At 47.3% G+C, this 143,038-nt stretch overlaps 4 protein-coding genes and 1 long non-coding RNA gene across 10 annotated transcripts in view; 3 read left to right on the top strand and 2 right to left on the bottom strand.

The window, feature by feature from the left end:
* ERICH1 (glutamate rich 1) overlaps positions 1–47,507 on the top strand; it is a 57,838-nt gene extending 10,331 nt beyond the window's left edge. For both annotated transcript variants that reach the window (XM_040966714.1, XM_040966713.1), the window contains exons 2-6: positions 16,577–16,723; positions 32,165–32,290; positions 41,695–42,138; positions 45,616–45,810; positions 47,087–47,507. In XM_040966714.1, coding sequence (XP_040822648.1) covers positions 16,577–16,723; positions 32,165–32,290; positions 41,695–42,138; positions 45,616–45,810; positions 47,087–47,160 — 986 coding nt within the window. In that variant the 3' untranslated portion in view covers positions 47,161–47,507. The remainder of the gene's footprint in view (positions 1–16,576; positions 16,724–32,164; positions 32,291–41,694; positions 42,139–45,615; positions 45,811–47,086) is intronic.
* Positions 47,508–53,844: 6,337 nt separating this feature from the next.
* On the top strand, positions 53,845–63,251 carry LOC121147037 (testis development related protein). 2 transcript variants are annotated; one of them, XM_040966717.1, is made up of 3 exons: positions 53,845–53,949; positions 61,442–61,539; positions 62,437–63,251. In XM_040966717.1, the coding sequence occupies exons 1-3, from the start codon at positions 53,845–53,847 to the stop codon at positions 62,780–62,782; spliced, it is 549 nt and encodes a 182-aa protein (XP_040822651.1). In that variant the 3' UTR covers positions 62,783–63,251. The 2 variants fall into 2 exon arrangements, with proteins under 2 accessions (XP_040822651.1, XP_040822649.1); XM_040966715.1 differs by having other exon boundaries at positions 61,436–61,539.
* Positions 63,252–69,734: 6,483 nt separating this feature from the next.
* On the bottom strand, positions 69,735–110,469 carry FBXO25 (F-box protein 25). 4 transcript variants are annotated; one of them, XM_040966828.1, is made up of 11 exons: positions 110,139–110,273; positions 101,253–101,393; positions 96,907–97,010; positions 94,914–94,963; positions 91,532–91,624; positions 76,127–76,220; positions 75,104–75,288; positions 73,675–73,857; positions 72,485–72,628; positions 71,018–71,044; positions 69,735–70,536 (listed from the first exon to the last, which is right to left on the bottom strand). In XM_040966828.1, exons 2-11 carry the CDS (start codon positions 101,384–101,386, stop codon positions 70,447–70,449), a joined length of 1,104 nt encoding a protein of 367 aa, XP_040822762.1. In that variant the 5' UTR covers positions 101,387–101,393; positions 110,139–110,273; the 3' UTR covers positions 69,735–70,446. The 4 variants fall into 4 exon arrangements, with proteins under 4 accessions (XP_040822762.1, XP_040822761.1, XP_040822760.1 ...); XM_040966827.1 differs by lacking the exon at positions 71,018–71,044; XM_040966826.1 differs by lacking the exons at positions 69,735–70,536; positions 71,018–71,044; positions 110,139–110,273 and adding an exon at positions 110,280–110,469 and having other exon boundaries at positions 71,536–72,628.
* On the bottom strand, positions 72,922–73,660 carry LOC121147105. Its single transcript, XR_005882338.1, has 2 exons — positions 73,184–73,660; positions 72,922–73,074 (listed from the first exon to the last, which is right to left on the bottom strand). It is a non-coding gene; the product is annotated as an uncharacterized LOC121147105 (long non-coding RNA).
* Positions 110,470–136,240: 25,771 nt separating the features above from the next.
* On the top strand, positions 136,241–138,517 carry LOC121147257 (disintegrin and metalloproteinase domain-containing protein 21-like). The gene has a single exon (XM_040967075.1). It carries the CDS (start codon positions 136,241–136,243, stop codon positions 138,515–138,517), a length of 2,277 nt encoding a protein of 758 aa, XP_040823009.1.
* Positions 138,518–143,038: the final 4,521 nt, after the last annotated feature.

Genomic DNA, 143,038 nt, shown 5'->3' with positions numbered 1-143,038 from the left:
GGCTTAGCTCTGGCTGTTGCAGCCACTTGGGGAGTAAGTCATTGGGCAAAAGATCTTCCTCTCTGTCTCTCCTCCTCTCTGTATATTTAACTTTCCATTAAAAACAAATAAATCTTTTTTTTTTTTTTTTAAAGATTGCTCCAGAGTTTTGCTTCCCATTTCAGGATTTCTGTTATGACAGTGATGTGTCAAACATTTTCATCTGCAACATGAACTTGAATAGTATTACTGGAGTACTGCATGCAGTTCACTGGACTATAAATATACTTCATTTCAGATATTAAAGTTGGTTGGTGGAACTGATCCCTTTGTTCTCCAGCATGTTGTTAGGCTGCTTATGTCATAGCCTAGAAGTCCACCAGAAGGCCTTTGGCCCACAGGGGCCTAGCTGTATACCCTGACTTGTTGTCCTGGGTCATTTGCCTGGTGTTTGTCAATGTTGTCGTCTTCCCGGGGGTAGTTGATCCTTAAGCTACTTGGCCAATCCCATTTTTATTTTGCATCCTGTGGTCAGTGCATGGTCAGCTACCTTGGCAGAGCTTCCCTGTGCATATGGGTGAGTAAGCTGTGGTGCTGAGGTGGCCTCAGCCAGTGTCTGTTACATCTCGGTTTCTGAGCTTCCCTTTCTCATTTGTGAAACAAGTTGGCTGGCTTGTTTTCATCCTAGAATGTTGCCTTTTGTTTAAATAGATTTTGGTTTGTTGGTGGCTTGTATGTAGGATTGGTTTATTTGCCTTTTGTTTCCCCTGCAATCATGACTGAGGACCTATCTACCAGAGAATCTTCTTTGCACTGAATGGACACGTGAAGGATGTCTGAATCTTCAGGGGTCCCGCTGCCCCTGCTCTTTCAGAGTGGCTCATTGCGGCAGCAGGCTGAGGTAACTCTTGGCCACACGTCACATGCGGTATATAGAAAATAACTTTCTGAGAGGTGTCTGGGTCTGCTCACCTTACTAGGTGGTATGGAAACCTCATTGTGGAGGTATCCAGATATCACAGGGGAGATCTCATACAGCCAGGATCCAGGTATCACAGGAAGGATCTCATACAGCCACAAACCACATGTCACAGGAGAGATCTCGTGCAGCCAAGATCCACATGTCACAGGAGCGATCTTGTACAGCTAGGATCCAGGTGTCATTGGGGAAATCTTGTACAGCCCAGATCCAAATGTCACAGGAGAGATCTTGTACCACCAGGACCCACATGTCATAGGAGAGATCTTGTACAGCCAGGATAAATGTGTTACAGGAATGACCTCTTACAGCCTGAATCCACGTGTCAGAGGAGAGATCTACTGTCAGAATCCATATATCATAGGAGAGATCTTGTACTGCCAGGATAAATGTGTCACAGGAGTGATCTCGTACAAGTAGGATCCATATGTCACAGGAGAGATCTCATACGGCCAAGATCCATGTGTCACAGGGCAGATTTCATACAAGCAGGATTCATGTGTCACAAGAGAGATTTTGTATAGCAAGCATATTCCCAGTTTGGATCTCAAGTAATAATATCCTCATAAGTAACATTTTCCAGTTTTCTAGGAGGTTACTTACCTCCCTCAAAGGTAGGAAACTTATAGGATTGGGTGCTGCTGGTAGACGCGGGAATTGTACCCAATGTCTTTCCATTTCTAACTTAATGAGATTTTCAAAACTGTGCTTTGTTGTCCTTCTCACTTCTTCTATTATACTTTTATTTTTTTCAAACCAGAAGCAATTAATTATGTTTAAGTTGGAACCAAAATGCATGTTATGATGGTAACCTGGCTGAGGTGACACTAGATTGCAGGATGATACACGTGTGGTTTGGCAAATGTCCATGGTCAAATTCAGAAGATACAGAGTGCCCCAGGACAATGAATCAAAGCAATCCCAGAGCAAAGGCAGAGTGCTTTTTTCACCTTAGAGGACTTCACACATTCCTGTGAGGTTAGGGGTGAGTTGTGCAGCTGGTTAAACTGCTGCCTATGACAATAGCATTCCATACTGAAACTCTGTTTCTGATCCAGCTGCCTGTGAGTGCCCCTGGGAAAGCAGCAGAGGAAAAATTTTAAGTCTGTGTAGTTCCTTAATATGAATTTCTAAGAACTTTTTCTCTATCTTGAAATTTTATTTTGACCCTGGCTGGGTCCTGTGCCCAGGGTTGTCTTCAGGACAGCCTCAGGAATATTCCTAGACACTTAATAGCCATGGGTGAACCGTCTTCTTGGTTCCAGATCATGTTGTGTGCATGTGTTTGTTTTTCTTTGAGCACAGGAGATTTAGATAAAGCATCATAAAGCATTTATTTTATTATTATTATTTCTTTTTTATGACATGGTTTCATAGGCTCTGGGATTCCTCCAGCCCCTCCCCATGCGCTCCCCCCATGTTGGATTCCTCCACTTTGTTCCTGTAGTACAGTTCATATCCAGGCCTGATTCCTTCGTTGTGAGCATGTACCATGCATAGAGTCCAGCCTCTTATTGTCCAGATAGTTTCAACAGTTTTCTTGTCAGACCATCCCTGATCTGAGAGTAGAGCTGGCAGAATATCATTTCCTTCAATGAAAAGCCACAACATAACATTAACAGCAATTTACAACATCATGGAGTTAATTGACATGGTATTGAGTGAACAGTATGTTGGAAAATGCAAGTTCTTAACCACAACCTGTGACTACGTCATTGACATTTTCAATTTTAGCTTATACACAACCGACTGCTATACTCCTTAAAATGGAGTACAGCTGTCTTGTGTCTATTTTCAATTTTATATTTAGCAGTTTATGGTATTGAAACATGATTCAGCTGACCTTAGTGAATTTTAGGATAGTCCAAGCAGGCTTATAACTCTAAGAAGGTATGTGTTAGCAATTGAGGCACAGAACAGTTTTAGGAGGGGTGTGTAGAGAAATCTTCAATATATTAGTGAGGAATAACAAATCTTTGTGTCGTACCTAATAAAGTTTATGTGAGGCCAAGCTGACCATTTCTTCTCTGTTCTCAGCTTTCGTTATTTGTCTCTGTCTATCTGATCTAATTTATTTTGGGGGGGAGGCTTTGGAGCAACCCTGATGGTCATTCCAAGAGAGGGTAGGGATCCGAAGTAGGAATTAAGTAAGGACCAGAGAAAGCTCCTCTCCTGGGACCTGAAGGAGGTTTGCTGTTCTGTTTCTGAGGACCACTCAGGGCTCCTGGCTGTTATTCCAATGACATTAGATCCTGTGAGGAAGGATCTGGGCATCTTCCATCCTATGTGGGAGATCTGAATAGGAGTGGATGACCTCAGAGTTCTCGGCCTACGAAGGTGCTCCAATTCCCTGTGGTCTCCTTGGCTGTTGGGATATAGCCCTTGATGCCTGTACTGACAGTCCTAGGTGAGGATCCTGGAGTCTGAGGGTTGGGATACAAGCCTCCTCCTGTCCTCCTGTCCTGCTACTCAACTCTGGGGTCCCCCCTGCTCTGTGCATATGACTTCCTGTTAAGAGGCTGTCAAGATCGTTCTTGAATCTGACTGTATGTCTTTATAGTTTTTGCTAATGTCTAATGCTGATTCGAGTCTGCTATCTATAAGTTGCCTGTTATATTCTTGATAGGTTATACTTAACATCTTCCTCACACATTCCAAAAAGGTGGAGGATTTATCTGCTCTCCGACCCATTACAAAATAACAGGATATTAAAGTGTATCAGGCTTTTTAGTTCGTTGATGTAGATCATAAGTAGTCTGTCTCTCAGTGATTGTTGGTTCATTGGTTACATCACCATATCTTATTGCATGTGGTACAGGTTGGTTGAGGTTAAAATAATATTACAATTTACAGGTACTATTTTTCAGATTGACATCATTTCATCTTAAATTAAGGCAAACATGTGGTATCTGACCTTCTGGCATTGGCTCATTTCCCTTAGCATAATGGTTTCCAGTTGGGCCCATTTGGCCACAAAGAACTGCATTATTTTTTTAATAACTGAGTAGTATTCCATGGAGTAGATGAACCATAGCTTTCTTATGCAGTCTTCTGTTGATGGGCATTTTGATTGTTTCCAAGTTTTTGCAATTATTGATTGTGTTGCTATGAACATGGGTGTGCATGTTGGTTTCTCGTGTAACAGGTGTTTTGGATATATTCTTAGAAGAGCTGTTGCTAGATCATATGGTATTCAGTTGTTTGGGTGTTCTCCATGCTAATTTCCATAAAGGCTGTACCAATCTGTAGCCCCACCAACAGTGGAGTAGAGTTCCCTTTCCCCCGCATCCTTGCCAGCAAGTGTTGTTGGTGGTTTTTTGTATGTGAGCCATTCTTACTGGCATTAGGTGGTACCTCAGTGCTGTCTTAATTTGGATTTCCCTTATTGCCAGAGAGCTTGAGCATTTTTTCATATGTTTGTTTGCCATTTGTGCTGTTCCTTTGTGAAGTGTCTGCCCATTTCCGGTGCCCATTTCTTGAGTGGTGTTTGTTTTGGTGTTTTGGTTGTTCTGGAGATCTTTGTAAATTCTGGAGATTAGCTCCCTGTCAACCATGTAATGTGCAAAGATCTTCTCCCATTCTGTAGGTTTCTTTTTTACTTTTTTGATTGTTTCCTTTGCTATACAGAAGCTTCTTAGTTTGATGTAGTCCCATTTGTTTATTTTGGTCTTAATTGCTATAGCTTTTGTTTTTTTTTTTTTTTTTTTTTAGGGATTCAGGGCCTAGAACTAAATGCTGCAGGGTTTTTCCAATGTTTTCTTCTAAGAGTTTGAAGGTTTCTGGATGTAGGTTTAGGTTTTTTATGCATTTAGATTTGATCTTAGTGTATGGTGAAAGATATGGGTCTAACGTCTTGTTTCTGCAGGGTATCAACCAATTGTCCCAACAGCATTAATTGAAGAGACCTTCCCATATGCCTGGATTATCGTCTTTTTTTGTCAAAGATTATTTGGCTGTATATTTGTGGGTTCTCTTCTGTTGCTTTGGTTCTACTCCATTGATCCTCATTTCTATGTTTGTGCCAGTTCCAGGCTGTTTTGATAAAAACCGCTCTATAGTATGTCCAGAGGTTTGGAATTGTGATCCGCCCTGTTAACTTCTAAACTTCAGGATGGTTCTAGCTACTCGTGGTTTTTTGTGTTTCCAGATGAACCTTTTTATCATTTTTTCCAGTTCTATGAAGAATGTTATGGGTGATTTGATTGAGATTGCGTTGAATATATATATTGCTTTTGGTAGTATGGACACTTTATTTATGTATTTATTTATTTTAGTTAATTTTTTTACATTTTATTATTATTATTATCATTTTATGATACAGTTCCATAGGCTCCTGCTATTTCCCTTATCCCAGCCCCAACCTCCCCCCAACCTAGTTCTTCTGTATCATTATTAAAATATAGTTCTTCATACACAGTCACATGTTCATCATTGCGGGCATGGTCAATGGCAGAGAGTCCAGAATCCTATTGTCAAGATATAGTAAACAGTTTAATTGAAAGTCCATCCTTGTCTGGAGGTAGAAATGCATACCTCATTGTATCCTCACATCTGGATGTTAGTCTCCATTTCACAGCTACTGTACATCTCCACAAATGAAAAGTCATAATACAAAATCAACAGTAGAAAGAAAAATAGTAATTTACAATGCCATGAAGTTAAATAACGTGTTACTAGATATGACAGTCTCCATTACACAGCTACTATCCATCCCCTTAAATGAAGAGCCACAAAACAAATACAACATCTGAGAGAAAAAAGTAATTAACAACACCAAGAAGTTAAATAACATGGTACTAAATGACTAATGTGTAGCTGAAGAGATGAAAATCAAGAACCTTCTTGAAGAAAATGATGTTACTCTATGATCTATGAGTCACTGAATGATTTAATCAGGAAAAAGTGTTTTAAAGTGATGAAACTAACAGATAACATCAAATCCCATGCGATATAGTTTCCGCTGATTTTCCTTGGTGAAGTGTGTCTCCTGTAGGCAACAAATAGATGAGCTTTGTTTTTTAATCCAATCTACTAACTTATGACATTTGATTGAGCTTAAGCCATTTACACTCAGAGTTAATATGTATGGGTGGTACTTTGGTCCTGACATTTTAGGAATGGGTTGTTCATTGGCTTAGTATTCCGTTGTCATTTTACTGGGATGTTCTTCCCATTTGCCTTTGGTTTTGTTGGGTGTTATTCCTCTTCTCTATCAAGAGAACATCTTGAAGTATCATTTGTAGGGTAGGTTTGGAAGAGGCAAATTCTTTTAACTTTTCTTTTCTGTGGAAGAATTTTATTTTATTTTCAAAGACGAAAGAAAGCTTTGCTGGATATGTTATCCTAGGCTGACAATTTTTTTCTTTTAGAATCTGGAATATGTCACTCCATTCTCTTCTTGCCTGTAGAGTTTCCTGTGAGAGATCTCCTGTGAGCTTAATTGGCATTCCTTTATATGTCAACTGATTTTTTTTTCACACGCACATTTAAGGATCTTTTCCTTATGTTCAATTGAAGAGAGCATGATGATCATGTGTCTTGGTGAAGACTGCTTTTGATCAAGCCTGTTGGGAGTTCTGTGGCCCTCCTGGATCTTGTTTCCCAATTCTTTCTCCAGATTAGGGAAATTTTCCTTGATTATTTCATTAGATATATTTGTAAAGCCAGTTTCTCTTTTTGCACCTTTTGGGACTCCCATAACTCTTACATTAGGCATCTTGATTACTTTTTTTTTTTTTTTTTGGTTTGATCCAGCTCTGCTTCCAGCTTTTTGTTTGTTTCCCCACGATGACAGGGAATATCTTCCAGTTCTGAGATTCTTTCTTCTGCTTGCTTCATTCTACTTTGGAGATGCTCCACTGTACTTGTAATTTGCTCTACTGTGTTCTTAATTTCTGACATACCAGTCTTGATTTGCTTTATTGCTTCCTTAAATTCTTTGAACTCTTGCATGAGCTTCTCATTTTTGACCAGAATCTTCAAAATGAGTCTTATGGATTCTGTGTCCCCCATTTTCTCAATGTCTTCCTCAGTTAACTCTGAGGTTGGCATAGGGTTTTGCTCCTTTGCAGGGGAGTGCTCAGTATTATTCATTGTGCCTTTGTCTCTTCTTTTGCTCTTGGTCATTGTACTTCTGGTTAGTAGAGTCTTTTCCTTAGGGTAGATTTCTAAGCTGTGTCACCCATAGGTCTACAGTTCGATTTTACTTATTGCAGTTGTGCACAACTCTGCTTGCAGCCAGTTGTGCTGCTTCCTACAGGGAGTTCCAGGTCTGGGTCTTATGTTAGATTTCCACAAAGAACTCTGTAGCCCCAACTCCTGGCTCACCAATCTCCACCTTCTGTGACAGTCTGTTGAGGTTGCACCGTTGTCTCTGCAACCTTTCTCCCTCTTCTGGTTGGAGCAGGTCCCAGGATTAGAGTGACAGCATGTGTTGTACATAACTACGTTTTTGATGGCCCTGATCTTGCTAGTACCTGTTGGACGTTAGGTCTGGTGCCACTTGGACCTATATTGACCTCTACGATGCCATGGTTGGTATTATTTTCCTTCAGGACCAGTGCAATCCACTGAACTCAGTGAGTTCTCGTGATCTCAGCACATGCACAGTTCACTGTTGTCCCCTGTAGTTCTAAAGCGTTTGCCGCAGTGTGCAAAATGTCGCCTGACGTACCACTACTAGAGTTCTTGATCTGCTGGCCGTCAGATCTGAGGGCTACCCAAACCTATCTTGGAGGGACCCTGTGGAATGCCACATTAGTACAGTTCAGTGAGTCAGAAATGAGTTTACTCCCAACTCAGCATGTGCTCAGTCCTTTCCCTTGTCTTTGCCCCCTTATGCAAATGGCGCCCAATTCATCTCTAAGGGGCTGACTGTGCTGTGAAATCCATGCTGTTCTCGCACTGCCTGTCTGTGATCTGCTACTCTGCCTCTGCTCCTGATCAAATCAAACGGACCAGCAGGATGGGCAGTTCTTTGTCTGGGTTCACCTCCCAAGCGCCCAGTGAAAGTCCCTTCCTACCTGGTTGCTGGTAAAGTTCCAGTTGTTGCAAGATCAGATCGCCATTACCTGAATGCTGCTGGAGAATCAGTCACTGCAACACCACCCCGTTGTGTATACTGGTTTCCTGTGTCTGTCAGTCTCCAGGTACTCCTCTGCTGTTGTTCTGTCTTCTCCTATTTTCTGGAAGGTGTCCTCTCTGCTTCATCCTTTTTGAATGTTTCTCCATCCGTTTAAACGTGTCCTTACCCTCTTCCGCCATCTTGATTCTACTTAGTATGGACATTTTTATGATAGTGGTTTTATCTATCCAGGAACATGGAGTGGTTCTCTATTTTTTGAGGTCTTCTTCTTTTTGAAGTTTTGTGTAGTTTTCTTCAAAGAGGTCTTCTACATTTTTAGTGAAGTTAATTCCTACATATTTCATTTTCTTTTTTTTTAAATATATTTTGACAATCTTTACATAGTTAACTAGAGTAAAAAGGGTCAAGGGCTACAGGAAAGTGGTAAGACTATTATTTTTCCAAATTGTTTCCTTCATGTTTAAAGGAGGGTATTAAGGGAGAAGGCCCACCCAATTTCCCACCCTCCCCAGGTCCTGGATGTAGGGCATGCTCCGAGGTTCTTGTTCAAGTGGTTTTGATAGTTCACCAGTTATGAATCGCTGCCAATCTTGCCACTCCAAGCCCCATGAGGTCCTTGAGCATGCCACTGATTGACATAGTCCATCATAGAGTCTCCGTTTGCCCAGTATTGCTGCCAACATACAGCTGAGGTGGTTGATTGACCTGTTCTGTCTTCTCTCTTTTCTTGGTTAGGGTTCTAAGTCCAACATTTTGACTGGGGAGATCTCCAATGAAACTTTGTCTGAGGTGTTCTCGGACCTGATTCTTGTATGTGCTAGCAAGTACAGGGCCCGGCACAGTCCATCTGCCTGATCAGCTGGTGGTTGCAATTGCTGGGTTGGTTCTGTTTTCAGCCCCGACTTCCACTGGAACCAATGGGTGTTGCAGTCCAGCCTGGTTCTGCCCAGCACATACTTGGCCCTCGCATAAACCAGTGGGAGCTGCAGCCTAGTCAGAGTGACCCTCAATCACCCACACCAGGCCTGTCCCCTGCCCTGGTTTGCCAGTATGTGTACCAGACTAGTCCAGTCTGTCCCACACCCCATTCAACCCCAGCCATTGTCCTAGTTTCATGCTCTCCCGTGGGGGGTGGCAACCTAAGTGGGGGGAGCTCACTATTTCCTTCCCAGGCCACTCCGACTCCTAGATTATGCATTCTCCAGATAGTTCTGTGGTTTGACTTGACAGAACTGGCCCCCAGAACCAGCTTCTGCCAGCTGATGCTGTGCTAAGCCCAAACAACCCTCACCCACTCTAATTTTATTTGCACCAGTAGGAAAAATCAACCCAGCCCATCTTTTCCCTGATCTAGTCCACATGAGGCCCACAGGTGTTGTAGCCCTGCTTATAGTCTGGTCTGCCCCCCCATCCCAGCCTATGCTCTCCAGTGGGAGTAGCTGTCCAGCAAAGGAACCCTCTCTTATTCCCCTGCCGGCTCAGCCCCCTCCCTTCCTTGTTCTCACGCCTACTGGTTGGGCACTGTGGTCCTTTCCCTTACAGGCAACCTCACCTTGGCATTCCATATTGTGTACTAGTCTTTGTTGCGACCAAACCTGGCTCGACCCACACTCTGTTCCGGTGCTCGGATTTGCCAGTGGATGACGTGGACAGATTCAGCCTGGTCTTCCCCCGACTCCTGCCAATTGTATGTCAGTGGGAAACTTTCCATGGCCTGTTCTGGGCTGTTTCCTATCATGTTTCTTGCGCTTATCTGCCGGGTCTGTGTCCTGCCAGAGGAGTTTCCCAGGCTCCTCCATCAGAACCTCTCCCAATGCCAGGTTTCACGCTTAATAGTAGGTCCGTGAGCTAGCCCTATTCTGTCCACCTCCAGCCATAGCAGGAACAGTGGCTTTTCCTGACTGGCCTTCAACCCAATCTGGTTCTTGCTGTTGGATGTTTCAACTCAGCCATGGTTTGTCCATACCCACATATAGCTCACACATGGCTCAGTAGGGATTTGAGACCTTGCCTAGTCCATCCCACATCTACCCAGGTCGTCCAGGACACCAGAGCGTGTTGTGGTCTGGTGGCCCAGTTCGGTGTATCCAGTCCCAGTCCACACTTGTGCCAAGGGAGACTACAACTGATTCCAGATCAGGGCGCAGCCCCCATTCCAGTTCACACGCCCCTTGGCAGGAACCTCAACCCAGCTAGGGTTGTCCCCTTAGCTCTTTAACCGGGCCAGTTCCCAGCCATAGATCACATGCATGCCAGTGATTGCTCTGACTCAGCTTGGCACAGCCTCTCACCTGTCCCAACCTCTGCCTTAGACACTGTGGCTTAGTGTTCCTGGCTCATGCAGACCAGCAGGTGCAAGAGCCTAGCTTGGCATGACCTCTGCTCCATCCTGGTCTCTAGTTTCACTTGTGGGCTAAGGTTTGCTCAGTCCTGCCTGATCTACCCTGTTCCATTACCAATTGCAGACACATTAGCCAGCCATTGGAGCTACTTTGCCCAGCTTGTCCGATCCCCAGGTCTGGACCACATGTTCACCAGTGGTAGTTGTGACTCGCCAGGGGAATTTCCCAAGTTCCTCCACTTGATCCACTCCCAGACCCAGTTCTCATACATGCCTTTGGGTTTTAGGCCAGGTTCCAGCACAGTCTGGCCTTCCATTTGGCCTTGTATGAGCTGGTGAACGTTGCAGCCCGGCCCACCCCACACCCTATTCAGGATGCACATTTGGGTGCTGCTGCCCTGACCAGTTCAGACTGTTGTCGGTTCCTTTATCTGTGATTGATGGCAGGCTTCTTGGTCACACCTAGCTTAGTCCATCACCACCCCAACTCTTGAGATAACCAGTGGGGCTAGAATTATCATAGGATGTGGCCCACACATCCCTCACAGAATTTACCCCTGATTATGGTTCTTGAGTGCTAGTTAATGTAATGGTTTGCTTAATGTGACCCTTCTCCTGATCCATCATCATAACAGGTAGCATGATATAATTCTGCAGGACAATCCCCGAGCCATAACTTTTGCATGGACTGGTGTTGGAGGTCAGCATTATTCAGTGATTACAAGTTCTTCAAAGGAAGAGTTACTGCCAATGGGAATCTTTACGAATGCTTCACGTCCTAGAAGCACAGTGGATTTAACCTGGAGATACCTAAGCAGCGACTCAAGGAACCAAAATCCCAGAGCTCCATGGCCGGGCGGCCAGCAGGTGGAACCTGGCAACAAATGGAAGGCAGGCCCGAGGACAGCTCACCACATGCACATGGTGGCTGTTGTCTGGGATCCAGGCATGAGACGCCATGTTTTGACACCCCACAGCAGCTAGGAGGCTGCTGGAAGTTTAAACTCCTAGGCCCAAGGTCACGCCCCTCCCCAATCCCATTCACCACCCGATGAAGGCGGCTTGTGGTCCTGGACCTGCCTAGTCACGGAGACCTTCCCCCTTGGTGTACTCACCCCAAAGGGAGCAGCCCCTGGAGCCCAAGTAGGCCCGGGGACAGCTCACCAGGTGCACATGGTGGCTGTCGTCTGGGATCCAGGCATGAGACGCCCCATCCTGAGACCCCTCTTTTTCTTCTCTATTATTTATTTTTTTTTCTTCTCTATTATTTTTAACAGTACTCTGCTAGTTAGACCTTTTTCCTTCTTGGGGATATTTACATACACTATGGCTGTTGACTTTTGTTCATTTATTTTGTACCCTGCCACTCTACCAAACTCTTGTATAAGTTCTAGCAATCTTTGTATTGTGTCTCTTGGTTTTTCCATGTATAGGATTATGCTGTGTGTGAACAATGAAAGCTTGAATTCTTCATTTCGTATTTGAATTCCTTTGATTTCTTTTTCTTGTCTTATGACCTCTGTGAGTATCTGTAGTAGTATGTTTAATAGCAGTAGTGATAGTGGACATCCTTGTCTTGTTCCACATGTCATTCGAAAGGGTTCCAGTTTTTCTCCATTCAGTATGATGCTAGTGTTGTGTTTTTCATATATTGCTTTGATTATGTTGTGGATTGCTCCTTTTATGCTTGCCCTTGTTAGGCTTTTTAGCATGAGGTGGTGTTGGATTTAGTCAAAAGCTTTTTCTGCATCTATTGATACTATTATGTGATTTTTGTTCTTCAGTTTTTGGATGTGGTGTATTACATTTATGGATTTAGGAATGTTGAACCATCCCTGCATTCCAGGGATGAATTCTACTTGTTCCGGATGCATGATCTGTGATGTTTTTTTGAATTCCTTTGGCTAGGATTTTGTTGAGCATCTTAGCATCAATGTTCATCAGGGTGATCTGTCTGTAGTTTTCCTCCTTTGTTAATTCTGTATCTGGTTTTGGCATTAAGATGATGTTAGCTTCATAGAATGAGTTTGGAAGGGTTGTTTCCTTTTCTATTGTTTTGAAGAATTTGTTAAGTATTGGGGCTAGCTCTGCTTGGAATGTTTTGTAGAATTCTGCAGTGAAACCGTCTGGACCTGGGCTTTTCTTTGTTGGGAGATCTTTAATCAATGAATCAATCTCTGCCTCAGTTATGGGTTTATTCAGGTCTTTTATTGCCTCTGGGCTAAGTTTTGGTAAGTGGTGGGAGTCTAAGAACCTTTCCATTTCCTGATGGTCTTCTGGTTTGTTGGAGTACTGTTGTTTGTAGTAACTTGTAATTATTTTCTTAGTGGTTGCAGTGTCTGTCATTATGTTGCCTTTTTCATCCTTGATGCTATTAATTCTCAGTTTCGCTTGTTTTTTCTTTGTCAGTCGGGCCAGTGGGGTGTCTGGTTTGTTTATCTCCTCAAAAAACGAGCTTTTTGATTTCTTGATCTCGTGAATAGTTTTTTTTTTCTATCTTGTTTATCTCCTCCGTTGTTTTGATGATTTCTTGTTTCCTATTGTACGTGCTGCTGTTTTTCCAATTCCTGGAGGTGTGTTTTTAATTACTGTATTTGGTGTCTTTCTTGAGCCTTGACATAAGCACTAATTGCAATGAGCTTACCATGTAGTACTGCTTTGGCAGTGTCCCATAAGTTTTGGAATATTGTGTTGAGTTTTCTTTGGTTTCCATAATTTTTTTGTCTTATCTTTAATTTCTTCTCTGACCCATTGTTCATTTAGTAGCATATTGTTCAGCCTCTAAGAGTTTGCATATTTCCTGGGGCATTTTGATTTATTGATTTCCAGTTTCACTCCTGGTGGTCTGAGAAGGTGCATGATATGTATGATCCTAATTTTTTTGAAGTTAGTGAGACTTGCTTTATTTCCTGACATGTGATCGATTCTTGATAAGGTGCCATACACTGCTGAAAAAAAAATGAATATGCCTGGGCCCAGTTCAATAGCACAGTGGCTAAAGTCCTCGCTTTGCACGCACTGAGATCCCATATGGTCACCTGTTCTAATCCTGGCGGCCCTGCTTTCCATCCAGCTCACTGTTTGTGGCCTGGAAAAGTAGTCGAGGAAGGCCCAAAGCCTTGGGACCCTGCAACTTCGTGGGAGACCTGGAAGAGCTCCTTGCTCCGGACTTTGGATTGGCTAAGCACCAGCCGTTGTGGTCACTTAGTGAGTGAACCATCAGACAGAAGATCTTCCTCTCTGTCTCTCCTCCTGTCTGTATATCCGCCTTTCCAGTACAAATAAATCTTTTAAAAACATGTATAATCTGTGTCTGTAGATTGGAAGGTTCTGTAAATGTCTACTAAGTCTATTTGTTCTATTGTCCTTGTGAGTTCTGTTGTTTCTCTTTTGAGTTTCTGTCTTGTTCAACTGTCTATTGGTGTTAATGGTGTGTTGAGGTCTCCTTGGATGATTGTATTTGCTTCTATGTCTCCCCTTAAGTCCTTTGGTAATTGCTTCATGTTGCTGGGTGCATTTGTGTTTGGTGCATTTATGTTTATAGTGGTAATTACTTCCTGATGGATGGTTCCTTTCAACAATATAAAATGCCTCTCCCTGTCCCTTTTGATATTTGTCACGTTGAAGTCTATATCATCTGAAATTTGAACTGCTACACCAGCCTTTTTTTCTCGACCATTAGTGTGAAGTATCTTTTTCCAGCTCTTCACTTTCAGTTTCTTAGCATCTTTTTTGATTAGGTGTGTCTCTTGTAGCAACAGATAATTGGGTCCTATTTGCTAATCCATTATGTTAATGTATGTCTTCTGATTGATGAATTTAGACCATTTGTATTAAGAGTTAATTTTGAAAGGCTGCGGTTTTGACCAGCCATGCGTCTGTGTATGCGTGTGTGTGTGTATTTGCATGTGGTTGCATCTTTGCTTAATTGTCTTTCCTTTTGTGGACTTTAGTGGGGATGTCTTCCCTTTTGCCATCTTTGATTATGGTTTGCATCCTTTATTTCTGGGTTTAGCACATTTCTAAGGAGATTTTGTAGAGCTGGGTTTGTGCTGGTGTATTCTTCTAGTTTCTCTTTGCTATGGAGATGTTTACTTTCGTTCTTGAATTCAAATGAGATTTTCGCTGCGTATATTACCCTTGGTTGACAGTTATTTTGTTGCAGGATTCGAAAGATTTTACTCCATTTTCTCCTTGCTTGGAGGTTTCTTCTGAGAAGTCAGCAGTGATACTGATTGATTTTCATCTAAAGTAATATTGTCTTTTCTTTGTACTTGTCTCTGAATTCTTTCCTTGTATTCATTGTAGGGGAGCTTGAGCGCAGTATCTCTGTGAGCATCTCTTTGGGTTGAATCTGTTTTGGGAGTTCTCTGTCCTTCCTGGATTTGGGCTGGAGTTATGTTCCCAGTATTTTGGAAGTTCTCCTGTATAATTTCATTTAGCACTTGTTGCAGACCTGTCTCTTTCCACTGCTTCTGATATTCGACTTTTTGAGGTTGTCTTTCATTTCCTGTATGGTTTTGTTGGCTTTGTTCAAGTTTATCTCCAGCTGTTTTATGAGCTGCATGCTTTCATTCTGATTGTCTCCAGTTTCAGAGAGTCTGTCTTCTGCTGTATTTATTCTATTGGTTAAGCTCTCAACTTGGTGCTCTAAGTCAATGATTTCACTTTTGACTTGTTTTATTTTTTTGACTATGTGGTTTTTTAATTCCTTAAGCTTTTCCCAGTGTTTCTCACTGTCTCTGATGAATTTTATGGTTTTTTTTTTTTAATTCCTTATCTGGTAGCTCTTCAATGTCTTCATCTCACAATTCAGAGGTTGAAATTGGTTTTTGGTTATGATTTGGGGAAGTGCTGGTTCTTTCATCTGAGTCATTACATTTTTTAATACTTCTCCACATCGTGTTGTGGTTTCTTGAAATTTTGGGAATTTAGTCTCTGACTTGCTTGTCCGCAGTCTCTGATCTCGGTGCAGTAGCTTAGAGTGAGTGTGGTCCAGGTACTGGTGCTTGGTGTGCAGACAAAAGCATAATTCTCCATGCTCTATTGGGAACAACTTGCGAGGGTGGTGGTTTGGGTAGCTTTGTTTATCCCTGGATGTATAAATCCCTCTGCTCTCGTGTTCCCCTGCAGTCTGTTGGCTATGGCATTGTGTCATGTGTGCCCTCAGGGATGGGGAGCAGGAGTTGGTAAGGAGCAGGTTTGGGGTGCTCTCCATGCGTCCCCCTGTGCTCATGTTCGCCACTACCAATGGGCCCTTTGGGGCCCTCACCGCTACCAAGGGTTGTGATTATACAAATCAGCACCAGGCCACCAAGGGCTCTAGATTTATGCGTCAGCACCACAGCCCGCCAAGGCCTCCGGCACCCCCACTGTCTTTCTCCGCTACTTCTGCAGGGGATTTCTTCCGCTGGTGCCACCATGGTGGAGCAGTTTCAAGGCATTCTCCGCACGGCCCCTGTGCTCATGGGGATATTTGGTGCTCTCATGGGTTTTGGTCACTTGAGAGTCTGCCAGGGGCCACCTAGTAGGTCCGGGCTCACTCTGTGCAGCTTTCTTGGGTAGTGGGCTCTGGGGTTTCCTCTGCCGGGGCTGGCGCCAAGCAGTGTCAGGGTGCTCTCCGCATGGCCCCTATGCTTATGGGAAACTTGGCGGCCTCATGGTTTCGGTTGCTGGAGATTGCGCCAGGGGGCCACCGAGTAGGTTTGGGCTCTCTCCGTGTGGCTCTCAGGAAGTACATTCTGTGGGGACCCCCACTCAGCTGCTGCCTCTGCCTGGTTTGCCCACCACTGGGGCCTCCGGCCCTCCTGTGGTCCATTGCTGCCGCTTGTGGGGATACTTGTAAAAAACAATCCTTCTAACTCTCTCTGTCTCCTCTGGGTCGGCTGAGGCTCCCACAGCCATTCCCCTTCCTGGGATCGTGACTCACCAAGTTTTGAGTGGGTTGCTGTCTTCTCTGACTTTTTATCTGGCTGCCCTTCTGAGTTCTGTGGATCTTCTTGGTTCTGCAGTGTCCAGGGAACTTCGTGCACCTCTCCCTGCAATTCTATGCTTCTTGCTCACTCCTCTGCCCCATTCCCTCTCTTTTTGCACTCTCCTTTATACCAACCCTCCGTGGTCGGCCATCTTTGAATCCTTGCCCAAAAAGCATTTCTTTTGTTAACTTAATTTGTTTATCTTTTTTCTTTTGTAGTATTTGTGGAAAAAGTGCTGAAGAGGCTTTATCCCCGTATTCCAAGTAGTCAAGAACAGAAGACTTCTGAGCAGCCAGCCTCCGAGGGGCCACAAGGGGCCAGAGTCCTTGAGGCCGTGAGACCCATGCCTGTGCAGCCTGTGACAGGTGAGGTGGTCTCAGGTGACTCCACGCTCTGCCTGTTCTGGAGAATGGTCCCTGTGTACCTGGCTCAGTGGACTGCATCCTGTTGATGGTGAGGGAGGGAAGAAGCTGGCAGTAACACTTCCCAGCTGAAGGCCAGAGTAGGGAGTGGGTTTTCATTGGGTCTGTAGGTAGCATTTCAGTTCAATCAAGGCCAGGCTGTCCTCTGGTGAGGACTTGGTCCCGTCAGACTTGTCCACCTGGTACCAACTCCTCTGGTTCCGTGTCCTTTGTCTTCAGCAGACATCTGACCTAGTAGCTGCTCTGTCTGAGCTCACTGAGGTGGCTGGAGCATTTGAACAGCCATCTTGCAGCTCCTCCTTCTCACTGTAGTGTTGTGGGCCCTGTGAGGCACTCTATGTGTGTGTGGGGGGCTGTGTGAGAAACCCACGTGGGGTACAGGCATATGTGGGTGGGTTCCCCTGGCATCTTGTGGCATGAAAATATGTAGAGCCATATCAGTGCATGGGCTGCCACTTCTCATGGTCACTCCCATGGAAACCCCATAGCAGCTTCATTTGTAATCCCAAACTTGGGAGAAGTGGGAGGCCCTATACTGGGGGAGTGGTCAGCGGGCCTCTATACAGACAGTTCAGAGCTAAATGGAAATGAGCTGCCATATGGTAGACAGACATGGAGCGATCATACGGGAATATTTCTAAGAGAAAGAAGCCAATCTGAAAGGCTACATGTTGCATCTGGAAAAGGCAAAGCTGAGGACAGTAAGAGCAAAAAGATCAATGGCTTGGCCAGGGCCTGCAAGAAGTCAGGGCTGAGTGATGAGAGCAAAGCTACTGTGTGATGTCCTCATGTGGACATAGCTTATTGTGTATTTGTCCAGACCTGTAGAATGGACTCCAGCAGAAGTGGCACTCAGGTAACCTGTGCACTCCACGTGTCAGTGAGCATCCAGGCAGGTCCATCACTTGAAGCAGATAGACCTAGGGTAGGGTACTGACTGTGGGGAGTTGGCCCATGTGGGTGCTGGAGATGAACTTGCAGTCCCTGCACCTTCTGTTCAGTTTTGCTGTGAACTCAAGCGACTTCAGAAACCAAGTCTTCCCCCATCACAGCAGGGGATGGGATGAGTGTGTTTTGTACTGCCTCAGGCCATGTCAGAGATGTCCTGTTTCCACTCTGGAGTTTACAGAACCACCACTCTTTATTTTTTTTTTCACATTTTATTATTATTGCTATCATTTTATGATACAGTTCCATATTCCCTTATCCCCTCCCTAATTCCCTCCTCCCCGCTAGTTCCTTTATATCATTACTAACATATAATTCTTCATACTCAGTCACATGTTCATCATTGCGGGCATGGACAATGGCAGAAAATCCAGAATCCTATTGTCAAAATATAATATAAACAGTTTCACTATAAGTCCATCTTTGTCTGGAAACAGAAATGCCGACCACACTGCATCCTCACATCTGGTTGTTAGTCTCCATTACATAACTATTGTACATTCCCTTAAGTGAAAAGTCATGATACAAAATCAACAATAGAAAGAAAAATAGAAATTTACAATGCCATGAAGTTAAATGACATGTTACTAGATATGACAGTCTCCATTACACAACTACTATACCTTCCCTTAAATGAAGAGCCACAAAACAAATACAACATCTGAGAGAAAAAAGAAATTAACAACACCAAGAAGTTAAACATACTATTAAATGTCTAACGTGTAGCTAAAGAAGTGAAAATCAAGAACCTTCTTGAAGAAAATGGTGCCACTGCGTGATCTACAAGTCACTAAATGATTTAATCAGAAGAAAGTGTTTTGAAGAGATGAAACCAACAGAAAACAACAAAACCCATGTGATAGAGTTTCCGCTGATCTTTGTTGGAGTGTGTCTCCTCCAGACAATAAAAGATGGGTTTTGTTTTTTAATCCAGTCTACTAATCTATGATGTTTGATTGAGCTTAAGCAATTTACATTCAGAGTTAAATATACATAGGTGGTACTTTGGTCCTGACATTTTAGGAATGGGTTGTTTATTAATTTAGTCTTCTGTTGTCATTTTACTGGGATGTTCTTCCCGTTTGCCTTTGATTTTGGTAGGTGCTATTCCTCTTCTCTGTCAAGAGAACATCTTGAAGTATCATTTGTAGAGCAGGTTTGGAAGAGGCAAATTCTTTTAACTTTTCTTTTCTGTGGAAGAATTTTATTTTATTTTCAAAGACGAAAGAAAGCTTTGCTGGATATGTTATCCTAGGCTGACAATTTTTTTCTTTTAGAATCTGGAATATGTCACTCCATTCTCTTCTTGCCTGTAGAGTTTCCTGTGAGAGATCTCCTGTGAGCTTAATTGGCATTCCTTTATATGTCAACTGATTTTTTTTTTCACATGCACATTTAAGGATCTTTTCCTTATGTTCAATTGAAGAGAGTTTGATAATCATATGTCTTGGTGAAGATTGCTTTTGATCAAGCCTGTTGGGAGTTCTGTGGCCCTCCTGGATCTTGTTTCCCAATTCTTTCTCCAGATTAGGGAAATTTTCCTTGATTATTTCATTAGATATATTTGTAAAGCCAATTTCTCTTTCTGCACCTTTTGGGACTCCCATAACTTACATTTGGCCTCTTAATAGTGTCTTTCAATTCTTGAATACTTTTTTTGGCCTGATCCAGCTCTGCTTGCTTCATTCTACTTTGGAGATGCTCCACTGTACTTGTAATTTGCTCTACTGTGTTCTTAATTTCTGACATACCAGTCTTGATTTGCTTTATTGCTTCCTTAAATTCTTTGAACTCTTGCATGAGCTTCTCATTTTTGACCAGAATCTTCAAAATGAGTCTTATGGATTCTGTGTCCCCCATTTTCTCAATGTCTTCCTCAGTTAACTCTGAGGTTGGCATAGGGTTTTGCTCCTTTGCAGGGGAGTGCTCAGTATTATTCATTGTGCCTTTGTCTCTTCTTTTGCTCTTGATCATTGTACTTCTGGTTAGCAGAGTCTTCTTCTTGGGGCAGTTTTCTAAGCTGTGTGACCCACAGGTCTATAATGCGATTTTACTTATTGCTGTGGGCACACAACTTTTTGCTTGCAGCCACTTGTGCCACAACCTCCAGAGAGTTCCAGGTCTGGCTTCTTATGTCAGATATCCACCATGGTCTCCACAGCCCCAGCTCTTGCTCACCACTCTCCACCTCCTGTGATACCGTACTGAGGCTGCACTGTTGTCTCTGCAACCTTTCTCCCTCTTCCGGTTGGAGTGGGTTCCAGGGTTAGAAAGACACCAGGTGTCCTATCCAATTAGGCTGTTGGTGGCGCTGATCTTGTTGGAACCTGTCTGGGTGCCACACGGACCTATTTTGACTGGTGCAATGTCACAGTCAGTATTATTTTCCTGCGGGACCTCAGCGAGTTCTCGTGATCTCAGCACATGCGCAGTTCTCTGTTGTCTCCTACAGTCCCAAAGGTATTGCCACAGTGCATAATGGCGCAAGATGTGCTACCACAACAGTTCTTGATCTGCTGGCAGTCAGATCCGAGGGCTACCCAGACTTGCCCCGGGTGGAACCCGTAGAATGCCACGTCATTGCAGTTCACCAAGTCAGAAAAGAGCTCACTCCCCACTCAGAGCATGCTCAGTCCTTTCCCTTGCCCTTTCCTCCTTAGGCAAAATGGCGCCCAATTCAGCTCCTGGGGGCTAACTGGGCTATGAAATTCACTCTGTTCTTGCACTGCCTGAGATATGCTGCTCTGTCTCTGCTCCTGGTCAATTCAAAGAGACCAGCAGGACAGACAGTTTCCCATCTGGGTTCACCTCCCAAGCTCCCAGTGAAGGTCTCTTCCCACCTGGTTGCTGTTGGAGTTCAGATCGCCATGCTGGAGTATCATTCACTGCAACACCACACTGCTGTGCCCGCCTCTTTCCTGTGTCTGTCAGTCTCCAGGTACCCCTCTGCTGTTGTTCTGTCCTTTCCTATTTCCTCAAATGTGTCCTCTCTGCTTCATCCTGATTAAATGTTTCTCCGTCTGATTAAACGTGTCCTTACTCTATTCCACCATCTTGATTCTCCACAGAACCACCAGTCTTTATATTAACAACAGTAACAATAAGGTTTTAGAATCTATTTGCCTTTCCCTCTCCTTTGAAATTAGCAAAAAATTTAATGATGATTATTCCCAGTAATGTAACTGCTGGTATGAAGATGAAATGAAATTAAGCGAAACTGTGTGGATGGATTACTTTTAAGTAAAAATCAGCATCTATAAATACTGGGCTACTCTCCTCCCAGAAGCTATATTACAAATCACTGGCTTTTTATGCAGTATGCAGTTGCTGCATTACAAGTACATAAATTGCCTAAAATTTTTCACTTTTAAAATCACTGTTTAAACACTTTGAGGACTCACTTTCATCTCTGAGTATGACCAAGAGACAATTCAAGTGCTGTTTGTATTTTACTAAGACAGATTTTGTTCAGCAGTGTGCTGGCAAATGAGGGATTTGGAGCTACAGGATCATTCCCAGGTGGTGCTGGAAGGTTGATTTGGAGCAGCAGGGATGTTTCCCAGGTGGTGCTGGAAGGCTTTTGCTTTTAGAGATGCAGATGGCCTTGACTTTGACTTGAGTCTTCATGTGCTACTGAGGGAGAACGCTCTGCAGAGCCCCAATGTCCAGGCATGTTTCAAGGGCACCGTTGGAAGGCTGTTGATATGAAGACACTGTCAAGCTGATGTGAGAATCTTACAGAGTAGCTTGAAGGGTCCCAAGGCTTGGGAACCCTTTCCTCATCATTCTTGGAGCACACAGAATGATCAGCCTGAATATTAGCCTGCTGTCGGTATGCCATGGTTCCCTGGTCCTAATGTGGGCCAGGGGCTGGGGACTCTGCACCTGCTCAAAGTTTGTTTTGTCAAGCAAATGGATGGTCTGAGTGGATGAAGGGTTGTTGAGTGTGAATACAGTGTCTGTCACGTCCACTAGTGGTCTAGGAGCTACCTGTGTGCATCGCAGCCCAGCTGTGACCTTGGCAGATGAGGGGATGACTTTGTTGCTGACACCTGTTTTGTGCACCGAAGTGCCTGCAGCTCTGTTATCTAACGGGGCGTCCTCATCCAGGTGCAGGTGTGAAAGCAGGCCTGTGGCTGGTGGGATGTGTCTGGGGAGAGGTTAGAGGACAGTGGGAGAGTGCCACCCTGTCAGGATGAAGTGCAGAAGTAAATTCCAGGGCTCCACTCGTTACATCACTGTGATGCCTTTTCTTTCCAGCAGTAGGCATATGTCAGTCCAGTCATGTGGACATGGGAGATCATTCGATTGTAAGTGTCTGAGTCCCTTGGCCCTGGTGTGCCTGCAGGAGGATGTGCTACACGGGGAAGGATGGGACTGTCCTACCATTGGCCCTTGGGGGTCATGAAGATGTGGTTCCTGTGGCCTCTGCACTCAGGCCACGTCCAGTCCCCTGCTCTCAGAACCAGCTTCTTTCCCAACAGCAGAGGGATGAAAGACAAAGCCCATGCTGTGTCACATGGCTGTCAGCTATGAACACAGGGGCGGGTGTCTTTGAGAGTTCTGGTGCTTCTCAGATGCCACTAAGCATAACGTGTGTATCCCATATGAGAATACTTGTTAACACGTGCTGACATCTAACATTCCCATGCTCTAAAACATGCCATGTGAACCATCTGTCAGTGAAGTGTGAGTGATGTGTACGCATCACTGCTATTTAGCAGGACGTTTTTGGGTTAGGGTTAGACAACTGTCCCTTACCCTCCTTCAAAGCTGCTAGCTGCCACTGGGCTGATGCATAGATTATCTGCTCTAGACATTTTCTGTCAATGGAATCATACAATAATATGGCTTTTTGAGTCTGTTTTATTGCATGAACTCAGCATACTGTTGCTTTTTTGGTAAGATTTACTCTACTTATTTATTTGAAAGGCAAAGAATGAGACAAAGAGAGAGAGAGAGAAATCTCCCATCTGCTGATTGACTTCCCAAATGGCCACAGCAGCAATTTCCAGGCCAGGCCAAAGCCAAGAGCCAGGAGTTCCCTCCTGGTCTACCACATGAGAGGCCAGGACCCAAGTATCGGGGCCCTCTTCCACTGCCTTCTCGAATATATTAGCAGGAAACTCAATTGGAAACAGAGCAGCCAGGACTTAAACCAGTACTCCAGCATGGTATGCGGCATTGGAAGCAGCAGCCTTAACCTGCTGTGCCACACAATGGCCCTAGATAATGCTTTGGAGGTCACCCATGTTGGAGCACATGCAAGGACTTCACTCCTATGTCACAGCTGAATGATGTGGTCTTGTGTGAATGGCTTTACCTCATTTATTTGCCTATACAATGTTGATACCACGGCATCTGGGATTGAGAACTATGAATTCCTCAGCCATGTTCTTTTTTCAAGATTTGAGGTTTCTTAAATATGAATCTTAGGACCAGTTTGTCCATTTTTTGTTTAAAAAAAAAAAAGAGCATTTAGGGAGGTTAGGGATTACGGGGATCTGGGAACACGTTGTATTAGATATTTGAAGTGTTCAGGGTCCAGTCTGTGACCTCAGGACACCTTTCCCATTATAGGTTTTTGACTGAAAGTTACGTATTTTTTAAAAAGTTTATTGTAAAGTATTTTATTCTTTCTCATGTTATTGTCAGTGCATTGCTTTTATTTTAGTTTGTTGTGTTTTTTGGAATGCTCATTGCTAGTGTGTGCATGTATAAGGGACTTTTGCACACTCAGCTTGTGTTCTGTAACTTTGTTGAACTTGTTTATTAGCACTAATATTTTTCTCATGGATCTTCATTTTTTAAAAATTTATTTTTACTGGGAAGACAGTTTTATGGGGAGAAGGACAGATAGAAGGAAAGATCTTCCATCTACTGGTTCATTCACCAGTACTGATCCAATCTGAAGCCAGGAGCTTCTTTTGAGTCTTAACACATAGGTGCAGGGTCCCAAGGCTTTGGGCCATCCTCCATTGCTTTCCCAGACCAGAAGCAGGGAGCTGGATGGGAAATGGAACAACCAGAACCTGAACCCACACCAATATGGGATGCTGGTGCTAGGAGGGCAGGGTTAGGCAATTGAGCCAATGCACCAGCTGCTTTATGGTTTTCTGTATTTAAGATTATGCTACCTGTGAAGAGTTTTACTTCTTCCTTTCTGATTAGGATGCCTTTTATTTGTTCTTTTTCTTTGAGCAGTTTTCCTGGCCAGAATTTCTTGTATGCTGTTGAAGAAAGTGTTAGGAGCTTTCTGCTCTCATTTCTGATCTTTGGGAGAAGCTATGTGCTTTTGGTCAGTGTGCATAATGATAGCTGTGGATTTTTCTTACATGTCTTTTAAATCATGGAGGAGCAATGCATTTTTGAAAATAATGTGTCTTGGAAATTTTGAAGAAAAAGTAATTTTACAGTTGGAAAGGAGATGTCTTGGCTGGAAGCAGGATGAAAGTCTGTAGTGTTCTAGTGACTGTCGTGACAAGTCCCCAGAGGAGTGCTGGTGCAGAGGCAGAGAGGAGGGCTGTGTGCACATCCCGAGAGCCAGGACAGCAGTCCTTCCTGGGACACGGTAGAGAAAGGCAGAAAGGAGGGCTGGGCTATGAGTCCTGGGACATGGTAGAGGAACACATTCTTGACTGGATCAGAGTGTGGGGTTGTGGCTGTTCTTCAGCCTCTGTACATTTACCGCTCCTGGTTTTGAGGATGTTCTCATTTTCCATTCAGAGACAAGATCATCAATCTATAAACAAGCAAACAACTGATATGTATACATTTAGTAAATGTCTTTCACATATTCTGTTACATCTTGCATATGTTTTCGATGCAAGATGGTTCCAGGGTTGTCATTGTTCACACAGCAGCTTCTGTTGACCAGTGACATGCCACATATGTCTCCACCCTGTCTCCTCACCGTGGGTCACTCCCCTATGCTGACTATACCTTTGCTTCTGATGCCTTCTCCCTTTAAGGGCTTAGGCTTTCTCTATTGTTTTTTTTACCCATAGAAACTGAAAGTTTTGTTTTCTTTCACCATAGACACACTGGCTTTTCACCCTGGCATCCAAGGGTGACTGTGTTGGAGTTGTGTTAATTCAGTATTCATGCCTTGCATTTCTTTGAACATGGACATGTCATTTCAGTGAAATCACCTATTCTGCTCTGTACAGTTTGTAATGCAGGTACCAGAACTGTGATAGAGTTAAACATCTTTCTAGTGTTTCAGAACTTTCTTTTAAATACTTAATACTTGTTTTTCCTCACCTCTCCCACAATTCAGTGTCAGGATTTCCTTTGGGATCACATTGTTGGGGAATCTAAGCTGCTTTGTCTCTGGACTTCTCTTAGGCTGCTGAGTCTAGTCAGGCTGCTGTGTCTAGTCGGGCTGCTGCTCCACAGACTGCTGATTAGGCTCTTCCTAATCACCTTCTTCAGTCAGTGCTCTTGGTCCTCTGTGTCCACCTGTCTTCTTCGGCCAAGTGGGCCTTCATATCCTTTGTCATCCTGGACTCTTTTTTTTTTTTTTTTTTTTGGTTTGCTTTTGTTTTGTTGAAACACATTCCTGAGAAGAGGTTTCTGAAGTTAAATTTGTTAGAGATATTGAATGGCAAACTTACCACCACTCTTATTCTTTGGAGTTTTGAATTAGAAATATTTTGCTCATGCTTGTGTAGACCCTGAGTGCCCCATGTCATTGCTGCATGCTGGCCTTGTGTTCCTAGGGCCTTTGGATGGAGCATCTCCTGCCACGGTGTGTTCCACTTTTCTCTGTCATCCTGAATTCTGTTGTCTGCTGGGTTAGATTGCTGTGGCTCTGTAAGTCTGGAGATGGTGGTTATTTTTATCTTCCCCCTTGGCAACTTCCTTCCATTTATTTTCTCTTTTCCTTTTGGAATTCTTGTTTTTCAGACTTTGAATCTCCCAATAGAGCTATTCTTCTCCTCCTCTTCCTCCTTTTTTATTTCAGAGGAAGGGAGGGAAGAAGGGGAGAGAGAGACAGAAAATGAGAATGTTCCTAGTTGCTGGTTCACCCCTTGGGAACGTGCAGTGTGCTGGACTGGGCTAAAGCCAGGAGCTGGGAATGCAATCCAGTCTCCTACACTGGTTGCAGAAACCCAGTTATTCAAGTTGCTTCTTCCTGGGATCCCTATTAACCGGAAGCTGCAAACAAGGGCAGGAACTGGGAAAAGACCATAGTTACTTGAATACAGGACACTTGTATCCTAACTGGTGTGTTGACCACTGGACCAAATTTTATTTTTTAAAATTTCTGGGACCAATGCAATAGTATGTCAGGCTAATCCACCAATTACATATGAGATGCTGGTGTTAGCATCTCATATGGGTGCTAACTCATGTCCAGGCTGCTCCACTTCCCATCCAGCTCTGTTTATGGCCTGGGAAAGCAGTGGAGAATGGCCCAAGTCCTTGGGACCCTGCAGTTGCATGGGAGACCTGAAAGAGATTCCTGGCTTCACGTTGGCTCAGTTCTAACTGTTGTGGCCCTTTGGGGAGTGAACCAGTGGTTAAAAGGTCTTCTCTATCACTCCTTCTGTGTAAAAATTGTCTTTCAAATAAAAATAAATAAGTCTTTAAAACATTTTTTTATTCTTTGTGTTGAATAATTTTTGAAAGTAATAATTGCTATATTGACCAATTTTATATGGCTTAATAGTTTTAATGATTTTTTTTTTAAAAAAAGAGGTACAATGGAAATTTTTTCAGAATAAATTTTCTTGTAACAATTATGGTATGATAGTTATTTTACAGGGGGTAAATTGGAGGGTTAGAATTCCAGGAGAAAAATAATGTGAGATTTCTGACTAAGCTGAGAGCTTGTTGATTTATTTTTTTAATTTTTAACACATTTCAGAAGAGACAGGCAGATACCTGCTGGTTCAGTTCTCTAAATGCCCCTGTTGGAACCAGAAACTCATACTTGGTGTCCACTATTTGCCGGAGACCAGCTCCAGCTGAGTTCAGGGCTCCAGGAAGCACGTATGGCGTTGGCGATAAGAAGAGAAGAGCTAGACCATTTTAATTCTATGATTATAGTGGATCCTGCAAGAAAGCTGTCATTTATTTATACAGAAAAACTCACAAGCTTTCATACAGACTTTTTTACATTATGCTCAAGTGGGTGTTTCCAAAGATAATTCTGCAAATTACCTCACTTTAGAGCAGGCCATTATCCTTTCTGACCTTGCAGCCAGGAATTCCTCACCTGGCAGCACATATTAATCAGAAAATATACTCCTGCTACTTTTCTCTTTCTACAACTTGCTATTTAAAGCAGAAAATATATCACAAACGGAAAAACATAAAGATTAAAAGCAAAAAAACTTTATAAATGTAAATTCCCATTACAATCGCTTGCTTAACAATCCCTTAATCAGTTGGAAAGCATGTTTGACATTGTTAGTACAAACATCCTTGAGCTCCTCTGGCCAAGGGATCATGGGAGCATCCAAGACAGCATACATTGTTAAAGGCCCACTCACCAAGGTATTGTTCATGACATTAGCTCCTAAGCTCACATCAGTTACAGAGACCACCTCGTAAGGGCAAACAACTATGCATCAACATGTTTTAGTGGTAGTTGAATGTCTGTGAAACTGCACTGAAGTAATTGAAGAAACATTTACCAAGCCTTGCCATACAACTGGGAGCTCCTTGTGGCCTTGCCAGCAGGGGAGCGTTCTCTTCACAGCTTTCTTTGTTCTAGTGATCACGACCCCCTCCCACAGCCTCTAGGGTCTACATTGGCAGGAAGCTCCATGTAAATCACCGGCAGGACACCTATCCCTCTTCAAGATGTCAAGCTGGGAGAAGACACCTGTCAGTTTGCTGTAGTGTTCAGGTTCTATTAGAGGAGTATGAAAGAGAAAATTAAAAATTTATACTCAAATATCTATGGTACAGCAAAACTAGAATTTTTACATGGTGGCTTTTAAACAAGTGTTAGGTTCACAGTTAAAAGGCATGGTGCCACGTAGGTCCTTCTCTGTGGACTGACTGTCCTCTACCCGTCTTTCCCATGGTGTCATCTGGGTCCCTTTCTGGTGGACTGTTTTTGCTCTGCTCTGCTCTGCCTGTCTCTCCCACCCTGTCACGTGGGTTTCTGCCCATCTGCTGTTGCCTCCTGACTGAAAGTGGGTGTCTGCTTCCTGGACCTCCTAAATGGCCCTTCCTTTGACATGTCACAAACCCTTCTGGGTCCTGCTCTGTGGGAAGTCTCTCCATGTATGCCTAGGGTAAAGTCTGCTTCTCTTGGTGCCTGTGGTAAGAGTTGCCAGGCCTGTGTACATGTGGTTGTACTTCGGTGCTGGGTCACAGGTTTGTGCACTGCTGGACACTGGCATTAGTGCATGTCCTGTGAATCCAGGTGTGTGGCCTGCTTCATTGGCTTGTTAATTAACTCATATTTTAGGAATTATTGTGTGTGTTGCAAGCTCCAGTTCTTGGCCAGTTGGGCAGATGGTATCAGAACATCTCTATATGGATTGTCTGGTTTTAAAAGTAACATCTTAATTTGGAGGCTACTGTACTGCAGTTTATAGATATTTATGCTTCCTGTTTTTTTCTTGTATCATTGAAGAAGTATTTCTATATTCTGGTAACAAAGAGACTTAAAATTTTTTTTTTTTAAGTTCTGTGTTGAGATTACGTCTGCTTTGTGAGGCCATGACCTGCCTCTCTGGTTGTCCCACCTCCTCACCGCTCTGTGTCAACTCAGTGCAGGGACACCTGGTCTTGGTCTTATGACGGGTGTGTGTGTCTGCCTTCCGTCCTCATTTACAGCTTTGGCTTGCCTTGCATGGAGAGTCAGGGAGCATGTGCTATGTTGGACATTTTCTGCTGTTTGCAGGACAACTTCCTGTTATCTTGTCCTCTTCTCATCAGAAATGGAGGTCTCTGGTCTAGGGATGTTTATAGGACCAGGACTAGCTGGGGACCCAGTGGAAGAAGCCACCCATCTGCACCCAGGCTGCTAATGGCTGCTCAGTCTGTCATTCGTCTCAGGGGCAGCCAATACAAACTGCCCAGTTTTTAAAAGCAGACACCCCAGTGCAGGCAGTGCTGCTGTGAAGGTTCATGTGTGTGCAGGCAGAGTATGTGAAGCACGCTGTAGGATGGTAGGGTGGCTGAGGAGGTGGTGATGTGTTCACCGACAGAACATGACTGCTGTGAAGTCACAGCATGCAGGGGTTGGTTATGGGGTTCCGTATGTGTGCCCAGGTACCTTCTGGTGTGTCTGTGTGTACTCATGTGTGTCGCGCCCACGACTCCTATCGTCCCACAATAAGAGGCAGACACGAGTGAAGTCTTCTGCGGTAGTCTTTATTGTGCACACCAAGATGAGGAAGAGGAAAGGGCCCCGACCCCGGCAGGCTGCCTGCTCTTATGCGCTGACCGGCTCCGCCCTTGCCAATGATAGGTTAGCGTCATGATCACGCAGGGTCCTGGGCGACCGGATTCGCCAGTCCCCAGTGTTCACGCGCCGGCCATGAGTCGGTCATGCCGTAGTTCACTGCGCGTGTGCTGGGTGCCTGCGCAGTACTACGAAAGCTATGTGACTCTCCACCAGGCACCAAGGTGTGGCTTCTCCGGCCGGCGCCATTTTGGGTACGGCATGTGGCCAGTGCATACGGATGCAGCTGGCAACACATGTGTGTTCTGAGGAGTTGGATTCTGGCATTGTTTCACATCTAATGAAAACTGGGGTGAAGCGACTTCTGTCCACTGCAAGCTCATCTGGCCACATTCTGTGAGAAATGGGGATGGTAGCAGGGTTTCTTGCACTGGGCAGAGGTCATTTGGCCTCCTGGGAGAGGACCCTGTGCAGAAGCAGGGGCTGCATTGCTCAAGGTTTTGCTCTGGTACTCCTCTGTGGAGGAGATTACTGACTCCTGACGCTTATCCCCATGGATTTAATCATGTGGAGTTCCCTGATTCCAGGAGAGGCCAGCTTGCCTCAGGACAGAGGCTGGGCGTCACATGCATGCCCTTGTAGAAATGTTTTGCCATTTATCCTATATGTGTAGGAAATGCCATTTCCTGGTTTTCTCTGAGGATAATTCACCTTCCGCTCCTTGTACTGAGGTGCCTCTAGCTGCTGTGTGGATTACTGTAAGGCATAGCAAATGACCAAGCTGCAGCTGCCAATAACTCAGCACAGTGGTTGAATCTGTGGCCTGCAGACAGGAGGACCCAGAGAGAACCTTACTTGTAATTTGAAATCTGCAGATGAAGGCAGTTCTTCTGCCTTCTGTGCTGTCTTGTCAGTAGGAACTCAAGAAAAGAGCCACATGCCCAATGGAGACGCCATTTAGGATAGCATCTCTGCAGGTGACGTTCAGAGCAAATAGAAAAATGTGGAGCTTGTTTCCACACGGTGATCCTCCCTGACTGTTACATCAGGAACTGTTCACAGCCAACTTCCAGCCTTCCTCTCTGGTCCACATTCACTCCCTTGAGGGCTTTCTCTGTTGTGATGACATCACTGTAGGTATGTATGCAGGTTGTGGTGTCATGCTTGCCAGCCTGGCCTCGTTCGCAAACCACATGACGTACAGCTGCCTGCCAGTACCCACACCACCTGCTTACCTTCCTTCCTGTTCCAGAGAGCGGATGCTGCCTTCCGACCAAGGCCCAGGAGCTTGCTCTGCTTCTCATCGTCTCCATCAGCACACATACCGCTGGCCCCTGTCAGGGAAACTAGGTGTCTGAATATGCCCTGCACTTCACGCTTAGTGGCCCCTGTGAGGAGCTGAGCGCTCAACTCCTGGCAGTCCTCTGGAGGACACAGGAGGCCCACTGGCTAGGTGGAACTTAATCTGACCCCCTACAACTAAGTCTGCATCAGAATTACTCACCTTCCCAGGGTCTGGGATGATGACCATGTCTGCACTGAGGGGACAGGGCAGGTGGTGGGTGTGTCTCAGGTAGCCGGGCTGGAGTCTTTAGTGTGGCTCAGGACAGGGGCAGGTGGTAAGTGTGTTAGGTAGGGGGGGCGGGGTGTGGAGTCTTTAGTGTGGCTCAGGGGACAGAGCAGGTGGTGAGTGTGTCGGGTAACAGGGTTGGAGTCTGTCATGTGACTCAGGACAGTGCAGGCAGTGTGTCCTGGGTGGTCCTGGAGTCTTTCATTTGGCTGAGTGGAGAGGGCATGTGGTGTGTCTCAGTTGATGTTCTCAAATCATTATGTGGGTGAAATAGGAAGACAGGGTAGATAACAAGTGTTTCTGCTGCTGGTGTCCTCCAGTCCGTGTGTGGCTGAAGTGGGGACCTTTGCATAAGAGCTGCAATTAGAAATCTGCGTCCCTAACAGCTCAGGCACATTAGGTGAAGTGTCCGCCTTCATGATCTGCAACGTGTTTATGCACTGTCATCAGAACATAGATGTGTGTGGCTACTCTCAGTGCGTGGTAGGGTGAAAAATATTTTACAACCAACAGTTTACCTAAGCTCTTTGCATTCTGAATGGAACCACAACTGAAATCCTCAATGGAAACATAAAGGTACTGTAACATTGTGCTTTGAGCACAGATGAAAGATTCTCAATTGTACCTTATAAGATTTAGAATTCTTTTGTGTGTGTAAAAACAAATAATAAAGTGGAAAATTATTGAAACTGCTACTCACCTGGTCTTCATTTCCAGAGAGACACAGGAAAGATGGGGTATAAGGCAACCCCCAGGCCAGACTCACAGCTGGCTCAGCCCTTAGAAGAGGTGCTGAGCCTTAATGACAGGTGGAAACCAGGGTGAACTGACTCCCATCTTTCTGCGTCACGAGGTTGTACAGCAAACATTCCTCTTTCCATTCTGGTCAGGGTTGGCTACAGGAATGTGGAACCCAACCTCGGTGAAGAAAGTGGCTGGGGAGGGCATCCATTTAAATTGTGTGTCCATAGAGCCAAATGGCTCTCCTTCCAGTTGATGCCTGGGAATTGCTCATTTCTGTTCACAGGGAAGCTGTGAGGGCCAGCACACTGATGTGTGTGCACACGGTGTAGACATGCTGTGAGGGCCAGCACACTGATGTGTGTGCACACGGTGTAGACATGCTGTGAGGGCCAGCACACTGATGTGTGAACACACGGTGTAGACGTGCTGTGAGGACGTGTACACTAAAGTACAGATGTGGAGTGAGGTTCTAGAAAACTTCTGCCTTGGGTTTCTGTTTAAATATGTGGCTTAGTAATGCCTGATCTCAGTGGTAAAAACTCAGAAGTTTGTCTGATACGTAACCTCAGGTGAATCTTGGTGCTGTCGACTGTTCATTCTTCCTGGCTTTTTGAGTAGCTGAGGTACAGCCTTGGCTCACAGACCTGTGTATATGGCAGCGGGTCGCTGAACTGGGCTGGAGAAGCAATGCTAGGCAGTTGGAACGGTTTGTGAGACTCACTGATTTCTTGTGTCCCTTTTATCCTTACAGATGATGACATCAGCTGCCTGCCTGAGAGGCGTTTCTACACTGTGAGCCTTCCTCCTGATGGGTATCTGCCTAACACACCCAGCTGCCTGGACTCTGCCAGTGTGTCCACTGGGGAAGAAGCAGAAGGTAAAAAGATGGGGTGGGGAAGGTGGACAATTCACAGGTAAATCATCTTAACTTTGTGTATTTAAAGGGTGTAGTTAATCACATCATTACCCAAATAGCCACCCTGTGTCTGGTTACCTATTTTACAACCAAGAAGAAGATTATTAGAAGATTGTTTTATGTATCTGAAAGGCAAAGAAAGAGAGATTGAGCTTCCATCTGCAAGGTCACTCCCCAAGTGTCCCAAGAAATCGGTGACTTGGTCAAGCTGATGACAGAGCCTGGGAGCTCCATTATAGTCTCCCACGTGACAGCAGAGACCCAAGCACAAGGCGTCACTGCTGCCTTTGGTGTCACATCCGTAGGGAACAGGACCAGAAGCAGAGCAGCTTTACGGAATGCTGCTGTCCCAAGAGGTGACCAAGTCACCGCTGATCTCAGCCTAACCCTAACCCTTGAAAAGCGAAATGGTTGCTATTCCTCTTCAAATTAGCCATTTGAAAACTGAGAATAATGTAGGGTTTCAAATAGAAATTTTTCCTGGATGATTTTTGGCAAGTATAAACTAAAAAAACCGCAAAATAAGACTTAGTTAATTGAATGTCAAAACAAAACGGTTTTTTAGTACATTAGTATTTCTGGCTTTCTAGTTTAAAAATCCTATAAAATCAACTGGTATTTAGTCTAACTATTAAGATTCCTATGTCCCACGTAAGAGTACTGGGAAAGCAATGGAGAATGCCCCAGGTTCATGGGCTGCTGCACTCACAGGGGAGACCTAGGGGAGGCTTCTGACTCCTGGCTTCAGATCAGCAAAGCTTTGGCTGTTGTGGCCATGTAGGGAGTAAACCAGTGGATGGAAGATTTTTCTGTCTCCCTTCTCTATAAATCGTTCTTGCAAATAAAAATTTTAAAAATCTGAAAGGAAAGGAGGAAGGAAGAAACTGAGTGGGAACAGAATATCAGTGTTCATTCTAAAGAAATTGAGCAGAGGGATCTGTAAAGACTGTTAGCCAGCCTCTGGGAAATGGAGGGGAAAGAGAAGAGGAGGAATGGCCATAACAGAGACACTGAAAATCCAAACCTCTCTTGGCATGCAGTCACAGAAAGCACGGATGAATCTTTGCTAAGAACACTGTGGTAAACTGATACTGCTTTATGCTTCAGCGAATGTGTTAGAAATAATAGTGTGATTTATGTGTACTTCTATTAAATGTGGATTATTACTTAGCAGTACAGTTCTAGAGTGAGACAGCTAAGAGGAACAGGTAGATAATTAGAGATTAATGTGTAAGCTTTTAGTGCTGAAGGAGACGAGGGGCAGTACACATACAGGGTCTACTGAGGGGTGAAGAATGACCAGGATGAGGGACAGCAGGCCTGGGGAGAGGTGAGAATGACCAGGATGAGGGACAGCAGGCCTGGGGAGAAGTGAGAATGACCAGAGGTGAGGGACAGCAAGCCTGGGGAGAGGTGAGGATACCAGAGGTGAGGGATAGCCGACCTGGGTAGAGGACACAATAACCAGGATGAGGTACAACAGGCCTAGGTAAAGGTGAGGATGATTAGAGGTGAGGGACAGCTGGCCTGGGTAGAGGTGAGGATGACCAGAGTTGAGGGACAGCTGGCCTGGGTAGAGGTGAGGGTGACCAGAGTTGAGGGACAGCAGGCCTGGGCAGAGGGCACGATAATCAGGGGTGAGGGATAGTAGGCCTGGATAGAGGGCAAAATGACCAGGGTGAAGGACAGTAGGCCTGGGGAGAGGTGAGGATGACCAGGGTGAAGGACAGCAGGCCTGGGGAGAGGTGAGGGTGACCAGGAGTGAGGGACAGCAGGCCTGGATAGAGGGCAAAATGACCAGGGTAAAGGACAGCAGACGTGGGGAGAGGTGAGGATGACCAGGGTGAAGGGCAACAGGCCTGGGTAGAGGTGAGGATGACCAGGAGTGAGGGACAGCAGGCCTGGGGAGAGGTGAGGATGACCAGAGGTGAGGGATAGCAGACCTGGGCAGAGGGCACGATAACCAGGGGTGAGGAGCAGCAGGCCGGGGGAGAGGTAAGGATGACCAGAGGTGAGGGCCAGCAGGCCTGGAAAGGTAAGAATGTCCAGGCTTTAGGACAGCAGGCCTGGGCAGAGGACACGATAACCAGAGTGAGGGAGAGCAGGCCTGGGCAGAGGGCACAATAAGAAAATGAAGGAATGAAGGACAGCAAGCCTGGGAAGAGGAAAGGATGACCAGGGTGAGGGACATTAGGCCCTGAGGAAGGGATAGAGACACCTGAAAGGCCTGCATGCCAACAAGTTGCCTGAGTAGCCACTGTGAACTGAACCCTGGTGAACTGGGTTTTGCCTGCACCATCCCATTCCCTTGGCTGTGAGCTGAGCCTTGGCTGGGTAAGCAGCAGCCCGATGCTCTGCAATCACACTCCTCAGCCTTATCCTCTTAAATTCTTTCTCTGTTTTCCTGTTTTCCCCGTGTTGAGCGTGTCCACGAGCCTGAGTGTTGTTAATTTGTCACATTGGGCTCGACTTGTCTTGTGTTTATGCAGATGCTGTTTGGTACATTTGATCTCACATGAATTTAAACAACTTCTTAGTGCTGAGTGAATCTTGTATATTATGTGTGAAATCAGGATGAAGATTTGATTTGGTTGTTTTCATTAATTTGGATACTGTGGAAAGATAATTGTGGGATGTTTGGATTTTCTTAAGATCTTGCCATGCCCTTCAGCCATGATAAGAGTTGTGGAGTGTAAATTCTTCATCTTAGGATAGTCAGGGCTTCGCAACTATGGACATTTTCTTGAATGTTCCCTGCAGTAGCAGATGGTGGAGAGGAGACAGTGTCAGGAGACCCTTGGCTATCCCCTCAGTGGTGCTGGTGCGCTACACTCCACCAGGTGGCTTTGCCCTCCTTTCTTGTCCTCCCACCTATGGACTTCCTGGTCAGTGCTGTCTCAGGCCTCATTATGTGGAGCTGGTGTCTTAAATGACTCATTCATAGCTCAGGAATTCTTGCTTTTCCTGTGTGAACTCGCCTGCTGGTGATGGAAAACTGAGGCAAGATCTGTGGGCCAGGTGGATGGAGATGCTTGACTTTGGGCTCAGGAGGCCATTTGGGTCACCTGGGGGAGAAAGCACAGTTTTTGTTTCTGTTGCATTAGAAATAAGAGCCATTTGTGGGAGAGGCAGCACTGACTTCTGAACCATGGAGAGTATGCAGGCTGGGGGTTCAGGGACAGATGCTGTTGTCCAGGGTTCCTAGCAGCTTGGCCTGGTGCGAGACCACAAAGGCCACAGAGCGCAGTTTGAGGAACTAGGAGTTGGTTAGAAGTCTGGAAATCTGGGCTGGCACTTGAGAGGCCAGCAGAAGGGGGCAGGCAGACATGCCAGAGAGCAGCAAGTTTGAAAGCTCTGGTATGTTTATGAGGAAATACCATGAAAGGTCAAACTCCATCTATTACAAATGATAGAGGGTTTACATGTAAGTCACCTGACAGTAATAGGGCTAGCATTGTGGCATAGTGCATTAAGTTGCTGCCTGTGACACCAACATCCATGTGGACACTGGTTCATGAACCAGCTGTTCCACTCCACATCCAGCTTCCTGCTGCTGTGTCTGGAAAAGTATAGTGCATGCATGGACCAAGTGCTGGGGAGACCTTGGCGGAGTTCCAGGCTCCTGGCTTCATTTCTGGCCCAACCACTGGCCATGTTGTGGGCATTTGGGAAGTAAAACAGAAGATGGATGAAATCTCTGTTTTCTCACCTACCTTATCAACCTCCCTCTCTTCCTTCCTCTCTTTTCTTTTCAGACAAAAAGTTCACTTCAAAAAAGAAAGAAAAATACCAGCATATTCCAACGGAGGTGCTCCCTGGCTACTCTTCAGCCTCAGGTCCAATAGTTTCAAGGCTCAACTGTGTGTACACTGTAAGGTTCAGGGGCGATTGAGAGATTTCTAGATCAGGCAGTTTTATTAAGGGAGAGAATCTGATGGACTGCTCCTTTGGGGAGATGGCCCGGGGTGACCGCATGGAGCAAGTGGCTTCCCAGAGTTCACAGTGCTGGATCTTTATACATCTTAAGCTCCTTGGTTTGTACATTCAAATGACCTCTAGCACTACTGGTGGGCTCAGTGGTTGGTGTAGGGCATTCCAGACATTCCTGAGAAGGGTGGATGATCCATTAAGGACTCTGCCTCAGGCTGCATCCTGCTCTGCCCAAACTGTAAAAATATCCTCCAAATACATACCTGGTAAGTCTATGCAAAACCAACTGGAAAATTTGGGCATTTACTTCAGAATTACATTTTCTTTCAGAAATGAGTGCAGGATCTCATCTTGTCGAAGACAATTAAGTAACATAAAGTACTTAAGAAGTGGCTGCATAGTTGGACAGGAGCCTTGTCATTTGTGATGTGATCGGTGTGAGTGTCTTCTGAGAGTAAAGTCAGTCTTTCCTTCCTTCAGCTGCCCAGTATAACAGTGTATAAAGTTGGTGTTGAGACTGTTGCTTTAACACAAATCCCACTGAGAGTCCCCTGTAGAAATAAAGGCTAAATTTATGTCCTGACTGTAGCCAACCAAGTTTGCTGTTCCTGATTCTTCCCTTGGCGCCTTTGGAAGCTGCTGCTCTGGAGCCAGATCAGGTTGAAGAGGAGCCAAAGAATCTTAAGTTGTTGGGACCCTGAAGTCCTGCTGCTTCAGGAAGTCAAGCACCTGTTGATTGGGAGCCGCCGGCTTTGCCTGCTCTGGCTATAGTCCCTGTGGTTCCCCGGACACCCGGCAGTCCTGTTGGTGGGTATAGAAATCCCACCTGGCAGTCCACAAAACTTGCCCTGCTCGAAAAACATGCCCCGTCATCCAAAAGCCAGATGGGACACAGTGGGGCTGCCCATGCACTACATTCCTCTGAAGGCAGCATCTGCATCCCCTCACGGGGTGACCCAAGTCCGCCTGAGATTTCCAGAGACCCAGGGCCCTGACTAGGCCCTCATGCCAATTACCGGGCCCCTGACCAGGCATTCACACCCAGTGAACCAGGACCCCTGACCAGGTGCTCACACCCAGTGACCCAGGACCCTGATCAGGCCTCATGCCCAGTGACCCCAGACCCCTGACCAGGCTTCACACCTAGTGACCCAGGCTCCTGACGAGGTGTTCACACCCAGTCACCCAGCCCCCTGACCAGGCCTTCAGTCTAGTGACATATATGCCCCTAGCCTGGCCCAGTGACCCAGGGTCTTGACCAGGTGTTTATGCCCACTCACCATGTTCTCTGCTGTGTCTGTCTCGGTGAGATGCCAATCCCTGCCTGCCTAATGTGTGTGTATACTCAGTATGTTGTATTGCAAAACTGTCCTGAACTGTGGGGAATCATGGGTTGAAGTAATGAGAACTGTCCTGTGTTATCACAGTCACATGCATGGCTTCAATCAGCATCCAACGAAAACAGATGTTTCATGCCTATACCTGCACCGCATTAACAACTGAAGGTGTTTGTTACATAATTTATGTCCTCAGCTTTGACTCTAGAAACACCTACTGTGACTGAAACATTCAGCCTGTTTGCTTGCCTGTGAGCATTCCATTGGCCATGTTATTGTGTGTCCAGCACATCTCTTCCTGACCTGCTCTGTGTCTCAGAGCTGACTTACAGGCCCTGGGTCTTCCTACTGAACTAGTGACCCTACACACTATTTCCTATTCTATGCTGCATGTACTCCAGGATAGAGCTGGCCATATGCAGTGGCAGTGACTAACCAGAGGGCAGGGACTGCATGGTCAGGTGTGGTGTTGGCTATGAGTTCTCTGCATGATCTGTGTAAGTTTTGAGTTTTCCCTATTTCTGGTTTGATAATGAGATTTTAAATTTGGTGTCAAGGTTGATCAGATATCTGATACTGCTGGACTCTGTTGTCTTGTTCAGAGTATTTGTAGCTATGGCTGGAAGACTGGCCCACATTCCTACTTCCTGTCACATTCCTACTTCAGGTCACAGAGCAGCCTACAGCCAACGCTGTTTTTCCTGTGCTCTGGGAATGTCTGTGCAAGGTGAACGCTGGCTTGTCCCACGTTCAATGTCTGTGGGTCACAGATGACTACAGCTGAGGTTCTTCTCCAGGATTATTCCACCTGAACATACTGCTTATTACATTGATTTTCTGCTTTAGTTTTATGTTCTTTTGCTGAACTTCACTTTCCTGAGAATTCCTGTGGGTTCTCTAATCGGTGTGCATGCTGTTGCCACCATGTCCTACTAACTTGATGACCGCAGTGGGAGACACCCTAACCCTCCAGTTCTTCAGCCATTGCTCTGGTTTATCTTCAGAGTTTCAATTCTTGCTTATTTCTCTGTCTTGTGCTGTTTGTTGTTTATTTTGTGCTGTTACATGTATTGTTTATTTCTGCCTTTGCTGGATTTAATTCACTATTTTTCTAGCTTCTTGTACATCACTGATTTTCAGACTATCATCTTTCCTAATGTATGTAGGCCTGTATACAGGAATTAACACTAGCCCACAATTTTCAGATGTCATAATGTCATTAAATCTGAGAAATTTTCCTGTGTCAGTGCCCACAGCCTGAAAATCAGCACAGTGTACTAACACCAGTGTACTAGCCACAGTTAACACGCTGGGTTGTGGACTGTTGAGATTTTTTTAAAACCTCTGTTGCTGTTTTCTTTAAAGTACATGTGTATGTGCACACACACACACTTGAAAATATATGATGAAGTAATTTTTTTGTTTGTTTTTATTGGAAAGTCAGATATACAGAAAGGAGGAGAGACAGAGAGGAAGATCTTCCGTCCATTGATTCACTCCCCAAGTGGCGGTAATGGGCGGTGCTTGTGCCAATCCGAAGCCAGGAGCCTGGAAGCCACCATGCGGGTGCAGGGTTCTAATCCCACCAGGATTAGAACCAATGCCCATATGGGATCCTGGTGCATGCAAGGCGAGGATTTTAGCTGCTAGGCTGCTGAACCGGCCCTGAAGTAATTCTTTTATAGCCTTTTTCCATATTTACCTTTTTATATTCCTGTGTGATGGTCTTTTTTTTAAGAGGTATTTAATTTTATTGGAAAGGATTTACAGAGAGAAGATGCAGAGAGAAAGATCTTCCATCTGCTGGTTCATTCCCCAAGTGGCCACAATAACCAGAACCGAGCCAGTCTGAAGCCAGGAGCCAGGAGCTTCTGAGTCTCCCACGTGGGTACAGGGTCCCAAGGCTTTGGGTCATTCTCTGCTGTTTTCCCAGGCTACAAGCAGGGAGCTATATGGGAAGTAGAACAGCTGGGACACAAACTGGTGCCTGTATGAGATCCTGGCATGCAAGGCAGAGATTTAGCTGCTGAGCTATTGTGCCCGACCCTTTGTGATGGTCTTGTAGCTATTGTTTGTATGGCAGTCTCAGCAGAAAGGGAGAGAACAGGCCACAGGGCACAAGATTGGCAGTTATGGAGTCTGTGAAGGAGTTGGAGGGTGAGAGTAACCATCCATCCACATTTTTGCTGGGACAGACACCTCATGTGGCCTGGGTGGTCACTGCATGGTTGACTTGGGGATGGTGAAACAGTGCTGATTTGTCCACAAGCTCAGGTGCCAGTGAGCAGGAACCTAATGTCATCTTTTAGAAGTGGACGTGGGAAAGAACAACCAGAGTTAGTATTTCATAGGTCAGCTGAAGGATGGCTGTTCCACCTTGGTCCCTAGGAGAGACAAAATGTACTAATTTGAGATCCATCGTACATTTTAAATGTGATTTCACATTTGTAGGTAAGACTGCTGAGAACCCCGATTCTAAGAGGGAGCAGGGAGCAGTGGAGCTGCCATGTCTTCACACAGGGTATGCACAGGGGCAGTCCCCAGGAGTGAGGTTGGAAGGAAGTGTCTATGTCTGGGGTTGACACTCAGCAGAATACTGTGTTGTATGTTTTCACAGTGAGGAGATGAAGTTGACAGGCCTCAGGCTGCATAGAGACACACAGTGCCCAAAGTAAGTCCCCGGGCCTTGTAACCTCGTGCCCTATGCAATGGCTCCCCTAGGCACCAGCCACTGTTGCTGAGGTTGCTGAGTCACAGGGAAAAGGCAAAGCTGACTTGAGCAACTTTATGAAAGACAGATTAGACTTCAGGGTAAAGTCAGGTCCTTGAGCAGAAGTTAACAAGGAGGCAGCCTTTATTCAGTGTAGGAGCATCTAGCCATCTGTACCATTTTTGTTTTACCAATCTCATATTTAGAATGTAAATTACATCGCTTGGTACTGTTTTGTCACAGTAATCTGTGATGGCGTGTTATGCAGCTCAGAAAATGTGAACAGAAACCAAGAAGGAAATTGAGGCCCAAACTGTGTGGCTCTGTTCTGGGTCATTCTGGGAGCACCACAGGGGTAGTGATGAGGGGTGGCTGCCCTTTCACAACTCAAGCTGTGCCCTGACAGTCTCCCGGGGCAGAACCTGCTTGTGGCTGACAGTCACATCTATTTCCACCACCATGTGCTGTCCATGACTGCCCTGCTGGTGCCATCTTCCTATCCAGGGCCAGCCCAGAATTGTCCCACATCAGCCTTGGCGAAAGAGTTTGTTTTTTTGTTTTTTAAGATTTATTTATTTTTATTACAAAGTCAGATATACACAGAGGAGGAGAGACAGAGAGGAAGATCTTCCATCCGATGATTCACTCCCCAAGTGAGCGCAACGGCCGGTGCTGCGCCGATCTGAAGCCAGGAGCCAGAAACTTCTTCCAGGTCTCCCACACGGGTGCAGGGTCCCAAAGCTTTTGGCCGTCCTTGACTGCTTTCCCAGGCCACAAGCAGGGAGCTGGATGGGAAGTGGGGCTGCCGGGATTAGAACCGGCGCCCATGTGGGATCCTGATGCGTTCAAGGCAAGGACTTCAGCCGCTAGGCCACGCTGCCAGGCCCAGCGAGAGAATTTGTAACAGGAAGTTGGCACATGCATACTCGGGATGTCTCCACGAGAATGGCAGTCATTAACTATTGACCAGCATACCATTGACTGATTTCATGATTTGCCAGCTTCTACTAACCTATAGCCCAAACTCAACTTTCATTTCAAAATGTGACTTAACTCTTGGAAGGTACAGAAGTAAAGTGTGAAACACATAGGAATGAATTTTTTTCCCAAAGGTTATAGGAATAGAATTTCACTCCTTGTAGTCCTGTGACAACTTATTGTAGGTCATATGGTGGTTACCTCTTTTGGTGCCTCTTTTGGAAGCTAGGAGTGTTGTAATTTGTGACATGGTTGGGATCTTTAGCAATGTAATTACAATGAGATAAAGTTGAGAATCACTGGAACAAACAGCTTGAATCCTTTCTTCCACTGAAACTGCAACATCTTGATGGAATATTTGTTTAGTTCACATTTTTGACATAGTTCTATTGTTCTGACATCCAATACAGATCAAGATTGTCATGATCAACAAAAGAGAAAAAGAATTAGAAAGCGTAAATCAAGGAAAAATGTAAAAAAACCCAATATTGTTCATGTAGAACAAGCAGAATTAGAGAAGCAGCCAAGTCTCTTACAAGAAAAGTTACAACACCAGCACACAGATGGTCCCTCGATCAGCAAAAATAAAAAAAGGAAACTGAAGAAGAAACGACAAATTCAAAGGAAGAAAGCAGCCAGTTTGGTGACAAAGGCCTCTGGTGTCAACTTCATGTACCAGCCTGTGGAGAGCCACAGTGAACAAGAGAATGAAGGAGACAGTGAGCGGGGAGCAAGAGACACAAGCGAGGAGGAGGCTAGAGATGCCGATGAGGAGGAGGTCAGACTCAGCAACGAAAAAGCGGACGGTGTCCTGGCCTTGCTAAAATTGATGCAAGAAGCTTATTTTTATGATGGTATGTATCTTTCTGTTTTCTTCTGAATAATGGCAGCCACTTTAAATTTTGAAATAAGCAATAAATAAAATGTTTTGAGGCTTCCAATACAAAATACATTAAAATTAATTTCAAGGCAAAAATCAGGATATTTAAATTCTTTACACAAGAGAACTGGAGCCATTTGTTGCTCAGGACATATTGGAACTGCCATTGCTGCAGGTGGGCCAGGTCTACATTGGTGGTTCCTCTGAAGACTGATGTCATAGTGTGCCAGTGCCATAGCTGCATCTCTCTCTGGGAGCCCTGTGTGGTCTGAAAGTGTTCCTGGGCTCACCAGGTGGCTTTCCTAAGCTCTCAGGGCAGTAGAAGCAGCAAACCAACTCCCCTCCCACACCCAGCCATGGACACTCAAGGACACTTCAAAAAGAAATCCAGGGAAAACAGAGCTGAAAGATAAACTTGGAATCCATGCCTAAGATGAGTTGTACTTTCATACATAAGTTTGGTTTTTTTTTTTTGGCTAATGTTTTCCAGAAACTATCTGGAAACTCTGAGGGATGTGGAAAAGAAAGATGTGTTTGTTCTCATGACGGGCAATTGTTTTATTTGTGCAGCATTGTATTCCTTAGTGACTGACCTGAGGATGAAAAAGCAGCAGATGCAGCTCAGGGCCAAGAAGAGAAGCACACGCCCTGTTTTCCTATTTGATACACTGCCAGTAGGTTGGAAGTGCTTCAGTGAGACATCGGACAGTGGTTGCGTGAAGAGATGGAGAACTTTCAGCTGTCTAGTAATGTGGGAGGCAAGGAACTGATTTCTTTTTTAAGATTTATTTACTTTTATTGGAAAGGCAGATTTATAGAGAAGAGATACAGAAAGATCTTACATCTGCTGGTTTACTTCCCAAGTGGCCACAACAGCTAGAGCTGAGCTGATCTGAAGCCAGGAGCTTCTTCAGGTCTCCCACGTGGGTACAGGTTCCCAAGGCTTTGGGACATTGTCCACTGTTTTCCCAGGCCACAAGCAGGGAGCTGGATGGGAAATGGAGGACCTGGGTCATAAACTGGTGCCCACATGGGATCCTGGCATGTGCAAGGTGAGAATTTAGCCATTAAGCCACCATATTGGGCCTGGCAAGGAGCTGATTAAACAGTCATGTAAATTGCTGTCACTGGCAGATTGGTCTCACCCACAAACATGGTGACAAGTGTCTTTAGCCTTTTCTCTTCTCCTGTTTATGAGCATTTTCCATATGTAACAGATTGAAAGCACAAATATCCAAATGATACTGATAGGAAGATGTAGCTGATAATGATAGAAATAGAATTCAAAGAGTTGGGGCCCGGTGCGGTGGTGCAAGTGGTTAAGGTCCTCACCTTGCATGCCCGGGATCCCATATGGGTGCCAGTTCTATCCCGGCAGCCCCGCTTCCCTTCCAGCTCCCTGCCTGTGGCCCGGGAAAGCAGTCGAGGACGGCCCAAAGCTTTGGGACCCTGCACCCGTGTGGGAGACCCGGAAGAGGTTCCTGGCTTCGGATCGGCATAGCATTGGCCCTTGCGCTCACTTGAGGAGTGAATCATCGGATGGAAGATCTTCCTCTCTGTCTCTCCTCTCTGTATATTCGCCTTTCCAATAAAAAATAAATCTTTAAAACAAAAAAAGAATTCAAAGAGTTCTCAGCAGATTTTCCTTTCTGTGTATGAACTGAATGGCTTGTTGCAGATGAGCAGTAATGCAGAGAGTAACCAGACCAGCCTACAGATCTGATGGAAGAATCTAAGATCTGACACTCAAGGAGGGAGCCAGCCTTCTATAGCCACCTTCCTTCAGGGGTCTGTCTAAGTGTGAAAGTGCTGTGGGGGTAGGGTCTAGAGGAAGGAGCTCCATGTATTGGGCTGTGGTCTGGGGGAAGGAACATTGTAGGTGTTGGGGTGTGGTCTAGGAGAATGAACCCATGGATGTTGGAGCGTGGTCTAGATGAAGGAGCCCTTGGATGTTGGGCTGTGAAAAAGATGAAGGAGCCCACGAGTGTTGGGCTGTGGTCTAGTGGAAGGAGCCCTTGGGTGTTGGGCTGTGGTCTAGGAGAATGAGCCCACGAGTGTTGGGCTGTGGTCTAGTGGAAGGAGCCCTTGGGTGTTGGGCTGTGGTCTAGTGGAAGGAGCCCTTGGGTGTTGGGGTGTGATCTATGAAGGAGTCCAAAGAGGTAGACACACCAGCAGAACATGACTTCACAGGTCATCAGAGGAAGTTGAAAAACCCCAATACTGTGCTGGCCTCCCCAAAAGCATGATCTAAGTCCAGCACTGGGAGAGGAGGTGAGAACCCTCTAAGAGCCTCCAGCTCTCAGGGTGACTTCCAGCAATGCAGATGCATGAAGCCGACAGAACATCCAAAGCTAGGAGATGGGAAGTGCGTGACCTACCTTTGCCCTCTGTGCCAGCTCCTGGATGAACCAGGTAGACTTGCTTCCACCCTGTTGGCCTAGCATGCTGAAGGAGAACCCCCCAACCCCCTCAGAGGGAAATGTTATCATTCAAAACCTGTGAAGTGCATCCTGCCTGCGCCTGTGTTGGGGCTGAGGAGCTGGAAGCATTCATTTTTAAACAACTCTGAGTAACTGCTTCAAGAAATTAAGGAGAAAATGAAGAAAAAGGTAACCAAATGAAAATTCTGGGTCTGAGAATTATTACTACTAAAACTTGGAATTCAAACAATGAGTAAAAGCAAAAGGTTAGACTCAACATAAAACACAGTGATGGGAAGGCAGGTCAAGGGTCATGGGCAGGGGTTGGGGGATGGATGACAGAGAGGAGCCCACCACCTACCTACCTGGAATCTAAAGAGAGGAGGTAGGGTGCTGGACCCAACCCAGAGCACCCAGTCAGAGGCCCTCATGTGCAAGGCTCAGGCCATACAAAACGCGCACCCCAGGCACAACAACACCAGGCTGTGGAAACCAGGGGTGAAGGTCAGTCATGGAAGCAGCCAGTGGAGGTGGACCAGCACCAACACCTGGCTCCTGGTTTGCTGGACTCACCCTAAAGAACCAGCAGCCTCATTCTCCTTTAAAGATATGCAACAGGAGAGCTTGGTTTCATTGTCTCGCTAATCCTGCTGCTGCTCTCTGTGCCCACTCCATGTTCTGTAGGTGGGGCGTAGTCAAAGGTGTCAGGTTTCACTTGTTCAGCATCTGCTCCTTCCACAACCCTCTGTGCTCCCACAGTTCCGCTCTCCAGCGTCCTCTGTGTTCACACAGTACTGCCCTTCCATGCCCTCTGTCCTCACACAGTCCCACCTTCCACACCTTCGGTCCTCACACAGTCCTGCCCTCCACATCCTCTGTCCTCCCACAGTCCTGCCCTCCATGCCCTCTGTGCTCTCACAGTCCCAGTCTCTAGGGCATCTGTGTGTCCCTGTTGATCTCTTTGGAGGTGAAGCTTCCACTGGTCATTTGTGAAAATAGCTTGGTGTCAACATGTTGCTAACTCCATGTAGGTCTCTCCAGAGACTTGGACCCCACTGTGTGTGTGGAGACCACGGAGGAGCTGCTGAGGTGCCTTGAGTCCCGCTGCCTGCCTCCCACGGATGTCTTCATTCTTGATCACATGAGGACACTGTTGCTTCTGCGAGACACGGAACAGCTGACAAGTGCTCTACAGATCTTCCCTGAGCACTGCGCCATGCCTCCTGGTAAGTGTGTATGACCAACCTGTGTCACTGCTCACATGTTCTTGTCAGCATCAATCTTGCAAGAGCAGAATACCCCAGAGAAGCAGGGATCTCCTGTCTCTGCCTGTGATAAACAAACAAACAAACACTTCAGTGTGTGGAAATGCTTGCATGGCCTGATTTTGCAGCTATCACTTAGAGCCACATTGTCTTATGTTTAAATAGAAGTGAGAGAATTCATTTCTTCCCCTACCCTTGCCCTCACTGAGGTGGTTGAAAGCAAGTTCCTTCTGTCTCCTGAGTGTTCCAATGTGTTAGTGGACAGCTGTAGCATCAAGCTTCCTTTTGCGTGTTTGCTGCCTTTACTGGGCACAAATTGCCAGCTGCAGTGCATAGGGTTGCGTGTGTTATAGCACTGTGGCGATGGCAGGCATGGGCTCCTTGGAGAAAGAGCTGGCAGGACTGGTCAGTGGGCTGGGGGTGGAAGTGAAGCCAAGAAGCCACTAGAGGGCAGGCTGGAGTGAAGGGCCAGGGCTTGCTGGACACCACGTGAACAGTGGGACAATCACTGTACGGCGGGAGAAGTTGTTGTTCTGATTATGGAAGACTAGATGTAGAGGTCAGGTTGCCTATTGTCTGCCGTGAGTGTCTTGTGGGTGCAGAAGCCAGATCCCTTCAACTGAAAAGGCTCCTGGTGTGGAAATAAATTGTCTGAGCAGCCGCCGTGAGTCCAGGGTATACCCTGGGACTCCAGCAGGCATTGGAGTGCATCAGGCCCAGTGTGTGTCATGGCAGAGGCAGCGGAGGCCCCTGGTGAGCACATGCCAGGTCTTCCTGAGGCTGGTGGAAGATTGAACATGGGCAACAGTTACCAAACAGGGAGGACAGACTGCACAGTGCTGGCAGAGGTGCCTGTCTGCCTGACAGCCTGCCATGGGCTATTCCTCACAGTGCTGGCCCCAAGAGGGCTCTGCGCTCCAGGTTCTACCTCCAGCTTCCTGCCAGCTCACCTGTGACTTCACCCATTTCCTTTCATATCACCCCAAACCCATAACACAGTACATGATAGTATCAAGTACCCTTTGAACCCTAGTGAGGTGCACTGGTCAGAAGAGCTATGTCCTGTGTGTTTGTTGTGTGTCCCATGTCACGTACCTCACAGGGGACCATGACACTGACTGCATCTTCAGACTTACTCTGGGCCCAGAAACTGACATTCACAATGTAATGGTTTAAGATTAGTTTTCCTCTTTGTTCTGTTTTACTTTTTGTTTTGTTTTTGCCTTTTGCTTTCCAGACCATGCCAGGGTGATCTCTGCCTTCTTTAATTACTGGATCACGCATGTCCTTCCTGAGAAAAGCAATGACTGAAACCAGTGTCCTTCTTCAAGGAGAGCTAATATTAGGCACGAAAACATAAAGGACAAACGTCAGGTGGGCTGAGAACTGACATACAAAGAAGAGTAATTCTCAATAACTGAGAACTAGTAACCCAAATCCAGGAATTCTACAGGCCCTGCTGCCATGCTGCAGGTTCCTGCGTTTCTACATGCCGACTGAGACCCTAACCCTAACCCTGAACCTTCAACTCAGGCACTGGAGTGAAATTTACATTTTCCACGTGTAATTTTATACATCCTGAATTGAGTCTGTTTGTCCAATTCCTCTGAAAAATGAAAGTGAACATTCTCTTAAATTAAATTCTATAGTTTGAAGCAGTTACATGTTTGTATAAGATCACCTTGCACCTCAGCATGCATCTCTAAGAATACTCCCTTGGTGATAACATGCCCCAGTCAGGCATGTGTTGTGGCACAGTGGGGTAGCTATTATGTGCAACGCCAGCATCGTATATCCAAGTGCCCATCCACTTCCTGGCTGCTGCACTTCAATCCAGCTCCCTGATAATGGCCTGGGAAGGCAGTGGAGGGTGACCCAGTGCCTGGGTCCTGTACCCTCATGGGATGCCAGGGTGGAGCTCCAAGCTCCTGTCCTCAGCCTGGCCCAGCTCGCACCATGTCAGCCATGGTGAATGACCCAGCCGAAGCAAGATGTGTCTCTTTCTGAATGTTTTAGTTGAAGTAGTTTGGTTATAGTTTGTTCTTTCCAGTCTGCTCTGTTTTGAGCAATAATAGCGAGGAATGATTTTTCCTATTTTGTCTTTCCTTCTTAGGAAAAGTTTCCAGGTTTTAGCATTAGTGAGTTTTCAAAGCGTCAGTGTAACATTTTAGAGGGGCACTGACTGCTTCCCTCAGAGTAAGAGGGTGAAGTATATGCAACAGGGAAAATGCATTCACTAACTCAATATGTCGCACTCAGCACATTGCAGTCTGCACCACCACCATTTTCTCTTAGAGTTAAGCAGAGGCTCCCTTTTGTGGGTAAACACTGAGTTTATCCCTTTATCTAAAGGATTCCCTCCCTCCTTTTCCAGGTTTGTGTTTCCTTCCTCTCTGGAGTGGAAATGCTGGCTCAGTCTGTGTTCTGCATTAGAGGAACCACTGGAATGCCACAGCAGCTACGCCATTTTACAATCTGCCAGCCAGGGCTTTGGGCTCCCTGCAGGATCCCCAGGCCCCATTCACACCAACCACAGGCCCCACTTCTGTCAGCCATATGCAGGGCTACAGGCTCCCTACAGGTTTCCCCAACCAGTCTTGGGCTCCCTATGGCTCCCCATTTCTGCCAGCCCCCTCCCACTAGTTGGAAGCTGGGCGACAGGCTCCTCAAGGGCCATTATACTTGTGGTTTTCCATTGACTTGAGAGCAGCCATCCTAATCAGGATAAGGTGGTGTCTCGTGGTGGCTCTGGCTTGGTTTGCTTGGTGGCGGGTGATAACTAAGTGTGCTGTTGGGGTTATGGCCATCTGTCTGCCCCATAGAAAGGTGGCACAGTGTGGCCTGGGCTCTGCTGATTATTTCATAATAGAAGTACACCACTAGACATTTTACTTGGAATGGGCCTGCTCCCCTTGCCAGCCTTGTCTTTCTACTCTCTGGGTGGTATCCTTTGAGACACTGTGTTTTTTAATCTCAGCAAAGTCTTGTCTAACTTTGCTTTGCTGCCTGCTCTTCTGGTGTCTTACCCAAGAGAGAAATATTACTTTGTCTCATGGTTTAACTCTAGCCTTGGCATTCCGAGTTAAGGTTGTAACTGTTGGACCAGGAGGTTCCCTTCCTTCTTTTGCCTCTGGATGTTCTATTTACAACACCAGCAGCTGCGGAGTCTGCCCTTTCTGCCTTCAGTGGTGTTGGCACCTTTGTCAGAATCATGTGATCACAGATGTGAAGTTTATTTCTGGGCTATGAACTTTATTCCTTTGGTCCCTAGGTCTGACTATATCAGAGCCACAGCTTCTTGGATTTTTGTAACTTTGTAATAAGCTTTTCAATCAAAAGATATAAATTCTGTAACTTTGTATTTCAAGACTTCTTTTTCTCAATTTGGAGTTCCTCTTTCCTATTTAAGCTGAGTTTTTGTATTCATGCAAAATGAAAAGGGCAAAAAAAAAAAAAATGAAAAGGGCATTCATTGAGTGTTTTACAAGAATTATTCAGTCAGGTATTTGAAAGTCAAAATGACAGAGACCAGAGAGAGATTTTCCCTCTGCTGGTTCACTCCACAAATGGCCGCAACAGCCAGAGCTGGATCAGGCCAGAGTCAGGGGTCTGGAACTCCACGCAGATCTCCCACATGGTGGCAGATACTGGGGCTACCTACTGCTGCTCCCAGAGGGGAATAGAGCAGCCTCTGCCTGGGACTCCAGTATTGCAGGAGCCTGTCTAACCCTAACCCCAAGTACAAGCCCCGCTGGATTCTGTGATTAAACAACAGCATCTTTGGTAGCCAAGATGTTTTCACAGTAAGTCTGCACTCTGAACCCTGTCTTCTCGTAATTGACATCTAGTGTGAATTTCTTGCACTTCCTGTGCATCCATCCTGTTCTTTTTCACATTGCTATAAATGGAATTATGTGCTTACCTTCTTAGATTATCCATTGTTAGTGACAGAAATGTACCTGATCCAACTTTACTGTTTTTATATGTTAGATCTAAAAAGTTTGAGGGTTTTGCTTTAAGACTCTAGGGATTTTTATGTATAAGATCTTGTTGTTTGATAGAGGAATTATTTTACTTCCTTTATAATTTGGATGCCATTAATCTCTTCATATTTGCTTGCTGTCATGGCGGGGACTGCTACGCTCTTGAACGGGAGTGGTGAGAGTAGACCTCTGGCCTGTCTCTGACTGCTTGGGGGTAGCACCAGTAGTTCTCTGTCTCACCTTGATGAGACTTTGTATTTGTGCCAGATTCTCCTTCTCGTCTCTCCCCATCTGGTCAGGCTCAGCTGGGAACATACACACCATGGCGCCTTCCAGTTCGTTCCCATGTGGCTCTCCTTCTCATCTCTCCCCACCTGGTCAGGCTCACCTGGGAACATACACACCATGGCGCCTTCCAGTTCGTTCCCATGGGGCTCACGTCTGGGAAAGGAAGCCTCATGTGCACTCCCAGGCCTGGTCAGCCAGAAGTGATGAATCCTGCAGCACCTGGCAACTCCTCAGCAGACAAAGTCTGAAGTACTCACCACTGTCCCCTGCCTCCAGCCCAGACTGCACCGGCCTCACCTTCCTGAGGTCCAATGGCTCACATCCTCTTTAGGTAGGGAGCATTTGTCTTAAAGATTTGTTTATATTTTTTATTAGAAAGGCAGATTTACAGAGAGAAAGAGAGAGATATCTTCTAAATGCTGGTTCATTCTCTAAATGGCTACAATGGCTGGAGCTGAGCCAGTCCAAAGCCAAGAGCTTCTTCGAGGTCTTGCATCTGAGTGCAGGACCCCAAGGCTTTGAACCATCATCCACTGTTTTCCTAGGACACAAGCAGGGAGCTGGATGGAAAGTGGAGTAGCTAGGATATGAACCAGTGCCCACATGGGATGCCAGTGCTTGAGGGGGAAGCTTAGCTTATTGAGCCATTGTGCTGGCTATAAGTAGTTTAGGGTGCTGGTTCTGATGCCTGAGGCTCCAGTGCTGGATTCAAGTCACAGTTTCTTATGAAGGCACATTTGGGAGGCAGCGTGCGATGGAGCCAGGATCGTGTCACGGGTAAGTCAGGTGCAGCTCCTGGTTTTGCAGGCACGGGGAGAGTAGCCAGGAGTATAAGATCATTGTCTGTGTTGCTTTCTGTTTCTCTATTTTCCAAGTAAAAAGTAAGGTAAAGGAATGTAGACAGTTCAGCGTAAAAAGGGTTAGGATGCTGATCTAGCTTTCCTGAAATGAGGGAAGAAAGTAGCAGAGATCAAGTCATTTGGCGTGAAGACATTTCAGTCTTTAGAACCAGCCACTGGAAACTCACCTGGGAGCAGCAACCTCAGTTTCTACTTCCTGCTGGGTTTGGGTTTGGGGGCTGTCACCAGACACTGATCCACACGTCTGTGGTGACACAGCAAAGTGGAAGCCCTCTGTTACACAAACTGAGAAAGGAAATATCACAGAATTCACATGGTCAACCACAACCCACAGGGCCTACCCTGTCATGCCTCCTGCGGAGGGCATCACACACCTGGGCCAGGTGTCCCTGCACCATTGTTGGAAATTGGAGCTTGTGTCGTCCATGTGCCAGCTCACAGCAAGGACCGGGGCAAGCTGACAGAAGCTTCTGAGAGGAAGGGCCAGCCTGAGAACCGTCTAGCTTCCACATGCCAGCAGCCCTTGCGTAGGACCACTGCTTGAGTTAGTTACATTTAGAGAAAGGCCCAGGTTCAGCAGATGCTGGTGACACTGACTGAACTCTCAGCACATCCCAGCAGCAGCTGATCTTTTGTTGCTTCTAGCCTGTTCTGAGGAGAGAACTCAGTAATCAATGGACAGCTCCAGGGGTTACCGCTAGGCCTTCAGTAGTGGACAGCTCCAGGGGTTACCACTAGGCTTCAGTCAGTGGAATGTTCCAGGGGTTACCACTAGGTCTGGAGTGCTCCAGGAGTTATAGCTAGGCCCATAGTCAATGGACAGTTTCAGGGGCTACTGCTAGGTCTGTCAGTGGAGTGCTCCAGGGGTTTCTGGTAGGCCTCAGAGGGCTGTTTCTTAGAATGGACAGAGATTGTGTGTCAGGGGGCCATCTGTCTGTTGACCGGGTTTCCTGGAAATCTTAAGTGTTTGCCCATGACTGCAGCAGTCCTGCCCACATCTCACTCCTGCTGACCAGGCTTTTGACTGTCTTGGGCCTGCTGGCTGATGTCTTGACCTGCCCTCATCCTGCAGCCCTGGGAACTGCTTCTGGTCAGCGCAGCTCAAGCTCCCAAGCTCACACTGTGACCTTGCCCTGACTTCCAGCCTGCAGCTTAGGGAAATGACCTTCAGCTTTAACATGGTAATGGTTGTGCTGACCCTGACACTTGGGCTTACCTCCACCCTGTGGACCCATGGACACCATAGGACCCTCTAGGGAGAGAGGTAGTACTAGGGCAGCCCTGTGGTACCTGGAGCTCTATGACAAGCACCTGCCCTCAAACCTTACCCCATGGCTGACAGGCATCTGAGGACCTAGCAGAGGACAGGGCTGGGCCCACGAGGTCTGGATTTGCCTTTACAGCTGGGGCAACCTGGGCAGAACCCTCTTCCCTCTTGGATGCCAGGCCACTGGAAAGTCCCCTATGAAGTGCAGACCTCCCTTTCTGGAGCACAGACTGGTGCACCTGCTGAGGGCATGTACACTGGCTGTTGCCACCGTGAGGGCCAAGGACAGCCTACTGGGTGCTTGCTTCCTGGAGCTGGGGCATTGCTTTTAAGACTAGTTCCTTCTTTCTTTTTTTAAGATTTTTTATTTTTATTGAAAGGCAGATATATAGAGAGGAAGAGAGACGAAGAGGAAGATTTTCCCTCTGTCGATTTACTCCCCAAGCAGTCGCAATGGCCAGTGCTGTGCCAATCCAAAACCAGAAGCTTGGAGCGTCATCCAGGTCTCCAACGTGGGTGCAGGAACTCAAGGCTTTGGGCCGTCCTTGACTGCTTTTCCAGGCCACAGGCAGGGAGCAGGATGGGAAGTAGAGCAGGCGAGTAGAACCGGTGGCCATATGGGATCCCGGCACATGCAAGGCAAGGTAGCCACTAGGCTACTGCACTGGGCCTGACTAGTTCCTTCTTTTCTTTCCCTTTTTCCTCTCTCCCTTGCCTTCTTTTTCTTCTCCTGGCCTCTCAACTGCCCCCTTCTGCACTGGGGATGCCCCTTCTGCCTGTGGTGAGGGTCAGTGAGGGCCAGCCCGGTGTATGCTGTGGTCCCTGGAGGGCTACTTGGGCCCAGCGCACAGCATCCCCCATCTCTAACTCCCAGGACAGAGGCTGCAGCACCCTGACACATGCTGCAGGACATGTCCCTTCAGCCTGGGGCTCTCCTATGTGTGGACTGTCTGTCCCTTTATCATCCATCAGTATGTCCGTCTGTGGATCTGTCACCCCAACACCCACCCTCTTCAGGTGAGTCCAGACCTCAAGGAGGGAAGCCGTCACCTCTCCCTGCACCACCCCCGGTGTAGACCACAAGTCAGGGCTCTGTCCTCGGACATGCCTCCAACCCACTCGCCTCCCTATGTAGACCCAGGCCGGGGCTCCGCCCTCGGTCACGCCCCGCCCACCAGCCACGCCTGTGTGCCCTGGCCACGCCCCCACGCTCCCACTCCGCCAAGCCAGGCCACGCCCCTGCGCCCTGGTCACGTCTGTGCGCCCCGGGGCCGCTGCAGGGCCGGGCATGCGCACTGAAGGGCTGTGGGGCAGTGGCGTTGCCATGGTAGCCGAGCGGACGTGAACACGCCTGGGGAGGACTCTGCTGAGGCCTCCTTCTTGGGACGGCCTTGAGGGGCGGCTCCTCGCGGGTCACCGGGGCGGGACGCGGCTCCGGAAAAGCGGGGCCGGTCGGGGGGCTGCGTCCGAGGGGCGGGGAGGCCGGGTGAGGGCCGGGCCTGCGACGCGGCGAGGGGGCGGACTGGCCCAGGGAGCTGCCCGCGTCCTGCAGGAAGCGCGGCGCGGGAGGAGCGCGGACGCCGGAGCCCTCCCGACTATGTGGAAGCTGAGCCGGGGCCGGGTGCTTCTTGACGAAACCCCGGAGGAGGAGGACGGCCTGCCCGAGGGGCCGCCGCCTGCGATGGCCGCCGCTGCAGCGCAGGTGCGGGGTGGTGGCGGGGGTGCAGGTGCGGGGCGCGGGCGCAGGTGTAGGCAGGTAAGGGGCGCAGGTGGAGATTTGGGGTAGGTGGGAGCTCAGGTGTGGGACGCACAGCCCAGGGCCAGGCCCGAGGGGTAAGACGCGCGCCGGTGGTCTCCAGGGCAGCCTGAGGCGTTGGGCCCGAGCTGTGCTGGGCAGCGCGTCCTCCCCACACCCCGAGCCTCCGTGTGCGTGCTGGCCTGAGGCACTTGCCACCCTCACCTAGTGCCGGGCCTCCCACAGCACCGAGGCCAGCTATGTCTGGAATGTCCAGAATTTCTGCAAACAGGCCCTTCTGGCCTTGTTCTTCCCCTGCAGGTCAGAGGGCTTGCCCCGTCCACCTGGCCCCCAGGGTGAAAGGAGCTACCCCACCCACCTGTCCCCCAGGGTCTTTGGGCTCTGTCCCCTCTTGTTTGGTTTTACCCACTCCTGAGAGACATGGTTCTGCCGCCCTGAGACTGCGTGCGCTCAGCAGTAATGCGGTCTGGCCTGGGCCTCTCCAGTCACACGCGGCAGCTATCTTTCAACTGTGGGTGGCTGCACTTGATGGGCCAGCATTGTCCAGTCAGGTGACGCACAGCCTGGCTCAGCTCTGGGACTCCCCGAGTCCTCAGGTGGTACATGGCTCAGCTCTGGGATCCCCCGAGTTCGTGGCTCGGCTCTGGGATTCCCCAGTCCTGAGGTGTACTCATCTTCATTGACTCCAGAGTTGCATATTCCGCCCAAGTTTTTACTGCAAAAATTCTTAACTTGGAGAATGTGGAAACACCAGGACCTTAGAGGCCAGCGTCCTCCCCCAGCTCCTTGTGGCAAAATTGTCAACCATTTGCTGTTTAAAACTCACTTGAGAGGCGCAAGGATGGAGAGTCCTTCATCCACTGGCTCACCCCCAAAAGGCTGCATGGCTGGGGATGGGCCAGGCCAGAGCTAGGAGCCAGGAGCCTGCGGGTACAGGACTCCAGGGCTGTACTTGGCTGCTTCTCTTGGTTACCAGCAGGCAGCTGGTTGAGAAGTGGAGCTGCCAGGACATGAACAAGCAGCCATGTGGGGTGCCACTGCAGGCTACCATCGTCTCTTCCTCCTCTGTGTGTATCGTTCTTTATTTTGGCAGACATTAGCGTTTAAGTAGCAGCACAATGAAGGGGCAGGTGCAGCGTTTCCACATACCAGGGGTGCACCTGCACACCCTAACACCAGCCCAAGGCTGCCACAGGACATTTTTGACATCATCTGCTGACCATGGCAAGTCATGCACCAGCAGCCGGTGGTGACGCCAGTCCCGACTGCTCTGCCTGCAGCCTAGACCCCTGCTCACGGCCTGGGACACAGCAGAAGATGGTTCAAGTGCTGGGCCCTGGCCTGGCCCTGCTGTGGCCTACAAAGTGAAGATGGAGGATGCTGCCCCCAGTCCTTTTCAGCAGATCTCCTTAGGAGGGTTACAGCCGTGGAAATAACCAGCCAGTCTAATCCATTACAGGTCTGTGGGCCTTGCCTGTCCTGCCCAGGTGGGCTCCCACTTCTGTCTGCCCCTCCATGGCTGTGTGCTAGCAATTCCTGGTGCATTCACAGGGCTGGCCCTTCTCCAGTGTGCAGGTGCCTGAGGTGCGCCCTGAGGCTGTGCCCTCCTAGTCTGAGCAGAGCGTTTGTGGGTTGTGGTACGTGGTTGGGGGTTGTGTGTGGGTACCTGCGTACTGTGGACATGGTATGGACCCCATTTCTTGGACTTGCGATCTACATGTCACACCTGCTAGTTCCTGACCCTACCCCCAGTGTTCCCTGGGTCGGGGTATCCCTTGTGTTTTTTTGTCTCTGGCTTCATCCATCCACGTTGACCCCCTGTGAGTTCTCCCTAGGCAGAGACAACTTCCTTAGTAGCGCCTACAGTTGGCTGGCAGACGTGTGCTGTGCAGGCCAGGGAGAGGAAGTAGGGACCTGGACTCAGAGCGGGGGCGGGGACGGGACCCACCATTAGAAAGAGCCAGCTGCCACTCACCAAGGCCTTTGTCCCACATCCCACCCCCTCCCATGTGCATTGTACTGTGCCTGCTGCTGTGGTTCCAGGTGGATGAGAGGCCACTGCCCCTCTAGGGTCCTGGTGCAGGTTCATGGAGGAAGGCTCTATGGTTTTTCCAGCAGTTGTTGCATCCTGGGCGGTATCTGCAACCCCACCCACTTGCCACTCTGGGGTCACTGCTGCTCCCAGACCTCTCCTCGCAGTTCTAGTTCTCTGGGGTTGGAGGGGCCACAGGCAAGAGTTATGTTTCCTGTGCTGGATCCAGGTCCAGAGAAGCTTTCACGAGGCCCTGGGAACTCTTCTGTCCAGACCTGCTCCTGCCTGCATCCCTCATCTGTCAGGCCTAAGAGGAGCCACAGCCCCTACGCAGTCCTGTGCCTTGCTCACTCACCCTGGGGTTGTCTGCACTGCAGAGGCCAGGATTTCTGTGCAAATTTGATCCCATGACTTGCCAGACAAGGAGTCTTACACTTGCCAACAGGGATAATCTGATTTCCTTCCAGTTTATATCCATTTGATTGCTTTTTTGGCATAATGACTGTGGCTAAAGCTGCCAGGGTTAGAGTATAGAACAGTCACAGTGAGAGTGAGCACCCTTGCTTGGTTCTAGAGCTGACTGGAATGCCTCCCACTTTCCCATTCCGTATGGTGCTGGCTGTGCATTTATTGTGTGTTGACTTGATTGCTCATTCTGCACCCATTTTACTTAAGGTTTTTTAGTATGAAGGGTGTTATGTTTTTACCCAGTGCTTTCTCTGTGTCTGTTGAGATGATCAGTTTGTTGATGTTATGTATCGCGTTTATGAATTTGCTATGTTGAACCTTGCCTACATACCATGGTAAATCCCACCTGATCAGGGTGAGTGATCTTTCTGATGTTTTGTTGGATTCGGTTAGCCAGTATTTTACTGAGTTTTGCATCTGGGCTCATCAGGGCTTCTGGGCTGTAGTTGTCTTTCTCTCTTGTATCTTTTTCTGGTCTGGGGACTCGGGTGACGCTGCCTTCATAGGAGGAGTTTGGGAGGATTCACTCCCTTTCAGCTGTTTGAATATTTGAAAAGTGTTGGACTTAGCTCTTGAAAAGTCAGGTAGACTTCAGCAGTGAAGCCATCTGGTCTTGAGCTTTCTTTGTTGGGAGGGTCTTGATTACCAATTCACTGTCCATCTTAGTTATGGGTTTGTGTGGGCTTTCTGTGTCATCGTAACTCAGTTTTGGTAGATTGTGTCCATAAATCTGTTCATTTCTTCCAGATTTTCCAAATTTTTAGCGTATAGCTGTTTGCTGTAATTCCTGATGATTCTTTGTCTTTCTGTGGTGTCCACTGTTATGTCTCCTTTTTCATCTCTTATTTTACTGATTTCTGACTCCTATATTTATTTTGGTTAATTTGGCTAATGGTATATCAATTTTGTTTGTTTTCAAACATCCCATTCTTTGTTTTACTGACCTTATGTATTTTTATTTCAATTTTGGTTATTTCTTCTCTTATTTTTAATTCTTTCTTCCTACTAGCTTTGCATTTGTTGCGTTATTTTTCTTAGTCTGTGAGATGCATTGCTAGATCATTTATTTAGATGCCTTTCTGATTTCTTGATACAGGCATTAATTGTGATGAACTTCCCTCTTAGCACTGCTTTAGCTGTGTCCCATAAATTTTGATATGTTGTCCTGTCATCTTCGTTTGTTCCCAGGAGTTTTTTGATTTCTCATTGGCTTTCTGCTGTTGCCCACTGGTCCTTCTGTCACGTGCCAGTCTTTCTGTGTTGCGTGTTTTCTAGAGTCTGTTGAGTTGTGGATTTCTAGCTTCATTCCATGATGGTCAGAAAACGCACATGTTATCATTTCACTTTTTTATTTATCTTTTTTTTTCTCCTTAAAATTCTTATTCTTTTTTTTTTTTTAATGTTTTAAAATTTTTGTTGGGATGGCAGATTTACAGAGAGGAGAGACAGAGCATTATTTTATTAATTTAAGTTAATTTAATTTTATTGTAAAGATTTATTTATTTTATTACAAAGTTGGATGTACAGAGAGGAGGAGAGACAGAGAGGAAGATCTTCCGTCCAATGATTCACTCCCCAAGTGAGCATAACAGCTGGTGCTGTGCTGATCTGAAGCCAGGAGCCAGGAACTTCCTCCAGGTTTCCCACGTGGGTCCCAAGGCTTTGGGCTGTCCTTGACTGCTTTCCCAGGCCACATGCAGGGAGCTGGATGGGAAGTGGGGTTGCCGCAATTAGAATCGGCACCCGTATGGGATCCTGGCACATTTAAGGCAAGGATTTTAGCCACTTGGGTGCCGGGGCCCAAGACACAACATTTTTTTTTTTAATTTTCTGCATCTTGCTTATGGCCTAACATGTTGTCTAGCCTAGAATTGGTTCTGTGGACTGATGAAAAGATGTGTATTCTGCCAAGTGTGGGATGAAATGTTCTGTGGATATCAATTAGGTCCCTATGGTCTATAGTAATAGATTAGCTCTGTTGTTTTTTGTTGATTTTCTGTCTTAATTGATCTGTGTATTGATGAAAGTGGGGTGTTGACGTTCCCTATTATTATTGTGTTGGATCCATTAGCAAGTTGTTTTAAAGTACATTTACTATTATCACTTCTTGGTTAGGTGGTCCCTTGATCATTAGGGAGTGACCTTCCTTGTCTCTGTCAATGGCTTTTGTGGTCAAGTCTGTTTTTCTTTGTTTTCTTTTTTTCTGGTATTAGGATTAATACTCCTGTTCTTTTTCCCCCTCTATTTTCATGAGATAACATTATCCTTCTTTTTGTTTTCAATCTGTATTTTTGCTGATGAGGTGTGTGTTGCAGGCAACAAATAGACGGGTCTTTTTGTGTTTTATTATTATTATTTTAAATCCATTTAGCCAGTCTGTGTCTTTTGATTTGAGAATCTAGGACATTAACATTCTAGGTTATTATTGGTAAACAGTGATGTGACCCTGCAATGGCCTTGTGTTTCATCTGTGTAGGTATCTGTCTCCACATTCTCTCGTAATGATGACTCTGTTCTGTGGGACATATGTCCTTAAGTATGCCTTGCAGAGCCGGGCAAGCAGTGACAAATTCTTTAAATTTCTGTCTGTCTTAAAAGATCTTTATTTCACCATCATGAGTAAATGAGCACTGTGGGTAGGGATTCTGAGTCAGCAGTCTCTTATTTAGGGTCTGTACTCTCTCTCCATTCTAAGCCTGTAAGGGCTCAGATGAGAAATCAGCTGGTAGACCAATTTTCAGTTCTTATAGCACTTCTCATACTGACTTGTATAGTGGTTATACTAGCCTACACTCCCACCAACAGTGAAATAGGGTCCCTTTCTCCCCACATCTCTGCTGGCCAGTATTGTTAGTAGAGTTCTGAATGTCGACCAGTCTCATTAGAGTTAGGTGGAAACTCAATCTAGTTTGATTGCATGTAGTGGGAATCCTGGTGTGACCTGACTGCCCAGGCCCACCCTCAGTCCAGTGAGCTGTCCTGTGACGTGGCTCTTGGCCAGCCTGTGGCACGGGGTCCAGGAGGGCCCATCTGCGGTGCTTTGTCACCATCTGCAATTCTGAGTGCTGCTGTCTCCTCGTTCGTTCTGTGTATCCTTGGAAGGGGTGCAAGCTTGTTCTCTGTGGACCTTGGACTGGTGTAGTGCTGGCCAGGTCAGCTGGTCTGCAGGACTTCCCCCTGATGAAGGGTGAGCTTTTAAAAATCACCGTTTTCATTTTGTGTTAGATTGGTTTTCTGCTCACTGGTTCACTCCCCACTTTCCACAACAGCATAGATGTGGCCAGGGTGGTGGCCTGGGTCTTCCATGCATGGCCAGAGCTAGGGTGGAGGAGCTGGACTCCCGGAGCTGGGATGGGAGACTGAGCGGGGTCTGCAGCCCCACCCTACATGACATAGCTTCTCAGAATGAACTTTTCTGCTTCCTTTCTCCTTCTCCTCCTACTTCCGGTGTCCCACATCTCTTGCCATGCATTGTTTAAGCCACAGTCTGGATCTTTTCCCTAGCCCAGGGCTAGCCAGCTCTGTCCCCACCACACTTGGTTAGTGCCATGGCTTCTCTCGCTTGGTGTAAGGACCTAGCCACAGGGGAGCCTGGATGGCGGTGTGCGCAGGGGCAGGAGCACAGAATCCTGGGGACTACCATGTACCTGCTCCTTCAGGAACCTGGGCTCCTGCACAGGAGGATGCTAGGGGTCCATGCATACAGGTCAAGACATGTTACAGTTGCTTCCATAAGCTCCCTAAGAGTACAGACAAGGGTGTTGGGGCCCTGAGGGTGGTCAGGAGTGTGATCCAGGGCTGTGGTCAGGGCCATGAGAGTGGTCAGGAGTGCTGTCCAGGAGTGTGGTCAGGGCCATGAGGGTGGTCAGGAGTGCTGTCCAGGAGTGTGATCAGGACCATGAGTGTGGTCAGGAGTGCTGTCCAGGGGTGTGGTCAGGGCCGTGAGGGTTGTCAGCAGTGCTGTCGAGGGGTATGGTCAGGGCTGTGAGGGTGGCCAGGTTGCCAATGTCTGGTGCCTCATAGAAGGAGAAAGCGTGTCACCGGTGTAAACTGTCTTCCCCTGGCGACTGCCCAGTCTGGTTTTCTTGGTCAGTCACTGGCTGGCCCACTGGAGTGCTGCTTTCTTTGGTGAGTCTTGCATTGTGGGAAATGCTGATACTTTCTGGGTTCCTCCCTCTTTTAACACAGGAAACATTAGGTACATGGGTTTTTTGAGAGCACTTCTTGCCTCCTCTGATGGTGAAGCTGGGCCAGTCTAGAGGTATCTGGTTGGAAACAGCATTGACAAGAAGTAGGGAGGAGAGTGGACCAGAGTGTCCAGCAGCTGCCACATCTGGACAGGGTCTCAGCTAGGGACACAAGCACCCTGGGACTACCTGAGGCTGCCCTGTATCCCTGGTTCAGCCTGTCCCTGTGGCCTGGGGACTGCCCACAGCCACCCTGTGGCCCTGGGACTCCACAGAACTGCCTAGACTGGGGTCCAGACTGCTGCTTCTTTGGGCAGCCTGGGCTATGAAACAGTGACTTTTCATGTCCTCACTCCTGATTGCTGTGTTGTGTTGACTGGGAGGAAAAGAGACCACAAGAGGTGGGGGGGTGTGTGCATGTGGGTGAGCATAACTCAGTCTGTGTGGGGATGTGGATGGGCACAATTTATATGTATGTATGTATGTGTGTGTGTGGTCAGGCATAGCTCTGTGTGTGTGGATGGGCTTGACTCACTGTGTGTGTGTGTGTGGACAGGCGTGACACTGTGTGTGGGGAAGTGTGCATGTGGACGGGCACAACTCTGTGTGGCGGTATGTGTTTGTAGAGAACACAACTCAGTCTGTGTGGGCATGTGTGTTTTCCTACCTTTCAGTGATTGAGAAGAAAGCCTGTCTCTAGCAACTCACTCCATCACCGCTGACATTTTCCTGAACCTTCTGTTAGGTGCAGGGAGCAAGTTTCCGAGGGTGGAAGGACATGGCTTCACTATTTAACAAAGACGATGAACAGCATCTGCTCGAAAGCCATAAACCCCCCAAGTCCAAAGGGTAAGTCAGCTGGGGTAGCCCCTAATGGGTGGCTGGTGTCAGCCACACTTTCTGTCCCTGTGGGCAGTTCCTTGCAGGTACCGTGTTCCTGTACCCTGTGAGCCAGAGCAAGATGCTGCCTGTGGGTTCTGCGCACTGAGATCAAGTAGCATTTCCCTCTGGGCACAGCACTGGGGCCATGTAGAGAGGAGGTGGCCGGAGCCTTACTAGGCCATTTGCTGAATCCCAGGCTGCAGAAAAGTGCCGGTGAGACTGCAGGACTGAGAATTCAGAACGCTGGCCCTGCTGCCAACTGTGCCATAGCCCTCCCACATTAAGAAGGCCCTTAAGGTGAACATGCAGGTCGCCTTTCCCTGATACTGCCCCATGTGGTGGGTCCATGCAGGGTGGGGAATTGCTGCTGAGATGGCAGCTTGGAGCCTGCCTTTCCGTTGCTTCCTCAGCACAGGACCTGTGTGGGCTAACCCTCCAAATCCTTGGCCAGCAGTCAGACCTGGTTGAGATGGTGGCACCTGTGAGCTGGACCTGGCCCGGCTTTTCTCCCAGGAGCTGCTCACAGTGTCAGGATTGACCCTGCTCAGCAGATGGTGCCTGGCTCACTGTCAGAGCAGAGGGGCTGGTAAAATCTGTGTCCAGCACTGGGGCCCTGGCTGTCATGCATACTGGACATGTGCGTGGGGCTGCAGCTTCTTATTGGTGTGGCCTTCTAGACCCCTCAGCCCAGCATGTCTGGGAGGTTTTCCCTGAGACGTGGCCTCCACTAGGAGCCGTCAACAGCAGCCTTGTTGTCCTTAGTGGCTTGTCTGCTGAGCAGTGTCCACGTAGGCCTGCAAAGAGGCCTGTGTCCATGGAAGGCTGTGTGGCTTGGGTCCTCAGTACCTCTCTCATCTCCTGCAGAGCAAACACACGACTGAGAGAGGAGCTCAAGGCTGAGAAGAAGCCTGGATTTTGGGACAATTTGGTCTTGAAGCAGAACACACAGCCCAGGAAACCGGATGAGATGGAAGGCTGGGAACCTCCCAGACTGGCTGAGGGAGATGCAGCTGTCGACTCAGGGGACATGGCGGGCAGCTGCCTGCCTTGGCCAGAGTGGGAGGATGCCCCCCAGGGCTCCTCTAAGTACACCAGCCTGGCCAGTTCAACAGGCAGCTCCCGATGGAGCCTCCGGGCTGCAGGCAAGCTGGTCAATATCCGCCGGCAGAGCAGAGGGCACCTGCGGGATGGCTGGCAGGAGGCCGAGTGAGAGGGAGCCAACACCAGCCTCATGCCTGACCTCATGTCTCAGGGGACTCTGGACCCCCACACTGTGCTCCCAGCACCTGGTGGGGCCTCTGAGGATGAGGCCCACCTGCCCTGTCGGTGCCGGTCACCTCCACCGTGTCCAGCCGTCCGTCCCTCCTACCTCCTGCAGCTCCTGCATGTGACATGTGTCCATCTGACACAGGAATGTAGCAGCTATGCAGTTGCCAGAAAATCACAGTCTAGGACAAGAAATGAATCCTTAGAACTTTTTTCTTCCTAAATTAAAAATATGTGAGCAATTCCTGGGAAAGTGAAGCTTACATTTGCACACAAAGCACGGCTTGGAGAGTGCTTGTCCTGTGCTGGGGACAGTGGCTCTCCTGGGAGCTTTATTTTTATTTCTGAACTTGCAAATATTCATCTTTATTTTCTTTGAAAAATTTTCTCTTCTGTTTATAGATTAAAGCAGTGCTATGAAGTATGGCTACATATAGTCACTTTATAGCCTATTTTGTGTGTGGAAAACATTCACCTCTGAGATGGAATTATGTGTTAACTACTGAAGTGCCTCTTAACGTCATGCTAGGGTGAGCTGTTTGTGAGTCTGACGTCAACCCAGTGGGGAGCCGAACAGCTCCCTGTCCTCAGAAACCCTGGGTCCCCAGCCCTGTGACCCACACATCCTGTGTAGCATCATGTTCCCCCACCCTGCATCCACACGTCATGCAGTTTCCTGCCTGCATCCCACACATGCTGTTTCCCCTGCCCTGAGCCCCACGCATTGTGCTGTGTGCCCCCATCCTACGTCCCTGACCCACGTCCCACACATTTTGCTGCGTGTGGGACCCACGTCCCACATCGTGCTGTGTGTCCCCTGTTTGCATCCCACACGTGTTGCATCTCCCCGCCTTGCGTTCCACATTTTGCTGCGTGTCCCCTGCTTGTGTCCCACACGTCATGCGGTGTGTCCCCCGCCTGCGTCCCACACATCGTGCTGCATGTCCCCCGCCTGTGTCCCACACATTTTGCTGCGTGTTCCCTGCCTGCGTCCCAGAAATCGTGCTGTAAGCTCCACCCCAATCCCACATGTACTGTGTGTCCCCCACTCCACATTCTACATGTGCTATGTGTCCCCGCCCCACGTCCCACACATTGTTGCATGTCCCCTGCGTGCACCACACACATTCTGCTGTGTACCTCCCACCCTACATCCCACACGTCATGCATTGTGTTCCCTGCCTGCATCCCACATGTTGTGCTGTGTCTCCCTGTCCTGTATCCCACACATTGTGCTATGTGTCCCCTGCCCTGCGTCCCACACATTGTGTTGGCTTCTGCTGTCTTAGTGGCTTCATAGAAAGTGTGATCCTTTGGTTAAAAACAAAGGCTCCAGTTCATGGTTCATGCCTGTCATGTTCCTGTGCCTGGTTGCTAGCCATCTTGTGGGCCCACTACCCAGAACAAGGGAGATGCTCCATTTATCATGCACATCCTTCTGTCCCTACTGTGTGTGTGTTCCTGTTCAGAGTGGGGTGCCCCTGACTCAGGGGTCAGCCTCTCTTCACACATTATCTCAGTCACAGTCATCTCTGTCCTGTGTACCATCTTATGTATCTGTCAGTCATTTACTCATCACCTGTCACTCAATTCAGAGATGGCAGAGGGCATGCTTTAAGTGGCATTCACTGATTCCTGTTTGTGTCACAACCTTGAAATTGTGCGACTGTAGAGGAGAGTTTGTTACCTTAGTGTCATAATTGGGTTGGAAAATCCTGTCTGCTCAGGTGGTCACTGTGGGCCCGCTGTCTTGTGTGCAGCAAACAGAATGCTCAGGCTGTGCCTTCCTGCTGAATGCCAAGTGCCTGTGCCCATCATGGTGTGCCTGATGCGTGTCTCAGCACAGGGTGGGCAGCCTGGGCCTCTTCTGCACAGAGAGCTGTGCAGGATGCTTGTCCTGTTTTAACTGTGAGCACTAGTGTGCACTCCAGGCCAGTGGGCAGGCTCTGGCTGCTAGCGGCCTGTGTGCTGCCCCACATTCATTTACTTTGTGCTGCAAACATGACTGGTTGCAACAGGTAACTTATAAGGTTTTCAAAAGTAAAACTCATTTCTGTACTCTGACAACTTGTCTGCCTGGTTATTAGTCTGCTAACTGCAACCCTAAGCCATCCCCTGTGCCAGTGGCACATTTCCTGGCACTTCAAACCCATTTTCAGATGCAGCAGGTACATGAGTGCTTTTCCTGAAGCAGGAAGTAGCATGAAGCAGCATGCATGTGCGCACGGCCTCCCTGGCTGGCTGCGAGGGTCCCACCATTGCCGAGTGGTTGTGTCAGGCTTGTCCTTCAGTTTTGCCTCCCAGCCATCACACACTGCCCTCGTTCTCTGTTGAAATGGGAAAGTGGCTGATTTCCCAGCCCCTGCTCCCAGTGTTTCTGGGGTGCTGGTCAGGGCTAAGCCTCTCCCCAGGCTTGTGTACTGATGCCAGGTTTCTGTGGTCAGATCAGCTGCGTATCCCAGGAGCCCCTTGGATGCTCACTCATGGACTGGACAAACGAGGGGGCCACACGTGTCCTCTCCGAAGAGGCTATTCACTTCCTAGGATTTCTGGGTATGGGTAAGGGACTCCCCCAAACATACACATTTATTTTACAGACATGAACGTGGGTCCACATGAGGTGAAGGCCCTCAGAATGAGCAAAGTAAGGCCCGTGAGTCACACTGAGGCTGAGGAGGGCAATTCCTCTAGGGGTCGCTGGAGAGGGTGTGAAGCCACCAGGGTAGGGGTGGCAGACCCTGTGCGTTTCCCCACTGGAGTCGGGCCAGCACTGGAGGTGTGGGCTGCATTCCCACCCAGATGTCAGGAGTGTGGGGCCATGTGCTGCCCTCCACTTTGGGCTGGCCACCGTGCAGCTCTGAGGTGAGCTGTATGGGTGCTTCGCCCAGCAACTTGAGATTTTTGAAGGCTGCTGATAAACTGGGCAGCCACTGAGCTCCCCAGGGACATGTGGCCCTGCCCTCATGCCCTGTCCCTCCATGTGGCTGCAGGGCCCCCGTGCCCCTGTTGGCCCCCTGGGAGTTGAGTCCCAAGCTGTTGGCCGCAGTCTCGAGGCGGCGCAGGCCCCTGGGGTACTGAGCACCCTGTCTGGAGCCTTGGAACCTCTCAGGTCTGCAGAGCATGGGCTGGTGGTGACCGTGTTGAAGGCAGAGCCAGGGTATGGAGCAAGGGCCCTCCACTGGACCTTCCATGCCCAGAGGCACCCATAGAGATGCCTATCACCTCAGGGACTTTGCTTGCGTCTCCCTCCCCCGAGCCTGTGCTGTCCATTCCCTGGGCTCACCACCCCTCAGGTTAAAGTTTTCCTGTGCTGGGAAGCCAGGGACAGCCTGCCCATCCAGGATAAGAGGCCCTTAAGTGTGTTTTTTTCCAGATTTTTATCAGCAGTGACATAAGTGATCAGTCATCAGTAGTGTGCAGCTCCATGAGAAACAGGATGTTGTGTGAGGAAGGTAAACAGTGGGGATTTTCTATGTTCACAGAACACACTTCGCACACGGGTGCACTGCCTGCTGCTGGCAGCTGAGGTAACAATGTTGGAGAACTGCAGGCAGCTTGTTATTGATCACTAACCCTTCATGTACCACTCGGGACCTGACCTTTCCCCTCTACTTGACTGCTGGACCGGCTGCCTGAGCAGCTCAGCCAGTTGGCCCAGGATCAGAGAGTTGGGCTTTCATTGATTCCAGAAGATGGTTCCCAATGGCCAAGACCCTAGGCATCCTCCACTGCCAACCCAGGGAGTGGGTTTGGAAGGGCAGCTTCCAGGACCTGAGCCTGTGCCATATAGGATACTGGTGCTGCAGGTGGCAGTGACCCATGGCACTCAGTAGCACCCATATTTTGGCTAATTTTAGCTGGCAATTTTACATGGTCCCCAAACAATGCTATGAATATTTCCCTTGGTGGAGGCACACACTCACACTGCTGGGGTTCAAGGCTCTTCCAGGTGGAGATAAGAAGAGTACTGTGGGCTCCAGAGCACAGGGAAGATACAGTCCCCTGGAGCCCAGGCAGGAGTTGTGGGGATGAGTGGGAGCCCAGGCATGGCCCTGGGGCACACAGGAGCTATGGTGCCAGGATCTAGGGCTGGGGCACAACAGTGCACACAGACTTGGCCATCTCAGGACTTCCTAAAGGCAAAGGCTGCTGAGAGCCAATCTTGTGGCCACCCAGGACAAAGCCCATTGACTACTAGTCCCCCTTGTTTCTGCCTTTTCAGTTCATGTTACTTTGGCCATCTTAAAACAGTGACAAGGACAAAAACCATAACTGTTTTCCATGTTCAATTGGAACACATCAAAAAGGAGACACGGAGTACAAGGTGGATGTTGACATGCTGCAGGCTGTGGACAAGTGTGGCCCCAACCATGTCAGCCTTCAGGTTTGTGATGGTGGGAGGTGGAACACTTTGTGACCAAGGATGTATGAGAACTGTCCTTAGCTTTGTGGGGTGTCTGTGTCCACCTGGATGGGCTGCAGTGGGGCCAGGAAGCCCACCCCAGTGCTACCACCCACCCCTCCATCCTCCTCAGCTATGGTCATCCTCAGGACTTCCAAGGACTCCCAGTATTCCAGCATTTCACCAGGCAGACAATGGTGCTTTACTGAATGTCAGGGAGTCTTTGCAGATACCACAGCCAGTGTCTCCCTCTGGTACCTGGTGTTTCAGCAACAAAACAGCCAAAGTGTCTTTTTTGGGTCACCATGGGGTGAAACTAGATATCAAGAGCAGGAGGAAAAAGGAAGATCCCTTACATGTGGATATCAAGTCACCAAAGGGATGGGAAACTAAAAAACTCCCAGAGCAAGGAAATGAAAACCAGGCCATGGCACCCAGAGGGGCAGCAAGAGAAGAAACACAGGACAATCTGGGAAAACTGCTAGACATACACATCCAACTGGGACAAGCAGGAAGGAAGAAGCCAGGTCAGCACCAACAAATCCCCTGGACAGCTTCCCTGAGAATTCTACCAAATGCTTAAAGAAGACTGAACCTTTCAATGTCTGAAAAACTGAAGAGAACATTCACTCCATGAAGGCAGAGTGCTTTGGACCACAGTCACTCACTCACTTGCTTCATTCTTGTGAGCACCTGCAAGGACACATGGACACTGGAAACAGCTGCAATGACCAACTGGGTCCCCCGCTGTTACCCATGGACACACCTTCACTGCTGGATGACCAGCTGGGTCCACTGCTGTTGCCCACAGACACACAGGCACTGCTGGATGAACAACTGGGCACCCCACTGTTCCCCACAGACGCACAAGCACACACAATTTGCCACAATGCAGGCTGGAGTTAGCAGTGTTAATAGCAGGAGCCTGAACAGCCCAACGCTATGATGACAAAGCTGGTTGCCCAGCTGATGCTGCACAGAAAATTTGCAAGTAATTAATAGGTCAACACTTAGAAAAATGGCTAAAAAAATGAAGTAGAATGAAGGATGTTCATGGAGCTGGTCATAAAATGAAGAGGAATGCTTGTTGGAGTTGGTAACAGAACACTGGGTGCTCATGTGGCCAGTCGTAAAATGTGATTGAATGTAGGGTGCTGGTGGTCTGTTCATGACATGAAGTGGGAATCATGGTGTTCACAGCCTGGTCATTAGATGAAGTGGGATGCAGAGTTTTTATGCCTGGTCTAAGTTGAAATATAAGTCATTAAGTGCATTCATTCATAAAACGAATGTTCATGCGGTGTCCTAAAAGGAAGTGGAACACAAGATAGGGAGATGTTGGTCATTAAGAGGAAGTGGAATTTGGGGTGCTGATGGGGCTATGCATAAAATGTGGTGGAATGGAAGGTGTTCATGGGGATTGTCATACATTGATCATGGGGTACATAGTGTTTTAAAAGAGATGGGTATAAAATGGAATGCAAGGGGATTTTTAGGTCTGCCCACATAAAGAAGAGAAATGGAGGATGTTTGTTCTCTCAGCCGTAAAATGAAGTAAAATATAGTGCTTTCTGTACTGGTCATAAAATGAAGTGTAACAGAAAGTTTTTATGGGTTTGTGCATAAAATGAAATAGAAATTATGTTATTGGGTTTAGTCATTAAATGAAGTGGGATGCAGGGTTTTCATGGGCTAGTCGTAAAACGAAGTGTAGTGTAGTGTAGTGCAGTGTTTCTAGGAACCCAAAATAGAGAGCTGGAATGTGGGATGTTTGCATGTCTGTGTAGAGAATGTAACGTAGGCCACCTTGTGGATATGTGCATAACTTGAGGCAGTCTGAGGTGCTGAGGATTCTGTTCACAAGAGAAGCAGCATGTGGGGTGTGTGATCTGCCATCACACGGAGGTCAGAATGTTCATACAACATCAAGTAGAGCAGTTAGTTTATGGACTAGTTGTGACAGGAGGCTGAACCCAGTGCATCATGGGGTGTGGTGCGTGATCTGTCTTAACATGGATGGGAGAATGTTTCATGTTCACATAGCCTGTCATGAGATGATAAAGTAAAGCTGAACACAGTATGTGTGGGATACATGTGGAGAACACACAAGCATACTCAGTGCTTAGGTGCAGGAGAGACACTCGAGGCTCACGTGTACATCTGCAGGTGTCTGCGCAGGGCCTTGAGCACAAGCACAGCCTGGGTCCCTTGGTAGAGAACATGAGCCTTTGAGCCCAATCTGTGTTGTCCTAACTAGTGACCAATAGGCAAACTGCATATCCCGACATGCTCAGCAGTCAAGTGTGTAAGGAGGACTGGCTTGCTCAGCACCCTACCATTCCAAGAGGACGAGAGCGCCCGAGGCACACATTTTCTTACTGTTTCACAATCACAGGAATCTCTGCGTGCTAGGATAATGGATCAATTTTATTTCCTTTATAGGCCTTTTATTTTCAGAATTTTCTGCAATTGACATGTTTTACTTTAAAAACAGAAGTCTTTTAAAGACTTAAGTAAACAATATCAAAATCACTTAACAGTGTTTTAGCATTATGGGAAACTGCACAGTGTGGTCAGCACACATGATGTAGGACTTTGTCTATCAAAGTAGTCAGATGCAGCGAGCAGTACAGGCCAGCTCCTGGCTACAGGTGGCCTGCACTGCTCAAAGCCCCACGCACGTTAGCTGCTGGCAGCTGGAAGTGCCCAGGTCAATGTGCATCCAGAGAGGCTCACGTGGGCACAGCCAATGAAGTTGTCAAAATACACTTTAAGGAAAAAAAATAAATATTCTGCACAATGTATTTACAATGATCAACTCTTTTACCTCCACCTCTAATGACCATAAAATTAGGAAGCTAAAATTCAACAATTAAGAAGCAATTCTTGGCCATTTGTGTCCATTCAGCACAGAATGTGGGATTGAAAACCCAAGTATTTTGGTCCATTTTTATAAAATATGCAAAATTACAAACTGTAATATCATTAGAAGAAAAGGAACTTAGGGAAAAATGATTTGCTTGTGTCCTCCACCCCCACCCCATGCTGGCTCCAGGCCAGGCCCAGGGAGCGGTATGCTCTTCCGGTTCTTCCAGAAAGCTTCAGCCTCAAGGGAGGATGCCGCGGTCCCCAGCCCTGATCATCGTGTTTGGTCACAGAAACAGCTACTGCCAGCTGCATGTGGGTATACAGCGGCAACAGTGGCCTCAGTACTTGAAAAGGTCGATGAAATGCTGGGGGGACACAGGTGTGAAACAGCTGTCAGGGTCAGCTGCGGTGCAGGGGTGTCCCGAGTCCTGCGAGGAGAGCACACAGGTCAGATGCAGCAGCACCACCAGCCGTGTCCCTGGAGACAGGCAGCAAGTATTGCCCATGGCCATGTGGCAACCGGCCCACCTCTAACTTAAGTCCTGAACTGCACCAGCATCTGAGTTCCCGCAGCAGGTGGCCTGGAAAGCTTGTGTGGCTGAGGCGCCACATCAGATGCAGGCATTTGCCTCTGCCCCACATTGTTCCCTCCCCACCTTCCTGCGTGCCTTGCCCCAAGGAGGCTGCTGTGGAGGCTAGGGGTGGTGTTGACAGGATTCTACTGCCTAGAAGGGACACAAAGACATGCATTTTGTGGAGGAGCACCAGCCAGCCCGCAGGACCCAGGTGGTGGGGCCCATGCATCTGTCTCAGGTCAACCCATGTGGTGCCCTCTCGGCTGGTGCCCCACAGGCTTGGTCCTGCTCAGCTGCTGTGGGGGCCAATCACTCACATGCCACAGGGCAGTACCTTGAAGAGTAAAGCAAGGTGGTAGTCCTTTAGCACACGAATCGGCAAGGAGTGCAGTGAGGGGAGCAAAAGAGAGAAGCCAGAGTTAGAAGAGCCAGACCACAGTGGGCTATCAGGGCTAGTGTGGTGCTCACAGCAACGCCACGTGCCAAGACAGGCTCCCAGGACAAGCTCCCAGCATCCATGCGAGGCAGTGAGTCCAAAGGAATTGCCGGTCACTTCCATCTCAGATTGATAACCAACAGTTGGGCCCGGCGGCATGGCCTAGTGGCTAAAGTCCTCGCCTTGAACGTGCCAGGATCCCATATGGGTGCTAGTTCTAATCCCAGCAGCCCCACTTCCCATCCAGCTCTCTGCTTATGGCCCGGGAAAGCAGTTGAGGACGGCTCAAGTCTTTGGGACCCTGCACCCACATGGGAGACCTGGAAGAGGTTCCTGGTTCCCGGCTTCGGATAAGCACAGCACCAGCCATTGCATTCACCTGGGGAGTGAATCATCGGATGGAAGATCTTCCTCTCTGTCTCTCCTCCTCTGTGTATATCTGACTTTGTAATAAATAAATAAATAAATCTTTAAAAAAAGATAACAGTCAGTCCCTGAGAAATGAAGTCATGGGCCGCACGGCACGCATACACGGGGACAGCAGCCTGTGAGGACTCAGCCATTGAAATGTAGCTGTGACCACTGCTCCTGGGGAGGCCCAGGCGGCTTCTCACTGTGATCAGGGTCCTGTGTAATGTGGACCACCACCATGCTTATTCAGAGAATGGCACCCTCCCCTGTATGGCCAGGACATCTGCTCATGGGGACAGAGGGATGTGACCACAGGAGATATCCACTCCAGAGGGGACAACCATGGCTGCCCACCTGCCTGTGTGGCTGTGGTCGCTTCCCCAGGTATCCAGACATTTTAATCCTGGAAGAAACTTCTGGAAGGGCAGCAGGATGTGAGACCACTTTGGCTGTTATGGGCCCCATGTCTGGTCTGATAGGGGAGGGAGGTCAGCACAGAAATGTTCTTTCGCCTGAGCATGGATGTGATTCTGAGGGGCGGTGGTTACAACCAAAGAGCAGGCTGGCACAGTGGACATGTTCTGTCCAGTGCCACTTACCACAACACAGCCCTGGTCACCTGCTGCAGTTAGAGCAGGGACTTGCACGATAAGGGTGCCATCTGCCATAGGGAACAGCAGGAGCGCCAAGGGTCTGACTGTGCCTATCAAATGGCTCTGAAGCAGATCCACCAGGTATCAGGCAGGAGCAGGGCACCCACTCCTCCCCTCAGCAAACAGGGAGCTCACAGACCAGGGCAGGAGCAGGGCACCCACCACACCCCTCAGCACACAGGGAACTTACAGACCAGGGTGAGAGCAGGGATGCCCACTGCTCCCCCCCAGTCAACAGGGAGCTCACAGACCAGGGCGGAAGCAGGGTACCCACCCAGACCCCCAGTTCTAACTGCAGTACCTTCCAGAATAGGATGCTGCAGTGCCGGCAGAAGTGCAGGGTGTCTCCATACTGCTCCCTGGTTGGGTAGTGCTTCTCGAGTGCAAAGTATGTCAGCTTCCACTCAACATGGCCCTTCTCTGACAGGATCAGGTGTCTGCAAAACTGAGTAGGGAAGTCACACTGAGCCAGAGCAAACCGGCCTTCACACACGGGGCATGCTGACACATCACTGGAGTTGGGCATGGAAGATAAACCCCCTAGAGCAGATCTCTGTCCAAGAGGCACTGGGCAGCTGCTGCCTACAGGCCTGGACTGAGTCGGGGCCCACATAAAACCCAGGAAGGGGCTCACAGCTATGATACAACATTCACAACACCACTCCAGTCCACGCCTGCCCCCAGAGCCTATGTGTGGTCCTGGAGAGAGGGGAGGCCTCCAGTCCACACCTGGCACCATGGCCTGTGTGTGGTCCTAAAGACGGGAGGCCTCCAGTCCATACCTGGTCCTGCAGCCAGTGCGTGGTGGTTTTGGAGAGGGGAGGCTTCCAGTCCACACCTGGCACCACGGCCTGTGTATGGTCCTGGAGAGGGGAGGCCTCCAGTCCACACCTGGCACCATGGCCTGTGTGTGGTCCTAAAGACGGGAGGCCTCCAGTCCACACCTGGTCCTGCGGCCAGTGCGTGGTGGTTCTGGAGAGGGGAGGCTTCCAGTCCACACCTGGCACCATGGCCTGTGTGTGGTCCTGGAGAGGGGAGGCCTCCAGTCCACACCTGGCACCACGGCCTGTGTGTGGTCCTGGAGAGGGGAGGCCTCCAGTTTACACACCTGTCTCTGCTCCAGCATAGCTCACAGAGCTGCAGGTGCAACAGACCAAGGCACACTGACAGAGGAGGTCATGGCCTGATGACCACCATGGACATCACACAGCCCTGAAGAGGAGGAAGCTCTGCCTCCTGCACAGCTCAGAGCCCTAGGACATTGGCTCAGGGAGAGTGGCCAGTGAGCAGGGCCCTAGGTAGACGAGGGACAACAGGTAAGGCCACAGTGTTAGGAGACAAGCACCTGCACTATAAAGCACACTGCCCATGGGGTTGTGTGGCTGAGGGGATGGGAAGAAACACGGACTAGGGTGCCATAAGCAGGGTTACTCTGAGCTGAAGGGCCTGGGTGCAGCTGCAGGGCAGGGTGCAGCTATGTGGCCTCCTCACCTGCTTCTCAGCAAAGTGGTACAAGCACAGCTTCTTCCACAGCTGCCTGTCCTCACTGAGCACGTGCAGTGTGGGGGTCACCTGGCCCAGCGTCACGATGTCCCAGCCATCCGAGAAGCGGTACAAGATGTTGCTCAGCATGTGCAGAGGAAGGTCAACGAGCGTGAGTCCTGTGTCCACTTGCTGAAGTGCAGTAGAGCAGCAGCTGAGGCTGGCTGCAAGGCCCCAGGCGTCCAGCAGTATCCCCTCGTCCTGCCTACTGCTGTCAGGAGCTGCATCCAGGACAGGGCCTCCCACTCTACCAGACACAGGTCTGTCTGTTCCCCACCGACACCTAGCATGGTCTCTGAGGCAGTGACACTGTGGACATGATGAACCTTTTTCTTCCTGTTGTGGGCCCAGAGGCCAGGGTGGCCTGCATTGGAGCTGCTGCTCAGAGGTGGGCATGCAGCCAATAGGCCCTGCAGTCAGGCCTCATTCCTGGGTCCACCTGCTCTGGAGCCAACCTGGGTGGCCTATGCTGGGGTTGAACTCCACCCTGTCATGCTGATGAACCCCTCCTAAGAAACAGCCCTGGTGCCCAGGCCTGGATGACCAACATGATCTGAGCTTGGTGCATCACCTGGACAGTTACAGCTTGTTTGACAGGTGTGCGGGACATAGGGAGAGGTATTAAAAGCCCCTTTCTGTCACCTAGCTCTGCTCCCTTCATGTCCTGCGAGGGTGCAGCCTCTGAGAGTCCTTCCTGGGCATCCCATGGGCAGCACAGGGTACAGGACCTGCTCTCTTATCAGCACTCTGGGTTCACCAGACATGCCCAAGGCTGTTGTGCAGCAGCCCAATATCCTGGCCATGCTATGAGCCTTCCATGGTCCACGACCAGGTGAGGCTATGTGGATGACCATAGGAGGAGGCTGTGTGGACGACCATAGGGGAAGGCTGTGTGGATAACTATGGGGGGGGTGTGTGCTGGGGCTGTGTGGATGACCATAGTGGGAGGCTGTGTGGATGACCACAGGGGAATGAGGGAGGCTGTGTGGACAACCATGGAGGGAGGCTGTGTGGATGACCAGGGGGCTGCTGTGTGGTCTGGCATAGGCCCTCTTGTCCTGTGTCCCCACCAGTACAATCCTGAGATACAGAGGGAGCCACATGCATGTGGGGGCACACACAGTGATGAATTTGTTTTAAAGTGTGACCTTGTGGGCCAGGAGCCTGTATGCAAATTGCAGAGGCACAAAGCTAGCCTGCAGCTGCTCAGGAGCTGGTGCCTGGCTGGGGGCGAGACACCCTAAATCAGACAGTCCTAGCATCCTGGGCTGCTCACAGCTGAGGATAACCCATACCAATGGCACCTACAGGTGACTGTCTACAGAGCAGGGCAGACCTCCCTGGAGCTGACTCTGTCTACACAGCACGACAGACTGACCTGTGTCATCTGCAGGTCTTGTAGTTGCTGCTGCCAGGCAAGGATGGTCTCCAGGCGGCAGACCCAGATGTTGATGTTGCCCACAAGGACGGACTTGCCAACCCCTCTGAGGAGCATGCACAGTGTGGAGCTTAGAGCCTGCAGCAGGTTCTTGACAAGGCGGGGATTGTGGTGGTCCCTGAGAACTAGACAGAAAACAGAGCTGAGATCACAAAGCTCTATCCACGGCCCCACAAGCAGCAAAACAACACATGGACCCAGAAGCAACACACCTTCGCCCCCCCCCCAAGCCCTGTGACCAGCAGGCCCAGGAGGACACACTGCATACCCCAGGGACACATAGGGCCAGGAGAGCACACTGCATACCCTTGACCAGCAGGCCCAGGAGGACACATTGCATACCCTGACCAGTAGGCCCAGAAGAGCACATTGCACACCTCTGACCAGCAGGCCCAGGAGGGTACACTGCAGACCGCAGGAACACAAAGGCCCAGCAACACACAATGCATCCATTTGGGGCTGGGAGGGGTGGCAGGGATTTGTTTTATGGGTTCTCAGTTGGCAGTGGAAACACCTCTGGTGGCAGTCACACAATGTCTCAAGGCTGGCAACTCCTGAGGACTGTACACAGTGGACAACCACGGTTCCCTGTCACTGTGACCTGTAGGTGTGGTCAAGACCTGAAACTTTACAACTGCGCCTGACTGCTATTTTCAGTAGGGTCTGTAATTTCAATGTAATGGTTTTTACTTTCTTATGCCTTTGTTGTAAAAAGAATTAAAAAGTTTATGAAAATATAGTGTGAAATTTGAAGTTCCATTTACTAATCACTAGCTAACAAGCAGGCTCACAAATTAAACAGGAGATTACTGACTCCTAGACTTCTCAGTGACAGCTTTGATAAGAAGGGATCCCTGGGATGGAGAGGTACCTCTCAGGCACAGAGTAATCACAGGCAGGTTCTTGTCAGGATCTGATTAAAACACCGTTTTAACATCGTTGATTTAACACTGTTGTGCTTACCCTTCTGAACAATTTTATCCAGAATGCTGAAGTAGTTCTTCTGTGCTACTCCACTCAGGGATGTCAGCTGGGACTTTGCAATGAGCTCCAGCAGCTAGAAGGCAGAGCGAAAGAGCTGAGCAACACAGACGAAGGAAAGACAAGGGGAACAGCTGAGTGACCCAGCCGATGGTCACCAGGCAGTGGGAAGAGCTGAGTGATACAGCCAATGGCCATCAAGTAAGCAGATGGGACACAGGCTGGGAAGCTTGACCCCTGACAAATATTCGTTCAGGATTAGGCCAGACTTCCTACCTTTCAATGTAATGAAAACCAAAATATTAAAAGCAAAAAACCAGACCTAAACTTGAAGCAGCAATTTGGTCAACCAAGAAATGAAAGATGACCTAGAAATCCCCACCATAAATCAATGTCACAGAGACCACGAGGACAGATCTGCTGTGACACATGCATATCCCTGCACACACCACATAGACCTGTAAACATAACCCACACCCCTGCACACACATCTATACACACACACACCACATACATAGACCTGCAAAACCCCACACCTGCACACACCAGACCTGCAAACACCCCCACACACATCCATACACAAACACACACACCTGCACATAGACTTGCAAACATCCCACACACATCCACACACACACACACAGACCACACACATAGACCTACAAACACCCCATACATCTGTACACACATCTATACACATACACCTGCATAGACCAAACACCTACACACACCCTTGCACACACCAAACCTGCACCACACACATCTGTACACATATACCTCCACATACCATATAGACCTGCAAACACCCTACACACTTGCACCCCACCCAGTCGTCACTGCAGCCTCACGGCTCCTTCTCTAAATCACCCCCTCCCCAATCTGCCCATCAGTCCAGTACCCTTCCTGTCTTCACACATGTGAGTGGTTGGCTCTCTGGTGTCCTCACTCATCCAATATGCAGCTACAATCTGAAAACTTCCAGCTGAACACTGACATTCATCGATACACACAGTTGCCTTACTTTCTGGTTTCTGTTTTAGTGGCTGTAAAACATGTCTCCCCTCCACCACTGCTTCTGGCTCTAGTCTGACACTTGGGAAAGCTCTGCCTTCTTGCACTGCTGCAGCTGTGACACACAACACCTAACACTGGTCATGTGACTCTAAAGATCCAAGCACCCTCTCCCAGTTTCTCTCACATTCCTGGGTCCATGTGGCTGGGTTCAGTCAGGACCACCAGGCTGTACTGACCTCCAGAACAATCCTATCCGCTCTGGACATACTGCCTGTCCAGAACCTGCTTCCTCAGCCACCTCCAGAAGGGTGGACATCAGCTTTCTCAGGAAGATATCCCCAGGCTCTCACTAGAGGATCCTGGGTTATTGTACTCATGTAGAACCAGAAGGGAGACAGGACAGTAATTCCCATTCACCTATGTCTGCTCCAGGACCCTCTTCACAACAGGGTCCTGAGTCCTGCTGCCCACCTACTGCCCAACAGCTCTGGGCACTGCTCTGGCCAACAGCCAACTCCTTGGAAGTCCACTCACAATAAAGGCTGTGTGCCGGTGGAGTCTGGGCCAGCACTGCCATCCACTCTCACACAGGAGGTCATGTGTCCATGGTGTCTGGGCCAGCACTGCTGTCCACTTACACCCGAGGCTGTGTGCCTGTGATGCCTGAGCCAGCACTGCCATCCACTCACACCCTAGGAGGCCATGTGTCCATGGTGTCTGGGCCAGCACAGCCATCCACTCACACCAGAGGACATATGTCTGTGGTGTCTGGGCCAGCACTGCTGTCCATTCACACCAGGGGCTCGGAGCTGCTGCCCCAGGCGTGTTTCCCATTGAGGCCAGTTATATCTGCACCACAGGCCTGATCAGCATGGCCAGGATGTGCTAATGCTGACTGTGGTGCCTGCAACCAAACCCTGACACGGTGCTCAACCAGCAAGACTTAGGTGTGTATAGACTCACACACACTCATACATCTGCCCTTTTGTGGAGACTGTTTTATGGAGCAGAAGCAACTTCCTCCATTTCTTTTCTTTTTAAAGATTTATTTTTATTATTTTATTATTGGAAAGGCGGACATACAGAGAGGAGAGACAGAGAGGAAGATCTTCCGTCCGATGATTCACTCCTCAAGTGAGCGCAACGGCTGATGCTATGCCGATCCGAACCCGGGAGCCTCTTTCGGGTCTCCCATGCGGGTGCAGGGTCCCAAAGCTTTGGGCCGTCCTCGACTGCTTTCCTGGGCCACAGGCAGGAAGCTGGAAGGGAAGCAGGGCTGCCGGGATAGAACCGGCGCCCATATGGGATCCTGGGCGTGCAAGGCGAGGACCTTAACCCACTTGCGCCACCACACCGGGCCCAACTTCCTCCATTTCTAAAAGCTAGAGGCAGCAGTGCTTGGATGCCAGGACAGAGAGCCTGTGCCCTGTTCCTGCTCTTCCCCACTTAGATGGGTCTGCACATATCTGGAATGCTTTGCTCAAACCATCCTGAAGACAACCCTAATAGCATCTGGTAGTCAGCTCCCACGTGAGGGACATGACCTGACCTCCACAAAGGCCTGGCTAGGACAGCAGGCCACAAAGGACACCATGAAACCACAGCCACAAGTCCAAGATGGCCAAATAAGGAGCAGACACAGTGATTCTGACCAGGGAAGTGGGTAGAGGACAGGAGGTACATTGCCAGGGGACAGTTGGAGAGAGGCCTACTGGGGAAGTACTGCGGACAGCAGAGACGCCATGAAGTGTGCACAGCACACAGGACCAGCAGGAATACCACCAGAGGCTCCTGCAGCCCAGGGCTAGAGAAGTGGGGACAGGCAAGGTGGCTGGTGATACTGCTTGACACGGAATCTTGCAGAAAACACTGACTTCCAGATTGGACTATTACAGTGGGGCAGGAGGCAGGAGACAGGACCCCCAGAACATCATGGGAGGTGATCATCTCTCCTTCCTTTCTTGCCTGGACCAGTGAGGAGTCAATGTCATTTTGAATTCAGTAAAGGTCACAGTGGCTCAGCACATTCCAACTATGAAACTCAGGACTGGGAGCAATACTGCCCAACACAGAATTCTAGGGAGATGGTGACCTGGGGTTCAGAGTGGAGCAGGGCAGGAGGAAGAGCATCCATGAGTCCCTTCTTTCCTCCCATGGCCATTCAGGGAGGCCCAGACCAATGGGTGCATACTGCCACCTACAGACCCGTGAAGGCAGCCAGCGGCTGCAGCACTTCTGTGGGCACTGTGGGCACTGTGGGCACTGCACTGTGGGCACTGCTCTCTGTGGGCAGGACAGGCTCACTGGGTCCTCAGCCCTGTGTGACTGCATGACACAGGTGTGTATTTTTATTATTTTTTTATTGGGTGTGACATGCAGCTGACTCTCTGGGCATTCAATGCGTCTGACACCAGAGACTAAAAGCTCTCAAGTTGCACAAGGTATGTCACAGCAGGGTTCATGTGCTTGCGTGAAGGGCGCCGACCCTGGTATGGAGTGCTGTGAAGCAGAGGAAGTAAGCTGCTGACTGCGCTAACAAGTCATGCTCACGCTCTCCCCAATGCTGACACAAGTCTATGTCACCCAGCCTCACATCACCCTGGACTCGTACCCTACACCTGAGCGCTGGCTTCAGCCTGAACACTTCTCTGGACCTGCATTGAACCAGGCACAGAGGCAAAGTTCAAAGATAAATCCATCAGGGAAAAACCGGTATTTCCACAAATGCCTAAAAATTAAGTACTGATACAGAAGAAACAAAACCATAGAAGACATAATGACTCCCCAAAGGCAATGCAATTTTTCAATGTTAGACTGTGAAGACAGAAATTGATGATATGCCTGAAAACAAATGGGAAAAATGATTAGAGGATTATTCAAAAGCACACAGAAATAAATCATTAAGATATTCCATGATATGACCCTTCTCTCCAGCGATTAGTGCTGGGAGTGAAGAGTGTGTGCTCCGGCATCGGAACACACATTTACTATTAAAAAAAATAATAATCCCCAAAAAATCTTTGGAAAAACACTCCAAATTTTTTCTTTTCTTTTCTTTTTTTTTAAAGATTTATTTTTATTATTTTATTATTGGAAAGGCGGACATACAGAGAGGAGAGACAGAGAGGAAGATCTTCTGTCCGATGATTCACTCCCCAAGTGAGCGCAACGGCTGATGCTATGCCGATCCGAACCCAGGAGCCTCTTTCGGGTCTCCCATGCGGGTGCAGGGTCCCAAAGCTTTGGGCCGTCCTCGACTGCTTTCCCGGGCCACAGGCAGGGAGCTGGAAGTGAAGTGGGGCCACCAGGAGAGAACCAGGGCCCATATGGGATCCTGGGCGTGCAAGGCAAGGACCTTAACCACTGCGCCACCGCGCCGGACCCTTTTCTTTTTTTTTTAATGAATCCATGTCTCCTCCCCTGCCAGAGACTTTTATTTTATTTTCCTTCTTTTATAAAAATAACTCAGTGAAGCAGCTGAGATTTATTCTAGCTACTCCTTAGAGGAACAAGTCAGGCATGCTCTAGCCCATTGCTATGCATGTTTTTCCATATTAGGAACTCCCAAAGTCATTAAAACTGATAATGGCCCCTGCTATACCAGCAGTAAGTTTTGTAATTTTGCTGCCTCCCACTATATATAGCTAAGTACAGGCACTCCTTATAATCCTCTAGGACAAGGTAGTGTGGAACGCGCCAACCGTACTATTAAGGATTATCTTATTAAAAAAAAAAAAAGGAGAATATAGCACTCCCCGAGATTATTTGAACCTTGTATTATTTATCTTAAATTTTCCAACACTGGATGCTGAAGAACAGTCAGCTGCAGATTGTTATTGGAATCCGTCTCAGAAGCAGAAGGGTTATATGTTGTGGAAGGATCCCTTGACTGGTCAGTGGCAAGGCCCAGATCCCATCCTCATATGGGGGCGAGGATCCGTTTGTGTTTTCCCAGAAAACAAAAATGGCGCACGGTGGATTCCTGAGAGGCTTGTCCGGCAAGCTCCTGCTGCTGAGTTTTGTGAAAGCTCGGGTACTGGCTATGATGATGGCATTTGAGTTGGAAGATCGACGGAACAATCAAGTATATTAGGCCTTTATATATTATATAAGTATATTAGTATAATGTTAAGCACCCCTCTTTTTTTCTTCCTCCTATGAGCACCAAGGTCCTGATATTTCCCGTCTTTTCTTAGTGGCAGCTTTGTGGGGAATGGGCATGTACTGCATCCCACCCCCCCTTTTTTCTTATTAAGGGAGGCAATTATTACTATGGAAATTATTCAATCACTCCTCTGGATTTGAGGACTCGCTCACGTGGGTGAACCTTAGCTCCTTGAATTTTAAGCCTATGTCTGCCTGTGTTATCCCCCACTTTTTTCTCTTACATACAGAAAACGTCTCTGAAGTGAATTGCACTGAGGTCAGCTGCACCCTAACAGCGTGTTGGAATGGCAATGGTGATACCACTGTTGTCATGTGGCTGCCTGGAATCCTGCCTGTGCCTGTTGGGACTGATGGAAAGGCCTCTTTTAGCCTGATAAGGCATAAAAGAGACTTTGGCATAACATCAGTCATCATAGCCAGTGATGTCCTGGTGTCGGCAGCCACCACCACAGCAGCGGTGACACTAGGACACCCTATAGCGACTGCTGAGACCATGAACAAGCTTGCAGAACTGACCGCCTGAGCGATGGAACAACAGAACTGTGTAGATGAATACATGCAAGTGGGCATATTTACATCGTAACAGAGGGTTGATTTGTTGGCAGAGGAGTGGCACATGCTGTGGGATATGGTTAGGGCCTCTTGTTCCCAATCATCATGTCTTTATGTATGTAACACCTGTGCAAGTGCAAAATATTTCCCAAGCTGTCTGTTTATTGCTACCGAGCTAAAGATACTCCTAGCCATGGAACAGGGTTACCAGCCTTCCCAAGTATGGTTTGTGCAGCTGCAGCAGGCAACGCATTGAATGGCAGCCAGTGATGGGTAAGATGGACCAGGCACTGACCAACCTAAGACAAGGGCTCCGTCATGCTACAAAGATTCCTGATGATGGGTAAGGCTGATGACCTGAGAGTCCACAACCTAAGACAGGTACATTCAAGTCTGCTTTAAAACAAAAAGGGGGACCTGTTGTGGGCTAAGGAGTTGATTAGTGCTTATTGGACTGGGCAGGAACAGGAACTGGGCTTGCAGCTAAAAACACCTAGACTAATTGAACTCATCTGTATCCAACTTCCTGGCTAAATTAGGATTTGGGGGGAAGAGTATATAAGCAGAGGTGAAGGAGCAATAAAGCTCACAGAGACTTCCACCATCACTGGTCTCCCAGATGTCTCTGCAACCATCTGAAGGCAGTTCCAGCGTCACCCGAGTCCCCAGACCAGAAAAAGATAAAAGAGAGAAAGACAACTACAGCCCAAAAGCCCTGATGAGCCCAGATGCAAAACTCAGTAAAATACTGGCTAACCGAATCCAACAAAACATCAGAAAGATCACTCACCCAGATCAGGTGGGATTTACCATGGTATGTAGGCAAGGTTCAACATAGCAAATTCATAAACGCGATACATAACATCAACAAACTGATCATCTCAACAGACACAGAGAAAGCACTGGGTAAAAACACAACACCCTTCATACTAAAAAACCTTAAGTAAAATGGGTGTAGAATGAACAATCAAGTCAACACACAATAAATGCACAGCCAGCACCATACGGAATGGGAAAGTGGGAGGCATTCCAGTCAGCTCTAGAACCAGGCAAGGGTGCTCACTCTCACTGTGACTGTTCTATACTCTAACCCTGGCAGCTTTAGCCACAGTCATTATGCAAAAAAAGCAATCAAATGGATATAAACTGGAAGGAAGTCAGACTATCCCTGTTGGCAGATGACATGATTCTTTACATAGGGGAGCCAAAAGACTATCTAGTAAGGGACTATGGAAAATCATAGTTTGGGAAAGTTGCGGGATATAAAACCAACACACCAAATTCAATAGTCTTTGTATACACAATTATATGACTCAAAAAGAAGTTTTAAGTTCAGTCCCACTCACCTAAGCTACAATAATAACAACAACAAAAATAAATATATTGGAATAAGTTTAAGCAAGGATTTGAGTGATTCCCCACAGTGAGAACCACAAAACATTAAAGAAATAGAAGACAACAAAAGTGGAAAAATTCTACCACATTTGTAGATAGAATAAAATGCCGAAATATCAATACTACCAAAATCAAGTTATGGATTCAACCTGATCCCAATCAGAATACCCACAGCAGTCTTTCCAGATATAGAAAATGTTATGCTAAAATTCATATGGGAACACAAAAGACCCCAAATACTAAAGCAACATTGAACAACAAAAGCAAAGATGGAAGTATCACAATATCAGCCTTCAAGATGTACCATGGGGCAGGTGTTCAAAATAGCCTGGTGATGGCATAAAAACAGATTTGAGGATCAATGAAGCAGAATAGAAGTCCCAGAACTGAATCCACAGACCTACAATGAACTAATTTTTGATAAGCTAACTGAAATCAATCAAGGGAGAAAGGTCAGTTTATTTATTTTTAAGATGTATCTATTTATTTTCAGTGAATGTCAGATATATAGAGAGGAGGAGAGACAGAGAAAGATCTTCCATCTGCTGATTCACTCCCCAAATGGCTGCAATGGCTGGAGTTGCACCGATCTGAAGCCAGGGGCCAGGAGCCTCCTTCAGGTCTCCCACACGGGTGCATAGATCCAAGGATTTGGGCCGTCCTCAACTACTTTTCTAGGCCACAAGCAGAAAGCTGGGTGGGAAGTGGTGTCACTGGGATTAGAACCAGCATCCAGATGGGATCCTGGCACGTGCAAAGCAAGGACTTCAGCTACCAGGCTATTGTACCAGGCCAAAGGTCAGTCTCTTAACAAACAGTTCGGGGAAAATTACATTTATGTGTGCAGAAGTATGAAACAAGACTTCTAGCTTATACTTTAGACAAAAGTCAATTCAAAATGGATTAGGGATCTGAATCCATAATGTGATGCCATCAAATACTAGAGGAAACATTGGGGAAATTGCAGAACACAGGTAGTCAAAAACTTCTTGGAAAAGATACTAGACGCACATACAATAAGGCAAAGGGAAATAAAGGGAACTACATCAAGTTAAGGAAACTTCTGTACTGCAAAGGAAACTCAAAGAGGCAAACAACAAAATAACAGAAAATACTTAAAAACTGTGCATTTGATAGAGGATTACTATCCAGGATCTCTAAAGGCTCAACAGGGGCTAGTGTGGTATGTATCAAGCAAATTCTCTTCCTGCAATACTGGCATCCCACTGGGGCACTGATTCACGTTCTGGCTGCTCCACTTCCAGTCCAGCTCCCTGTTTAAGGCCTGAGAGCAGTGGATGATGGCTTCGAGTGCTTCGGTGCCTGCACCCACATAGGAGAACCAGAAGAAGCTCCTGGCTTCAGATCAGCTCAGCTCTAGCTATGGCAGTCATCTTGGGAGTGAAAAAACAGACGGAAAGACACTTTCACTCTGCTTCTCTCTGTAAATCTTCCTTTCAAATAAACAATCCTTATATTAAAAAAAAAAAAAACTTAAGAAACTCAATAAGCATAAAGACAATCCAGGTAGAGAATGGATAAAGGAGATTAACAGGCAGAATGGGTCTCAGGACAGGGTGTCTCATGCCCGGATCCCTAAACCAACCACTGCGTACATGTGGTGAGTTGTCCCTGGGCCTGCCTGGGCTCCAGGGGCTGCTCCCTTTGGGGTGAGTACACAGGGGCAGGGGAGTCTCTGTGATGGAGTTGGCCCGGGGCCTAAACAACCACCATCATTGAGTGGTGGATGGGATTCGGGAGGGGCGCGACCTTGGATCTGGGGGTTTAAACTTCCTACAGCCTACCGGCTGCTGAGGGGGTTGGATCTCAGGCGAAGGCATCTCATGCCCAGTTCCCTGATGCCAGCCACTGCATGCACGAGGTGAGCTGTCCCTGGGCGGCCAGTGTGCCATTTGGCGCCAGGCTCTGCCTGCTGGCTGCCTAGCCAGGAGCTCTGGGGTTTTGGTCCTTTGAATCACTGCTTAGGTAGCTCCAGGTTGAACCCACTGTGCTTGTGGGATGTGAATCAATCCTAAAGATTCCCAATGACAGTAACTCTTCCTTTGAAGAACTTGTAATCACTGAATAATGCTGACCACCGAACACCAGTCCATGCAAAAGCTAAGGCTCAGGGCTTGTCCAGCAGGGTCATGTTCCATTACCTGACATGATGATGGATCAGGACACGAGTCACATCAGGCAGGGCCATGACATTAACTAGCACTCAAGAACCATATCCGGGGGTAGATTCTGTGGGAGATGAGTGGGCCAAACCCTGTGGAAATTCTAGCCCCACTGGGTAGCTCAAGAGTTGAGGTGCTGATGGACTAAGTTAGGTGTGACCAAGAAGCCTGCCATCAATCACAGGTGAAGGAACCGACAACAGTCTGGACTGGTCGAGGCAGCAGCACCCAAATGTGCATCCTGAATAGGGTGTGGGGTGGGCCGGGCTGCAACGTTCACCAGCTCATACAAGGCCAAATGGAAGGCCAGACTGTGCTGGAACCTGGCCTAAAACCCAAAGGCATGTATGAGAACTGGGTCTGGGAGTGGATCAAGTGGAGGAACTTGGGAAATTCCCCTGGCGAGTCATAATTCCCGCTGGTGAACATGTGGTCCAGACCTGGGGATCGGACAAGCTGGGCAAAGTAACTCCAACAGCTGGCTAATGTAATGCAATTGGTAATGGAACAGAGTGTACCGGGCAGGACTGAGCAAACCTTATCCCACAAGCGAAACTAGAGACCAGGATGGAGCACAGGTCATGCCAAGCTAGGCTCTTGCACCTGCTGGTCTGCGTGAGCCAGGAACGCTAAGCCACAGTGTCTAAGGCAGAGGTTGGGACAGGTGAGGGGCTGAGTCAGGCTGAGTCAGAGCAACTACTGGCATGCATGTGATCTATGGCTGGGAACAGGCCCGGTTAAAGAGCTAAGGGGACACACTAGCTAGGCTGGGGTTCCACTGAGGAGTGCAGGGGCTGGAGTGTGGGCTGCGTTCTGATCAGGATAAGGTTGTAGTCTCCCATGGCACAAGTGTGGGCTGGTACTGGACGCACCAGGCCGGGCCAGAATCCAATACCATCTGGTGTCCTGGAGGACCCAGGGAGATGTGGGATGAACTGGGTGAGGTCTCAACCCCTACTGAACCATGTGTAAGCCATATGTGGGTATGGATGAGCCATGGCGGGACTGAAACATCCAACAGCAAGAACCAGTTTGAGTTGAAGGCCAGTCAGGAAAAGCCACTGTTCCTACTAGGACAGGAGGTGAACTTAGTAGGGCTGGCTCATGGATCCCCTGATATGCACAAAATCTGACATTGGGAGAGGTTCTGATGGAGGAGCCTGGGCAACTCCTCTGGCAGGACACAGACCCTGCAGGTAAGCGCAAGAAGCATGATAGGAAACAGCCCAGAACAGGCCATGGAAAGTTTCCCACTGGCATACATTTGGCATGGGTCGGGTGCAGACCAGGCTGAATCAGTTCATGTCATCCACTAGCAAATCCGAGCACCGGTACAGAGTGTGGGTTGAGCCAGGTTCGGTTGTGACAAAAACCAGTGTACAATACGGAAACCCAAGGTGAGGTTGCCTGTAGCGGATGTGACCGCACTGCCCAACCAGCATGCATGAGAACCAGGAAGGGAGGGGGCGAAGCCGGCAGGGGGAATAGGGGGGTGGGGTTCCCTTGCTGGACAGCTACTCCCACTGGAAAGCATGAACTGGGAAGGGGACAGGACCAGACTAAGCAGGGCTACAACACCTGTGGGCCTCATGTGGACTAGATCAGGGAAAAGCCAGGCTGAGCTGATTATTCCTACTGGTGCAAACAAAATTAGAGTGGGTGAGGCTTGTTTGGGCTTAGCTGCAGCATCAACTGGCAGAAGCTAGCCCTGGGGGCTAATTCTCTCAAGTCAAACCACAGAACCACCTAGAGAGTGCATAATCCGGGAGTGGGAGAGGCTGCGAGGGAAATAGTGGGCTCCTCCCTGTTGGATTACCACTCCCACAGGAGGGCACAAAAACTAGGACAGGGACTGGGGTGGCTAGACAAGAGAGACACTCAACAGCATGTGTGTGGGCTGCATAGGGGAACTGGTTAGATGGAACTAAGCTTTAACACCCATTGACATGTATGAGAGCTGAATGGGATGTGGGACAGACTGGACTAGTCTGGTACACATACTGGCAAACCAGGGTAGGGGGCGGGCCTAGTGGGGGTTACTGTGGGTCACTCCGACTAGGCTGCAGCTCCCACTGATTTATGCGAGGGCCAAGTATGTGCTGGGCAGAACCAGGCTGGACTGCAACACCCATTGGTTCCAGTGGAAGTCGGGGCTGAAAACAGAACCAACCCAGCAATTGCAACCACCAGCTGATTGGGGCGATGGACTGTGCCGGGCCCTGTACTTGCTAGCACATACAAGAATCTGGTCCGGGAATACCTCAGACAAAGTTTCTTTGTGGATCTCCCCAATCAAAATGCCGGACTCGGAACCCTAACCAAGAAAAGAGAGAAGACAGAACAAGTCAATCAACCACCTCAGCTGTATGTTGGCAGCAAAATATTGGGCAAATGGAGACTCTATGATGAACTATGTCAATCAGTGGATTCTTCAATGACCTCATCGTGCTTGGAGTGGCAAGACTGGCAGTGATTCATAACTGGTGAACTATCAAAACCACTTGAACAAGAACCTCGGAGCATGCCCTACATCCGGGACCTGGGATGGGTGAGAAACTGGGTGGGGCTTCTCCCTCAATATCCCCTCTCCCTCAGATACATAAAGGAAACAATATGGGAATAATAGTCTTACCCACATTCCTACAGTCCTTGAACCTTTTTTACCCTAATTAACCATGTAAGGATGGTCAAAAATATAATTCAAAAATGAAAACAAACAGGGCCCGGCGCGGTGGCGCAAGTGGTTAAGTCCTCGCCTTGCACGCCCGGGATCCCATATGGGCGCCGGTTCTAATCCCGGCAGCCCCGCTTCCCTTCCAGCTCCCTGCCTGTGGCCTGGGAAGGCAGTTGAGGACGGCCCAAAGCTTTGGGACCCTGCACCCGTGTGGGAGACCCGGAAGAGGCTCCTGGCTTCGGATCGGCATAGTATCGACCCGTTGCAGCTCACTTGGGGAGTGAATCATCGGATGGAAGATCTTCCTCTCTGTATCTCCTCTCTGTATATCCGCCTTTCCAATAAAAAAATAATAAAAATAAATCTTTAAAAAAAAAAAAAAAATGAAAACAAACAAAAGAAAAGAAAAAGCAAAGGAAAAAAAAAAGGATATTAACAGTCATTTTTCAAAGGATGACATTCAAATGACCAACAGACCCATGAAGGAATGTTCAGGCTCACCTGTGAAAACCACAATGAGGCTGCATCTCACTGGTCAGAATCAGAGAACAACAAAACAATGCATGCTGGTGGGGAGTTGGAGAAAAAGCACCCTAATCTACACCCATGAGAACGTCAACTAGTGCAATCATTAAGAAGGAAAGTTTGGAGACTCATAGGAGATTTGAAAAAATATCTACCATATACCCAGCTACTCCACCCCTGAAAATTTACCCAAAACAAATGACAGTAACAGCTGAAAGAGTTATTTGTATACCCGTGCTTATTGTAGCTCAATTCGCCAAAGCTAAGATACAGAATCAAGCCAGCTGTCCATCAACAGATGAGTGAATAAAGAAAATGTGATTCCCCTCACCCCCACACTCCCACACTATGGAATACTACTGAGCCATCAAAAGGAATGGAATCCTGACTTTTGCAATAAAATGGATGCAACTGGAAACCTTTTTGCTTAGTGAAATCAGCTAGTCCCCAAAAGCCAGACATTGTGTTTTTCCCTGATCTGTGGTATTAATACACAGAGCATAAAAAGGGTACTCTATGTTAGCAAGATTGACATTTTGAAATTTGATTATGGTTTACAGGGTGTCTACTTGTTATTTCTTGAAAGCTTTACCCAATGGAGTATTGAGAAGGTGAGTGTGAAATGAAATCAAAGTATGCCATTGCAAAAATTAAAGCAAAAATAAAGAAGAAGGAGAATGGATACAGAATGTGGGAGGGTGAGAATTATCATTGTATTGTGAAATACATGCAATTTGCTCATTTTACATAAAGTATTTTTGCTTTTTCTGTTTTTGTTTTAAGACTTAAACACCCACAGTCTAAACCCTTTTCATCCAGGAAAGAGGCAGCTGTGCAGACACAGGCTGCACTTCTGTGTCCAGATTCTTGCCTGCCCAGAGCCTAGCAGCCCACTATGAAGGGCTTACCTGTGAACAAACTAAGCCCTGCTTCTTGGGACTCATGCTGGGACCTTCCCATGAGGCTGTTGACAGCACAATGTGGAGCGCCAAGGAGGGTCAGGCCCCAGCCAGGTCACTGTAATCATCTTGCTGAATGCTGTGCCAGTGGAATTTGAGCCGGCCTCACCAGCACACCCATGTGATGGAATGATGACAGGGGCAAGATTCATGATGAATCTAGTGTCGAGCTCTTTAGATAGGCACTCACGCGCCAGTTCTCAGTGCACAAGGTGCTGGATGTGACTGTCCGTGGACAAATGGGAAGTGAGCTCTAAGATGAGTCAGATGCAAGGAGCCATTTGTTCCCAGGGTCAGAACAAAGTTGCATCTGACCTGACACTATCTGTCCAGGGAGAAAGCTTCTTGGGCCTGTTACAAAGAAGTATGGGAAACCCATATCAAGTGCAGCTGGCCACATGTTCCCCGGAGACACAGCAGGCTATGGAACCAAGGATAAGTCAGGGACACTGGTGTGGGGAGGGACAATGCCACTAAGTCCAGCCAGGTGAGCACCCCCAACCCCCACTTACCACAGAGGTCATGCAAAGAGGGCCCTGGACTGGTTTTCAGCAGGATGCAGACAGGAGTGCATCTGTTAGGGAAACTGCTGAACTTGGTGAAAATTATTCTGAGACTGGGGGATTTCCTCCTAAACTCACCAGGTGATCCTGCCTGCCACTAGGGCTTTCCTGTGCTTCCAGCTCAGCCACTGGCACACAGCACTGCATCTCATTCTGGTTATGTGTTCATTTCACATGGATAGAAAATGCCAGTTACATGCCTGAAGTTGGTTCCATTTTCAAAGAGTGATTCTGAAGAAAAGTTGTCTGATAAATAACGGCCATATGTGATATGAGGATACAGTAAAATCACAAGGAAGCCCACAGGTCAAAAGCACAACAGACCCAGCCCTGGCACCACAAGAGGTAACTGACTTTCCCCCAATCAGCCCAGAGCTGCACCTTCTTCCCTCCCTGGCCTCTATTTCTTTGACTTCCATCCACGATGTTCACACATTCCTACTAAAATACAACCATGCATGGTCTGAACTTTTCATGCTCCCTGTAAAACACATCTCTGCTGACATCAATGGTGGAACGCTTTCATGAAGCTGAGATGGGGCTCTGTTTCCCCACTTGTGTGACAGGCACCTGAGGAACAGTTCTGCTCATTGAGATGCAGCTGTCCCTGAGATCCCAGAAGGGAGTGCCCAAACACAAGGGTGGCAGCCAGGTGTTGGTCACACATACCACAGCAGAGCCCCAGAACGTCCTGCTGGGATTAAATTGAGGAGATTACCTTCCCCACAGCTTCCCCCACTACTCCTCTTGCTTTCCTCCCAGGACACTTGGGGTAAGTAGGAGAAGAAACCTTCCCAAGGCCTCATGCCACCACACCAAGAGCCAGGATGATGATCCTGCACACCCTAACTCACACCTTGCCTCCAGCACAAGGAAGGAGAGCAGAGTACACTGCCATTGAGCTGTATATAAATACAGCACATGGCAAATGCAACAGGCCCAGGCCCCTCTACTGAACAAAACAATTTAAAATTTTGTCTGAACTATCATAAATGCAATAAAACCTGTACAAAAAAGCCATACTTGAACAAAATTCCTTTTGCTTGTCAGTTAGTTCTTCCTCTTCTTTAGGAAAAACAAAGTGGAGAATGCAAGAGAATCAAGCACACCTGTAACCTCTTGCCCCGGCACTGTTTGAGGAGCTGTGTGGCGTTAGCCCACAGAGCTGATGAAATCTTCTAGCAGTTACACCCTAGATCCTCAGTTACCTCTGTTCCTCCAGCTCCCAGTCAACTTTCTGTCCTACATAGCAAACAGTAGCTGAGGAAGATTCCAGAAGCAAATGAACCCTCTGACACATAGCAGCTTCATTGTGTATTTCTTGAAGAGTCATCCACAGTCCTGAAAACACATACCTTGACCACATAGTTGAACCTTCGCGTGTCCTGAATGGCACTTGAGAAATCCAGCCGGTTGAAGGCTTCTCCCAGGGTGCAGTAGCCATGCCTCTGGGAAGCAACATAAGGCAGCTAGGGTCAACAGAGTGTCAGAACTAGCCAGCAAGCAAACGCAACTAGAATGCACAAAAGTGCTTTAAAAAATTGCCAAAGATAACTGTTTTTACTCTGAAGATGAGAGTAACATTATAGCAATTTAAGTTGCTTAAATTAAATTTAAGCCACTTATGCATAACCAAGGCATATTTCTACGTGGAAACTTATTTTAATGTTATTGATGATACAATAACACAGAAAACTTTCATTAAGTATATTGTTGGCTTACTTTCCTGGGGACAGACTGAGGGGAGACACTGTTAAGAAAGATATAAAAATGGGACACAACTTCTGGTCAGACACAGGTGACTTGTGTAGCTCTAGCATAAGGTATAGGTGCTGGCAGCATGCACGGACATGGCTGGGAGAGGCCCCTGGCATGTGGCAGGCATGGCTGGACAAGGCAGGTCCTTTCCACGCTGGCAGTGTGGACACTGAGCACTGAAAACCCAAAGAAACTGGAAGTCAGACCTGAGAGTAAAAAGAGACTGAAATAGAATTCTTTAGTCCTGCAGAGGCACCCCCTCTGATCTGAGAATTCTCTAAGGATGCACCCCATATTCTTCTTTTTAAAGATTTATTTTTATTTTTATTGGAAAGTCAGATATGCAGAGAGGAGGAGAGACAGAGAGGAAGATCTTTTATCTGATCCAAGTGGCATCAACAGCTAGAGCTGCACCGATCCGAAGCCAGAAGCCAGGAACTTCCTCCAGATCTCCCACACGGGTGCAGGTCGACTACATTCCCAGGCCACAAGCAGGGAAATGGATGGGAAGTAGGGCTGCCAGGATCAGAATCGGCGCCCATATGGGATCTCGGTGCGCCCAAAGTGAGGACTTTGGCCGCTAGGCCACCACACCGGGCCCACAACCCACATTCTATATCTTCTGGTTCAGATTTGCATGTTGGGCTAAACCATTTTGAACTTTTTCCATATCTGAAATGCTAAAAAGATACACGGTCTGTTTAGAGCTGTAGGGGCACAAACTGGAAGGAACAGCAAACACAGTGACAGGTCATCCTCCAGTCACTGTGGAGCCAGATCATAGACAACAGCTGATCCCAGTGTCTCAGTCAGGGGGATGCACAACACCTGATCCCTTGTTCTCGGGTCACAGGTGCAGTCTTAACGTGTGCACACCAAGTCAGTGTGTTCGTCCCGTGTCCTCCTGGGGAACAGAACTGTACACAAGGGTGCTCTGACACTGAGGCAGCTCTGACCAGCGGCAGTCTGCACCGTGTGCATGTGTTCTCCACAGGGCCCCAGAACTGCAACACCAAACCATGTCCTGAGACCCCCTGGAGCTGCCGTGACCACCCTGGAGCAGATGAGCAGAGCTGAGCACATACCAACGGCTCAGACCTGTGGGTTGTGGGTTCTGGTCTCTTCCTGAGCCTGCTCATATCCCTGCTCCCAGGACCCACAGGATAGCCCTATGTTCCAACAAGTTCCTGTCTGGACTCTGCCCTCACCAACACTGAGCCAAAGAAAAGACTTCACAGCCTGTCACAGGTTAGTCAGTCAGGTTAGGTCCACCTTGAGGACTGACTATCACCATGTAGGGCCAGTCATATTTTTTTTCCCTGAGAATCTGATCTTCACTTACCATGATGCAGGGCTAGTTTCAAAACACCTTAGCTTTCTCTAGCATGATTCAGTAAGACAGAAAGCCACTCCCACAAAACAAAATAAACACAGAACTTCCAAGATAAGCTTCTCTAATACTGAGTAAAGGAAATGGAAGTATGCTTTATGGATAATAAAAAAAAATAGTTAACTTGGCAAGAGAAAGAATTCAACTTGCACAGTGGGTTCCCTGTGGAGGGAGTAGCCAGGCACATTCACCCAGCTGGTGAGCTCTGCGGGCTCCCCAGAAAGGAACCACGGGGGTCTGGGTAGAGAACATGTGTTACACACACGTGAATGCACTTTCCACACACTCAACACCCTGCACATCACAGAAACTCAACACTTTACATTTATACCACAGTCCACATCCATAATCACATCCTGCACACACTAGACACCCACATGCTCATACTACACACAGCCAACACACTCACACTTACTGCACACTACAGATACAATGGATCACATTCACGCTGAACTTCATGCAACACATCTATTCACACCACACTTACTGCACACAACCCACACAGGTGAATGCATATCCTAGACACCCAACAAACTTGACATCTGACATACATATCCCACACTCATCCCATTCCCCACACTATAATCACACCCTATACTACATCCCACTTTCACACCCAACATACATAACCTACTCACACCTAGCACATATGCCAGTGCACACATTACATATCCACACTCACTGCTGACACCACACTCAAGGCATATACACCTGACACATTACACACACCACATAGACTCAACACACACTCCCAACAAACACCTGTACAAGTTACATACATACCTTATACAAACATCCAGCATATACATGCCATACTTATACAGTTGACACATTATACATATGCACTCACATCTGGCATACTACATATCCCACTTCCTATACTCAGTCAGACTCAACACACTGAGTACTCTACATATACTCAACACACTACACATGACCTATACTGCACACATTCACACTGAAACACACATAAACACCCTGATACACACATTTGACACACACTACTACTACTCATGCCATCAACCCCTTTACGTGACACAATCAACACTCTCATGTCATACAGCTCTCATACTCGCACTCCATATACTGCACATCCAATCTTGACCCTACATGCACTACACACTGCAGTCACCTGTAGATGTTACACACACCCTGTATACGTACTCAGCAAACTACACACACTTACTTGTACTTGATACACAACACAATCAATACATACCCATCACAACAACACACAATCCATACACTTAAACGCACACACCTTAAATCCAACATATCCATGACACAGAGCCAATATGTTGTAATAACCATACTCACTCCCCTACACTCCACACAAAATACAGACTATTCACATCTAGTGTAGGCTAAATAAATGTATAACACAATAATAAACACATGCACTACATGCACCACACAACAACACATGCACAAATTATACATGAAGCACCTCCCACACACATTGTGTTTTAAAAGTCACTCACGCACATGCAACAGTTGGAAAGTAAACAAATATCTGGCATGGCAAAGGAAGTAATTTACTTAATATAAGGTAACAGAGAGAAAAATAACTCTTGTGACAAAATACTTACTTCTTTTGTGCTCTCTTTATGGACATAGATCCATTTTTCACGATAGAAACCTACAATAAAAATTAACTTTCTGTTTAAAATCTGATAAATCACTTCAACTAAGCTTTAAAAAATCTTAATTACTGCAAATGTTAGCAAAGTCACATAAGTTATTAAATACAAATGCTTTTATTCAGCTAAACATAAACAGCATTTCTTAGTATACTGACAGTAATTATAAACACTCTCACATAGAAAATGATTTAAAGGAAAACCAAGACTTAGTATCATGGAATAAAACTGGAATCAATAAGGACTATAGTCAAAATATTATTATATTCTAAAAAATGCATTTATCCATCAATTATTACATATACGAGAGTGCCGCTCTTTTATTGCCCTAGAAACACAACTTTAATATAACTTAAGTTCCAAAGAATCAAATGATGTGAGTTTAATAATGTGAGGTAATGGGGTGACAATCACAATGCTGTGAGGTAGTGTGCTGACAATTCTACTGACGAGATTGCATTTGAGGCAATGCAGTGATATTAACAGTGAGGCGAGGCAGCAGAGGAGGAAGTGCATGAGGCAATGCAATGATAGTCACAATGATGTGAGGCAGTGAGGGACAATCACAGGACGGGAGGCAGTGACACTATGTGGGGACAGTCACAGTGACGGGAGGTAGTGAGGCTGTGTGGGGACAGTCACAGTGATGAGAGGTAGTGAGGCTGTGTGGGGACAGTCACAGTGACGGGAGGTAGTGACACTATGTGGGGACAGTCACAGTGACGGGAGGTAGTGAGACTGTGTGGAGACAGTCACAGTGATGGGAGGTAGTGAGGCTGTGTGGGGACAGTCACAGTGACGGGAGGTAGTAACACTATGTGGGGACAGTCACAGTGACGGGAGGTAGTGAGGCTGTGTGTGGGGACAGTCATAGTGACAGGAGGTAGTGAGGCTGTGTTTGGGGACAGTCACAGTGACGGGAGGTAGTGACACTATGTGGGGACAGTCACAGTGACGGGAAGTAGTGAGGCTGTGTGGAGACAGTCACAGTGACGGGAGGTAGTGAGACTGTGTGGAGACAGTCACAGTGATGGGAGGTAGTGAGGCTGTGTGGAGACAGTCACAGCGATGGGAGGTAGTGGGGCTGTGTGGAGACAGTCATCATGATAGGAGGCAGTATATAAGGCAGTACTATGACAGCTTTGGGGATATGTGGCTGCATGTGTGACAGTGTGGGGCAGATAAGTCTGCCTTCCTGGTGTCGCTGTCCCGCAGCAATGAACTTGGTGCACGGAGCTTATAGTAACATGCGTGGACCCTGACTGATGGTCAAAGCCGAAGTTTATTAGTTGCCTCAAACTTTATACACTGAGGGTTATATAGGATAAGGGAGGAAATATTGAGCTCATCAACAAAACCCAGTAACAGTTTCTATGCTTTTGTTTGGAACTCCTTTTGTCTTATATATTCCACCAAGTGTTCTCACACACATACTGTCCATTCAACTGTTCTTATACAAATGATATCCAATCAGGTATACAAAAGGTGGCCATTTTGTTGCTCTCATGCAAATATTATCCAATCAACTGTAATCCTGTGCTCGCTGACCCTCTAGGGTCACAATGTCCTCCTACACCTGGCACCCCCTATCCCACACTGAATGGAGGACTCACAATCCTTGCTCCAGCTACACTCTATCCTGCTCCCATCTCCAGTGATCTTGTACAAGTGAATCTGGCTAGGTTTGGCTGTATTGCTTGTGAATAAACTGAATCCATGGCCACAAAGAGATCACTCAGAGGCATGGCTGGTTTTCAGGCTTTGGACATGTTCCAACTCCAGTAAATGGGCTGCAACACCACCACATCATGGATCCCATGCTCAGAGCCACCACTGACACATTTGTCTTACCTTGCTTTCACCAGCCAGCCCTTCCGAAACAACTCAGAACATCAACTTCTTGGAGGATAATGCCAAAAATTATTAATGAGAATGATCTTACCTTGGGAATTTGCATCATTTCTAAAATGGTCCTTTTTCCTTTTCTTGGATGCACACTCATGCTCTTCATTACTGAAAACTTCCTCATTTTCACTATTCAGGATACTGAAATAAAAGTACACTTTATTAAAACAATCATTTCAGGGAAATTATCCTTTGGTTTTTCTTTTGTAAGAGAATGTGATAAATATCTGATTATAATTTATAAGCCCAAAACAAAAATGACAGTAAGTTCTGAAAGTATTGATTAACTTTCATAGCAACATATAATGGGTCAAAATTACTAGAGCAATGTAGAATACTGGGTTTTCACTTGGAGAAATCTTAGATATCTCCTGGTTGTAGGGAGGGAGAGCATTACTCAGAAAACTTGAGGAGCACTTGAAAACTTCCTAAATGCTCTGACATGGTTGCCAAGTTGTTTCAGTCATCAAAATGCTTCAACAAACACAGAGTGTAGACAGAACTATAAACCCCTGGGGACATGTGAGTGATACTCTGCATGAATGAATGTGTAAGCTTGGGTGGTGAATCTGTGCCCTTCTTGTATACACTGTGTATCTTCTCACCAAGCATCAACTAGAGCCAAATCAGTAAAGCACACAGCTTCACCATGGAAGCGTGAAACAAAAAGCATTCTCAATAGTTCTTTTTATGAAATAAGGAAGTAAGATCAGACAGCAAAAGCTAACTGATGTGAAAAGCTTTTAAGTTTCTTCTTTGTGACAAAAAAAAAAAAATGTAAACAGCAACCCATACCTTCAAAATTAAAGATGCACAACATTTTCATTTTTTGCACCCAGGGACTGAGAGAATGCAGGAAGGCCAACACTCCAAGTCTGACATCCTCTGGTCCTTCACAAAGAACTTGAGAAAGCAGTGGAGGACTGCTCCCAATTGACAGTGCCCACAGTCTTCTTTTTTCCTACTGCTAGCTGGCCATGGACTTCCTCCAGTGCCCAACCTCCCTTTCGTTTGTCTCCAAAGCTCCTGCCTTTTTGCTCCTTTGGGATGAGTTCTCTTGCATATTTTGTCACTTTTACCAACAAGGTGCTTGGTCCCTAGGCACTTAGCATCTTCCTACACATAGAAAATGAGTGCTGGCATCCTCTGACCCTGGGGTACCTGTGCTGCCTCGGTGGAAAGACCCTTGGCACAGGCCATCCTCCAGTCCTGACATTGACATTCCCCACCATCACTGCCGATTATAGCATTGTCATCCCCATGGTACAGCTTAGAACAGGGGCCTGGGTGTGGTCCTGGGAAATGACTGACAGGTGTACTCTGCTCTTCCTTTCAGATACATTTTCCTAGATCTAGCACATCACTTACTGGCTGAGCCTGAGGCCATCAACAAGCTATCATCTTGCTGGAACAGCATGACCAAGGCCTAAAATCGCTCACAACTAACCCTGTAGCCCCCACCTCACTCTACAGGTTCCCAAGAATCCTGTTTGAGGTCTTGGAAGTCAGGTCCTAATCTGTACACAGGTGCCAAAGGGTGTGACTGAAGACTCCAGGACACCAGATTCAAACTATTTCACGTCCTCACAGAGAGCCTCAGAGGCCATGGATGCCTGGGAAAAACAGGAGCTGTGGCCCATCTTCCTTTCCTCTCTTTCCCATCTTCCTCATCTTCCTTTCCTCTCCCTAGGTCACAAAGGGCCTTTTGATACCACGGATCACCCCCATTCACCACCATTGATTCACCTCTGGGTTATCTCCTTAAAAACTTGAACACTAGAGGGCAGACAGTGCTCAAACAGGCTAATCCTCCACCTTTCAGCATCCTCATCCTATATGAGTGCTGGTTCTAATACCAGCTATTCTGCTTCCCATCCAGCTCCCTGCTTATGGCCTGGGAAAGCAGCACATGCCAGCCCACAGATTTGGGCCCCTACTACCCCTATGGGAGACCTGGAAGAAGCTCCTGGCTCCTGGCTTCAGATTAGCCCAGTCCAATTTATCATAGCCATCTGGGGAGTGAGCCAGCAGATGGTAGATCTTTCTGTCTCTTCCTTTCTCTCTAACTCTTTCAAAATAAATTAATCTTCATGAGAAATTGGGAGGGGCTGATGACAGTGCCTTAGCAGGCTAATCCTCCACCCTGTAGTTCTGGCATCCTCTATGGCACCAGTTCATGTCTTGGCTGCACCACTTCCTATCCAGCTCCCTGCTTATGGACTGGGAAAGCAGCAGAGGATGGCCCAAAGCCTTGGGACCATGCACCTATATGGGAGACCTGGAGGAGGCTCCTGCCTTCAGATCAGCTCAGCTCTGGCCATTGCAGCTATCTGGGGAGTGAACCAGCAGATGGAAGACCTCTCTCCCCTTACTTCCCTTCTCTGTCTATAAATATTTGCCTTGCAAATAAATTCTGCACATTCATACCTTCATCACCCCTGTTTTACAAGGAGATGTGCTTAGCCTCTGCTGTGCCCCTGTCCTTTGGAGACACAGGACACACAGAACAGCAGACAGACAGAATGATGACCCACTGTGAGGGATTTACCACCAGGGCCTCACCACCTTGAGCTCAGCTTGTCCCAGTATCAGACCCATCCCCAAGGGGTTCAGAACCCTTAACCCCTAATCAACAATTCTTCACATACCTGCCCACACCTACAAGCTAACTTTCCCTCTCTACTAGAGGGAACCCCAGCTGGAATTGCTCACAGTGGGGCCTGGTGCCACCCAGACACACAGAGAGGTGGCCAAAGCAGATTTTGGAACCACTGGGGCATATGTTCCTTTTTCCATGACTGATCAAGTGTCACCAAAATGAAGAAAGGTATTAGAAGTTTACACCAAAATTACTGAGGAATCTGAGTCCGCAGTGCTGCCCTCTGGCTTGACCCATGGTGAGCTATACATCGTTCTGTCCACTTGTTGCAGCTGGACCAGAAACCAAATCTGAGCTTAGGCTCACACCCATGTTGACTCCCTGGTGGTCCAACAGCTTGGCCAATGTGCCAACAGACCTTCACCAGAATTAGCAAAGAAGTCATGAAAAAGCAGGACACTGATACCATACAGTTTAGGAGCTGGGATGAAAAAAAAAATTATTATTCAGCCAATAAACTGGGCCCTTTAATACCAAAAGTCAAGCTGAGCCTCCAACCTTCCTTTGATGAATTTCTCAGTCACCCTGTAACAACCCCATTCTGTCAGGTTTTTTTTAAGATTTATTTTTATTATTTTTTGTTGGAAAGGCGGATATACAGAGAGGAGAGACAGAGAGGAAGATCTTCCGTCCGATGATTCACTCCCCAAGTGAGCGCAAGGGCCGATACTATGCCAATCCAAAGCCAGGAGCCTCTTTCGGGTCTCCCATGCGGGTGCAGGGTCCCAAAGCTTTGGGCCGTCCTCGACTGCATTCCCGGGCCACAGGCAGGGAGCTGGAAGGGAAGTGGGGCTGCCGGGATTAGAACCGGCGCCCATATGGTATCCCAGGCGTGCAAGGCGAGGACCTTAACCACTGTGCCACCGCGCTGGGCCCCATTCTGTCAGTTTTAAAGCCAAAGAAAATCTAATGGATCCACATCTCAAGGTCATAAATGAAGACAGACATGATTTGAGAAACACTTATCCACTCAAAGTAGACACAGATATCCAGAAACCCAAAGTGAGGCATTACATAAATTAATTTTAAGAAAAGAAAGAACGGGGCCGGCGGCGTGGCCTAGTGGCTAAAGTCCTCACCTTGAACGCACCGGGATCCCATATGGGCGCTGGTTCTAATCCCGGCAGCTCCACTTCCCATCCAGCTCCCTGCTTCTGGCCTGGGAAAACAGTTGAGGACAACCCAAAGCCTTGGGACCCTGCACCCACGTGGGAGACCTGGAAGAAGTTTCTGGCTCCTGGCTTTGGATTGGCGCAGCACCAGCCATCGCGCTCCCTTGGGGAGTGAATCATCGGATGGAAGATCTTTCTCTCTGTCTCTCCTCCTCTCTGTATATCTGATTTTGTAATGAAAATAAAATAAATCTTTAAAAAAAGAAAAGAAAGAACCAATCTTAACAGTTTAAGCCATCTGTGTCCTGGCTGGGAAATTCTCATCTGTGGCCTCACATCTGTATCTCAGACATCTCAATCAGCCTCACCAGTGACAAAACTCTCATCTGGCTCCTCTCGCCTGTACCTTTAATAGACAAACTCCCAGCAATACTCTCACCTTTGCCTCCCGAGCGAATCAATTCTTAGATATCCCCACACCACCTCCTGGGTGGACAAACTCCTACCTGTCTCCTGACACCTGTGTCCTGGACAAGTAGGACATACTCAATAAAATTAATTTATGAGCATTCTTTTCTGTGCCCTGAGTTAACAGGTAAAGCTGCAACTTACATGTTGTGACTGAGGCCACACTGGTTACTCTCTTTTTCAAGTTTCTGACTATAGGAGTCACACCTTTTCCATCCATCTTCTGTTTTAATCCAAATCCATCCAGGAGACCTCCAGTCCTGACCCAAAAACGGCATATTTCTCCTAAAAAACAGTTGTTCATGGATTTTTTAAAATGTTACATCCTTTTATTATTATCAATTTTAACACACAGTTCCATAGGTCCTGGGAATTTCCTTATTCCCTCCCCAATACTCTCCCCCCTCACTGTGTTCCCCTTTATCGTTACTATAGTATAGTTCTTCATTCACAGTCATATGTCCATCATTGTGGGCATAGACATAGGCAGAGTCCAGCATCCTATTGTCAAGATATAGTGGACAGTTTCACTGGGAGTCAATCTTTGTCTGGAAGTAGAGACGCATGCTGCACTGCATCCTCACATCTGGTTATTATAGTCTCCATTACACATTTATTATGCATCCCCTTAAATGAAAAGCCACAATACAAAATCAGCAACAGGAAGAAAAATAGAAATTTTCAATGCCATGAACTTTTTAAAAAACATGTTACTAGATATGACAGTCTCCATTACACAGTTACTATATAGCCCCTTAAAGGAAAAGCCATAAAACAAAACCAACAACAGGAAAAAAAATTAACAACATCATGAAGTTAAATAACATGCTACTGAATGACTAATGTGTCACTTAAGAAATAAAAAAGAAAATCAAGAACCTTCTTGAAGAAAATGATGCTACTGTCCGATCTGAGTCACTGAATAATTTAATCAGAAGAAAGTGTTTTGAAGAGATGAAACTAACCAAAAAAAATAATAAATAAAAATCCTTGAGATATAGTTTCCGCTAATCTTTGTTGCTGAGATGTGTCTCCTGTAGTCAACAAATAGATGGATTTTGTTTTTTAATCCAGTCTACTAATCTATGACATTTGATTCATGAGTTTAAGCTGTTTACATTTAGTGTAATATGAATGGGTGGAAATTTGGTCCTGTCATTTTAACAATGGTTGTTCATTGATTTAGTCTTCTGTTGTTATTTTATTGGGATGTTCTTCGCATTTGCCTTTGGTTTTGGTGGACACTGTTCCTTTTCTCTGTCAAGAGAACATCTTTAAGCATCATTTGTAGGTTAGGTCTGGAATAAGCATATTGTTTGAGTTTTTCTTTACTCTGGAAGAATTTTATTTCATTTTCAAAGACAAAGAAAGTTCTCCTGGGTATGCTATCCTGGCCCAACAATTTTTGGCTTTTAGAATCTGGATTATGTCACTCCATTCTCTTCTTGCCTGTAGAGTTTCCTGTGAGAGATCTTCTGTGAGTTTAATTAGCATTCCTTTATATGTCAGTTGATTTTTTACATGTGCACATTTAAGACTGTTTTCCTTATGTTCAACTGAAGAGAGCTTCTTATCATGTGTCTTGGTGAAGATCACATTTGGTAAACCCTACTGGGAGTTCTGTGCCCCTCCTGGATGTTGTTTCCCAATTCTTTCTCTAGATTAGGAAGATTCTCCCTTATTATTTCATTAAATACACTTTAATCCCAGTATCTCTTTCTACATCTTCTGAGACTTCCATAACTCTAATATTTGACCTTTTAATAGTGTCTTTCAATTCTTGAATGCTTTTTTTAGCCTAATCCAGCTCTGCTTCTAGCTTTTTTGTTTGTTTCCCCCTGTTGACAGGAAATATCTTCCAATTCTGAGATTCTTTCTTCTGCCTCTTTCATTCTATTTTGGAGACTCTCCACTGTACTTTCAATTTGCTTCACTGCATTCTTCATTTCTGATATATCAGCTTTCATTTAATTATTTTCCAGTGTGACACATTTCTTAAATTTCTTGAATGCCTGCTATATATGCTTCTCATTGTTGATAAGAAGCTTTATAACAAGTATTTCTGTATCCCCCATTTTCTCAATGTCTTCCTCAGTGAACTCTGAGGTTGGCAAAAGCTTTTGCCCCTTTGCTTGGGAGTCTTCAGTAATATTCTTTGTGCCTTTGTCTCCTCCTTTGCTCTTGGTAATTGTATTTCTGGTTAGCAGAGTCTTCTCCTTGGGGCAGGTTTCAAAACTGAGTCACCCACAGGTCTACAGTTCAAATTTATTGCAGTTGGTACACGGCTCTGTTTGCAAGCACTTGTGCCACTCCCTCCAGAGAGTTCCAGGTCTGGGTTCTTATGTCAGATATCCACCATGGTCCCAGTAGCCTCAGCTTCTGGCTCACCAATCTCCACCTTCTATGATACTGTGCTGAGACTGCACTGTTGTCTGTACAACCTTTCTCCCACTTCTGGTTGGAGCAGGTGTCAGGATTAGGGAGACACCAGGTGTCCTATATAGCTAGATTGTTCTTGGTGCTGATCTTGCCAAAAGCTTTTGGCTGTTAGGTCTGAGGGCCACACGGACCTATATGACCCATTCGAAGCCACAGTCAGTATTATTTTCCTGTGTGACCAGTGCAATGCACTGAGCTCAGTGAGTTCTCACAAGCTCTGCGCATGCACAGCTCACTGTTGTCCCTGCAGTCTTAAAACTTTTTCCACACTATACAAAATGGCACCTGATGTGCCACTACCAGCGATCTTGATCTGCTGGCTGTCAGGTCTGAGGGCTACTTGGACCTGCCTTGAGTGGAACCTGTAGGATGCCATGTTGCTGCATTTCGCTGAGCCAGAAATGAATTCACTTCCAGCTCAGTGCATACGCAATCCTTTCCCTAGCTTTTGCCTCCTTAAACAAAATTGTGCCCAGTTCAGCTCTATGGGCAGGCTGGCTATGAAATTCACCCTGTTCCCACACTGCCCATCTGGGATCTGCCGTTCTGTCTCTGCTCCTAGTCAAATCAGAATTCTCCTAGACCAGCAGAACAGGCAGTTCTTTGCCTGGGTTCACCTCCAGAGCTCCCAGTAAACGTCCCTTCCCACCTGTTGCTGGTGGAGTTCTGGTTGCTCATGCAATTCAGATCACCATCTGCTGAATGCTGCTGAGGCACCAGTCACTGCAACACCAAACCATCTTGTCCACTGCTTTCCTCTGCTGTTAGGAGTACCTCCAGGTACTCCGATGCTGTTGTTCCGTCTTCTCCTATTTCCTGGAATGTACCCTCTCTGCTTCATACTGGTTAATATTTCTCCGTCTGTTTAAACATGTCCTTACCCTATTCCGCCATCTTGATTCTCCAGAACAGTTGTCCATGGATCTTAAACACTAAAATCATTATTCAATATTTGAATGTCTGCTTATAAGTCAGCCTCCCTAGTTATTAGTGATAAAATCATGCCAAAATATGACACCACAATTATCCTGAAATGATGAGTACATCTTAACTGTCTTTAAGAAGCTCACATAAATATCATGAAAAAAAAATTGTACACAGATTTCAACATTTTTGTCCCAAAATCAACACCTTTAATTCTATTTCTCACAAACTTTTGAAGTGTCCTAATTCAAGTCAACTTACCAGCCTAATCAATATTATCTGTTGTCACCAGAGGTGATATCCAAACTCAGATCTGAAGAGCATTCAGGGGTTCTGGACATGGGTGAGCCTACAGAACAGCCAGGGCTCTGGGCATGATAACCCTACAGAACAGCTAGGGCTTTGGGCGTGGTGAGCCTACAGAGCAGCCATGGCTCTAGGCATAGGCATAGTACTCCTAAAGAGCAGCCAGGAGTCTGGGCAGGGATGAGCCTACAGAATGTTACCACAAGCAGAGTCTAACCCTGTGGCCTAGAGTTATGTGCAACATAGAATGAGGTGGATTTCTGGTCAGCAACTCTGAACAGTTCAATCTGGGAGAAGTTGGACTAGACCAGCAGAGGCAACAGAGTGGCTAGAAGACAGAAGTGAGAGCTCATTAAAGGCCAGGTAAGTCAGAAGAATGAAACTTGCAAAGGCAAGCAACCTGATCAGACCTGAGGTTTACAAAGACCTGGGAATTAAGCTGTAGGGAGTGGCTAGAGTGGATGACACCAGAAGCAAAAAGGACAGAATGCAAGGTACTGCATACGACCTTTGTCAGCAAGTACAGTGAGTCAGGGAATGTCTAGACAAAGTCAAACAGCACTTGAGAAGCTGTGAGGAGAAATCATATGCCCAGAGCTGGGTTTTCAGCACCTGATTCTGAGATGAGGAGCACATGGATCTGAGGCCTTTGCAGGAGAGGGACATGCCTACTGGGTTTGACAGCCTGGATTCCAGGTGTGGGGACTAATTTTTAAAATGACAAAAAATAGAATTACTTCACAAATTGTATGATTTGATTAGAGCAAAATCTACCCTAAGTTCTTTCCATGGATTGGAATTCCCTTCCTCCTTACCCAGTGGGCAAGAGGAGGAGATTAAAATCAGAAGAGATTAAAATCAATCTTGGAAGTTTCTAAAACACAGAAGTGCTTACCCCCACCTCACACAAACTAAATATTACTATATTGGGTGAAGACCAGGCTAAGCATTTCTGAAGGGACCACTGGGGACCCTCACGTAGAGAGGAGGATGTACCTCAAATGTCGACACTGTATACTCAGCTGTCACTTCCCCAGAGTCCACACCAGTTGTCCCTGTCACCACTGTTTCCATGGTGACAGAGTCGTAGGTATCTGGTGCTTTTGTCTGTTTCCCTCCAGGGCAGTGCAAGGTGAACACAGAGCTCTCCCAGCACACAGTGAATGAATGTACACACCAACCCTACTACACAACAGAGATACACAGGAGAGCAACAAAACCCACAGGAACACTATCATGGGTGTGGAGTAGAGCCCTGCGAATTCCAGCATTTAGGGGACAAGAGGATAAAGACAAGTCAAGAAGGAAACCTGAAAAGGAAGAGCTAGACAGATAAGTGGAGAGCAGAAAGCCTTTTAAGCATTTTTAAGAGGAAACAATGAAGCAGCTTTGGGTTGGAAAGCCACATTGAATTCAGCCCCAGGAGGCAGCCAAGAGGACTCAAGCATGGAGCAGAGACCATCTGTCCTGAGCAGAGATGGAGGGCCTTAGGATGGCAACTGCTCACATTACATAGAGAGTCTAGGAGAGATGAAGGGTTCCAAATACCACCTTCTGATTTTATTTAGTACAATTAGGAAAATGGACACTTACATTATTTTAGAAGAGAAAAAAAGAGTTAGGCAGGACATTACACAAAACTCAAACATAAGAGTGGGCAAGCCACAAAGGCCTGTCCCTGAAAGGGTGCATGAAACATACATGAAGTCAGTTTTTTTTTTTAGAGCCAAAGGATCTCCCTGATGGTGAAAACATATCTCTCCCAGCTACAGACCAATGAACTGACATTGTTGCTTTACCACAAGCTTTAAAGACAGTCCTTAGCCTCCTGTACTAAGTTGCTGGATCTCTTCCACGCCTGCCTCACAGCCATCGACCTTCTACATGTGGTGGTCTTGAGTCAGCTCTGTTTGCCTCCAACATGCACTTAATCTTCCAGCACGCCAGACCCAAGATAAGAACATTGCCACAAAAAAGGGCAGTGATAGGGAAGACGTGCCCAACTTTCAAACACAATAGCAAAAAAATTGCTGCCAGGACCCTCTCTAAAGTATTTCTCAATAGATAATAAAAATGTGGGATCAAAAATCCCTTTTCAAAAAAAATCAAAAGATAACTTTTAAAAATTCCTGCTCTCAAGTGAATACTATCTGATCAATAACATAAAAACAAAAAGCAGCAAAACACACACAGGTAATATAATTGACATCTGTGATAAAGCAAAGTACAACTCTATACACGGGTAATATGATTAACAGACTATAATAAAACAAAGTACAACACACACTCCATATACAGGTAAATATGACTAACATCTGTGATAAAACAAGGTGCGGCACACATGTACACACTTACAAGTGACCTCTGAACACAAGTATTTAATGAGTGATAAAAACAAAAACTAAAATCAAGAACAGGCCTTTAGTTAGGAAGGCTCTGAGGAGAAAGTAAGGTATGTGTGTGGCCCTTAACACACAGACTTCACAAGAATGGAACAGCTGGCTATCCCAGGAGTGGGGGCTGTAGAAGGACAGAGCTAGAAGGTGGCTGACCCAGAGTGGAGGCTGGAAAGCAGTGATCTCAGAAGGAGCCAGTGCACACCCTAACGAAGGCGAGGGAAGCCAGACCGTAGGCCGCAGCACTATAGCTAACTTCAATCTCAGATTAAAATCTCAAAACATCCAACAATGAAGAGACACAAGCAGTGTTTTGCTAGAACTGACATTTTCCAGAGCTTGCTGCAGGTCAGACTCAAGACTGGAGATGAGAACAAAACCTAGCCAGGCAGCAGACAGCACCTGTGGACAAAGCTGTACATTTGACTACACACGAGGAGCTGCCCAAACTACAGATACTGGAACTCACTTTGCCTTCAAGGACTCAGAGATCTGAATGTGTTAGCTGCAGAGTGTGCACTGCTGAAGGACTGGACAATGGCATTACGCCAGGGGCCTGGGAAGCGCAGAGCAGTCCAAACTGAGGGTTGTGCAGAGGGAAGGTAGTGCTTCAGTGCCTGCAGGGCACATCCCAGTCTAAGGTGTCATCTATGCCATTCACGGACTACACACAGACTCCAAGGATTTACTCAGAAATAGTGGTAGGGAAAAAAAAAAAAGCTTGTCACCTACAAGGTCCATGTCTCAAGTATTCGAAATTATTCCCAATACAAAGCATGATTTTGTAAGTCAGAAAATGTTACTGAATGAATGGGAATGCATTCACCTGTTCAACTCGAAGACATCAATTATTAGGGCTTTATAAATATATTCAAGTTACTTCTGTTTTGAGAATTTGCAATCTTAAAATAAGAACTATTATCACTCCTAGGCGTGGGATTTAGCACAACTGTTAAAATGCCCACTTCTAACCTCACAGGGTTGGGTGTGAGCTCCATCTCTGTTCCCACTTCCAGTTTCCTGCTCATGTACACCCTAGGAGGCAGTGATGGTTTAAGTCCTTGAGTCCCTGCCACCCACCTACAAGATGTGGACTGAAGTCCCACCTCATGGCTGTAGCCTACCCCAGTCCCAGCTCTTGTGGGTAAGTGGGGCATCAATCTCTGTCTCTCCCTTGCACATAAATAGCAATTATTTCTTAAAATTCTGAAAAGCAAAGGCAAAGAGCACCTACTCCACTGTGATGCCCCTCATACAGGCTAGTTTTTAAACACATTGCACATCAATGCTGGTAGGCAAGTTCTTGGGTTGAATAATTTAAGTCTTTCTTGACTCTGTCCTATATGGCACATGGAAAATGGTATGTGTGCCAGGACGTGCAGGAGAATAGACTTCATCAAGCTGTGTGCTGCAGGAACCCAGCAAGAATAAACTAACCAAGAAACGTCTGTCCATTGTGGGCAAGGTTCTTCTTAGCTAACTGGAATAAACAAGGTCCAGCACCAGGTAGAGCTCAGGATGGGCTGGGAGTGACTCCCAACAGCCTACTCTCCCCAGATCTCACTCCCCCATAAGGCAGGAAATGTGAATTACTCTTGTTCTTCAGGATTAATTCTTCCCCGGTGAGAACAAGGAACTGAGAGAATCCCTGCAGTAATCACCAGGAACAGCCCACCCCTGGGTCCCCATCACAGCAGGTGTCATACAGCGACAAGGTTGGGGTGTTTGCTAACATAACTTACACTAGGACCTAATGCACAGAGGGCTCTACACACAAAACCTGACAGGAAACAAGGCACTTAAAAAAGGGTAATGTGTGTTTTTACTATTTGCTTTCAAGCAAGATGGAAAGTAAATGGGAGAGCCAATATTTACAAGTTAACTTGATCTTCACAAACCATAAAAGCTGTGAGCAAAAAGCAAGTGCTAGGGCTATACATTAAAAAAAAAAAAAACCAAGGATGTCAGGATGAACACCAAGGTCATTTCACACTCACAAAACAACAGTTGGCAAAAGGATTTATTTTCTCTTTTGTATTTTTTATTGCTAATGTTTACAAAAATAACCTGCATTGTTTTCAGGGAAAAAAAATTGGCATTCACTTGATAAATATCTGATTCTGCTTTCTTCATCTGCTTTCCTAATACTATTCCCAGAAAACTTGGGGTCAAATATGAATAGAACTGTGTAGTGGGCACTGATCGGATCCAGAAAGAACATAAAAATCAGCAAAGCTGGGATCAGAAATGGGGTTCACACCCAGAAAGCCTGAATCATGGCTGCTTCCCAGACAGGGCATATGGGACTGGGGCTGGGATGTGGCAGGGGAAGGCTGGCCTGAGAGAGCAGGGGATCAGACAGGAAGTACCCTAACCAGGACTTGATTGGAACACAGCAGGGGAAGACCAGGTAGGCCTTCCTTGGGTGTCCCCAAGGAAAAGCATACACAATGTGCCCTAAGAACCACAGGGGGAGGCAAGGACAGAGAAGCAGCCCAGACTGTGGCCAGCCAGTGGAAAAGGGGCTGTGTCAAGGCAGATGGGCTAGGGGGAGCTAGATGGATGGTATGGGAACTGATCAGGGCAAAACAGGTTGGTGCATAGCGTGGCTAGGGGCAGCTTCTATAAAGCAGATGCAGCCCCGTTCACCAATCCATCACCCTTCCTCACCTGGACCCTCACCCCATTCCCCATCAGGACACTCACAAACTTCCTTCACACCTCGTCACACCTGGACCCTCACGTCTTGTTCCCACCAGACCTTCATGCCTCTTCAGATCTCATGCACCTTCAGATCTCATCCACCTGCACGCCCCATCCTCAACTAGACCCTCACACCCATCCCCACCTGGACCCTCAGGCCTCATCCACCTGCACGCCCCTTCCACACCTGGACCATCATGCTCCTTCCCCATGTGGGCCCTCACAGCCATCCACACCTGGACCCTCACGGCCCGGTCCTTACCTGGACCCTCACAGCCTCGTCAGCACCCGGATCGTCTACGGTAGTCCTCACCCCACAAGGTGGCGGCCTAGTCCAGGCCCGTCCACACCCAGTCCACCCAGTCCGCCCAGGTCCACCCCACGCCCGCTGCTCAGTCCGCACCTGGAGCTGACGCGGCAGCCGCGTCCAGGATTATTGCCGGAAGTCACCCGCCGCGTCCCGGCGTGCGGAAGCCCCGCCCCCGGCCGCTGACTGGTCTCCGCGGCTCCGCGTGGCCTTGTTGCTACCCGTTCCCTAAGGCCCAGTGTGCGCGTGCGCAGTGGGTTTGGCCGACGCCTGCCGAGGTCGGGGTTACCCTTTGAGTTGGAGGAGCGGGGCCTCCGGCGTTCTGTTGCCCTCCGGCTCCGGGGGCCGGAGGCCGCTTCTGGGAGCTTGGCCTCTGGGTGCTGGGCTTCCGGGGGCGGGGCCGTCGAGGGGCGGTGCTCAGGGGGCGGAGCCGCGGGCCCGGAGGGCCGGCTGTGTGGAGCGGCGTGTGGAAGGGGTTCGAGGGGTCGTTGCAGTGTTCGACTGGGACAATGTGCTGGAAACGTTTCTGGAAGTCTCCGACACTGATGCCGAGGTTGCACGACGGAGTTGGGGGTTGTACGCACTTCCTTTCCCGCAGCGTGTCGTTGGATCCAGACCCTTTTCAAGGGCGCACGTCCCTGCGGCCAGCCCTCGTGGGTCAAGTGTTTAGACTCTTGTAGCGTGGGGGGGGGGGGGGGGGGGGGATCGCTCCATTGTTAACTAGTTGGGGCTTGCTCCGCTCCGTGTATCCCCAAAACCTTAACCTGCTGCGCGGTCCAGCCTCAGCCAGGCTCGTTTGGGATCCCAAGGCAGGACTCCAGGACCAAACCCCCAATCCAGGACTCAGTGCCACCTTGAATGCCACAAACGCCTGTGTACCTAGGACTGTCTTAAATCTAAGCCTCAATCCCCTTGAGCACCTAATTACCCAGCGCTCAACCGTAAACCTCCTAGCTCAACCCCCTTAAAGCCCGCTTGCCTCATCAAGCTTAGTGACCTCTAGGTTTAAACTGTGCTTTCCACCAATATCAATCCCTTGAAGCGTATATTCCCGGTGTCTACCCACAGCCGCACCTGCCAATCCCTGAACTCCACACTCCCTATCTCCCTACCCTAAAGCCATCTCCCCTTTGTTCTATCTTCTCTTTCTCCTCCTGCAGTTTTTGCTCTTCTCTTTTCCTCCTGCTCTATGTCTCTCTCTCAGCTCTTCTCTGCTCTTTGTCTCTCTTTCTCTACTCTCTGTTCTGCTCTCACCTTCTCCCTGCCCCACGCTATCTCCCTCACTGGAATAAAGGCCTCTCCTGTGGCTCACTTACTGTATTCTGCATCTTGGATTTGTGGAAAAACGCACATGTGGAGTGGGTTCTGGCCCGGTTATAACATCAACTCAGGTCTGAAGGCCAGTCAAGTCTGTTTACCTGGGTCTACTGGGTGCTCCTCAGGCCCAGAGCACAGGGGACACAGTCGCTGTTTCAGTAAGTGGTAATAGCACCGGGACAGCAACCTGAAGCAGAAATTAAATGAGACAAGTGGAAATTAAAATCTGGTAATGTGAGTGCCCCTACCTCAAACAATATGCAAAATAAGTTCTAGAGTAGAATGAATGAGGGTTGGTTGAACTTTGTTGCAGCATCAGCTGGCAGATGCCGGCACTGAGGGCTAATTCTGTCAAGCTAAACTGCAGAACCACCTGGAAAGTACATGATCTGGAAGTGGCCCAGTAGGGAAATAGTGGGCACCTCCCTCTTGGGCTAGCACTCCCACTGGAGAGCATGAAAACCAGGACGGAGCAGGCATGGCTAGACAGAATGGCACCCACCAACGTGTGTGGGCTGGAAAGTGGAGCTGGTTGGGTTGAACTAGGCTTCAATGTTTTTTGTTCTTAGTGTTGATTTAATTGTTTTTTGTTCTTTTGTTGAAGGGCAATGAAAGGGATCAAGGCAACTCAGCCAATCTACAAACAGGGCCTTTAGAAGAAACTTCCTTTTATCTTTATAAACTGTTTTCTTTCCCCAAATATGAGTACCAATGTAAGATAGAAGCTTTTATAAACTCTTTTCTTTCCCTAAATGTAAGTGCCAGTATAAGGTTGAGATTTTAAGCCATTTTGGGAGGGGGGTTCACATTTGTCTCCCTCTAGAAGACGCCCATACACTTATTGCTTTCTGTGGTGAGAAACTAAAATGCATCATATCACGTGTTGTAACAGTTTGAGGCGCATGGTAAACAAACTCTTTGTACCTCCATGATTGCCATCTGTTCCAAGATATTATCAAGCCATTTCTTAAGGAAAACATTATTTATATTAGGGCAAACTTCAGGACAAAGGTGGGCACGTAGCAGGATGTTTGGAGACATTGTGGGCTCAATTGTACTATTGTATACTTCTAGCTGTGTGTCATTGCCTTATGTTGCTAAAAATGTTTTTATCATAACATGATTGATCAATTTGAGGTGTTATACCAGTTACAGAAATCACTTCACATTAGCAGAAAAATAACAACACCCTCAGGAGAATTCTATGAAATATCAGCGAGGTGATTGAGTGTCCATGCAATGGGGTGAGGCAGCAATGAGGTGACCAGAGACATTCTGCCGGGCCTTGCCACACAGCCAGAAACTCCTCGTAGCCTTGCTGAGGAGCGGTGCTCATCACACACCCATACCATCCGACCCAACTGCATGGCTCCCCACACTTACCCACTTTCCTGTAGCTCTTGGCCCATTGTGCCCTAATCAACTATGTAAAGATCATCAAAATAAAGCAATAAGAAACAGAGAGAAACAGTTAGGGAGAGCCTATCCCACAGCAACTCGAAAGCTAAAGATAACAGGGAACTAGATTTTGGACATTAATGTGAAGCTTTCAGTAATAGCTTTGGTAGAAAAAAAAAAAGGTCTGAAAATTGGAAGGCCTCTTGGAAAGGGGATGGAGGGAGACTGGCTCATGCCTGCTGAGTGGAAGCCTCAAAACAGGAGCCAGTATGTTCCATATCAGCTGAGGCTCTTCTGCCCACGTGCTGAGCCCAGAGGTTCTTCCCTGGTGAATGAGATGACTTTGTCCTTGTGGTAAGGAGGCTGAATCGAGTCACCTTCCCAGAGACACTCCCAGCTCACCCTACGCTAACCTCTCAGGGCCCCCTCTTGTAGACATACCCTCCTCACTCTGATGTGACACAGGACACCATGAAAACATGAAACCTCTCACTCTGATAGATTAGCCAAAACTACTTCACAAATTCCTAGGTGTTGAGTTAGTTTAACTTCAGGGTTTTAAAATGTAGCTTTTTGAGGCCCTGTGCAGTGGCATAGTGAGTAAAGCCATTGCTCACAGTGGCAGCATCTCAACGAACACTTGTTTGAGTCCTGGCAGCTCTTCCACTTTTGATCCAGCTCCACCCACATGACCTGCAATGCACCACAGGATGTCCCGAGACTTTGGGACCCCTACGCCCTAGTGGAAAATGTAACCCTAACTCCTAAGGCCAGCAGATGGAATATCCCTCCTTTTCTATAACACCACCTTTCAAACAAGAGATTTTTTTTAAAGTAGCTCTTATTAGAACTTTATTCCAAAGATCTTTGACATTCCAGATGAAAAAGTGTGGGGAAGAGGAAAGTCAATATATTAACTTCTTCATAATCTCCAATTCTCAACAGTTGTACTTTTAGCTGCTGTAACATTTTGCTTCATCCCAATGTTCTACAGCAATACCAGAATCAAATATATTTGTTTTTTCAGACATTGAATAAGAATTGTAGAAGAATGAGTCCACTTTTCCCACCAGTTTAACAGCAAGACATCATGTGCTATTTACCAACATCTGCAAAAATTTGGGATAGTTTTGGAAACTCGTGTGCATGACTATTATGTCTAGCCCCTGGCTTGCCCTGACAAAAGGTCAAAACTAGCAGGAGGGGCCCGGCGCAATGGTGTAGTGGTGAAGCTCCTTGCCTTGCACTCCCCGGGATCCTGTATGGGTGCTGGTTCTAATCCTGGCAGCTCCACTTCCCAGCCAGCTCCCTGCCTGTGGCCCAGGAAAGCAGTCAAGGACAGCCCAAAGCTTTGGGACCCTGCACCCATGTGGGAGGCCCAGAAGAAGCTCCTGGCTTCGGATTGGCTCAGCTCCAGCCATTGCGGCCTCCTGGGGAGTGAATCATTGGACAGAAGATCTTCCTCTCTGTGTCTTCTATCTGTATAACCGCCTTTCCAATAAAAATAAAATAAATCTTAAAAAAAAAAAAACAACAAAAAACTAGCAGGAGTCACCTTTCTCTAGGGGCCACACTGTGTGCTAGGGTTCAGACTCAACCGCCAAAACAGGCCCCCGACAATAGGGGCATGTGGAGCGTATCATGAGCCACGTGTCCAGGCAGCGCAAGTGGCATACATGCTTACAAGGCAGGCACCGGATCAGGTCCCCATCCACAAAGCTCTCGAGACAGATGAAACACTCCTCTTCCTCCTCCTCCTCTTGTTTGGATCCAGTTCCTCCAGCCTTGTAGACTTTTTGCGGTAATTGTTTGATGAGTTTCTGTCTGCGAATTTCTTCGCGGGTTTGATGCCTTGGCCTCGGGGATGATAGAAATTGGATCAAATCCATCAACTGTGGCTGCTCCTGTAGGACGCGTTCCTGATGTGGCCCAGACAGCTGCTCACCCCTGGAACCATTGCGGGAAGTTCTCAGGCAGTTGCCCATCTCCCCAGACTAGCAGGAGGGATCTTTGCACGATCTACGCTGGCTCCTCAGCTCACAGTTGGACCCAAAGTCCTGGCGCAAAGAGAAGTAGGTAAATAGAGTTTTACTCAGTGTGACTCTGCTGCAGGCTGACACGTATACATGCAAGTTACGCCCTCAAAACATGTACCAGTTTGTACCACAAAGTTCTGTGGCTGTAAGGGATCCAGGGGATCCTCATTGTACTCTAATGCTGAGCTCAATTCAATTCCTAAACATCTGAGGGAAGCACACTTCATGCAGGCACTGTGGATGTCATGTTCAGATGACAACCAGAGCCACCCCACCCCGCCGCCTCCCTTCCTGTTCACATAATCTCTTCTCACTCCCAGTTCTCCTCCTCGGGAACTTGTAGTCACATGCCTCATGCTTCACACTTTCAACCATCCTCCACATGCTGTTGCCTTTATTGTGCAGGCTAATCACTGTGCATTCACTTGCACAGAATTCACTGGAATCCACAACTCTCACAAGCTCCTCAGCTTTTGGTTTTTTAAAGATTTATTTATTTTTATTGGAAAGGCAGATATACAGAAAGGAGAACAGACAGAGAGTAAGATCTTCCATTTGATTGTTCACTCCCCAAGTGGCCACAACAACCAGAGCAGAGCTAATCAGAAGCCAGGAGCCAGGAGCATCTTCTAGGTCTCCCTCACGAGTGGTGGGTCCAAAGGCCTTGGGCTGTCCTCGATCTCTTTCCCAGGCCACAAACAGGGAGCTGGTTGGGAAGCAGGGCTGCTAGGATTAGAACCGGTACCCGTATGGGATCCTGGCGTGTATGAGATGAGAACTTAAGCTGCTAGGTATCGCACTGGACCTAGCATCTCAGCTTTGAATCTGCTGATGAGAAGGACACCAATCCCAATTCTCCCCTAGTCACTGCAGAAATCTGATAGAGAATGTCCAAACACACCACACCACACACACCAGCCTTCCACATGTGGTGATCCTTGAAAATCCTGACAACTTCTACACATGTGCCAAGCTGTCTCATCGCTTTAGGCACTTGGAAACTTCTTGCTTGGTGTTTCATACACAATAGGGGTTAGTATAAGGCTGATCATGGTATCTAAGAGTCAGCCAATCACAGATCAAAAAAATGGTGGGACTAACTTACAGACTTTTTTTTTTGCCTTACTCTTTCTGCAGTTTGACATTCGATACCAGGGAATCTATGCCCAGTTCCCTGGGGAGTCCAGTCACACTTACTTGCATCTCCACTCACGGAAATGTGTGATACACAACCTAGTCCACAGCCATGGAGCCCATGGCCCACAGTCAGCCCTGCATGCATTCCCACAGGGCTCTCCAAGCAACTGCTCCACCCAAGCTGTATCCAAGTCTAAATAAGTTACTCCTCTCCTACTTCCTCATTGCCTCATACCATCACATACCCACCGAATCTCCCCTCAGCCACATTTCCCACTCTTAACCTAGCCTAATTCAGCAGGTCTGCTACAAGTACTTGGAGAAAGATTAAGCAACAATGGGACCAGCACCCAGGGTTAGCAAAGCAAGCCTCTGCCTGCGGCGCTGGCATCCCCTATGGGTTTTGGTTTGAGTCCTGGCTGCCCCACGTCTGATACAGATTTTCTCTGTGTCACTCGACCTTTCCAATGAAAAATAAATTTTTAATAAAAGAAAGATTAAGGGCCTGGATCCCAAATGGGTGCCAGCTTTTGTCCCAGCTTCTCCACTTCCCATCCAGCTTCCTGCTTGTGACTTGAGAAAGCAGAAGAGACTGGCCCTAGACTTTGGGCCCTTATATCAGCTTGGTAGATCCAGAAGAAGCTCCTGGCTTCTGGCTTGGATTGGCTCAGCTCTGGCCATTGTGACCATTTGGGGAGTGAACCTACAGATGGAATATCTGTCTCTCTTTCTCTCCCTAAATCTTTCTGCCTTTCCAATTAAAAAAAAAATTTAAAAAAAGATTGGGCCTGGTGCAATAGCGTAGTGCTTAAATTCCTCACTTTGAACCTGCAGGGATCCCATACCGGTGCCGTTTCTAGTCCCAGCAGCCCCGCTTCCCATTAAGCTCCCTGCTTCTGGCCTGGAAAAGCAGTCAAGTATGGCCCAAGGCTTTGGGATCCTGCACCTTTGTGGGAGACCCGGAAGAAGTTCCTGGCTCCTGGCTTCAGATTGGCTCAGCTCCAGCCATTGCGGCCGCTTGGGGAGTAAACCATTGAATGGAAGATCTTCCTCTCTGTCTCTCCTCCTCTGATTTATTATTTATTTATTTATTTATTTATTTATTTATATTGGAAAGTCAGATACACACAGAGGAGGAGAGACAGAGAGGAAGATCTTCCGCCCGATGGTTTGCTCCCCAAGTGGCCGCAATGGCTGGAGCTGCGCCAATCCGAAGTCAGGAGCCAGGAACTTCTTCCAGGTCTCCCACATGGGTGCAGGGTCCCAAAGCTTTGGGCCATCCTCGACTGCTTTCCCAGGCCAGAAGCAAGGAGCTGGATGGGAAGTGGAGCTGCCGGGATTAGAACCGGTGTCCATATGGGATCCTGGTGCGCTCAAGGCAAGGACTTTAGCCGCTAGGCCATGCCGCCGGGCCCGAAAATAAATAAATCTTTAAATAAAAAAAAGAAAGAAAAGATTAAGGAAAGCTTGTTTTTGCTGATGACAACCCCTTTAGTACTTACCAGAAGCCAAGTAGCTGTAAGCGCGTTGAATTCCCACAGGGTCAGAGTGCCTAGTTCCACAGCCTTCTGCCGTCTTCTCTCTGTTGGAATGATGCTGATCCATGGTAGGTAGGCTCCCTTTTATGCTTCTGATAGTCCAACCAAAACCCTAGTCGGACCCACCCTGAATTCATCACTTAATTCTTGGAAATCATATCAAAGGTTGCCTCTTCAGCAAAGACCCTCCCTTGACTGAATTCAGCAGACAGAAGGTAGACTGACTATGTCCTAGAATTCTTTAGTCTGGAAGTCCCAGGAGCACCATGACTATCATTGTTCTATAGATTTAGGTTTCTCAGGCCAGTACTGAGGTAGTCAAGAGCAAGATTCATTACTGGTATTTACTAGTGAGCATAGGTTTATATTTTTTAAAACTTTTTTTTTGAGATGCAGACAGAGAACCTTCATTCTCTGGTTCACTCCCAAAATAATTGAAACAGCTGAAGCCAGGCCACATAGAATGTAGAGTGTGGGAGCTTGATCCAACCCTCACACCTGACTGGTAGAAATCTAGCTTCCTGGTCATCTCTCTGCTTCCTAGAGTGCCCAATATCAGCAAGCAGGTATCAGGGGGACAGGATTCAAACAAAAGCAGCTTCTGTGTCTGACCAACTCAGCTTGATAAGATTTCCAATTAACCCAGAACATCGATTGGACCATCAGAAACATAAAAGGGAGCCTACCTACCATGGGCTCAGCATCATCCCTTCAGAGAGAAGGGAGCAGACAGCTCAGCATGTGACTTGTCAACCCCTTGAGACTCCACTGCGCTCCAACTGTTTGGCTCCTGGTGAGTACTAGAGGAGTTCCCGGCAGGAACAGACATTGTTTTTTTCCCCATGAATTTTAGTTGGAAAATACAGCTTAATCTTACTCTAGGTCTTGGTAGCAGGCTCTCTGATTAGACTAGGTTACTGGGAAAATGGATTTCTCTGAATTCCTGCAGTGACTAGGGGAGAATTGGGAGTCCTCAGGGTTGGCGTCCTCCTCAACAGCAGATGCAGTCAAAGCTGAGGAGCTTGTGAGAGTTGTGGATTCCAGTGAATTCTGTGCAAGTGAATGCACAGTGATTAGCCTGCACAATAAAGGCAACAGCATGTGGAGGATGGTTGAAAGTGTGAAGCATGAGGCATGTGACTACAAGTTCCCGAGGAGGAGAACTGGGAGTGAGAAGAGATTATGTGAACAGGAAGGGAGGCGGCGGGGTGGGGTGGCTCTGGTTGTCATCTGAACATGACATCCACAGTGCCTGCATGAAGTGTGCTTCCCTCAGATGTTTAGGAATTGAATTGAGCTCAGCATTAGAGTACAATGAGGATCCCCTGGATCCCTTACAGCCACAGAACTTTGTGGTACAAACTGGTACATGTTTTGAGGGCGTAACTTGCATGTATACGTGTCAGCCTGCAGCAGAGTCACACTGAGTAAAACTCTATTTACCTACTTCTCTTTGCGCCAGGACTTTGGGTCCAACTGTGAGCTGAGGAGCCAGCGTAGATCGTGCAAAGATCCCTCCTGCTAGTCTGGGGAGATGGGCAACTGCCTGAGAACTTCCCGCAATGGTTCCAGGGGTGAGCAGCTATCTGGGCCACATCAGGAACGCGTCCTGCAGGAGCAGCCACAGTTGATGGCCTGATCTGTCACCCAACTCCTAGGAGATCAAGGCAGTGAACCAAGAAGGAGAAGCCACATGCAGTCAAAAGGTGCAGTCCCACAAAATCTGTGTGGAGAAAAGTTAGTTATACTGGAAAAGAGGTGCCTGGGGCATGGTATAAGGAGTCCAGTGGGCACCCCATTCTGGAACCTCCATGCATGCACCTCTACCACGTGGATCACACAAGTGTGAGGGAGCTGAGGCATCTCATGTACCTCTTCTGTGGGGCCACACAACCCCAACCCTACAGCAGCCTAGTGATTGCTGGAGAAGCAGCGCTTTGTGGCTTCAGTTTGTCAAGGAATGTGAATGAAGCAGGCACAGAATTGCTGCAGATGTTTGTTAAATTTTGGGGGGAAATGGGTTCATTCCTCTGCACAATCTCTATTAAATGTGGAAATACAACTGTGTGTGATCTTGTAATCGCTCTGGTACATAGGGAAGACAAAAAATGTTACAGCAGCTGAAACTTATAAATGCTGTGAGTTGGAGGTTAGAAATAAATTATTAAATAACTTTCCCCTTTCTGACAAGCATCTGAAAAGTCCACAGCCTCTAGATCAAAGTAGAGAACAGCAACATTTACAAGCCAAGAAAGGATGAATAAGGTGTTCTATAAAACCTCTCAGGAGGAGAGCTAGAACCTTTCAATCTGTCCTCATCCCATCAGGGAAGGGTGTGTGTATCATAAGGGCCCTGGGGGCTCGGTATGAGCAGGGGTGTCCTGCATCTTTCCTTTTCACTGACCCATCAGTGAAACAAAAAGAACAGAAGCAGTTGATGGGTTTGTTGATGAGCTAAATACATCTACCCTAATTGAATACGACCCTCAGTGTATAAAGTCTGTTGCCCCTAATAAATTTCAGCTATTGATCATCAGTCAGTAGTCCATGCGTGTTATTATTGGCTCCGTGCACCAAGTCCATTGCTGCCAAACAGCAACAGAAGCCTAATTCAACCCAGCCAACACCACTATCCAACCCACACACATGTTGGTGGGTGCCATTCTGTCTAGCTATGCCTGCTCCAGTACTGGTTTTTCTGCTCTCCAGTGGGAGTGCTAACACAAGAGGGAGGTGCCAACTACTAGCCTACTAGGCCACTTCCACTCCTGGATTATGCATTCTCCAGGTGGTTCTGCAGTTTAACTTGACAGAATTAGCCCCCACAGAAGCCTCTGCCAACTAATGCTGCAACAAAGTTAAACCAACTCTCACCCACTCTAAATTTGCTTGCACCACTCGGAAAACTCAGCCAAGCCTGGCCTTTCCCTGATCTAGCTCACATGAGGCCGACAGGTATTGTAGCCCTGCCTGGTCTGGTCTGTCCCCATTCTGCTTCATACTCTTCAGTGGGAGTGGCTCTCCAGCAGAGGAGCCTAAATTCCCCCTGCCAGCTTTGCACCCTCCCTCCCTGGTTCTCACATGTGCTGGTTGGGCACTGCGGTCATATCTGGTATGCTCACCTCATCTCGGCATTCTGTTTTTTTTTTTTTTTCTTTTTGAGTTATATTTTTGACCATCCTTACATAGTTAATTAGGGTAAAAAAGGTTCAAGGACTGTAGGAATGTGGGTAAGACTATTATTCCCATATTGTTTCCTTTATGTATCTGAGGTGGAGGGGGATATTGAGGGAGAAGCCCCACCCAGTTTCTCACTCATCCCAGGTCCCGGATGTAGGGCATGCTCCGAGGTTCTTGTTCAAGTGGTTTTGATAGTTCACCAGTTATGAATCACTGCCAGTCTTGCCACTCCAAGCACGATGAGGTCGTTGAAGAATCCACTGATTGACATAGTTCATCATAGAGTCTCTGTTTGCCCAATATTTTGCTGCCAACATACAGCTGAGGTGGTTGATTGACTTGTTCTGTCTTCTCTCTTTTCTTGGTTAGGGTTCCGAGTCCGGCATTTTGATTGGGGAGATCCACAAAGAAACTTTGTCTGAGGTGTTCCCGGACCAGATTCTTGTATGTGCTAGCAAGTACAGGGCCCGGCACAGTCCATCGCCCCAATCAGCTGGTGGTTGCAATTGCTGGGTTGGTTCTGTTTTCAGCCCCGACTTCCACTGGAACCAATGGGTGTTGTAGTCCAGCCTGGTTCTGCCCAGCACATACTTGGCCCTCGCATAAATCAGTGGGAGCTGCAGCCTAGTCGGAGTGACCCACAGTAACCCCCACTAGGCCCGCCCCCTACCCTGGTTTGCCAGTATGTGTACCAGACTAGTCCAGTCTGTCCCACATCCCATTCAGCTCTCATACATGTCAATGGGTGTTAAAGCTTAGTTCCATCTAACCAGTTCCCCTATGCAGCCCACACACATGCTGTTGAGTGTCTCTCTTGTCTAGCCACCCCAGTCCCTGTCCTAGTTTTCGTGCCCTCCTGTGGGAGTGGTAATCCAACAGGGAGGAGCCCACTATTTCCCTCGCAGCCTCTCCCACTCCCGGATTATGCACTCTCTAGGTGGTTCTGTGGTTTGACTTGAGAGAATTAGCCCCCAGGGCTAGCTTCTGCCAGTTGATGCTGCAGCTAAGCCCAAGCAAGCCTCACCCACTCTAATTTTGTTTGCACCAGTAGGAATAATCAGCTCAGCCTGGCTTTTCCCTGATCTAGTCCACATGAGGCCCACAGGTGTTGTAGCCCTGCTTAGTCTGGTCCTGCCCCCTTCCCAGTTCATGCTTTCCAGTGGGAGTAGCTGTCCAGCAAGGGAACCCCACCCCCCTATTCCCCCTGCCGGCTTCGCCCCCTCCCTTCCTGGTTCTCATGCATGCTGGTTGGGCAGTGCGGTCACATCCGCTACAGGCAACCTCACCTTGGGTTTCCGTATTGTACACTGGTTTTTGTCACAACCGAACCTGGCTCAACCCACACTCTGTACCGGTGCTCGGATTTGCTAGTGGATGACATGAACTGATTCAGCCTGGTCTGCACCCGACCCATGCCAAATGTATGCCAGTGGGAAACTTTCCATGGCCTGTTCTGGGCTGTTTCCTATCATGCTTCTTGCGCTTACCTGCAGGGTCTGTGTCCTGCCAGAGGAGTTGCCCAGGCTCCTCCATCAGAACCTCTCCCAATGTCAGATTTTGTGCATATCAGGGGGTCCATGAGCCAGCCCTACTAAGTTCACCTCCTGTCCTAGTAGGAACAGTGGCTTTTCCTGACTGGCCTTCAACTCAAACTGGTTCTTGCTGTTGGATGTTTCAGTCCCGCCATGGCTCATCCATACCCACATATGGCTCACACATGGTTCAGTAGGGGTTGAGACCTCACCCAGTTCATCCCACATCTCCCTGGGTCCTCCAGGACACCAGATGGTATTGGATTCTGGCCCGGCCTGGTGCGTCCAGTACCAGCCCACACTTGTGCCATGGGAGACTACAACCTTATCCTGATCAGAACGCAGCCCACACTCCAGCCCCTGCACTCCTCAGTGGAACCCCAGCCTAGCTAGTGTGTCCCCTTAGCTCTTTAACCGGGCCTGTTCCCAGCCATAGATCACATGCATGCCAGTAGTTGCTCTGACTCAGCCTGACTCAGCCCCTCACCTGTCCCAACCTCTGCCTTAGACACTGTGGCTTAGCGTTCCTGGCTCACGCAGACCAGCAGGTGCAAGAGCCTAGCTTGGCATGACCTGTGCTCCATCCTGGTCTCTAGTTTCGCTTGTGGGATAAGGTTTGCTCAGTCCTGCCCGGTACACTCTGTTCCATTACCAATTGCATTACATTAGCCAGCTGTTGGAGTTACTTTGCCCAGCTTGTCCGATCCCCAGGTCTGGACCACATGTTCACCAGCGGGAATTATGACTCGCCAGGGGAATTTCCCAAGTTCCTCCACTTGATCCACTCCCAGACCCAGTTCTCATACATGCCTTTGGGTTTTAGGCCAGGTTCCAGCACAGTCTGGCCTTCCATTTGGCCTTGTATGAGCTGGTGAACGTTGCAGCCCGGCCCACCCCACACCCTATTCAGGATGCACATTTGGGTGCTGCTGCCTCGACCAGTCCAGACTGTTGTCGGTTCCTTCACCTGTGATTGATGGCAGGCTTCTTGGTCACACCTAACTTAGTCCATCAGCACCTCAACTCTTGAGCTACCCAGTGGGGCTAGAATTTCCACAGGGTTTGGCCCACTCATCTCCCACAGAATCTACCCCCGGATATGGTTCTTGAGTGCTAGTTAATGTCATGGCCCTGCCTGATGTGACTCGTGTCCTGATCCATCATCATGTCAGGTAATGGAACATGACCCTGCTGGACAAGCCCTGAGCCTTAGCTTTTGCATGGACTGGTGTTCGGTGGTCAGCATTATTCAGTGATTACAAGTTCTTCAAAGGAAGAGTTACTGTCATTGGGAATCTTTAGGATTGATTCACATCCCACAAGCACAGTGGGTTCAACCTGGAGCTACCTAAGCAGTGATTCAAAGGACCAAAACCCCAGAGCTCCTGGCTAGGCAGCCAGCAGGCAGAGCCTGGCGCCAAATGGCACACTGGCCGCCCAGGGACAGCTCACCTCGTGCATGCAGTGGCTGGCATCAGGGAACTGGGCATGAGATGCCTTCGCCTGAGATCCAACCCCCTCAGCAGCCGGTAGGCTGTAGGAAGTTTAAACCCCCAGATCCAAGGTCGCGCCCCTCCCGAATCCCATCCACCACTCAATGATGGTGGCGGTTGAACCTTGGCATTTGTACTGTAATTTGTACTGGTGTGTCTTGCTACCAAACCTTGTCCAACCCACACTCTGTTCCGGTGCTCAGACTTGCCAGCAGGTGATGTGAACTGATTATGTCTGATAGGCCCCCGACCCATGCCCAGTGTGTGCCAGTGGGTATTTTTCTCTGGCCTGGTCTGAGTGCTCCCTATTGTGGTTCTTGAACTCACCTGCAGGGACTCTGTCCTGCCAGAGAAGTTGCCCAGGCTCTCCATCAGATTCTCTCCCTATGCCATATCTTGCGCATACTGGTGGGTCCATGGGTCAGGCATACTTAGTCCACCTCCTGTCCTGGTAGGAATAGTGGCCTTTCCTTGCTGGCCTTCAATCCATTCCAGTTCTTACTGTTGGATGCTTCAGCCCAGCCAAGACTCATCCTTATTCAGACATACTCACACATAGCTCAGTTGCGGCAACAACCTAGCCTAGTCCATCCTATATTTTACCTGGTCCCCCAGAGCACCAGATGGTGTGGAGTCTGTCTCAGGTAGGTGTACCCAGACCCAGTTCACACTTGTGCCAAGGGGGATTGTAGCCATATCCAGACCAGAATGCAGCCCCCACTCCAGCCCCCACACTCTCCTGTGAGAACCCCAGCCCAGCTTGGGTGTACTCTCACAGCTCCACAACTGAGCCTATTCCAATCTCTAGATTAATCACTTGCCAGTGGTTGCTCTGACCCAGCTTCGCTTAGCCCCTCACCTGTCTTGGTCTTTGCCTTTGATGCTGTGACCTAGAATCCCTGACTCATGCAGACCAGTAGGTGTAAGAGCCTACTTCAGCATGACCTGTGCTCCATCCTGATTTCTGTTCTTCCTTGTGAATTGAGGTTTGCTTGGCCCTGTCCAGTCCACCCACTTCCAGTTGCAGCTCAGCCCACCCCACACCCTATTTTAGGATGCACATTCACGTGCTGCTGCCTTGACCTTTCCTGACTGTTGTCAGTTCCTTCACCTGTGAGTGATGGCAAGTTCCATGGTCACACCTAGCTCAGCCCATTACCACCCCAGCTCATGATCTAACCAGTGGGACATGTATTTCCACAAAGTTCTCCCCACACAGAATCTACCCCCAGACCTGGTGCTCTTTCATGCTGGTTAGTGTCTTGACCTTGCCTAACGTGATCCATCCCCTGTTCCACCACTCAGTCGGGTACTGGTTCTTAGGTCTGCCAGACAGGCCTCCAGCCATTGCTTTTATGTGAACTGATGTGTGGCAGTCAGTGATACTCTACACTAACAGCCCATCTCAGGATTCCCATGTGGGCTGGTGAATCAGTCTGGCCCAAATAGATCTTAAGGACTCTGCCCTCCAAAACACCAGATCTCAGTCCCCACACTTGCCAGCAAGTTCCATGACCCAGGCACTGGGGATCACACAGGATTGATCCCTCATCTACACTCCACTGCCTTTATCCATGGATGTCCCTGGGCAGCAGTTACATATCCTAAAACCCCAGAGCTCCACCTCCTTAGAATGTGTGAGGAAGATGTTAAGTATAGCCTATCAAGAATATAACAGGTAACTTATAGATAACAGACTCAAATCAGCATTAGACATTAGCAAAAACTATAAAGACATACAGAGGGAATCAGGAGTGATCCTGACAATCTCTTAATAGAAGGTCACATGCACAGAGCAGGGGGGCACCCCAGAGTGGAGCAGGAAGACAGGAGAAGGCTTGTATCCCAAACCTGGTGACTCCCGAAACCTCACCAAGGACTATCAGTACGGGCATCAAGGGCTATATCCCAACTGCCAAGGAGACCACAGGGAATTGGACTGCCCTTGTAGGTCAAGAATTCTGAGGTCATCACTCCCTTTCTGATCTCCCATATGGAATGGAAGATGCCCAGATCCTTTCTCACAGGATCTAATGTCATCGGAACAGTAGCTGAGAGCCCTGAGCAGTTCTCAGAAACAGAAGAACAGTAAACTTCCTTCAGGATTCAGGAGAGGAGCTTTCTCTGGTCCTTACGTAGTTCAAACTTTGGATCCCCACCCTCTCTTGCATCAGGGTTGCTCCGGAGCATCCCACCCCCCCGCCCCCCCCCCCCAGTTAGATAAGATAGACAGAGACCAATAAGGAAAGCTTAGAACCAGACAGGTCAGCTTGGACTCACATATACCTTACTAGGTATGACACAAAGATTAGTTATTCCTCACTAAGGTATTGAAGATTTCTCTGCACACACCTCCTAAAACTGTTCTGTGCCTCGAGTGGTAACATATCTGTTGTTATAGCCAGTGTGGACTATCCTAAAATTTGCCAATTTTAGTAAAAATTATGCTTCAATACTATAAGCTGCTAAATGTAAAAATGAAAATAGACACGAGACAACTGAATAGTACCCTGTAATTATTTTAAGGTGTATAGCAGCCGGTTGTGTATAAACCAAAATAGAAATGTCAATGAAGTAGTCACAGGATGTGGTTAAGAACTTGCATTTTCTAACATACGGGTCATTCAATACCATGTCAATTAACTCCATGATGTTGTAAATTGTTGTTGATGTTATGTTGTGGCTTTTCATTGGACAGGATGATATTCTGCCAGCTCTACTTTCAGACCAGAGATGGTCTCCCCAAGAAACTGTTGAATTTATCTGGACAATAAGATGATGGGTTCTATGCATGGTACATGCTCGCAATGAAGGAATCCTGACTGGATTTGAACTGTAATACTGCAAAAAGGTAGAGGGATCCAACATGGGGGGAGGGATGGGGAGGGGTTGGGGGAATCTCAGAGCCTATGAAAATGTGTTATAAAATAAAATTAAATTAAAGAAACAAACAAAAAAGCACAAACATGTATCTTAGTTTATGTAATGAGGTGTTTTTTGAAGATTTATTTAACTTTTATTGGAAAGGCAGATTTAGAGAGAAGGACATATAGAGAGAAAGACAGATGAAAAATAAACCATCATAAGAAACTGTTAGGGTGATCTCTTTTTGTTGAATGGATCCTTCAATCATTATGTGATGTCCTTCATCCATTTTAATATTTTTCATATCAGAATCTTGTTATCTGGTATAAGAATGGCTACACCAACTCCCCCACCCCACTTCCATTAGCTTGGAATATCTTTTTCCATCCTTTCACTTTCATTTTCTGCATATCTTTGTTGGTGAGATGTATCTCTTGTAGGCAATAGATAGATGGATTTTATTTTGAATCCAGTCCACTAACCTATGGCCTTTGATTGCTGCCCCAGCTGTTGGCGAACTGCAAAATGAAGTCAGTGTACATCTGCCCTTGAAGGCCTTCACCTACAAGGCCTTAACACCATCATCTATAATAGCTTAGCCTTCATTATCACCATGCCCATGTCACGCTGGCTGGTTTGCTTCCGGGTTGTGGTTTTCCTGGCCTACCTTTACCTACAATGGCTTTATACCATAGATAAGAACAGAGTGAAAGAGATCGGGGAGTGTTATGAGATTGGGGAGAGTATGGGACAGAAATTCCACACAGACTGAACTGCTCTCCACATTTCAGCCAAGTTTAGACCTTATAGGAGATTTTAATCATACATGTCTAGAAGGAAAATAATCATATCACAGAAAGTCTGCATGAAAAATAGTGAGAACAGTCGAAAAGCAAGCATGTAGGAAAATCTAGCCAAATTTTGACTGTATAAAATCACAATAAAATCTACAATCTTTTTTTCACATGAAGAAATAATATTATTAACAAATATTTTGAAAAGTAGCCATGTAACTGTCAAGGTGGAATATCACCTCTAGATTAAATTTCCTTATGTTATTTTGATACATAAAATGATTAGCTAAATGTGTTGAGTACAATGTAAGTGTTCGTATTTCTAGTTGTGAAACTAAAGCAAAAACTAAGCAGTAAATGTGTGTGTGTGCGTGTGTGTGTAAGAGAGAGAAAGAGGATGATAAAATGAGGTACAAACATACCCATAATTCAAGCAGTATAGATGAACTTTCAGTTTAAAAAAAGGAAGTAAATATTTTTATAACAAAGCAAAACTACATATGGAAGTTACATAAGGTGCCTGGTGTGGTAACTTAACGGTTAAAATCCTCACCTTGCATGTGTCAGGATCTCACATGCACGCTGGTTTTAATCCCGGCAGCTCCACTTTCCACCCAGCTCCCTGCTTGGGGCCTGGGAAAGCAGTTGAGGATGGCCCAAAGCCTTGGGACCCTGCACCCATGTGGGAGACCCAGAAGAAGTCCCTAGCTCTAGGCTTCAGATCAGCCCAGCTCTGGTCATTGCCGCCATTTGGGGAGTGAACTAGTGAATGGAAGATCTTTCTCTCTGTCTCTCCTCTCTGTAAATCTGACTTTCCAATAAAAGTAAATGAATCTTTTAAAAAGAAGATATAGAGGATATTAATATGTATATATGAAAATATGAAAATGCAAAAAGTTCAAAGTGAAATAACAGAAAAAAAATAGGAAGCAAATGAAAAACATGAACCAATTTTTAATTATGCAATATACATAAAGTACATAAGCATTGCTGCAGATTGTTATTCCATATTGATAAAGTGTTTAAATACTCACTATTGAATATCAGTTATGAATTTGTCAATTATTTACAGTTTATCATATATAAAGTCAAATTTATGCAAAGATTATTTGATAAATTATCAAGGACGATTTTTATCTCCATATGATTTATTCACATATAATTCCAGTAATTGATACAATTAGAAGGCAAAAATCAATATGGTTATAGTAAGTGTGAACAATATAAATATGAACCAATGAACTCTCATAGAACAGTACTGCCTACAAATGGAGAATTTGTATTATTTTTAAGAAGTCATGCTGTTTTTAGAACAAATGTTGCCCAACATTATCTCCAATCTAGTTTTAAAAGCAAGTCTTGACATGTTCCATACAATCCAGTCAATCAGTATTTGAAACTTTTGGAAACGCATTCATAAAAACCATATTTCTGAGGATTTGTTGTTAAAATTATCCAATCTTTTCAATGTAATAATAGTGAGATTGCTGCATATTGTCTTTTTTGTTTCTGTTTTTGTTTTAAAGATTTATTTATTTATTGGAAAGTCAGATATACACAGAGGAGGAGAGACAGAGAGGAAGATCTTCCATCCGATGATTCACTCCCCAAGGGAGCGCAATGGCCGATGCTATGCCAATCCGAAGCCAGGAGACAGGAACTCCTTCCGGGTCTCCCAGGTAGGTGCAGGGTTCCAAAGCTTTGGGCCATCTTCGACTGCTTTCCCAGGCCACAAGCAGGAGCTGGATGAGAAGTAGAGCTGCCAGGATTAGAACCGGCTCCCATATGGGATCCTGACATGTTCAAGGCAAAGACGTTAGCCGCTAGGCCACATTGCCGGGCCCCACTGCATATTGTCTTAGAGCATAACACTAAAGAAATAGAAGAAAATACAGAACCATCAGGGCTAATGTTAAAGTCTAAAAAGAATAAGATTATAAAAACATTAAATGTAAGTAATTTGGATTGAAAAAATAAATCTATGCAAAGAGAAGGTGACATGTTTAAGAAGGAAAGGTATGTGAAGGGAAGGGAGGGCAAAGGCTGGACAAGAGGAAATGGGAATGAAGGGAAGGGAAGAGAAGGAAAGAGAAGCAAAGGGAAGGGAAGGGAAGGAAAGAGGAATAAGAAGTTAAAATGTGAAATTTCTTTTGTTTCAGTGTACCTGAAAGAATCACTAAGTTACTTAACCATAGAGGCACAAATATAACACGAACACAAATATGTGTATATGACATATCTCATGAGATACAAAATCAAAATGGTTTCTAAAAGAGCTTGATGTATTATTCTTGTGACTCTGGTTTGCCACAACCGATTATACCAGAGCTTCCATGGTTGATGATGTTTGCCTTACAGAGATAATGGGAGGATTCATTAGCCAGGGTGAAACAGAGAGGGTACATTGCAGGAGATAGAAAAGGACAGGCTGACAGCAGAGGAGGCAACTGGGGATTGAAGGATGTGGAAAAACAGTACAGATAATGGAGTGGTGTTGCAGTGATCAGATACCCCACAGGAAGTCAGTGAGTGGTGATCTGAGCTCTACCAGCGTGCAGAACTCCGCCAGCAGCCAGATAGGAAGAATTCACTGGAAGCTCAGGAGGTAAACCCAGGCAAAGAACAGCCCTTCCTACTAATTTGTTTGATCTGACCAGCAGCAAAGACAGAGCAATACATCCAAAACAGGTGTTGCAGGAACAGGGTGGATTTCACAGCCCAGAACCAAATGAGTGCCTAATAGGGTGACATTTGTGCAGAGGGGCAAAGGCTGTGGGACAGGACTGCACATACACTAAGCTGGGAGAGAACTCATTTCCAGTTCAGTGCATTGCACTGACATGACATCTACAAGTTTGACCCAAAACAGGTCTAGATATCCTCCAGACCTAACAACCAGCAGATCCCAAACTTCACCAGTGGCACATCAGGTGCCATTTTGTACAGTTTGGCAAAGGCTGTGGGACTGGAGGGACAACAGTGAGTTGTGCATGCACCGAGCGGGGAGCAAAATCACCTCTAGCTAGGTGCATTGCACTGGTCTTACATCAAAAATAATACCAACTTTGGCATCCTACGGGTCCCAACCAAAATAGATCCAGGTGGCCTCAGACCTAATGGCCAGCAGGTCTGGCAAGATCAGCACCCCTAACAGCCTACCTATTTAGGACACCTGGTATCTCTCTCATCCTGAGAGCTGCTCAAAATAGAAATGGGAGAAAGAATGAATGAGGCAGAGGAAAAAAACTTCAGAATTGGAAGATACTTCTTGCAACAATGGGAAAAAAAAAAACAGAAAGCTGGAAGCAGAGATGGGTTAAGCTAAAAAAATTCAAGAATTAAGAGACACTATTACAAGGCCAAATATAAGAATTATGGGAGTTCCAGAAGTCACAGAAAGAAAACCTAGGTTTAAAAATGTATTTAATGAAATAATAAAGGGAATAATAAAGGGTACTTTCCAAATCTGGAGAAAGATGTGGGAAATAACACAGGAGGGGCACAGAACTCCCAACATGGTTGACCAAAAGCAATCCTCACCATGACACAAGATCATCAAGCTCTCTTCACTTGAGCATAAGGAAAAGATTCTTAAATGTGCGCATGAGAAAATTTAATTGACATATAGAGGAATGGCAATCAGACTCACAGCTGACCTCTCACAGGAAACTCTACAGGCCAGAAGAGAAGAAAGCAACATATACCAGATTCTGAAAAGAAATAAATGTCAGTTCAGAATATGAAAACAAAAGAATTCAAAAATGAAAGAAAATTTTCCTCAGTTAAAAAAACTCAAAGAATATGCTTCTTTCAGACCTGACCTACAGATGATACTTAAATATGTTCTCTTCAAAGATAAAAGCAATAGCATCCTCCAAAACCAATGACAAATGTGGAGAATATCCCAGTAAAGCAATAACAGAAGACTAAGTCAAACAATGAACAATCCATTGATAAAATTACAGGACCAAATTACTACCTATCCATATTAATCCTGTATGTAAATGACTTAAGCCCAGCAATCAAATGTCGTAAATTAGTGGACTGGATCCAAAAACAAAACCCATCTATCTAGTGCCTACAGGAGAAATATCTCACCAACAAAGATCAATAGAAACTACATATGAATTTCAGTGTGTTTTTAAAATTTTTGTTTCTTCAAACCCTTTTTTTTTATCATTCAGTTCTTCACTGACTCATAGATCATGCAGTAGCATCACTTTATTCAAGAAGGCTTTTGATTTTCATTTCTTCAGTAACACACAAGTCGTTCAGTAGCATGTTATTTAACTTCATGGCACTGTACATTTTAATTTTTCTTCCTTATTTTGTTTCATGGCTTTTCATTTAAGGAGATGTATAGTTACTGTGTAATTGAGACTGTCATACCCAGATGTGAGGATATAATGCAGTATGCATCTTTACTTCCAGATTAAAGTTGAACTTCACTGAAGCTATTAAATATATCTTAACAGTAGGATGCTGGACTCTGTTGTCCATCTCTGCAATGATGGACTTATGACTGCTTATGGAGAACTATACTATTCTAATAATATAGGTGAAATCAATGTGTGTGTGGGGGGGGAGTATTTGGGGAGGGGGTAAGTGAAATTCCAGAGCCTATGAAACTTCATTAAACAACAACAACAATAATTGACAAACAAGAAATAATGGGAAACTCTTAGGTTGTCCTTTCCTTCAGAAACTAAAACATCATAGGCCAGGCATGTATTGCCTGTGTTACCCTCATGGGCATAGAGCTATAAATTGTCCAATTAGTATAAATTCTCACTAGAGGACTCAGGCGGTGTTGAAATGCTGCTTCCCATATTCAAATACAGAGCAGAACACAAAATAAATCTGAACATTTCAAAGAGACGCAAATTTCACTGAACCAAGGCCAGCTGAAGTATAATTTTCACAGACAGAAACTCAGAAAGAAGGAAAACATGGAAGGTAACAAACCTCATGAAGAAAAGTCTAAAGAGGGGCTCAGATGAGTTCAAACAGAATTAAACAGGCTCCCCGCCCTTCCTAATCACACCTCTCATGTGAAGGATATATATAGAAAGTTGAAAAGAACAAGGGAGGTGGGTGCAGTCCAGGAAAGTCTGGCCAGAGATGTGGGTGTCTCAATCTTCCAAACACTTGGCTGCTAGGTGGTGGGCAAATTCTGAGCTTGTCCAAGCCTGAAGTCCAAGAATTTTCTCCGTCCACAGTCATGCTGTGGGTGGATCTCAGATGGCTCTGAGCATGCTCAGGACCATGATTCCGCCAATTGCCACCATGTTGGTTGGTGGAGTCTAGATAAGTCCAGCCAGAGGCATGGGCATCTGAATCTCCCAAGTTTGTGTTCTGCCAGAGCACCAATGGCACCAGGTCCAGGGGCAGATTCTGTAGGGAATATGTGGGCCAAACCCTATGGAAATACAAGTCCTACTGGTTAGCTCAAGAGTTGGGGTGGTGATGGGCTTAGTTAGGTATGACCATGGAACCTGCCAACACTCACAGATACAGTGACTGAAAATAGACTGGGCTGGTATAGGCTTCAGTACCTGCATGTGCATCCTAAAGCAGGGTGTGAGGTGGGTCAGGCAGCAACAGTCGCTGGTTCACACAAGGCCAAGACAGAGGGTCAGGCTTAGCCAAGGAAGGGCCTAGTACCCACTGGCATGCATGAGATCTGGGTCTGGGAGTGGGCCAAGTGGTGGAACTTGGGAAACTCCCCTAGTTGGTCATAGCTCCTGCTGGTGAGCACCTAGTCCATGCCTAGGGGTCAGGCAGGCAAGGCAAGATATCTCCAACTGTTTGCAAATTTGAGGGTCGGTTTTGGAATGGGGCAGATCAGGCAGAGTCAAGCAAACCCTAGATAAGCAGCAAGTGAAGAAACCAGGCTGGAGTTAGGGTCATGCAAGGCTAGGCTGTCACACCTACCAGTTTGCATGAGCCAAGAATGAAAGCAGACTGAGCGGGGACATGTTGCAGCACCCACCAGTGAAAGTTGGGACTGGGGGCAGGCTGGGTCAGGGCAGGCTACAGCATCCAAAGGTCAAGATAGGTGAGGGACTATGCCAAGCTGGATCAGATCAACTATTGGCATGCACAAGAACTATGGCTGGGAACAGGCCTGGTTAGGGAGCAAGGGGGCACCCTCGCCGGGTTGTGGTTCCCAATGGTGAATACAAGGGCTGGAGTGGGCACTGCAATCTGGTCTGGACATGGCTGCAGTGTCCCTCAGCACAAGTGTGGACTGGGTCTGGAGTGCACCAGACTGCTAGACTCCAGCACCCACTGCTGCTTGTGAGAACCATGGTAGGTGTAGGATTGACTGAGGTCTCTGCCCCTGCTGAGTCAGGTGTGAGCTGTGTCTGGGTGTCAACCAGGCTTAGCTGGGCTGTAACACCCAACAGTAAAAGCCAGAATGGGTGAAGGCAAATCAGGAAAGGCCACTGTTCTGGCTAGAACAAGAAGTAGACCAAGTAGGGCTGGCCCATGGGCCCACCAATAGGCATGAGAGCTAGCACTGGGAGAGATTTTGATAGAGAAGCTTGGGGAACTCTATTAGGACATAGTCTTTGCAGATGAGCATAAGAACCACAATAGGGAGCAGTCCAGACCAGGCCAGCATACATTTGGCTCAGGTTGAGGGTGAACCAGGTTGGGACAGTTCATATCAACTGTTGGTGAATCCAAGGACCAGAATGGAGTGTGGGTCAGGCTAGGTTGGGTCATAACACAAGCCAGGTCATATGAGGGTTGGGACTGGGGGCCAGCTGGAATGGGCTGGGCTGTAGCCCCCACCAGCATGAGCTAGAATTTGGGGTAGGCCAGGTCCAGCCAGGCTACAGCACCCACTGGCAAATGTTGAGGTGAGGTGGGCCACGTAGACTGGGCCACTGTACACGTGAGACCCTGGCAGGGAGTAGGTAAACCTGGTGGGAAGACTGTGTGGGGCTCCCCTGCTAGACCACCACTCCCACTGGTGAGTGTGAGTTGGAATGGGGGCAGACCAGGCTATAACATCTGTTGGCCCCATGTGAGCTGAATCAGGGGAAAGCCAGGCTGAATTGAGTGTTTCCGACTGGTGCATGCATAAGCCAGAGTTGGTTGGCCTTTCCTGCAGCATCAACTGGCAGATGCTGGCGTGGGGGACAAATTCCGTCAAGCTAAACTGTGGAACCACCTGGAGAGTGCATGATCTTGGAGTGGGAGTGGGCCTAGTAGGGAAACAGTGGGCACCTCCCTCTTGGGTTGCCACCTCTACTGGTGAGCATGAGAACTAGGACTAGGACAGGCATGACTAGACAGAGAGTGATACCCACCAGCATGTGTGTGATTTGGATAATGGGGCTGGTTTGGTTGAACTAGGCTTCAATGCCCATTGACATGTATGAGAGCTGAATGAGATGTGGGACAGACTAGACCAGTCTGCTGTACATACTGGCAAGTATAAGAACAGGGCAGGGGCAGGCCTGGTGGGAATTATTGCAGGTTGCTCTGACTAGGCTGCAGCTCCCACTGGTTTGTGTGAGAGTCAAGTGTGTGATGGGCAGGATCAGGCTGGGCTGCAACACCCATTGGTTTGTGTAGACGACGGGGCTGGATACAGAGCTGACTCAGCAATTGCAACCACCAGCATGCACATAAACTGATTGGGGCAATGGACTGTGCCAGACCCTGTATTTGCAAACACACACAAGAATCAGATCTGGGATCATCTCAAATGAAGTTTCTATTTGGCTCCCCCTAACTTAATTGCTGGACTCAGAACCCCAACCATGGAGAGAATTGCAAGTTCCATGGTCTGACCGTGGAGTGCATGTGTCTGAACTAGGCCTCCTCAGTGGCTCAGATGGAGCAGTGGACTGCATATCCAGGTGCACATCGAAGATATGACAGTACATTGGAGCCTGCAGAGGACACCTGGTATCATAACAGAGGACAGAGTACAGAACAAATTGATCAATTACCCCAGCCAAATGTTGCTAGTGAAAATCGGGGCAAAGATTCTAAGGTGTACCGCATCAACCAAAATTCTGGAGAGATTTCACTGTGCTTGGAGTAGTGATATCAGCAGTAATTCAGAATCGTTGAACTAGCAAAACCTCTTGAGCAGGACTCTTAGAGCATGCCACACATAGGGGACCCTGGGGGTGGTGTTGGGTGGCTGTCCTCCATTGCAGAGTACAGAGGTATTTGGGAGGCTGAGTGTGGCTTCTCCCCTTATCTCCCCCCTTTTCCCAGATACAGGAAGGAAAAAAAAAAGAATCTGGCAATAATGGTCTCACCCACCTCCCTGTGACCCTTCACCCATATCACCCTAATCAACTACGTAAAAATCATCAAAAATAATAAAATAATTTTTAAAAAGAATACAAAGAAAAAAAGTGCATGGCAGTCTGTTCCCTTCTATTTTTTTCTGGTTCTTTCTTCAGTTAAATTTGTGTCTCTTAGAAATGTTCAGATTTATTCTGTGTTCTGTTCTGTCTGAATATGGGAAACTCTACTTCACCTGCCCCAGCCAGGGGAGCACAACATGCCCTTTGACCCCAGACCTCACAAGCCTAGATGACACAATGTCCAGACCCACCCATGCCACTCCCTGTTCTGTTACCCAATCCTCCCCAAGCTACAGGGAGACTGTGGTGCCCATCTGTCCTCTGTGTCCATCTTGACCAAGAAGAGGCTACAGCAGATGGTTCAGCCCTGGGTTTCTCAGGTTTATTCTTCTAACCCAGCTCCTTAAATACATTTTCACAGCCAGGTAATGATGCTGGCAGAGAGGTGGGTCACCCTCTTCCTGCTTGGCCTCCTGGAACTTGCTGATACAGGCCAGTGTTTTCCTGGCCGCCCCATGTGGCACTACATCTCGTCTGAGGTGGTGATTCCTAGGAAGGAGATGCACAAGGGCAAAGGTGTTACGTGGACAGGCTGGCTCTCCTACAACCTGCATTTTGGGGGCCAAAGACACATCATCCACGTGCAGAGCAAAAAACTCCTTTGGTCCAAAAATATACTAATGACAACCCAGGATGACCAAGGAGCCTTGCAGATGGACTACCCCTACATTCCTACGGACTGTTACTACATGGGCTACCTGGAGGACATTCCACTGTCTACGATCACAGTTAACACGTGCCATGGGGGCCTGGAAGGCATCATGAAACTGGATGATCTGGTCTATGAAATCAAACCCCTCCAGAATTCCCAAAGGTTTGAACATGTTGTTTCTCAGATAGTGGCTGACCGCAGTGCCACAGGCCCCACCTACAAACTGCAACACAAGAAGGATTTTGTCCCATTCTTCCATGAGGTAAATGACAGCATGACCTCTAGGATTTCTAGTTTCAACTATCTGTATCATCATGCCCAGCTTAAAGGTCAAATTCAATTTACCAATGAATTGTTCCAAGATTTTGGTAATATTTCCAAATGTGTTGAATTTGGAATAAATACATTTAGCATAGTGGACAGTTTTCTCAGAAGTGTTGCCTTTAGATACTATATTGCTATCATAACAGTATATGACAGGCAAGACCCAGTTCCTACAAATGATTTTCGGGTTCCTGGGAGTGATTTTCACCTTTATTATAGAGATTCTTTTTATGCCCCATTTAGTCTTTCTACATCCACAGTACTTAGAAAAAGTACACCACATGAATCTGAGGTTGTACCTGAGCTAAATACTGCTTGTCTCTTGACCAGCTTGGTCTTTGCTTCTGTCCGAGGCAGGCATTATTTCTTGATGGCCATAGTATGTGCACACCAACATGGAAGAATGTTAGGAATGAAATACGATGGGCCTTACTGCACGTGTCAGCGAAGGGCAACCTGCTTGATGCAGCAATTACCCGAATTGACAGATTCCTTCAGTAACTGTTCCTTTGTAAGTTTACAAGATTCTGCTCTGAATGACAGAACATTTGCCTGCTATTATTTGCCAACTATACTATACTTGAACAAAACCCTGATACAGGACCGTTGTGGAAACTCCATAGTGGATGCACAGGAGGACTGTGACTGTGGCTCCTTCAAGCAGTGTTATTCCAATGAATGTTGTCAAAACAACTGTCGGTACACCCCTGGGAGCATTTGTGATAAACAACAATGCTGCACAAATTGCACCTACTCCCCCAGCGGGACCATGTGCAGACCTGTCATGAACATATGTGACCTTCCAGAGTACTGCTCTGGGTCCTCCTACGCATGTCCGGGTAACTTTCATTTGCAAGATGGAACCCCATGCACTGAAGAAGGCTTCTGCTACAAAGGAAATTGCTCTGATCGCAATGTGCACTGCAAAGAAATCTTTGGTAGTGGTGCTATGAATGCTCCAGAGGACTGCTATGATATCAATGGTCAACGCTTCCGGTTTGGAAATTGTGGTAGATTGCCTCACAGACAATTTTACTATATTTGTGATGGAGACAACAAGCTGTGTGGAAGACTGCAGTGCACAAACATCTCCCACATTCCATATCTGCGTGAGCATGAGTCATTCCATCAGTCTGTGTATGGTTACAAAACCTGCTTTGGGTTGGATGAACACCGTGCTATGGGATTGAAGGACCGTGGACAGGTGAGAGAGGGCACTCCCTGTGGGATAAGGCGTTACTGTCTGCAACGTCAATGCAGTGCCCGGTCAGCTCTCTTTCATTATGACTGTTCACCTCAGAAGTGCAATTTTAGAGGAATGTGCAATAATAGGAAGAACTGCCATTGCCGATTTGGCTGGGAACCTCCACAGTGCCTAAAAGCTGGTGCTGGTGGCAGTTCAGACAGTGGGCCCCCTCCAAGAAGACAGCGTTTAATAAGTAGCAACCTAGAACCTGTTTTCTATTGGAGAGTGATCCTTGGTCGTCTGTATTTTGTCATTTGGGCACTGCTCTTTGGGGTAGCCACAAATGTAAGACTTATTAAGACTACAGTTGTAAAAGAAGCAGAACTTCCCAAGCCAGAAGAAGCAGAACTTCCCAAGCCAGAAGAAGAACTTCCCAAGTCAGAAGTAAAGGATACACTTCCTGAGCCAAAACCTCAAGATTAGTCCCAATGTCTAGAAATAAATATTTCATAAGTCAGAACAAAACATCAGTCAACTTCCAGACTCCTATGCAACTATGGAGACTGTAATGGGAACATCTGTGAAAAACAGTGGAAGAAAATACAAAGCTCAGAAACATACTCTTAAGTCTACAGGACACACAGGGGTCCTTTGTTACACTCTGGAGGACACAGGACATCTTGGCTTCTGTCACCAGCTCTCACTTGTGGATGCTGGTGTTCACCTGAAATAAATTTCCAAGACCTTACATTCTTGTCTCCTGCACCCTTTCATTAGCTGTCAGGAGTCCACAAGAGCCTATCTGTGGAGAGGTGGAAGTCTGGGTAAGATGTATCAGGAGAGAGTCCTGAGTGGATAGTCCCAGGATTAATGAAACTGTAAGTCCTAGGAGGACACTTTCATGACATTTTCCTAGGATAGTGTCCCCAAGCTCTGCATTTCCCTGCTCTTCTTTCCTAAACCAGAATTAACTTAGGGACGTGCGGGATTAATCCCATGCCACTGCACCATTCTGCACAGGAGTGGTTGAGCACTGGGGCAAAGGATAGGGACTCAGGCACCACCTCCTGTAATAGACAAAAGCTGTGCCAACTTGGGACCCATATTCCTCAGGGCAGCCTGCAGGCATGCTTGATTGCCACAATTGCCCTGGCCTGGGCAGTATTAGGGTGTGGGTAAAATGTTATTGTTGGGCAGTGTGAGATTCCTTTGTGCTGAAAAACTGCTACTTTGCTAGGCCAGGATGCACCTGGACTTTGGGAGGATTCCGCTTTATTGATAAATCTGTTCTTTGCTGTCCTGAAACTTTGTGAACCCAGCTGCAGTGGGGGCAAGGGCGCAATTCTTCTCTGGTCGCAGGAACAGGAGGAAGATAAGGGTGTAAGAATGGGATGAGCCATACAGATAATGGGTATGGGAACAGAACAGGCTCCCTGTGCCTGAAGGCCATAAAAATTAACATGTCTAAGGTTGTTACTTTTGATGTATTTCCCAGCCCAAAAGGGCCTATATAAGCTTCTGTCTTGGGCTCTTCCAGGTCTGATCTCCCCCACTTGGCTGGCCTGTGTGCCCCAAGTGCGGTCTGACCCCTGTATGCTGGCACAATAAACTGGTTTGCTGTTTGCATCACCAGTGAGACTCTGTTGTTCTCTAGGGGTTGACTAGCTCACACCCTGACGTCCAGGGGCTCCATCACACATACTTCCATATCTTTCTCAGAGTTATTGTCATGACTGCTCTGTGGATCCAGGGTCCTGGGAGGCCTTTCCTGTGGGGCCTGTGTCCTCTTCACACCTGGGAGCAGCATCCTGTGTCTGACATCATTAGCAGGTCATGGGAAAGGGCAAAGAAAGGCATAGTCTTCTGAACTGCTTTCAGAGAATAGACTTACCCCACAACTACCACATTGGGTAAAGTGGACAAAGGGCAAGGGTACAAAAGAGCATCCCACTAGGGGAGTCCCCGGACAGCAGAGATGTTAAGTGAAAAAAAAAACCCATAAAACTGTCTCAGGGCTTGTGTACAGCATGACCAAAAGGGGAGAGGGTTCATACAAGAGAGGCAGACGAATTCAGCATGAAATGTTATGTGATCTACTGGAAAATAGAAGACTCCTTGTTGCTGAGAGGACACCCAAGAGAGCACTGGGAGGAAAATTCTTCCTTAGCATTCATGGGAACTCATATTCTGACAAGAACAGAAGAGCAGGAAGACAATTGGACAGTGGGTGAACACTCCATCAAATCTCAAAAAGAAGGCTCCAAGAGGTTAGGGTTAGGGGTTGAGGTCAGGGTTAGGGTTAGGGTTAGAAGGTTAGAAGGTTAGAGGGTTAGAGGGTTAGAGGGTTAGGGTTAGGGGTTAGGGTTAGGGTTAGGCTTAGGCTTAGGGTTTAGGGTTTAGGCTTTAGGAGTTAGGGTTAGAGGTTTAGAGAGTTAGGGTTAGGGTTAGAGTTAGGCTGGCAGGTAGGCAGGCAGGAAGAGACAGAAAGCTGCTGGGCTCCTGGGAGGGAGTGTGCTGTGTGCTGTGCTGTGCTGTGGCTCTAGACTGCTTTTTTCCGTGCGAATGCAAACCCCAACGGCGTGTGTAAGGCTTCTTTCATGGGACTCATTTGCAACCTCTGTAAAGAGGGTCTTGAGATAGAACGCCTCTCTGAGCTGGATCTGCTTCCCTTGATCTGGCAGGAGATGCCTGGAGGAGCCTCCTGCAGTGAGTGCTATTGGCCACTTGAGGGCGCGCAAAGCTGCCCTTTGTATCCCGGGTTGGCTCAGGCCTTCTGAGTGCTAGACAGCCCAGCCCCCAGCCGCCCCAGCGTCAGGTGGGGGTCCTGGACTGTCGCTGTCCCACAGCGATGGACTTGGTTCATGGAGCCGATAATAACACGCGTGGACCCTAACTGGTGGTCAAAAGCCGAAGTTTATTAGGCACCTCAGACTTTACACACTGATAGTCTGTACTGTGTCCCTCTCTTGATTGGAATTCCTTTTGTTTTGTATATTACACCAGGTGTTCTCATTTACATGCTGTTTATACGAAAGGTAGTCATTTGGTTGTTGTCATGCAAATACTCTCCAATGAACTGCAAACCTGGGCTGGCTGATCTTCCAGGGTCACAATGTCCTCCTACACATCCCCCTTCTGTGTTTTATAAAAGTAGGCCTGAAAGTTGTAGCCGGGGGAACATGCTCTTGGAAGAGCAGAAGAATGGGGAGAAACAATGTTATATATATTATACAAAGATGACTTCACCAGGGACCACACACCCTAACTGCCTATCATCTAGCTCCTCAACATCCTTTCTTACCCAGAGGATGACCATTGGCTGCATATCAGGGATAGGGGCCGAAGATCACTCTGGCTTCTTCAAGCTGAGAAAGGGGTCGGAGAGGGGGTCACAGCAGCCAGGTATTCTCCAGGAGATGCATCTAGGGGTCCTTGGTAAAAGGTAGAAAAATAACAGCTATAATTTCTCCCGAGCTAACATGTTTTTGAATTTAACCTAAATCAGAGTTGCACAGGGACAGTGAACAGTTAACATCCATCATATGGAATAGCTGAGTATAAACTTAACATCATAGTTTCTATACAGTTAGTATTAAGAGTTGATGAAAGTTTTGGGGAGAATCTCAATTTACAATTTAAGCCTTGCCATTTATATAATTGAAGTGTGATTTTACAGATTTCTATGCATTTAGGAGAATCAAAACAGTCTTATAATTCTACCAGATCATAGAAAAGTGTTAGGTAGGTGAGCAGGGAAATCTCCAACAACTTAGTGAATGAGGAAGAATTTAACTCTATATCCTAACCTAATAAAGTCCATAAAAAGCAAATAGGGAGCCTGACCAGTAAGTACAGGCTGAGTGACTGTAGGTTAATTGGCCTTTGTTCTGACTGTTCCAAATGTTCTATATCCCTGTCTCTCTCTGTCTACCTGAAAAGCCAAATAAGAGTCCTGATCAGTACAGTATAAGTTGAATGATTATCAGTTAGCTGACCTTTGTTAGTCTCTAGTACCTAAAATAATTTTGGGGCTCACAAGCAACCCTGATGGTCGGTGTAAGAGAGGGCTGGGAGCCAAGGCTGGAGCTAGGTAAGAACTAGAGCAAGCTTCTCCTCTGAGTCCAGTCGTCTCTGAGTGCCACCCGGGGCTCCTGGCTGAAGTTCCGATGTCACCAGACCCTATCACGAGGGAACTGGGCTGCTTCAATCCCGTGTGGGAAATTCACTAGGAAAGGACTGACCTCAGAGTTCTTGGCCTCCAAGGGCACTCACCTTCCTTGTAATGCCCTTGGCAGTCGGGATATGGTCCTCCTTGATGAGGCAGGCATCCACTGCTTCTGTAGTGAAAGCACATGGGAGACCTCCGAGGGTCTCTGGGACTAGGATAGAGAGCTCCTCTTATCCTCCTGCTCCGCTTTGAGATCCCTTCCTGCTCTGTACACACAACCTCCTGTAAGAGAGTGTCAGAGTCGTCCTTGGATCCCACCACAAATTAATATGGCTTTTCTAATGTCTAAGGCAGTTAAGAATTTATTATCTTTGAATAATAAGTTACACTTAAAGTCTTCCTCAAACATCCTAAGAAGGTGGAGAATTTCTCTGCACTCCTGACCTGCAGTGGAACGAGAGGAATATTAAACCATTTTAGTTTTCAGTTCTTAGAGGCAGTTCCACTGGGGCTTCCATCTTCTCCAGGGGCAGCATTGCGTTGAAGGGAGTTGCTGCACTTCCAAGGTCAGATGAGCCATAGGGAAACCACAGTTTTGAGGATCTATCAGGAAATTCTAAGGATAAGAGCATAACCTTTCCCATAGATTATTAGTGTTCCACAGTATCAATTATTCAGTTGTATTATCAAATACATCACGAGGTCAGGGACAGTTGTGCTTGATGCACGAATCCCTTAGAACCCCTCATGTCACCTGGTATTGGGAGGGGTCTGTCCACCTCCTCCAATATTTCCTTGATGGTGATGGATCTTTCAGGAAGAGGTCGTGAAGCTGT

Source organism: Ochotona curzoniae, unplaced genomic scaffold (genome assembly GCF_017591425.1).
Source record: "Ochotona curzoniae isolate NIBS_2020 unplaced genomic scaffold, NIBS_Ocur_1.0 scaffold_4506, whole genome shotgun sequence".
In the NCBI taxonomy this organism is placed as follows: Eukaryota; Metazoa; Chordata; class Mammalia; order Lagomorpha; family Ochotonidae; genus Ochotona; species Ochotona curzoniae.
Note: the sequence above shows the minus strand (reverse complement) of the source record. Positions and strands in the feature narration are given on the sequence as shown.

Excerpts from the sequence above, each read along its gene's own strand:
- LOC121147037 (XM_040966715.1), top strand. The coding sequence starts at position 53,845 with ATGTGGAAGCTGAGCCGGGGCCGGGTGCTTCTTGACGAAACCCCGGAG. Across the intron at positions 53,950-61,435 it reads TGGCCGCCGCTGCAGCGCAG|GTGCAGGGAGCAAGTTTCCG; the intron begins GTGCGGGGTGGT and ends ACCTTCTGTTAG. Across the intron at positions 61,540-62,436 it reads AAACCCCCCAAGTCCAAAGG|AGCAAACACACGACTGAGAG; the intron begins GTAAGTCAGCTG and ends CATCTCCTGCAG.
- LOC121147257 (XM_040967075.1), top strand. The coding sequence starts at position 136,241 with ATGATGCTGGCAGAGAGGTGGGTCACCCTCTTCCTGCTTGGCCTCCTG.
- FBXO25 (XM_040966826.1), bottom strand. The coding sequence starts at position 101,386 with ATGCCGTTTTTGGGTCAGGACTGGAGGTCTCCTGGATGGATTTGGATT. Across the intron at positions 94,964-96,906 it reads AAATGATGCAAATTCCCAAG|GTTTCTATCGTGAAAAATGG; the intron begins GTAAGATCATTC and ends TTTTTATTGTAG. Across the intron at positions 76,221-91,531 it reads GGTTCAACTATGTGGTCAAG|CTGCTGGAGCTCATTGCAAA; the intron begins GTATGTGTTTTC and ends TCTGCCTTCTAG.